The sequence below is a fragment of the Microtus pennsylvanicus genome, chromosome 4 (genome assembly GCF_037038515.1).
Source record: "Microtus pennsylvanicus isolate mMicPen1 chromosome 4, mMicPen1.hap1, whole genome shotgun sequence".
NCBI lineage: Eukaryota > Metazoa > Chordata > Mammalia > Rodentia > Cricetidae > Microtus > Microtus pennsylvanicus.
The window spans coordinates 36,075,732-36,219,910 of record NC_134582.1 but is presented as its reverse complement, the minus strand read 5'-3'; positions in this window follow the sequence as shown (position 1 = coordinate 36,219,910).

Here is a 144,179-nt window from a genome sequence, read left to right as displayed (position 1 = left end):
AGCAATCGATGCCCATCACTGCTCTTCTCTTCTGGCTTTGCTGTGTCCTTTCTGTCTCCCCATTCCTCCACACTTCTCCCTTAATCACTGCTTTGTAGGAGTTACAGACAGAGGCCAAATCTACGTCCTATGAACTGTTTATGTTTCCCCTCATTAGCAGCCAGTTGGGCTCGGTTGATTAGCAGCACCTCCAATCCAGACTGCTAGTTAAAAGTGTCAAAATAAATGGATCCATTGCTTGCACCCTGGCTCAGAGGGTTCGGTTGGTGAATAATTAACTGAGCAGCAATATGACGTGTTAGATGGAAATCTACCTCGGAAGCTTGAAGGTAAACCACAACTTGGCAGAGCTAAGATAAATAAATATTTGAATAACAAATATTTTACGGTGCAGATTAAAGAATAAAAATATAGTGTTTTTACTAAGGAAAGCACCAGTGGCATTATCCTTTGTGTTATTATTAGGGCGTGCAGAGTGCTTAAGTTGAAACCATCCTGCCTCCGGGAGCTGATTGCTTTTGTATCAAGGGTCCAGTGGTGGAGGAAGATGGTAGCAGGGCAGTGCTGAGCAGCTGCTTCCTGGTGACCCAATCATAAAAAGATAGCAGAGCTGTCTATTGCTTTTTCATTTGGGAACTGCCCTCTCTTTCTCTAGTACTGTAAGATTTAAATACATGAGTTCTCTGTTATCCACAGTTCTGCGATGGGCAAAATCATCACGGGTGGGTGTAGAAGTAGCTGGCGATGCTGAAGGGGCAGTGGAGCTCTGGTCCTCTGTGGAGCTCTGTGCCAGGGTTTAAGGATGAGCCCAGTATTGCAGCACATGGCAGGAAAAGCAAATGAGAAATGACCATAGGAAGAGAGCATTTTTAGCTAGGAGTCAGGTTACCAGATGATACAGGAGATGTAGTTAAATTTAAATTCCTTATCAACAATGAGTACTTTGAAATGTAATTATATAGTAGATATTTCACAGGCAGACATATAAAAAGTTATTCATTGCTTGTTCAAAATTCAATTTGAGATTTAATTGGGCGTCTCATCCCTCTCTCTTGCTCCCTACCTTTTCTTCTAATGTTGAGTATTAAACTGAGAAACTTGCATGGGTGTGTGGCAAATGCTTTATTATCATCAAACTATATCCTAAGCTTGGGCCTTTGCTCTTTTTTTGTTATTGCTGGTTTTTGTTTGTCTGTTTTGGGGTTTTGTTTTTTGAGACAGGGCTTCTCTGTGTAACAGCTCTGGTTGTCCCGGAACTAACTTTGTAGACCAGGCTACCCCTGAACTGAAGGAGATCTTCCTGCCTTCGCCTCCCAAGTGCTGAGATCAAAGGCATGTGCCACCATGCCTGATGCACCTTTGTGTTTGCTAGAAAATCTATCAGTTAAGCCAGGTGTATTGTCATGCACCTTTAATCCCAACACTGTGGAAAGTAAAGGCAGGCAGATCTCTGTGAGTTGCAAGGTAGCCTAGTCTATAAAGTGAGGTGCAGAACAGCCAAGGCTCTGCAGAGAAATCTTGTCTCAAACCAAAAAACAAACAGAAAAAAAAAAAAAAACAAAAAAGGACACCAAGCATAAGAATATATGCCAAATATTTCATTTGGAAATGTCATATGAATTTGGAAGTAGATTGTTCTGTTTGTTCCTTGTCTTTACTGACTTCAAAATAATAAATTATTACCAACATTTTAAAATCAAAGTGTTCATATTGAATCAATTTAGGGATTAATTTTCTAAAAATTGGGGCTCCCTGTAATGAAACAGATTGTCCCCAAACAGTGTGTCTCTGTGTCAGCACAATTGCTTTATCAGCACTTGGGATCGGGACGAGCTGGAGAGACTAATTGAAAAAGCTGGAACACATACAGGGATGGCATTCTCCACAGGCTTTTTCTCCTCTCTTCTTAGCTACTTTCAGGGACTAACACCACACTCATCATGTGACCACCTAATGTGTGGTAAGGCAGACCAGTGGGACTTCCTGTCTCCTCCTGGGCACTCCTAAAACACTTCAGGATGCTTCTCTGTCCTGGAGCCATGGGAGGGTTTGCCTGTCAGTCATCCACTGGAGAAAGCAGATGAACAGCATGGATGTTAAGATTCACTTATGTAACTTAAAAAGCCTTAAGCATAAATACATTTATTTTGTTGAAAGCTGTCATTTATGCTGACTACAGTGGGTTAAAGTGTGCCTGTATCTTAAAGGCTGTTGGGTGAAGGAGTTCCCACAACACCTCCCCCTTTTGTCTAAATAAGAGTTCTAAGCCTAATACAAAACTGTATACAACAAGACCAATTATCGAGTATTGTCCAGGGAAAAGAGGAGGCAAAAACATACATAAAAATTCGAATTACAACCAGCATCAACAACATCAAACAAGAAACATATGTTAAATGTTTCAATAGTTATTCTATCCTAAGGAGTCCAGGTCATGTATTAAAAATGGCTTGGCTAAGTCATGAGAGGAAAGTAACTATGACTATCTAGTCTTCAACCCCATCAAAGACCCGAGAAGGGAAATAATATTACCTAAGTAAACAGGAAGTGCAATCAAGCAACTTCCAAAAGGTGCAAGAAATGACAGAGACAATGGACAGGTGAGGAAGACTCTATTATGTCTTCTAGCTTCATGAATGGACATAGAAAGCAATTGCACCAAAACAGTGGCTGTTTACCTGTGAGGAACACTGTGGAGGCACTTCCTGGAGGAAAACCACTTCCTGTTCTTTTTTTTTTTCCCAGTGTAGTGGTAATATTAACTTAAAGGTGAATGCAGAGGAAGCTCCTAACATTTACTTGGGGAACATCATTCATACTTGAGGGCATTCTACCCACTTCAAAGTTCACATTTAAGAAAAGCATCTTTGAATGGACCTATAGCCATGGGTAACCTGTGCTTGCTAGTGAATGTCTATGGCACAAATGAGGGGAAGGATTACCTGAGGAATGACCCATTACCCACAAATCCTGTTGCCATTCAGGGCCTTTGGCAAACCCTGACTATTAAACAATCGGAAGAAAACCAACCTTGTAATTCTTTTGATAACATCTTGAATTATACAAAGTTAATAATTCATGGGCCAACAAGGCTAAGAAGCAGTGTGGCAGTTTGAATAAGAATGACCTCCATAGCATCATGTATTTGAATACTTAGCCCTCAATTGGTAGAACTGTTTGGGAAGGAGTAGGAGGTGTGACCTTGCTGGAGGAGGGATATAGATCCAAGGCCAAACCTGCCTGCCTACTACCATGTTCTCTGCTATAAGGTCATTGACTCACGCTCTGAAGCGTCATGATGTCTCTTCACAGCAGTGAATTTTATATAGTTCAACAAAGGTTTCTTGATATTTCTTTCTTTGTTGTTTAGATATTTTGTGAAATGTCCTTTTAGCAAATATTGTATTACTGAAAGATGCCTTTTGGGCGGGTATGATGGCGGATCCCTGTAATCCCAATACTCAGGAGTATCCGAAATCCTGATACTCCTGAGTGTATCTCAGTGCAGTGTCAGGATCATTCTCAAATACACAGCTAGGTCAAGGTCAGCCTGGGCGACATGAGATATTGTCCCCCAAAACCAAAACACATGTTTTAGTTTATTAATTATAACCTGGTATTTATAAGTGGGAGTAGAGAGGCTTAGCCCACAATCCAGATGATTTCTTCTCAGAGAATTCACAACCTAGATTCAGACATTTTGGCCTTCATTCATCTCCTCTGGGAAAAAGGGGAGTGCATAAAATTACCTATTTGATGAGCTTGGTTTTAGGGCTCGTCACCTGCAATGGTCTCTTTGGTTCCCCCAGAGGCAACCCCTATAACTCACTGCTCAGAATCTATGCAGAAAGACAGGCTCTATATTACAATTTGTTGACAGATGGGCTTTTGTTCTGAGCAATGTCTCAGAAGCTCCTTTAGCATGCAATTTTCCCTCTGCTCCCAAACCATGCTCGGCATTGCCAAATTTCAAATGCTAATCACACTCAAAGGTTGCATACCTTAGATCTTTTAGTAGGGGTTGAATACCATAGCAATACGAGCAGTTCAGATGTTGCACTTAGGGTATTTGGATAATTTGGTACTCGGAAGCATCTACGCTGGCTTTTTTGCATGTGAGGCTGTGGTCGTCTATTTGTTCCTGCAATTATTTTGCTTTAGGCTATACACTTGATGCTGGGGTGGAACTAACAATGCCGTGCCCTTGAGCTTCCTGCTTGCCAGTAAGAAGTGTGTTTCCTCAAAAGCACTTCAGAGTTTGCCTTTTTAACAGTGTAGGACAAAGGTACAGAGAAGTCATTAAGGGTATCAGCGCACGACGAAGAGTGAGCATTAGCCGCGTTTCAGAGGCCCCTGGTACCTGCTCCCAACCCCTCTTTCTCTCTGTTACCTGTTTCCTTGATCCTCCATCAGACTTGAGTCTGCACCTTCAAGTACGTGCAGTCATCTAGTGTGTGCTTTTGGTGTCTGCCTGCTAACAGTGTGCACTACTGTGGTTTCTTCATCCTGTAAATAGGGCTTGGGATGCACTCAAACAATTGTTGGGAAGGAAACGCTGCAGGCAGAAAGGGAGGAAGGAAGGGTGGGGAAGGGAACAAGGGGAAGGGTGAGTTGTAGATACTCCATGTCTCTATCTATTTACAAGGTGATATGGCCCATAAAAGTTTGGGGAGAGTAGAGACAAGCAGTCAGTGGTTATCTTGAGGACTTTAGGCAGAGGAAATAAATAAATATGAACAGGAATCTTGCTGAGCTGTCTAGCTCGAGTTGTGCGGTAGAAGCTGTTGACACGTGGTTCTTTTTCCTGTGAACCCTAAGTGGGCTCCAGGGGACTGGCTTGGCCAGACTTTACGGTCCTGCCTTGAACACCTTTGTCTTGGTGTTGTGGTTTTATATTACAGTTTTCTACCCGTGATCTGAAGCAAATCTCTGCTGGGACTGCTTTCCTCCCCGGTTTTCGATGTGGTCTTAGATAATGGACAGAAAGATAACATCTTAATTCTTTATTCCTACAAGTTCTCTTTTTAAGTTTTGAAATAAGTGAGTGCATGTTTGCCGCAGTCATATCGACATGATGGGAAGGGGCTTAGTCTCAGCACCTGCAATGCCTCTCTAGGACATTTCACCTGCTGTCATATGGACACACGGACTGCTCTCCTCCAGGGTCCAGGAATTTTCATCACCTCCACCATTTAGGAAGCAGAAAGAAGCAAGGGCACAGTTTAAAATGACAGAGAGAGGAAGATGGAGTAAGAATCTAGCTGTTGGATTCCCAGCCTAATGTTGTTCATTCTATTTCATGTACGGGTGAAGCAGAGTTATCATAGCTTACCCTTTAAGTTTTCAGATGAAGAAATTGCCATTGCGCAACTCACGACTCTTCTAGGGCCTTCTCTCGCGCGCTCTCTATCTCTCTCTTCCTTGGTCCCTTTTTATTTTTGGAGAGGGGGATAGTATCATGGAATATATTGTTTTATTTTTCACTCTTTATTAATATATTCTATATACTTTTTTTTGAGACAGGGTTTCTCTGTGTAGCCCTGGCTGTCCCAGAACTTGCTCTGTTAGACCAGACTGGCCTCAAACTCACAGAGATCCACCTGCCTCTGCTTCCCAAGTGCTGGGATGAAAGGTGTGCGCCACCACCGCCCAGCTTCTTCTGTATATTTTTAACCAGGTATCTTGAAACCTAATTAAGACTTTGAAAGTGCCACAAGAACCATATGCAGGGAGTTTTGGGTTCTTACCAGAACAGGTCCAATAGGGCAAAGTATGTGCCAATCAACACATAGGATTAGGAATGGTAAATCAATGCCTGAAAGTTAGGAACGCTGGAGAGCCAATAGCCCTGCAGGATTCAGAGTCAAGCTTGACTCTCTGACAAGGTACCAAGGCATTTCTTAGAGACTTGCAAATGCTTGGAGCATGTCACAAAAGGCAAAGTTTTTGTCAGTCAGGGTAAAGTTCTCGTGGTGGGGTCATGCCTAGAATGTTGGCAGTAAAGTGAGAGGCCAGTGAAGGACAATAAAAGGTGAGCTCAGAGAAGTACCCAGGAGTCAAATCACATAATGACTTGTTGGCCATCGTTACAGCTAACGCTTTGCCTCTGGGTGAGGTGAGGAGGCACGGCGGAACTCTAAGCAGAAGGGAGACATGACATGTCTGATACTTAGATCCGTAATTTTGGTTGCACTGCTAAAAACAGGTGACAGAGGAGGGAGGAGAGCGAAAGGGAGGCCGGTGCGGAAACAGCTTCACTATGACAAGAATGGTGGGGACTTGTGACGCTAGAGCAAACAGGCTGCAGGAAAACAGCCAGGGCCTGTGGCTGCAGACCGATGCTAACGTCCTGGTGGGAGATCCTTGAAGAATGGTATTGCCAGCGGCTGAGATGGCAAAGGCTACAGAAAGAACAGAATAAAGTTTTTCAGAGAATTCAATATTGAATATGCGAAGAGGATGACTGGTGGACTAGACAAATGGAGTAGAGGAACTGAGTCTGGGGTTTGTTTGCAGAGCATTCTGGTAGAGATCAGCTTCAAGAGTTGTTTGATACAGACGGGATTTAAGTCTAAGAGAGCAGAAACCTTACAGAAGTGGTGGTGGGAAGCGGAGAAGAGATTCAAGGATCATCTCTGGGGCACCCCAACACAAAGAAGTAAAGAAGAGGACGGGAAACCTGGCAAAGATACAGAGGGGGTGTCAGGCAGGTCGTGGGAGATGTTTGCTGAGCTCTGGAAAGAAATTGGACAGGGAGAAGAGAGTGGCAACCGCATCAAATGTTGCTAGCGGGCTGAGGGATGCGGAAACAGAATTAGAAATTCAGTACGGAGATGGCCCAAGGCAACTTTGGTTAAAATAGCTTTAGGGGCTGGAGAGATGGCTCTGTGATTAAAAGGTCCTGCTGCTTCTGCAGAGGACTCCTGCTCAAGCCCCTGCACCCATACCGGGCAGCTCACAGCAATGACACTTCAGTTCCAAGAGTTCGGATGTTCTCTAGCCTCCGTGGGCACCTGGGGACAAAAGTAAAATCAAATATTGAGGAGATTATAGGTGGGATGGTGGTAGAAAAGCTTTTCCAGATGAGGTTAAGAAAGTATATGGAAAACCCGACCATACAATGATCATTTAAAACTCAGTGTCTGTGTTTGTTTGCATGTTTGCTCTGTTTTTATCCAAAGAGGGTAATGTTACCTTTAGGAGAAGGGGCTCTTCTGTCTGCGATAGACTTGGTGAGCTAGAGGGAAGTCGCTACGTTTCATACATTGCCTTCTCCTCTCAAGCCTAGCTCATCTCACTTCCTGAAATTGACACTTGTTTTCCTTATTCAAGAGTTGTACTCTGGCTTGAGGTATAGCTCAGTGGCAAAGTACATGCTTAGCATGCATGAGGTCCTGGGTTTACTTCCCGGCACTGAAATAAAGCCAGCATATGCCTTTTACTTTTACCCCCCCATGCCTAGGCATTTGAAGCACTATATGGCAGAGATAGGTAGCCATTTGAAAAGACACGCCAATCGATTTTTCTACTGTAGATCTTAAACACAGAAAAGTTGATGCCATCTATTAAAACTATGTTATATATGACTATATATTGTCTATACTATCACTTCATGTATGTATTTTTACTACATTCAGTGGTCACAGAAGTCCTTGAGGAAGAGAAATGACTTATTTGGTTATGCAATGTCTGGCAATTTGGCACATGAATCTGATTGGCTAGGGAGCACAGGAGAACACTGTGGGAAGCAATAGGAAACAATGTAGGATACAGGAAAGCATTGTGCATCTTCCTTCTCGAAGACTTTTGCCTTCTTTCTGTTTTTCAGAGAAAGAGCTCTAAGCCCACAGGAGAGACCGTCTCTCCATCCTATCTTGTTGCAGTATAATCCTACAGATTGAGTGGAGAGGTGTGTACTGTGTCGGTTCCTAAGGAGTCAAAACCATGTATCCCAATAGACTCAGAATAAGAAAAGGAGCGCTACAGAAAAGCATTGCTCATTCCCACTCCTGTTCTAAGCAAGGCCGTCGGCATTAGTCCGTCTTAGAGGTCACCGATTTTGTTTTTCTGAATTCCTTCTTTAAGTCACCTGCAATGACTGGTCATGTCATAAACACTGGAGATCATTTCTGGGAAGGCCATAAAGCTACTAGATTTTCTCTCCTGCCGAGGACCCTGGGGCGTCTGTCATAGTTCTGTAGAGAGAGACTGATTTATAATAATATAGCTCACAGGACTATCCTCATTCTGAAATGACATAATGGATATAAAACTCATTCGGAAAGTGTAAAAACATGGGTCAAAATAATAAAAGAACAAAGAGCGTTGTGATCATGATGAGGTAAGAAGGTTCCGCCCCAGAGCATCAAAGACGTCAATGACAGAGCAGAAATTTTCTGCAAGACTCCAGGGTTTTCACCAAGAGCTCAGCAGATTCGCTTAAATCTACCTTCTTTTTTCAGTCAGGGAAATAAAAAGAAAGGTGAAAAGAGTCAGGAGTGCCCATGTGGACTGGATATTTTCTCAAATATTCTCTCTCATAGTGTTTACATACACACACACACACTCACAAACACAAGATAGACACCTAAGAAATGCATGAATGGGCTGGGCAGTGGTGATACACGCCTTTAATCCCAGAGGCCGCGGTTCTCTGTGAGTTCAAGGCCAGCCTGGTCTACAGAGCAAGTTCCAGGCCAGGCTCCAAAGCTAGGCAGAGAACACTGTCTTGGAGGGATAAAAAAGGAAATGCCTGAATGACACATGAATGTTGATAGAAGGAAGAGTATAATCAAAGCATAGCTAGAATTCTGTCACAAAGATTTGGGCTCAGAAATCCCAGCTCCTAATTTCACACGCAAAGTCTTAAGACGTCTACAAGTTTCCCAGGTTTCCGAAGGCTACACAAGTTCTTATCATTTCTGTTCTTGAGTTTCTACTTCATTTCATTTCTTTTCTGTTTTTTTTTCTAGTTTTATTTATTTTCATGTGTATGCTTGCATCAGTTTCTGTGCATCACACGTGTGCAGGAGCTCACTGAGACCAGATGACGGCACCAGACCCCCGAATCAGGAGTTCCAGATGGCTGTGGGTGCTGGGAATAGAACTCTTCTGTCTGTCAGATCAGTAAGTGCTCCTACCTGCTGAGCCTTCTCTTCAGTCCTGCATTTCTGTTTCTTACAGTCCAGAGAGCCTTGGTTTTCACTGTCTTCAAAAACATTTAGAACATGCTACACTGTTCTAAAAGATTCAAACAGGTGACAGACTCCATGTCGTAGCCACCAGGCCAGCTCTAAGCTATTATAAGGTAAGAGTCCTTGCTTAGAGCGGCTGTTGATTACTCTTACAGAGGCGACTCAGAGCTTTACTCCAAAGACATTTCTCCCCTGATTTCTGTCTGCTTTATGTACTCCACATCCCAAACTCCTGCTTGAAGTCAAGCAGATTTCTTCCGTGCCCTAAACCCCAAGTGCTGGCTGGGGGTTCCTCTATGACCAGGTGTTCTTTCAGTGAAGGAGGCTTCTCAAGTCAATCAGGAGAATGACATGACGCCGGGTGTGGCCCAGGATTTTAATCCCGGGACATGAGAGGCGGAGATAGGCACATCTCTAAGTTCGAGGTGAGCCTGATCTACAAAGTGAGTTCCAGGACATTCAGGGCTATGCAGAGAAACTCTGTCTTGAAAAAAAAAAACCAAGACACACAGACACAGAGAGAAAGAGACATGACTTCATTTTCTTTGAAATGCAATATAGATAGATAGATAGATAGATAGATAGATAGATAGATAGATAGATAGATTAGATAGATGACTTACATCTTGAAGCCCATTCCAGTTTCCACAGATAACAGACCCATACAGTGGACTTAAAAGTGCTGCTTTGTATAAGTTACTTACCTGAATCTGTAAGTTGGACCACCGTGCCTTCCCCCGCAAGTCTCAACTCTAACCAAGCTTGTCATCCTACGAGGACACCCTACGCCGCTCTACTGTTCTTCTGGAAGAATGAGGGGATTATTGCTGTCAGAAATGAAAGTGATGAGCTGTCTAAAAAGATGTCATATCACAATGGTCGTGGCGAGCCAGGAAGTCACTTAGTGTACACTCTAAAACAGATCAGAGTGTCCAGGGAAGGAAGGACACTTTCTTTCATTTCCAATCCGCGAACTCATCACTCCTTCTCCCCGTCTGCAGGCTCGACGAGCGACTTAAAAGGCATGAGTCATGTCCTGAAAGTCAAACATGCACACGCAGAGCATATAAAATGAACCACGAGGAGCAAGAATTATAGACACGATGTGGCCTTTGTAGAAGATGACAGCATCCCTGGGGACCACAGTTTCTGAGTGTTGTTGAACTAAGCAGCGTAATGACAGGGTTCGGGGTTTGCCAGAGAGTGTGTCATAACATGGAGATTTTAGGAAAAGTGGCGTGAGCCTTTAATCAGGCCTAAGGGAAGCTTGCAAACTGTGCCCTTCGTCAGTTGTTTATCTGGTGACTCGAGTGAAACCCCAACCTATTTTTTGTCATTGTTATGAAAATGTATGGTGTGCGTGTGTACGCGCATGTGTGTGTGTGTTGTTATTTTCCGAGGAAGCACTTGAGAAATGTTACTGACAAAACACGGCTTTAGCTTTCCTGGGAGATAAACTCTGAAACACGACTTTCTCTTGGAGTCCCCTCTCTCCCATGAAGCTGCCTGTCAGCCTGGGTGGATGTCTGCGCTTCATGGATCCCTGGAGACCTACCTTTGTTGACAGGGAGGTTTTATTTTCAGTTTCAGACTCTGGCTGCCAGACAACACCTTGGGAGGATCCCAACCACACACAGATGCGGGAATTACTACTTGTTGAAGCCTTTGAGCTTGCCAAAGCAGCTATTACCTTATTTCGGACGGAGTTTCATTCCATCCCCAATGGAAGGGCTGCGTCTTTGATCTCATCTTCCAAAGTTAATTGTAAGATTTTTGAATGAGTACCTGGAATGACAAAATGATACCGTCAGACAAATCTTATTGTCATGGATAATTGGCGAAGAAAGGGGGAACAGGATAGAGGGGACAATAAAGAACAAAGGTAAACACTCGTGGGAACACTTTTGTTTGGAAAAAGGCACTGTAATGCTACGGTATAATGATTTCAAACCCTGGGTCACAGTGACTTAATGAAATAAACAGCATTTGAAGTTCAAAACATATGTTTACGGAGGCACATTGGCTATCACATATTTCTGTCGCAAAGTAGTGATTTTTGTGTCCAAGATGTCATTATCTTTAAATGATAGATTGGTCCTTAGAGCTCTGCAGATGCCGACGGGTTCGCTCTCCGTGCTCCTTGTCATTAGTATTTGTTGTTTTGTCTTGGAAGGCACTTACTATTTTCTACAGACAGACAGTGAGATAGGATTTCTATTTCAGCAGACAGCAGTCCTCAAGACTGATAGCGAGGCTGGCGAAGACGGGGGAGACTTCCCATGCGGGCTGTCATAGCAATGCCTGGGTGTGTAAAGGACCTCAGGTGCAATGACAGGGAGAATTCATAAGCCACCGCTTTCAAGTCAATCGCATGTTCTGTTCTTAATTTGAACGAGTACCTTTTTTCTTCTCTCCTGCCATTTGCCAAATAACATACCCTTCCTTAGTTTGAGGGAAGTGTGTCGAAGAGACCCTGCCAAAACTGGAGTGAAATATGTATATTTGGAATCATGTCATAAAACAAAGGAAAAGGTGAAACCAAACGCTTTGACCTGAAACAGGGATGTCCAGCATGGCTCCCGCTGGTTGGACTCCCGATCGCACAGAAAAAGCAAGGCAAACACAAAACCCAGATCAAAAACATCCCTTAAACCTGGGGTGGAAGATTTCAGTTAAGACACCTAATATTCTATCCCGTGTAAGTTACTTGAAATGCACGGTCCTTTCTTGCACCAGATTAGGAAGTTCCTGCCTTGGTTGATATTGTATCAGTGACCCCCTCCTCCCATCTCTCTGCTGACTTCCAGTTTTCATGCTAGGCCCCCAGCTTGGCTTTTGTGTACCATGAGCTACTTAATGTTTAAGTTATGCTCGTGTGTTCATGCTTCCTTGAGTGTAGACCTGGGGAGTTTTACTGAAAGCAGAGTCGGAACTCTAGTTGGGCTCATCCTATCCATGGGTCTTGAGTCACCCCAACTCTAGGCTTTCACTAAGTCATTTTTTCCCGATGACAATTTTCATGTCTTTTAACTCAAACAAAAACTTTTACTTTTCAGTCAAGAAGCCATCAAAGTTTCAAGAAATTTTATTATCCCAAATGTTGCTTTTTTTTTCTTTTGAAGCTACAATTGGGCTAAATCTCTAGATGCATTGGCAGAGTGCTCACCTAATAGCATGCCCAGAACCCTGACAGTGATCCCAGCAGCAGCCCAGCTATGTGTGCTGGTGTGCATTATTATCTTGAGAGGGGAAGCCAAGAGAGGTTCAAAGTCATCCTAAGGCCAGCGTGTGCTATATGAAACCCAACTTCCCAAATTAAAGCCAAAATTAGAGGAAATGAAATATAAACCCGAATAAGAAATAAAGTGCTTCGAGTTTGAATAAGAAAAATTTGCTATTTTTTTTCTTGGCAATCAAAATTCTGGTGAATAAGTTTTTGAATAAAAGATTTTGATCACTCTATCCTAGTAATTACATTGTGCTATATTATATAACACACATATGGTAGGATATTATATAATGCACATATACTGTTATATTATAGTATATATATACACACACACCAGCAGGAGCTAATGGCAATTATTTACCCTAGACAAAGACAAAAATGTTTCTCATTTCTTAGTATTTGTGCAAAGATGCCATTCCAGATGGGCCTGTTATGTGATGTTGTATTTCAAAGGGAAATGTTTCTTAATGTTGCTGGGGGAAAAGACTATTAAGGAAGTGAGAGCTGCTGAGGAAAAGATGAGTGTTATCTATTTCTTCAATTAGTGGCAAGATCCTGGTGGTGCGCCTATAGAACCATGGGGGTTCTAATCAAAATAGTCCAATCCTGTCTTTCTCCTGTCTCCTCAGCGGTGCTGCAGAGGCGGGGAGGAGCCACAGGATTAAATTCTGGGTAGAAGCCATATCTGACTTTGTATCTATGAAAACGGGGTTGCACTATTTTTGTTTAATGCATCATTTAATAAAAGTTTTTCTCAGTAGGACAGCAAGCAATTATTTGAAGCAGCTGGATTCAAGAAGGCCGGATCACACGTTCTCACACACGGAGGAATCATAGGTTATGGAGAGCTGAACAATATAATTATGTTCACGGAGAGCCACTTACTAATCGTGAAGGTGAGAATTGTAACAATTCCATAATACCACCAAATATCAGTGTCAAAGTCTGAATATGTAAGATTCTCCAAGGTTTACAATGGGAACATGGGCTGACTCTTGCGGATGTGTATTTAGCGGGAGGGTTTCCCGGGTTCCAAGGAGAATGAAATCCTGCAAAGACTGAAGACAAAAGCCTAGGACTTACCTTAAAGTTCTCATGTCCTAAACTTTTGTCAACCACAGCGCCACTCCCTGGGTCAGCGGACTTCCACTGGGACCACTAGCTCATAGGTACTTTGAGTAATTTTACAAAAGTAAAAAGAAGATGCAAGCCAACTAACACTTTCCCTGGCTCCACGATGAGAACACTTGGAGAAATGTCACCTTTGAGAAATTCCACAACCAGTCACAAATCAGGACCAGTTTGGCTGTCCCCACACCCTTCCCCAACCTGTTTGGAGGAATTTCTCTTCATTCTATTTCCACAGTCTCTTCCAGTGTGTGGAATGCTGGGTTTGTCCAACTGGATGAGGAAGGTCACTTTGACCAGGTGGTAGTTTCAAATGTGCTTTATCAACCTTCTTTTAAGGCTAGCAATAACAGTCAAAAGAACAACAAAATGTGAGGCTCAAAATCAGAAGAGACCTAGAAATTAATCCAAACTGGCAAGCTACAAGGTCACCTAAAAAATAAGAAACCATGCAAATAATCTAGTTTTTTTTTTAGCAGTACAAGTTTTTTAATTTCTATAATCTGGCATTAAAAAAAACCAAGACTATGGAATCGTTACTCTAAGTCTGATAATGTTGTAAATTTTTCAGTTGCCACATAGTTAAAGAAATAACTATACATTTTTTATTTACACATTTATTTACTTGCCTGCCAATACAATGAGTGATGATATAAGAGATGTAAGGAAGGGGCTGGAGAAATGGCTCAGTGCTTAAGAGCACTAGCTGCTCTTGTAGAGGTCCTGAGTTCAATTCCCAGCAATCAAATGGTGGCTCACAGCCATCTATAGTGGGATCTGATGCCCTCTTTGTGATAAAGTCATACATGTAGATAGAACACTCATATACATAAGATAAATAAATCCATCTTTAAAAAAATTAAAGAAAGAGCTGGGAGTGGTACTCGTCTTTGTAATCTGGGAGTGAAAATTCCCAGTAAAAACTGCTCTAATTTCCTATTGTGTAAGATTTTCTGTATAGAAGGTATAACATAAATAACAGACACAAATATATTTATATGCTTTTCAAAATCAAATTCCACCATTACTCTGGAGCATCTACTCTCATCATACAACATGGTGAGGGGAAGCAGGGGTTGTTTCCACCCTGTTCTTACCAACCTACGGCTGGAAACATTTAATAGACAAATCATAAACAATATGATACTGTACTTGTGACCTCTGTTAAGAAGAAGAGACACATAATACAAGGCCTTAAATTAGGGGAAAGTGACTGACTTGGGGATCTCACTGAGGCAAGTTAGGATACTGAGTTCAGATTCTAAGGCAAAGTCAGAGTATGTCTAGCACCTTGAGTCACAAAAAGAGGGAATAGGCAGGAATGATCCAGAACAGCTAAGCTTTGTGCTTGGAGAACCTTGCTAAAGTCAAGATTTTGTGAAGAACGACGTGCCCACTTAAAAGATGAGGAATGCTAACATCTAGAGATGTTTGTCACAGTGGAAGACAAGCCCGGGAAGTTAGGAAGCCACGGGAGCCTTACAGACCCTCCTTGGGTACTTGAATAATAACAGAGGAAGTGTGTGTTTCTTTAAACTCAACTGGGATTGAGAACCCAGGCTGAAGAGATGCAAAGGGAAGCTGCCTGGGAGAGAAGGCAAAGATGGGGTCACAAACAAAAAAGTAGCAAAGATGGAGTTAAGTAGGAGCTGGGTGATGAGTTGGATGTGTGGTGTGAATTGAAGAGAAGAGTCTTAAAACTCAGTCTTTATAACTTCTTGTTTGGCTGCCTTTAAACTTTTTTGCTAGTTTGGACATATTTCTTATTAGCTATTTAAGATGTGTATATATTGTGGTTATTATATAAATTTTTCTGTTACATGTTCCACATTTTATGATTTTTCTTTATGGTGTTTTGTGACGATCCAGTCTGTTCCTCCCGGGGATACTTATTAATCTGTTTCTTGTTTTCTTCCAGATTTTCTTTTTGTCTCTCTTGTTCTCTGACTGGTTTTTGCAATGTAGCCCAAGTTGGCCTAAAAGTTGCTATGTAGTCTTGGTTATAGTTCTTACTCTATTGCTTTTATGCTAATCTTTAGTTGGTTTTTAAAAATTGATTTGTAATCTATTTTTAAAATTTATTGCAAGGTAAGGGCTAGCTTTCTATTTTTTTTTTTAGATTAAAAAAAAAAATCACTTTCCAGACTTGGACCGAGATCATGGTGACATGGCTAAACACACCAAGAAGGTTGGCATCTTAACTTGGAAACACTGGAAATTTTCACAGAACTGTCTTCCCGTTTGGCAAAGCCCCATGTCATCTTTTACATTTCTTCAGCAATATGATCTTATTCATGAGCTTTAAGTCAAAGGTATTTATTTGCTGCGAATTCTCTTGTAGTTTGCACCTCTTTGACTTTCATCTGGTATATATAGCAAATCCATCTTCTCTGTTGAAAATATTTTGGCTGATTTTAGAGAGGTTTGCATACATCAGATAATAGAAACAACCATCCCCCGCCCCAAAAAAAGCTCTGACAGTTTGTTCCAGGCAGGAGAATGTAGGAAAAAGAGAATTTTCTTTTTCTTGGAAATAAATGCCTTTATAAAGAATTCCAAATCAATTTCTCTCCGCAAGTGATGGCTCGTCTTATTGGGTACAAGGTTGAACACAGGAGCGGGTTATGAATCTGTGGATGTATCTCTACATCTTCAGAAACACATTCTATTATGAGTTGGATGTATTCCAGAATACTTCTGCTGCTGGTTCCAGTTCAAGGCCTGGCTTAGGAGTCACTCGTCTTTGTCCTTGTGTGTTTATCTGCCTGCTGCTCTTTCTCCTGCCCGCTATCCCGTAGTTTCATCGAAGCATACAAACTGGTCGTAAGCCCCTAAGGGCTGACCCTGGAGTTCAATCTTCTGTTCTTGAAGCACATTCTTTTCTTGCCCACTCCTGCCTAGGCAAAGAAAGATATTGTTATTAGATATCACGGTTGATAATACACACAGAATCATGCTCAAGAAAACATCAAAGACTCCAATGGTATGTATCTGCTCAATAGATCTACTGTTTTGTGTCGACACAGCTTTGTTCAAAACTGTCCTTTCAGTGGCCAAACTGAGCTTGTCTTTGGTAGTTGTGTCTTGATTTACAGAGATTTCTTCTACGTCTCTGTTCCCTGTGTCTCCTCAGCCTCTACTATTTGGCTTGAGAAGTATAACTGAGACTAAGTCCTCATTTTGTTTTTAGTCTTGCTCTGCAGTGGCGATGGCTTGTAGCTGGCTATTTCTTTGAGAATTTATATTTGTTATTACACTTATTGTCTGGCCCCCCTCCCCTGCCTGGTACTGTAATACACTGCCTTCAGTATTCTAATGGGACTGTGTGGGTCTGCCATCGCTAGTTTGATCTTTGTAACAGGAAACCAGGACAATAAGAGCCTTGAGAAATGTGTGTGGCTGTCTAGGGACGTTAGTGTAAAATGAAAACAGCACTATCTTCTATTGCTTGCTTCCACTGCTCCATTTTCACCAGTAAACAAGAAGAGCTCTTCCCTGCATCCTGGGCATGAATAACAAAATAGAGGCTTCAGCCATCAGGGGCTGTGCTTTGAGATGTACTAGAACATCATTTCTCTTAAGTAATCCTCACCTGTTTTAGTCTTTTTCCCTTCGCCTGCTTTCATCCTTCTTCCTTCCATGAAATACTCAACTCTAAGGAAACCCTTGGCTCAAAGAGTACATCTTCAATAGTGATGATGATGATGATGAAAACATTTCAAAAGGAAAGCTCAGGTAAACCTTGTGATAGGTAACTATTAGCAACTGTTTCAAAGGTTAGCTTATATATAACTAAGCAGATAGTTCAACTTGGTTTTGGGCAGATCAGTTTCAGGTAGAGCTGGCCTTGGAAGAAGGAACTTCGGACACTTTTCAGACCCATTTAATGCTGATCTAGGTAATAGTGACAAGTTAATGGGACTCTAAGCAGGATTAGTGGGCTCCTAGATCCAAGGAAAGATCCCAAGTTCGAACTGTTCTGAAGGCAGGCAGTCTGAATGGTTGGGCTTGAGCTGGAACAGAAGGTCCGTCTGCTGATCTGCAGCAATCCTCCCTGGAGCTTGCTTAAGGTGCTCCACGTGATCCTTGAGGACACTTCTTTCGCTCCTCCGGTTGTTGTTGACACTGTTTCTTGTCTTCAAATGCCTCCTCCAATCTGATCTTAATAGTTATGTCTCATATCCGTGTGCACATCTCTGCATGGTGACTTTATGTGGCCCGCATGAGTACAGGAGCCCCATGAAGACTGGAAGAGGACATTGGAGCCCCTGGAACTAGAGTTACAAGCAGTTTCGAACTGCTGTATGGGTCCCAGGAACAGAACCTGAGTCCTCTGCAAGAGCAGTAAGCTTGTTTAGCTGCTGATTCATCTTTCTGTTCCCCTCCAATCTGATCCTAAAAAGAATAGACGTTTTGTTGTTCACAGATTTCTCTTCTCTTATAATCTTCCTCCCTCTCTTGCACAGTGACCCCTGAGCCTTAGGTGCAGGAGTTGTGTTGTAGATATATCCACGGGTAGGGGACAGGAAGCTGAGAAGAAAATATTGACCTGCTTGCTTTGCCTGTTTTGTGCAAAGCACCCATTAGTGCAGGATTTAGGACTGTTATATTGGACAGGTTTATTATTAACATGTATTGCTCTGTGTGTGACTATCCCTTGCAAAAATCCTCCTGCCTAGTCATAGCCTGCCTCTCCAGAGTAAAGCCCATCTGCTAGCAAGCCTTGGCTCCATCTTTAGCAGCTCTGGCAAACCTCTTGAAACCTGGCAGGCAGAATTAATCCCTTTGTCTTTTGAGGTCCACAAGCTTTGTTGACACAATGAAAGCAATACTGTGGCGTTTAGCACAGTGTACTGTAATGAGTTGTTTATTCATCTCTGTGCCGCACTAGGCACTGGGTTCCTTAAGGAAAGTGACTAGATCTTATCCATCCATTAATCCTCTGCAGCTAAATAAATATTTGCTAACTCAAATTGAATTCTCACCTCTAATTCAATATACTGTATCAAATTCAGAATTCCTTGATTATTAAAGCTCCTGGATACAATGTACCTTTGGTTTACTATTTTTTTTGTGTGGAAGTAGATACATTTTTCTACTATCTATCTATCTATCTATCTATCTATCTATCTATCTATCTATCTATCTATCTATATGTATCATCATCATCTATCATGTGTCTATCCATATATTATCTATCTATCTATCTATCTATCTATCTATCTATCTATCTATCTATCTATCTATCATCTATCTGTGAGCATCCGCAATGAATTTAAGTGTGTATGTCACATAAAAATACACACACATAAATAGATAAATAGGTATATATCACACACAGACACACACACACACAAACACACACAAACACACACACTTACATTCACCATGAATGTTCATGGATTCTGGAGTCCAGACCCTGTTTTGAACACTGTTAAGTTCTGTTTCACTGGGCAAATGACTCTCCTTCTCAGTGCCCCAATTTACTCTTCCATAGAGTGAAGTTGATGGCTGTACCTACTTCATAGGGCTGATGTAAAGGTGAGGCAAGTAAATCTTGAGAGAATCCAGAGTACACCCTGACACACAGAAAGCACTGTTGAAATGTTAAGTTATATTTCAGTGTCAGAAATAGTAAAACACAAAGTGTCTGCCTTACAGTAATGTAGAGTTTAGCATTCTAAGTTCTAGTGGGGAGCCATTTCCACAGTATGGGATGTCTGCAGAATTGGTTGTCTTCTGTGGGTTCTCATAGAGTGACAGTCCCATCCACTTTGGTCTTGATTATGGTCTTCCGTGGGTTCTCATAGAGTGACTGTCCCATCCACTGGGGTCTTGATTATAGTCTTCTGTGGGTTCTCATATAGTGACTGTCCCATCCACTGGGGTCTTGATTATGGTTGTCTTCTGTGGGTTCTCATATAGTGACTGTCCCATCCACTGGGGTCTTGATTATGGTTGTCTTCTGTGGGTTCTCATAGAGTGACTGTCCCATCCACTGGGGTCTTGATTATGGTTGTCTTCTGTGGGTTCTCATAGAGTGACTGTCCCATCCACTGGGGTCTTGATTATAGTCTTCTGTGGGTTTTCATAGAGTGACTGTCCCATCCACTGGGGTCTTGATTATAGTTTTCTGTGGGTTCTCATAGAGTGACTGTCCCATCCACTGGGGTCTTGATTATGATCTTCTGTGGGTTCTCATAGAGTGACTGTCCCATCCACTGGGGTCTTGATTATGGTTGTCTTCTGTGGGTTCTCATAGAGTGATTGTCCCATCCACTGGGGTCTTGATTATGATCTTTTGTGGATTTTCATAGAGTGACTGTCCCATCCACTGGGGTCTTGATCGTGCCTCCTTCAGTGTCAGTGTTTGTCCTTTTCATCTGTCTTATTTTTGTCTGAAAGGTTGGCCCAGTGTCTTGCATGCTTGAACTCGTGAGGAATCTAACAGGGAGCACCTAGTAAAACATGTTGACGAACACATGAATCACCAGAGGAACCCACACACAGCACCTGGGATCGATGACTACATATTGTCTACTCAGAAACTTGGAGGTATAGTCAACAACTGAGCATATAAACCCCCTCATCCCCACTCCAGCTCTGACAGCCATGTGCTTTTTGGGGAACAGACCACCTACATGGATACCTGGTTGTCCACACATTTGAGCCTATTTCTCCTGTGTGGGCCTGTCTTGCCCAAGCTGGGATGAAAGAGTTTTTGTAGGAAGACATCACTAATGCAGGAATGCTTCTTGTTCTGTCTGCTGTTTCTCTGCCCTGAAATACATACATAACAAACATTTGGTCTTCACCAAACAACTGCCTGAACTTTTACTACTTCCATTTATACTTTGGAGATCATCTTTCCTCCAATATGTTGTCCTCTTTGTGGAGGGAGGAGTTTGCGTGTAGTATCATCATGGCAGGTCCCTCACGTGTCACACTTAGAAACTACTGAGTACACACTTCTGGGTAAAGTATTGACAATGGCTTGAGTGAGTTGTTATGTGGGAGATAAAGACAATAGATGCCATGGCCAGTACATGATTCGTTCTTTCATTTATTAAAAACGTATCAAACCAGTTTGACAGGTTTGGTGCCAGGTGCTAACTAGGAGAGCACAATTAAAATGTATCAAAATGCATTATTATTTACAGTATCATTGGCTCTGTTCTGTTACAGTATCATTTGGCTTTCTGTAACAAATACCCATAATGACCAAAGAAAGGGGTGATTTAGGATCACTGCTTCAGGGTGTTAGTACATAATGCGTTTGTCCTGAGATCCTGTTGTCTATCAGATAAAAGTATGGTCCAGAGGTGAAAGAGAGCCTGGGTCCCCACAATCTTCTTTAAAGGATGCCCTCAATGACCTGAAGACACCCCCCCATCAGGTTTTATGTATCAACGTTCTAGCCCCATCCAGTGGTGTCTTTCTTGGCAACCCAACCATGGGCCTTTGGGGGATACTTTAGATACAAAATACAGCACCCAGGATTATAGGTGTTAGTCAGAAGGTCTATTCACTGAGAAGCCAAAGTCACAGTGAGTTTTTTGAAAAAGACTGAAATTTCACTGACCTGAAGGACTGAATGATTTGAGCTAGTGACGTCAAGCTCTCCAGCAGAGGAGTACGGCAGAGAGCACCACAGGTGGGAGTGTGACCAGTTTGGCAGGAATGGAGAAGAGGAAGTTTTGAACAGTAGCCTATGCATCTGGTGTAGATGAAAACAGGTTTCTGAGAAGAGAGTGATGTCACGAACTTGGAAAGAAGGTACTCTAAGAACGGACTGGAAGTGCAACTGAAAAGTAGGGAGGAAAACCTTGGTCCTATGGGGATCTAGCTCTGAAGGACTCAAAATGGCGATGCGGAAATAGAGGGAAAACAAGGGCTTGGCATATTTAGAAGGAAAAGCAGAGCTCACAGATCATCCTTCTTTGGTTAGAGTTTTAGTATATTTTCTAACCCGTGAGAGTCTTGAAGTTGCTTTTATACCTCCTTGCAATGAACCTTGGTCAAGTCTCACTTTGGTCTTCTGTATGAGCTGTTCATACTTAGAGCCAGGCCACAGGGAGGGACCAAGTCAGACCTGGAAGACAAGGGTTTCTGCTGTTCCATCATGTGGTGATGATGTTTGTGATGGATGCTGATGAAATGACCAGCCTGTCCCTGCACATCTCGTTTCTGCCAGCTGACCTGAGACTTCAGTGAATCACCCTTGTTTGCAGATACAGTTGTGTTTAATCAATCACAGATACCTGACTCCTGAATCCTTTTTGCCATATCCCTTCCCACTTCTTTTTTAAAAAGACTTTTCTAAAATTTTGAATTAGGTGCATTCATATGTGAGTGTGTGTGTGCATGTGTGCGTGCGTGTGTGTGTGTGTCTGAGTGGGTTTGTGCATGTGATTGCAATTTCCCGAAAAGGCCAGAAGAAGTTGTAGGATCCCCTGGAGCTGGAGGTAGATTGCTGGAAGCTGCTCACATGGATGGATGTTGGTAACTGAACTTGAGTATTCAGCAAGAACAGAATGTGTTCGTAACCTCTGAGCCATCTGTCCGGCCCCTGATTCCTATATCTAATAAGAAAATATGAATTAGAACTTAATGGGTGACAAGGGCCAATGAATCCCTCCCTCTCAAATCTTGAACTTCTTTTGTACATATCTTGACTCTGCAATGTTGATCCCTCTATTCAGCTTAGTGAAGCGTCCACTGAAAGAGCTCCGCTTTCTCAGTCCTGCAGAAGAGCGTCACTGAGAGCATCACTCGAATCTCTCTCATCTCTGAAGTGAAAAGGTGCTGTCATCGAGCTCTAGCGCCCATAGGAGCGCCTGATTTTTATGATGATCAGTTTCCCTCCCCAGGTGGGCTCACGTTTCTTTAAGGGTCTGCCATGTCTCGTACTTTTCTCTATGGTTGACAAAAGGGATTGCTGAGCAATAACTGAAAGAAAAAATGAAAAAATGACTACCTGAAACAGTACCGAGAGTGAAGGGCTCATATGTAACCCCAACACTGTATTTTCCTTTTATTGAAAATAGGCTCTTACTCAATATATTCTGTTTATAATTTTTCCCTCCCTATGTTCCACCCAGGTCCTCCTCTTTTCCCCTCCCCTCTGGATCCACTCCCTTTGTGTCTCTCCTTAGAATAGAACAGGCTTCTAAGAGAAAACAACCAAACATGACAAAATAAAATATAGTAAGATAAAACAGAAAGGATCACATCAAGGCTGGACCAGGCAACCCATCAGAACATAGGAAGCCCAAAGAGCAGGCACAGGAATCAGGGACACGCTCATTCCCACACTCAGGATTCCCGTAAAAATACTAAGCTGACGGCTTTAATACATGCGCTGGGGACCTGGTGGAGATCTGTGTTGGCCCTGTGCTTGCTGCTTTAGTCCCTGTGAGCTCATATGATTGCTCGATTGATTCAGAGGGCCTTGTTCTCCTGCTGTCCTCCTGCCATCTCCTCTGGCTCTTATGCCTTTTCTGCCTCCACTTTCTCAGAGGTTCCCTGAACTCTGAGTGGAGGAATTTGACAGATATCCCATTTAAAAAAAAATTTATTTTACATACCAATCCCAGTTTTTCCTCCCTCCTGAAACATCCCCTTTAGAGATATGTATTCCAAGGGCTTTCTGTGTGGGGAATGTCTGGCTGTGGGTCTCTGCATCTGTTCCGTCTGCTGCGGAAGGAAGCTTCTCTGATGATGACTGGATAAGGCACTGGCCCATGAGTATAGCAGAGCTCCAAACACATCCAGATATACTTCTGGAATGTTTCTGAGCTAGGACACAACACAAAGCAAGGAATTTTCTACCTTGAGTGCAGAGAGTCAGAGAAAACTATCCTGAGAGAGAGAAGAGAGAAGTAACATAGAGAACAGTGGGGAAAAAGGCAGTATGTAAATCCCGAGATGGAGGGAGAAGTGTCAGACCTTGCCTTCTTTCGTTCTGGGATTTGCCTCTCTGTACTCCTCCTTTTTCTCTTCAGTTAATCTAAGTGAATTTTGTTCCTTGCAGCCAGAGCTCTTGCCAAGGATTTGGAGTCACCAAGTGTGATTTTTTTCCTCTTCATTCCCTTTACGCTCCCCTAAATCTAGGAAAATGGAGAAAAAAAATGAAATGACCAGTAACTATGTGACTGCCACCAAATATTACAGTGAAAGTCCATTTTCCTTATTCATTCACAAACCGATCTGCAAGACTGCCATTTATAATACTGTTTCTGTATCAAAACTGATTGTGAGCTGCTAACATCTAGGGTAATAATTTCCCAAACTTGTTTAAATGTAGTGTGCGTGCGTGCGCGCATTCACACGCGTGTGCTCACATGCATGCCCACGTGTACACACGCATGTGAAATACCTTTGTCTGTTTGTTGGTTAACGGGACAGGGCACAATACACAACAGGCTGCAGGCTGGTGGCTGATCTCTAGTGACTGTAAGACTGTACAAGTCTGTTCAGACTTTTTAGATGTAAGTGTCGTTATTAACCCTAAAATAAGGACAGTGGTGCTGTCACCCTTGGAGTGTTATAAGGATTAAATGACAGTCGCTACTAATCACTCCTACCTGACACACAACGGTGAATGACAAGTCTCTTATTTGGCAGTGATCGGATGAGTTCTACCCGTGAACGTTAAGTCCTTCTGCTATGTAAGGGCTATGAACACATCAACTATTTGCTTCATTTTGCTAAGCCATTACTGATAATCTTTCTCCTTCAAAGTATGCTGTCTCAATTATTCTCTGACCTTGGGAAGAGAGAAGGCCTTTTGTCCGAGAGGGGTAAATGCAAACAGCAGCTCAGAGTTGACCATTAAAAATGTGTTCATTCTCTCGAATGGACTAAATCACGTGAGAGGAAGGTCTTTATGAAAGCCGCAATGATGGCCTCCTCTTAGACCCTTTCAGTCAGCTGGAGGAGGGATCTTGATTTGATTTGGGTGTGATTTAGTTTGTAACTGAATTAGCTTCGCACTCCATTAAAAACCTATCTGCGGACTTGCCCTGCAGAAATTTTGCTTTTATGAACAGGACTTCATTTCAGAGCTCCCCCTCCCCATGCTCCTTTTTTCCCCCTCAGAAAGTTATTAAGCCTAAAGCTTTCTGGGATTCCCTTTTTCGTGTCTCTATATCTTAATTTTTATAAGAACGTGAGTACATTACGGCATTCCTGTTAGCTGTCGCTTTGTTCTACGGAGTGGAGAAAGACGGCTCCGAATTCTTTTCAGCATTTATGCTGAGAATTCTGTCGTGAGGGAGGTTGAGAATTCCTACAGAGAGTAGAAGAATGAGGAGATAGGAAAAAGGTCTAACAGCAGGTGTGAGCCGAGTGAGATGGTGCATATCTCTATTTTCAGCACCCAGGGGGCAGAGCCAGAGAAATCTCTGTGAGCTCGAGGCCAGCCTGGTCTACTTGCCAGGACAGCCAGAGGTATGCAGAGAGACACTGTCTCAAAACAAACAAACAAACAAACAACAAACAAAAAGTAAGTGTGAAATAGTTATTTGTGGAATATAGGGATGGAGACACGAGAGTCCAGGTGGTGGATTCAGCATTTAAAACCATGCTCTGTATTTTGTACGTATCATAGACCCAAACCTATGGATTGACTTAATAAACAGGCTTTATAATATTAACCGCTTTTTAATGCATAAACGATAATTTTTTCATTTAACTGTGCCAGTGCAGAGTCTGATATCAGAATCATAGCTTCAAACCCTGATATTAGCAATGGGAAGAAGCAGGGGAACAATGACTAGGACGATGGAGCCAGCGCTTACTGCTCATTGCTTCTGCATCTTCGTCTCTTTCAGTCCTCCGAGCCACCTTATGAAATAGATTTTATTGTTATCTCTCTCTTTTTCGAAACCATCATTGAAACTGCCTTATGTTGTTTGCCCGGGGATGCAGGCTGAAACAGGCTACAAGGTGATTCAAACGCAGGCAGTGCATTCTGCTGGGAGATATGTACTTGGTGCTTGCTTCTCTACAATAGTCTCGGTTTGGTAAAGTCAGCCTGGACTTATTAGTGACCTGGGAGCAGTTTGGGCCAATAGGAGCTTTAGAGCGGTTGGAAATGTCTCGGTCGGTGACAGATGTTGCTGAACATCAAAGATCTCCTAGACTGCCTGCTTCGTTGGCCAAACTCAATTTTGGAAAGGCGCTGACTCACCGACACAGATCTTTGTGTTCTGGCTGGATGTGTATTCAGCCCTCGATAGTACTTCCTTTCGGTTCAGTCTCATGGGAGATTGAGAAGTGAGATCTTATTAAAAAGCAAAAATAAATAACAAATAAATAAATATAAGTCGAAGCTGGGGGCGGGGTGCTGACACTGATCTTGTTTAAGAAGACACTGAAGTCCATCCCAGTCCCTCACTGTCCAATACCCTGCCTCCACTCCCTCCCCACCTCCCCACATATCCACCTACCCCACACCCTGCTTCACAGACAGCGACTCCGAGATGGCCAGTTGCTTTGTCTCGGCTGACACAAAACTTGGTTGTTTGTCCAACTGTTGCCAAATCACACTTGGACATTTGCATAGCCAGGAAGTACTTGAGAAGAAAGCCCCAACATTTCCCTGCATTATTTTTGTAGGAATTGTGAGTAAAGTCTATTTTTAGCTTTCTGGCAGTAATTATTTATCACAGTTCCTATTTTAAGTTCACAGCTAAAGCTCGACTTCCTGGTTGCCTGGAATGGAATTGCATTCCGTATACTAACTCCTGGAAGACGGAGCAGGTTTCCGTATGTTTTGATGAGACAAATTCCAGGATTCTTGGGTAACAATGAATTCTTCATAGAAAAACATTTCAATGGGAAAATAGTACAGGAATGATTACTTACTATTACCTAACATTGCACACAAAGCTTTTCTTTGTCTTACTTGGTTAAAATGTGCACAGATAAGGAAATATGTATGGAATCATAAAAAGTGTAAAATCTACGTTGTTCTAGCAGATTAGCAAAATAAAAACATGTGCACGTTGCCTTGAATCTAAGTCTTGCTGGGCTCCATACCAGCTCCTGTTCTGTTGCAACACGCTGTGCGCACTTCACCTTCAAGTCAAGCAAGATTTCATTAGGAAGATATTACAAAGTGCCAATGTGCCTGCGTACGACTTCGCTTGCGTCCTTAAATGTTAGGAACGTTATTTCTCTCGTGTTGTTCTCTCTCTCACGGAATCTCATTAGGGTTTGCCAGAGAAGAGAGGGCTTGGGTAAAATCAAATTGTTTGTCATGTCTGCTGTGCACCTGCATTGTGACAAGCTCTCAGAGGGAGATTCGGAAAGAAACCAGCTCGGGTCTCTTCTTCCCTCCCCACCCCCAGAACACCATATCAGAAAGTCATAAATAAAAAGCCTGTTTGGCAAAGTAGGAGAAATAAAGAAAAAGGAAAGGGCATCTTAAAATATTCATAGCCATAGTTTCTGCTTGCTCCATAGTTTTGTGCTTGAAAAGATTGACTGAAATATCAGCGGATTAACCGCTATTGACCTCTACCTTGGCACCCTCAAAATTGAATATTTCTATATTCTATTCCCTTGATAAGTCAAGAAATGCCTTTCTGACTTGGCATATGGCGTAACTTAACAATTTCTGAGGAAGCACTAATTGACCTAACCAGGAATGGTCTCTCCATGTATAGCAAATGTAAAGAAAGTCACATCCAAAGAATTTGGCAGCAGGAATTCAATGTGATTTAAGTATACCTCAGAAATGTGGGGCTCCAACTCGCGGTTCTTATTGTGGATTAAGACAAAATGAGGTTTTGGTTTTGGTTTTGTTTTTATTTTGGTTTTGATTTTTTGAGACAGGGTTTCCCTGCAGCCTTGGAGCCTGTCCTGTAACTAGCTTTTGTAGACCAGGCTGGCCTCGAACTCATAGAGATCCGCCTGCCTCTGCCTCCTGAGTGCTGGGGTTAAAAGCGTGAACCACCACTGCCCAGTTTAAGACAAGATGAGTTTAAAGCGGAAGCAGAGCAATGTCATTGATCACTTCATTTGCACTCTGCCCTTCTCATGCCTTCAAGGGAACTAGTTTGAATATTCGTTGAACAGGGAAGATCATTATTTCTTCAGCATGTGACCTCAGAGTTTCAAGCATACATAGTCTTTTCTCAAGTCTGTGGGGTTATCAAGACGTGTTCTCGTGACAGTGGTGACGGAGGCTTGCTTGCAGTGTGGGGAGTGACAGTCAAGCCTCCTTGTCTGCTTGTCGGTCCACTCATGTGGATCCTGGCATGCTGCAGTTCCAAGCTTGCTATTGGCTGGAGGCTTCGGTTTTTCTATCACATAGACTGCTTCACAGGTTGCTCACACATCACAGCAACTGCTGAGAGAGAGATAGATTGATAGAGAGAGAGAGAGAGCGAGAGCGAGAGAGAGAGAGAGAGAGAGAGAGAGAGAGAGAGAGAGAGAGAACAATGTAGCAGGAGCAGGCAGTCTTGTACAACTTACTCTGAAAAGTGGCATATATTCTCCTGTGTCATAGGCTTTTGGTGACTGAATCCAAACCTGTTACAGTGCAGCAGAAAACTCCACAGGGGTGTGACTACATCAGGAGGGACTGATGGTGCCACGCCTGGGTAACTGCCGTCAGGTGGACTTTTACTTTAGAAAATTTTCTGTAAAACTTTCCAATGTATGTTACGTTGACGAAAGTAAAAGCTGACAAAAGGAGGAGGCTCAACACTGTTCACTCTCAGTGGCTTTACTGATGGGTAGTTGAAGTCATAAATTACGTTTTATTATACTTGAAGTCTGGTGGTTTTGAAACGAGGTTTAAGTTTTACTAACTAAGAATTGACAATGTGTCCCGAGAATGTAATTAAAAACTGGTTGCTGATACGTGGGTAGTATTAATGGTTAATGGTGTGGTGTCTTTATAATGTGCACGGACATTTAAAAGTATATTCCTGCTGCCTCTGCCCACCACCAGCTGCAGCACTCGGGAGAGCAGGCCCTGCACCTTGCCTGGGCAACACGGTAATGCTGACCCTGAAGGTATAATAAGTTCGGGAGATTTGTCCTTGAGGACATGAAAGCAGGAGCATTGACCCCACCCCTTGCTCATTGCAGCAAGAGGTAATGCAGGAGAGCTTACCTGCTGGTAAGAACAAGGGAAAACTGGTGTACTGACCAACCCTGAACCAGGCCCAGAACCAGGGTTTTATGAGTTGGCCCACCCCATCTATGATCTGCGAGAGCATGTGAAGGGACCCAAAGCTGAAGGTTTTCCACAACACAAGGCAACAGCTGGGTAACCAAGAGGAGTTCCAGTGAGGCCCAGCATCACTAGTGTACCCGACATCAGAGGCCTCAAACCAGACCAATGACTGCAATGAACACTTGCAAAGACAGATCTATGGATTAAAGGATTTCTTGTGTGACTCACAATGTCACAGTACAGCTTCCATGAGACTGATTTTTTTTCCTTCTCTCTTCTTTTTTTCTTTTTCCCTTAAATTTTATTTTATTTTGGGGTGGACATTGAAAGGGCAGAGGGTGAATTTGAAGGGCTGGAGGAAGGAAGGGGATAGAAATACATTCTGTGAAAGACACAAAAAGGAGAAAAAAAGTATATCCTATGCCTCAAAACTTCTCATCAATTATAATCTTTGAAATTTAGAATTATTTAGTATTTGTATTTTCAGTTGTTTATGAGTCTTTTTTAATTGTCTCTAACCTGCTATTATTAGATTTGAATAGATTTACAAATTTCCATTTGTCCTGGAAAATGTGTTTAACTCATTTGATGACTGAAATTGCTTGGGACTCCAGCGTCCCAATTATGCTTTGAAGAACAGAAGAAAGAGTGTGTGATAATGGATCCTGACACCACATTGCATCCCATTAGCCACTTTATTAATTAACGTCCTTTGGAATATGGTTTATAGATGGGCCATGAAAGAAGCAGAGAGGTTGAGAAATGAGAAAATCAAGTTAGGACACTAAACAAAACCTTCTGGTTGCGCCAAAGACGACGTCAGAGCTTTAGGGAATCAAACAGGGAGTGTTCTCAGAAAAAGGTACATCATTTTGAGCTTAGTTTCTGTTGCTTTGTTTTCTCTATGAAGGTTCTCAGGAACTTGACTCTGGGGAGGAGCTCAGTCGGGGGATTTGAGATGAGAGGGAAAGGCCTCCTGGCTTGGTACCTCATATGTGAGATCAAGAAGTAATAGTAGTTTGTAGCAAATGCTTTTGACAGAGGATCACCGTTTCTCCAGTGGCACACTCTGCCCAGCTCTTGGAGAATGGAAGCCATCTGAGGTCACACGTTACAGTCTTTGACAGGCATCCCTCGTTCAGGGCACTCAGTCCCAGAGAGGGTTACAGATTTCAGGATTGCTGGATGGACTGGTCAGGCAGGCTTGGTCTGCAGAGGCTTCCTTGAGGCTTTAAAGCTGACGGCAGTAAAGGTTACCCTGCTCTCTCTCAGCTCTGGACTCTGAAATTCTAAAAAAGCTTGCCATGTGGACCTCCAGTCCCTGGTAGCATTAGCTGACTTCTTAGATGTCTTTACTCACTGGCAGGGTAAGAGCCAGGGTTTTTGAGCTTCTTAGGAAATAGCACACAACCCAGATATGCAATAGTTCTAAAAGTAGATATTTGTTTAGAATGTGAAAGACATGCAGATTTGTTGTCTGGTTCCACAAACAGCACAAAGCCAGAGGGAAACAAAACAGAAAGACAGACTAGCTACTGGCCCCACACATTGTTAAAGGATTTTTCTTTTTCAGTTTGCTATTCCAAACTGTGTGACTGAGCACCGTGGGACCAATTGAAGTCACAATGTTACTTTATGTCTTGCATCTCTGAGTCCCAGCCTTGTAATAAGTATACACAGAAGCCCTTGTAAGCCACACGACCATAATCACACTACACCCAAGCTAAAGGATTCCCAATGCAACCTCGCTCTCTCAGACATTCACAGCATGCACAAGTATTCTAGAACCTCCTACACAAAGGGAAATGGAAGGCAAGTCAGAGAGGAAAAGAAACAGTTTAATCTATGACAGTTAAAACACCTCCATTTTCCAAGGTCTAAAAAACAGGACAAGGTCTAAAAAACAAGAGCATAGGACCCTTCCTGGGGTCTCTGAAAAGTAAAGGACTTTGAAACTAAGTCTGATGGACTTTGCTGGAAAGCCATCTCTGATTGTTCCTTTGAAACCATTATTCGGAAATGTGTGGATTGGCACAAGCGGGATGATCACCTTTTGCCCCGCTTTTAACCTTTAACCTTTGGAGTCTGGACTAGCAGCCTTGGAACTCAGCTGACCCAGACGGGATGTACTTATCTCTGTCGAATTCAGCATTTAGGTCCTTTGTTTTAGAAAACAAGAAGAAAGAAAATGTTAGAGGCAAATTGGGCCTGCTGTACCAATCCTTACTGATTCTTCTGTAGTACATCTTGAGCCCTGAAAGGAAGGTTAGTGCAATGCTGGATTGTTATCCAGCCACACCCATCACGCTGGCTTCAAGGTATTTTTATTCTCTAAAGGTAAGACAACTGACACTCCCATCCCTGCTCCTCACTATGGACAAGGACTGAAGATAACCAAAAAAAGAAATCATTAGCTTCTTAGACTGTCACCAACACAGGCATTAACCTTCTGAGTTTTCAAACGCAGACCTGGTTCATCTCTGCTTCCATCTTCAACGCTTCTTTCCAAGTCCATGCAAACTGACCATGCACCTCGCAGGGAAATGAATATCCCCAGTTAGACTTTAGTTGAATTTGTCAAATGTGCCCATTAGCATAAAGAATTTGTGTGGCCCCCACCCTGGGGAAAGTTGCGCAAACATCAGCGCATCGTGACAGGACAAGTTCGGAGCTCTAGGGACTCTGGTTTTTCAGGCTATCACATTCCAGGCTTACTTTCCATTTTCCTAGCTTCAACTAATTATCACCCTCGGTAATCTAACACATAGCACAAAAGCTTAGCCATTCACAAGAGCTGCAGCTCGGATTCCCTCCTGACTCTTCCTGCAGCTTCCTCCTCCCCCCCTTTCATTAATCAACTCGTAGGTGAACGAAAGTCTAATCTTTGTTGTCCAATTCTGAACTTTCAGTCTATGTTGGCAAGGTTTTCTTATCTATCCTGGTGGGAGTTTCGGGCAAAAGTCGGACCTCCTGCTGTTCAGAACCCTCGACTGAACTTGGAAGGAAAAAATAGGTAATGCGACTAATTTAACCAGTGGGCTGGGGACATTTTTGGTCTCCTGTGCTGGTCTCTTCTTTCGAGCTCTCCCGTGCTATAGAACTCCAAGTAAAATCATATGCACAACGTAGGTATATGTTTAATTCAAAAGCATTCGGTGGTGAGATCAAACTGAAATTTCATTTTAAATAGACCTATTCATTCAATGCTTTGGAGGCTAGCCAAGAGTGAACTCTGAATGTGAGACTCTCTGCAACTGGAAGCCCATACTCCACGTGACCACAACCTGTATTTTCAAACAGCCAATAGAGCAGGCTTCAAATGCTCTCAAGCTGTGATCAGGCTCATATGGAGAGATAAACAGAGGCCCCAGACTGCGCACTGAATATATAAGTCATCAAAGCAATTTTAAAATCAATTCAACCTTTGACAAGCAGCCAATACATTTCCCCTGTGATTTGAGTGACATGCTCAGGCTTCTACTCTGAGTGAGATTCTGACAGCCCCGTTGTTATGCATGTTGGAACTCATGGAGGACCCCTCCTCCTCACTCTCCAACCCGAGGAAAACCATCATGGAGTCTTAACAATAGTGTCTCTGTGAGATCACTGACACATGGGCCGTGCTTGACTGTGAGGGCATTGATAAAAATGCTAGGGACTGGGCAAAAGAGCCCACGACCCAAGAGCTCATAGCACAGCCTCATCTACATTCCTATCAAGCAAAAGGAATGATCAGCTTGGAATCTAGAGATAACTGAAAACAAGCTTCTTCTAAGGATGGGTGGTTTGTTGTTTAGGGGGAAGAGGGTCAGGATGGGGGGTGGGGGAGATTGTCAGTACCAGGCACTAATATTTAAGACAGGACTCCTTAGGAAGCTTATTATTCCAAGACTAGCTTGTTATCCCATAGATAGCTTTCTTCTTTATATAAATACCAGTCCCACCACCACGCCTCTTCTGTGTTCTAAGAAGTGTTTCCAGCTCTTCAAGACACACAGAAAGCCTGATTGGGAGAACGCAATGGAACAGAAGGTTGGCTCTCAAACCTCACTTTCTAGTCTGACTTCTACCCGTGTTTTCTCCAGGATTTGTTCACTGGACCTGTAGAAGTAATTACCACTGCTTCTTCTGGTGACTCAGGAGAGACAAATGAATCCCAGCTGCGATTCTGATGCTAGCCACAATCTCACTCCAAGGGGCATAAAGCCACATTGTCCCCCCGACCTCCACTTCTGCTTCCTTTCTACCTGAATTTATCACCTGCTTGAGCTCTTTTGCCACGATGAGCTACTGACTCTGCACCAGCCTCCTTCTCCTCTTTTTCCTTTCAGAGTTCCAGTCACAATAGGCCCTGCTAGCCCTCTCCTGTTTCATCATCCCATCTCTAGTTCTCATGCTCCAAGGCAGCACGAGGATCAGAGGTACCACACACCAAGGCTCCACACACATCATAATAGAGACTTTGTTCTGTGTTTTGCTCAGCTCTCCTCGTTGGACAAAGAGTGGTATACATTCCTGCGCCTGGAGAAATAATCAATAACATTACTAAAGATGCTGGAACAAAGCCCAGGTAAATTTCTACTGAAGGAAGATCATCAGCATGGTTTGGCTGCTTTCTTCTGAAACATTCTCAGGGAAGGCAAAGCCATGGAATACTGTTCTGCTTTTCTCCACAGATTCAAGGTATAGAGATATGACAACATCTGAGGAGACGGAGACTCTATCCAAGGTCATGTCAATCTCCTGATGAACATATAAATATATGTATATAAATATTATACAATTTATATAAGTATAAACCCCTTTTTCTATGATGTTTGAGGTGAGCTGCCCATCTTTCCAATTTCATCATGGAACACTTTCTTCTATAATTTTGGTTCTATACATAAGATATTGGCAAGGACTATTCCTTCTGTCTAGCATACTCTTTTCATGCATTCTAGCCTACTAAGAGACATCTGACTTTTAGCTTAACTATTTACTCCTGGGTTCATTGTCTTTGCTGTTTCCTCTATGTTTCCATTGTGCAGTTATATCCATGTGAACTTATATTTTTATCTTGTTGCTCTGTGTTTATCATCCTCTGGTAGAACAAGTGCCGGTAAGGACAAGAAGCTATGATCTTATTCGCCATTCTGTGGCCAGCATCTAAAGCAAAGGCTGGGAATATCCAGCAAATAGCTGTAGGGTAGGAACAGGTAGGACATCAGAGATGAGCCAACCACAGTCTTCTTGCAAAGTGACCAACCTGCAGAAGTAGCCTTGGAAAACATCATGCCCTGTCTGCAATCATAATTAAAGTCTGCCTACAAAGCTGGGAGTTTTCAGAAATTGTGTAAACATTTGTTGAGACTGCGCAAGGATGAGGTATTACAGAGGATCTGAAATTGTGCCTGATTACAGATGGGATTTTGATTTTGAGGAAGGTCAGACTACCCCTTTGGAGGCAGTTATTTATACAAAATAAGAAAATGTGGCGGGAAAGCTAACTAGAGATCTGGGAACCCAGCCTATACCATTTCTCCTAACTATTCATACCCAAGTTCACCATATTCAAAGTTTCTATTTCCCATATTTTGACTAGCCCCTTTTTTTTGCACACACTAACCATATTTGAAAATCTCCACAAGTGTCCTCATAAATCTAAAGTCCCTACTCCAAGTTGACTTTCATTTCTCTCCTTCACTGTTAGTTAGACTGGAGAATGGGAAAATCTCAACAGGTCTGGTCATGACATACCATCCTCCTGAACAGACTCCAAAGGCTTGTGCTGTCCTTCTGATCAGGACCAACCTCCGAAGCACAGCCTGCGAGGCCCTGCCTGCATGGCTTGGCCAACCTCTCTGCATTCATCTCCACCACACCCCACCTTTCATGTTTCAAAGCAGCCACAAAGCTACAGATTCCTGTCTCTAAACCGCCCTGATCTCATTTGTCAAAGGGCTGCTTTCTAGCTAAACTCCCTGTGCCTGCAGCTCCTGCCCCCGTCAGAGCTCAGCGTTTCTGTCTTCATCGGAGTGTTCCTTCCATCTCTGGTCGAACACGACTGTCAGTCATTTTCTTTTCTCTCTGGGGACAAAGTTCCTGAGAAGAACAACTTCATGGAGGGATCATTTATTTTGACGGACAGTCTCAGAGCTTTTCAGTCCACGGCAGGCTGGCTCCATTGTGGTTAGCTCTGGGGCCTGGCAGAAGGGTTTGGTGGAAGATGGCTGTTTACCTGAGGGCATCCAGGAAGCAGAAAGAGACAGAGGAAGTTGGTGGGGTCCTAGCACGGACTTCAAGGATCAAGCTTCCTCTACCTCAGCTCCGCCCCTGAGTAGCCCAATCAGTGTGAATTGAACAATGGATTAACCCATGAACTATGGAACGATGTTGGCGCTCTCATTGCCCAGTCATCTCCCAGGGGCACCACCACCTGGGGACCAGCCCTACCACACAGGAGCCATTTGAGGGACACTTCCTAGGAAACACCCACCCTTCGGGGCTCAGGCTTTCACAAACACCCTACTTTAGGAGTACTGGTCACTCATTCGTCATTGCTTCTCTGTCTCCAGTCGATAGGAATCTCCTCAAGAAAAGGGGCTGTGCCCCGTTAAAAAGAGGATGGTGGCCGGGAAGGGGTAAAACAAATTATACACAAATGTTTTGATAAACAAACGTTAAGAATAGGTTTTTATACAAACCTATTTATATAAAAAAGTAGGATTTCTAAAGCTGAGATTGTTTATGACTTTATGGAAAAGGCTTTGATGTATGACTAAGCTTTACTTATTTACTACGAATACAGTGTTCTGTCTGCATATATACCTGCAATGCATGCCAGAAGATGGCACCAGAATGCATTATAGATAGTTGTGAGCCACCATGTGGTTGCTGGGAATTGAACTCTTGACCTCCGGAAAAGCAGCCAGTGCTCTTACTTAATCTGAGCCATCTCTCCAGCCCCTGGATCTCTAATTATAAGGAGTCTTTGCTTCCCTGTGCTATGATTCTTTGTGTCTATTAGCCTTGCTCCACTTAACTAATTCTCTAATCCTAGGGTTTATCAATCAGTAGATTAGAACCCCTTCTTTATGGATATGTAGATGAAAGAATAGAACACATTCTCAATCTCCATATCAAAAGTAATATATATTCTATAATACAGTTAGAATGTTTTTCTAATCAGGATGTGTTAGTGAGTACCTTTAATTCTAGCACTTAGGAGGCAGAGGCAAGTGGATCTCTGTGTTCTAGGCCAGCTTGGTCTACAGAATAAGTTTCTGGATGGTCAGGGCTACACAGAGAAACCTTATATTGAAAAACGGATAAACAAACAAATGAAATGCTTTTCTGATCATGAGAATGCCTACTCCCACTCCAGGTCTGAGACTGTGAAGCTTGGAGAAGTTACATCAATTCTCCTTACTCTCATAGCTGTTAAACACACAGAGGAAGTTCCAAGATCTGACCTCAGTCATCGCATTTAGTTACTCAGATGTACTTTTTTTTTTTTGGTACAGATTCTATTTGATAATGTCGTGGTGTATCCACTAGAGAAGACTGCTTGGACATGGATTTAAGCCAATAAAAAGTCTTAATCACCAGCTGTTGACTACACTGGGTGTCTGGGATCTCAGTATAGCCCCGAGCCTTTCTCAGAGTGAACTTTTAAGCATAAAAACCGTGTCCTGGCTTGATATAGTTAAGTTAACAAGGACAGTTATTCAAACGCAGAACTCTAGAAGCCAAAAAGAAAGGTTAGCACATTTAAAGACTTTCCCAAAACTATGGGCTTTGATAGACTAGGTCTTTGTTTTCATTTTGGCAGGTCATGCTACATAAATGGTACTTCCATCATGGAGTCACTTGTGCTAAGATCTGGGAAACCACAAGGATCTGGAAGCCTGTTACAATGTGACTATAGCCATCTTGTCCATGGTTGTCCTCCAGGAAACCGAATCTCTTTCTCCTGTGTGGTTTATCTAATGTAATATGAAAACCATTTTCATAATATCTCTACTTTACAACTAGATCCTAGAGCCAGGAATTTGTCTGACTTAGTATGAGATGAAGATTACAAGAAATGTTGGGAAGCCCCCACATTGAGTCACTTGTTGCTGGGAAAGTTGGAGTTCCCTCCTTGGGTTCCTAATCTCACTATCAAAAGAGTTTAGAAGCAGAATCAAAAGAAAGCTCTAGCACAATTTTATTGGAGATTGAAAGAAAAACAACAGGGTAGACAAGCTGCAACTCTTGGCAGTTGCTCAGAGGAGGAAGACATGAGCAGTCACAGGGTGGATGGGGTTGGCAATAGCTTCAGAGAAAGTGTGAAAAAACCCAAAACATGAGCAAGAACAAGCCTGGACTAATGGGGGGAAAAAGATTTAAAGCAAAAGAGTTTATAGCTTTCAGCAGAGAAGCAGGCAGGGTGAGCAGAGAGATGTAGCCATGGCCCTGTCAGCATCTGCGCAGGGTCAGGATTTCCGGGAAGGGTAAATCGGTTATCTCCTTAAACGGCTAATTATTCCTCTCCCTTTACTAGCATGTCTTCAGAAACTGCATTTCCAAGGAGTAGCCTTCTGGCTTGGTGATTGACAGGTCCAGCTGGGTTAACTGTTACAGGGGGAAGACAACAACATGAAATCTTTGGAGCAGATCAGATTCCATTTTTTGATCACAAGAAATAGTAATATGTAATGAGCCCTGGGACCCATGCTTAGTGGCCCGCAAGGCTCCTGGAACAAAAGCAAGTGTTTTCTGGCCCGGAGGAAGTCACTTTTGTCCTAACCCTATAAACTTCTCCTTCGGGTGAAATTGAGATTTCATTTGTGTCAAGTTGGGAACTTAGACCCCAGCCCCTTGCATCTATCCTAGCCCCCTGACCCTGAGAGTTAGCACTCTGAACTCCAAATCCCAGCAGGCCAGGTCCTGACCCCTCCCTGGGGGGTGGGGTCAGGACCACTTTTTCCTCAGAGTATTTAAATGAGCTCCCAAAAGAGGAACTAGTGGTCCCTTTTCCTTCCTCCAGGTGGTCGAGTTCGCTTGGCTTCCCGGTTCCCCCTCGGGGCCACCCAAGAGCGCAGAACTCCCTTTAAACCTGATTTCTTGATTTGGTTCGATTGGGAATTTTGCATCGGCAGGGAGCTCGCGTTAGGAAATATTCCTAACAATTTAGTCTTGCGGCCATGCAGGACTGGGCTCTGTCAGCAAGTACTGCTCTCTCCCACTCCCAAAGTGCAGTTGTATATGCACGAGTGCCTTCCTTCTTATGACATCTTGGAGTCAGTTCTGATACAGTGGAATCAGGTTCTGGACCACTCCTTTTTTTTGTACCGGCCTTCACATAGCTGGAAGATTGTCTTCATATTTCCAGTCTTTTCAGAATTTCTCTAGAAACCTCTCAGGAAACTCCCCACGAAGGTAGGTAAGTGCTTCAACGGTCATTTTGTCCAGCATATATATCAAAAATTAACTTTTGATATATATGCTTTCAAAAGTTTAGCTTTCACAAAAAGTTAAAAGACCACATTTAGTTTGACCTTGCTCTTTCTACTCTTACAGATCGTGGCTTCTATGACACAGACGTCACAGGAGGAAGTAAGTGCTCGGTAGAATCGGGTGGACAGCCCTGCTTAGCAGACAGAGGCCAGGACTTGCTCTGAGCCCACCTTACGAGTTCTATTAGAGAGAACACTGGAAATGAACGCTCTAAAAATTCCCCAACAGGGATATCCCCATGCCCTCTTCCGTACAACCTTTCATTCTCTGCCCCTTTCATTTCCTCCATGGAAGTTTGCTATTGCCCTTTGCTTTTGAGAAAAGGATCCCAGCTCGTAGGCTGGCACTCTGGTTCTCTGGTCCACAGTGGAAGCCATCCCATTCCCCATCACTTTATTTCTGTATAATTCTATTCTGCACTGCTGGGGGTTTGGGGGTGACTGGAGGTCTAGCTAGGGCTATGATGCACCAGATGATATAAAAGCATCCCTGGAAATGCTGTGAGGTGGGTACATTTCCATTGACCAGCTTGGTTAGGTTTTATTATTTTTATTTGAAAGCTGGGAATATTGTGATGCCGAACTTTACCAATCCTAAGGAGCTGCAGTTCATCCTGATGGTTCCTAAATTTCCTTTTAAACAGCGTAGATGTGGTGACTGCAGAGCTTTTTGCCTTGAAGATCTGGGAGCTCAAGTTTGAGGCCTGAGGTAAAGACAGAACAGGTTCTATAGGGAGGTGAAAAACTGCCCAACGGAGTCTGCCTTTTCCTAATTCTTGAAGCATGTAGTCCTTTGTTTTAATGGCTGTTGGTTAGATGAAACAATATCTGATTGCTCTCTGGGACTCCTCAGTATCTAAGCCTGGACTTTGTATGCTTTGATGAGGAATATTATCCTCATAGCTTCAGGTACCATCGTCCTACTTGGTTTTGTAAAGACTGCTTTTGTACATGAGAAGTTCAAAGAGATAATAGAACTGTGTGTGCAGGACACAATTTCATGCTTTTAAGAAGAAATCAAGGCAAAGACCACTCTTCAGACGATTGAGCTCTAGGATTTATTAAGTAGGCCTGTTGAATTAAAGAGGAATGCAAACACACATCTCCTCAGATGAGGCTGTAAAGCTAATCTAACAGTGGAGGTGCCAGGAAGAAAGTCAAGGAAATATTTGCTCAAACTCCAAGCCATCCACTCAGTATGAAAGAAAGTTTGAGAGAGATGTTTTCAAGACTTTGCTCTCTCTAGTCCACTTGACCCCAAGGGCCACAAATAGTTCCTAGTCTTTTCTACAGTGTAAGAGTGTGTAAGACTGTGGAGGCCCAAAAATGTGAGCCTATTTCTACCTTGTCTGAAAGTCAGAGAGTTTTAGCTTGCTCAAAATTGTTGACAACAACCAGCGCTACACATCCTGACCTAGGATGTGATTACTTGGTCCTTTTTGACATTAAGGTGGCCCAGACAGGTAGATCCTCTCCACCCCAACCAATAGTCAGGATATTCAAGCATCTGCTCCTTCTTTTGAAACAGAAGATTTGACTTTGGGAGTGGCTGCCTTCAGATACTTGGTCTAGGGTGGGTTCACTGCCTAAATAACAGAATGCTAATGACTTGATGGCTAAAAGTATTGAGACAGGCAACTGTTCTAGTTGTCCTTTGTATCATGTTAAAAGCAGTCTTTTGTCTTCTTCCCCCTGTTGTGCTGGGATATAAAAGTATATGTAAAATTAAATGCACGTGGAATTCAGTGTTTATTGGAACTCCCTCCCGCTGCTATCCTATGTTTTCTGTTTTATTATTTTCACTCCGTCTTCCGTCCTCTTTACTATTTTTATGATCTCCATGCCCCTACCCTGGTAAGTGGTATTGTTGTCGAAGGTCTCCAACATAAACATGTCATGTCTCACCAAATGGATTCTGGGTAAATAGGTATATGGGCTGAAAGGAGACTTCCTGGCCTGGGCTGGCTAAGAGGCACCTTCATGTCTTTCTTTTTTTCTTCTTCTTTTCATTCTTTCTTTCTCCCTTCCTTCCTTTCAAGATTTATTTATTTCATGTTCGTTGGTGTTTTGCCTGCACGTATGTCTGTGTGAAGGTGTCAGATCCTTTGGAACTGGAGTTACAGACAGTTGTGAGCTGCCATGTGGGTTCTGGGAATTGAACCCAAATTCTCTAGAAGAGCAACCAGTGCTCTTAACTGCTGAACCATCTCTCCAGCCCCCTTCATGGCGTTTCATATCAGTTTGAAGCCTGTCCTTTCATAAACAATAGCAACACCCTCCTGGTTGTCAGCCCAGAAACACAACATCACTTGAACGGAACAGAAGCCGTTTTCCATTTTCAGAGCCTAAAGCTACACTATGTGACACAGCCTACGTCTAGGCAGATGCGTGCTCCTCGGGCTTCTGTTCTGGCTGTCTGGGATCCACCTGGAGAACAATGAAATCCAGAACTCTGAATGTGGTCACATGCGGATGGATGAGTTTTGCCAAGTTTCAGGGAGTTACGGGACTTTCCGAAAGCATTCCAAAGACACAGCCATTCTTTTGAAACCAACCAGCACCGGCCTTGGAGTTTTATGGTGACTTCTCATCTCCCCACACTAGATTAGCTCTCTCTGGAGGTGTCCATTGTAGTAATTTCTGGGTGCAAGTCAGAAAAATGCCAAGGGAAATGCACCCCTTCCCAAAACAGAGTCAGTGATTAGCGCTCTTCTACTGAAGGTAACAGCAGCAGCTAACATAATAATATCAAACAGTTGTCTTGGCAAACACATCTGTGGGTCTTATAGCGTGCCGGGCACACTGCGCATACCAAATCATTTCCCTACATGGCAACCCTTGGATGTAGGTACTGATGATAAGGGGGAAATTGGGCCCTTTCTCGGACTTCTTTGTCTCATTAATAAAAGAATTTAAGAATGGACTTAAGTGGAAGTTTAAGGACAATTTTATTAGAGTTTTAAAGAAAACCCCCCCAGGACAGACCAGCTGTGAAGGGAGAGAGGGAAGAGCCTTGCTGTGTAAGCTGGCCTGGAGGCTAACACATGTCACAAGCAGCTACATGCAGTGCGTGCATGCGTGTGTGCGTGTATGTGTGTGTGCGTGTATGTGTGTATGTGTGTGAGAGGGGGGGATGGGGTTAGAGAAGGAGTAGGGAAGCCCAAAGCCCCAAGAAAAGCTCAGGTAGATTCCAAACAACCTGAAAGACAGAAGTAGAAAAAAGAAAATAGAAAAGTTGTACCCTCTTTGACCTAGGTCACAGAAAATATACAGACCCAGCAGAGTTTCATGGTCACTCATAGGCACTGTGTGGGGCGGAGGGCGGGGGGTGGGGGTGGGCTGGAGCAGGAATTCTGTTGTGAAAAAGTACTGAACCTCTTTAAAGGACTAATCACTCTCCCTGTCTCTTCCTGGGGTCCCCAGACCAGGTGATTGGCCTGGTCCAATTGGAGTCTGGATATCGAACCAGGCCAGAGAGTCTGTTCTCTTGACCAGAAGGACTTTTCTCTTGATGGGCCTTTACTGATGCACTAACACTGCTGTGATTGTCACTTCCTAGATATGAACTGAGGCATGCAGAAAGCCTGTCCAAGATTAGACATCTGACACATAGAAAACACTTTCAGGTACTAGATTATCTTTCATGGAATATTTGCTGGCTAACACATTTGTGAGTTTTCTCATATTAAAGTTGGGGAAATACATGGTAGACTCTAGCAGGCCAAATAATCTTATCTTAGAAACAAAAACAAAGAAGAAGAAGAGGAAGAAGAAGAGGAGAAGGGGGAGGGGGAGGAGGAGGAGAAGGAGAAGAAGAAGAAGGAGAAGAAGAAGAAGAAGAAGAAGAAGAAGAAGAAGAAGAAGAAGAAGAAGAAGAAGAAGAAGAAGAAGAAGAAGAAGAAGAAAAAGAAGAAGAAAAAGAAGAAGAAGAAGAAGAAGAGGGGGAGGGGAAGAAGAAGGAGGAGGAGGAGAAGAAGGAGAAGGAGGAGAAGAAGAAGAAGAAGAAGAAGAAGAAGAAGAAGAAGAAGAAGAAGAAGAAGAAGAAGAAGAAGAAGAAGAAGAAGAAGAAGAAGAAGAAGAAGTTTTTTGAGCAGGTATCTCTTCCCTGAACTTGGCTGCCTGACAATTCTCCTTAGATGTTTATTCCACAAAGTCCATTTGCCTGTGCTGTGGCTCTTGTGACAGCCAGTTATGCACACCACAGTTTTAGAACATGGTTCACTTGGCCCTGAGTGCATAGCTGTGGCCTCTGACAAAGGGTTTGTTTAGATGCAAATTCCAAACTTCAGATCTTGAGGAAAGGAAGGAGACTTGAAACCTACTAAATACAAAAATCCCATAATAATTCTTCCTGGAATCTAAGAACTCGAGAAGGCAAGTGGACGGAGGGAAAAAGGGGGCCAAAAAGGGAGTTGGATAATTGAGTATACAATGAAAATAAGACCTCTAACCAAGTAGCAGCAATACCTTGCTTGCAGAGGAATCAAAATTTTCTCAAGGAGATAAAAATAAATCCAGGAAACTACTTTTTGAGTGAAAAAGATTTTAAATAAAGCTGACCAAATCTAAGCAAGTCATGGAAATATTTGTGGCTTACTATTGGTGGTTTTTCAGCAATGCAAATTGAATTATTTTATTTAGATCTAGCATAAAGATTTGGTTGTCTTATGGACGTGTAACTTCAAAAAAGGAATGTCAGTGGAGCTGGGATTTAGGCAATAAGAAGGGCTGAGTGGGGTCTTGATGTCTCCCTCCGTGTCCCCAAGTCCCTAGAATTGAATGACAACTGTTCATATATGGGAAGGAAAGATTTAGGGGGCTAGGAATCATGAGAAACTTCTGAAAGCTGGAGTTAGGATGATGTCAGGTGGAAGGAGGAATCAACCCATGGCCAAAACAGAAGCAGGAGGGGCGGAGGAAACAGTTAATAAAGTTAATAAAATCCCAGGTGTAGTAATAGGAGCAGGTGGGCTGTGTCCTGCTGCCCAGCCAACTTAACCCTCGAAATAACCACATGGAAATTGTATTAATTAGATTACTGCCTGGCCCATTATATATAGCCTCTTCTTGGCTAACTCTCACATCTTGATTAACCCATTTCTATTAAATCTGTGTATCACCACACCATTGTGGTTTACTGGCGAGAGTCTAACCTATGTCTGTCTCAGGCAGGAAAAGCATGGCATTTGTCACATTGCCTTCTTCCCAGCATTCTGTTCTGTCTACTCCGCCCACCTAAGAGCTGCCCTATCAAAAGGCCAAGGCAGTTTTCTTTATTCAGCCAATAAAAGCAACACATAGAAAGAAGACCCTCCTACACTACCCAGGAGAAGCCTGAACTAAAGGTGGTGGATGGGAGTGAAAGGCAGACTTGTCCCTATTTCTTCTAGGCAACAGCTATTTGTTGTTTTGTAGTGTTCTGGCCTGGTCCACAAGGGGTGGTGTAGAGCCTGTGACCAGGACTCTAGCAGGGTCATTGGCAGCAAGCTGTAATCAGAGACAGGCTAGGAGGAAATGACTTCTCAATCAAGATTCATGGTATTTCAGAGGAGCAAGTATTGTCAAGGACACACCGCATAACTTATTAAAGAAGGAATGTGTGCAGAGACTTCATTAACTGAGTGATCAAGATGATACACTCCAGAATATGTATTGTATTAATTACTTTTCTATTGCTGTAATAAAAACAGCATGCTCAAGGCAACTTAGAGAAAGAAGGAACTATTTGGAGCTTATGGTTACAGAAAGATGAGTCCACTATCATCACAGGGGGGGAGTGTGGTAGCAAGCAGGCACGGTTCACATTCACATCCTAAGCCACCAGCGGGAAGCAGAGAGTGTGAGCTGGGAATGGCATGTGGCTTTTGAAATCTCAAAGCAAGCCGGCAGTGACAGACTTCATCTAGCAAGGTCACACCTCCAGAACTTATCCAAACAGCACTACCAGCTGGGGACCAGCTATTCAAATGCTCAATACAATGGAGAGACATGTTCCTTCAAACCATCACGTATGGAGGATTTTCACAAAGCAGTGAGGACAGCAGCCTGCTGTACTATACCAACTCACTCTGCGAGTGTGAGTGTGAAATGGGACATAATTAAAACAATAAAACATTTAGCTTCTCACTTGTAAGTCTCAGGTGACACAGCCAACAGAGAATATACTTGAGCCATAAAAGTGAACTCAGTTAGAGATCACAAAACAAAGCAGCCTTGGGCACAGCAATGCCATTTATAATTGAGAAGTAATTATTTTACATATTAAAAAATCATATGCAAAGTCCCCTAAAAAATTATCAACATTGTGAAAACCCAAGTGAAACAAAGTTGGACATAAATCAAGCACTAATTAAAGCTGCATTTCAATTGATAATATACATTTTATGTAAATTTCACATCTTTAAATATATGTGCTAAAATTTTGTACATGCCTATTAGCATAGTAGAAACAAAAGGCATAACTTCAAACCAGTTATTAAAAGAAAAGAATAGGATAAAATGTATGAAAAGGGAGCCCAGTGAGATGATGCAGCAAGTAAAGGCATTTGTGGATAAGTCTGGGGACCTGAATTTGATCCCTGAAATCCACATGGTAAAAGAAGAGAACCAACTCCTGAAAACTGTCTTCTGACCTCTATGTATGTTCAAACCAGCACACACACACACACACACACACACACACACACACACACACACACGCACACACACACACACACACAGATACACATATTAAACAAATGTAATAGAAAACACCATGTAAAAAATTATCATCAAACCAGCCTGTTTAATGGTGTACATCTTTAATCCCAGCACTTGGGAGGCAGAGGCAGGCAGAGCTCTGTGAGTTCAAGGTCAGTCTGGTCTACATAATGAGAGCCAGGACAGCCAGAGTTACATGGTGATACTGTTTAAAAACAAACAAACAAACAAACACTGTATATAATTAATTCAATAATAAAACAAGATTGATAAACCACAGTAAATATAACACATATAAAGATGATGAGCTACAAGGTAAAGAAAACAAGTGCAAGCAACTTGAATGACCCTGTTCGAAAGCATACAAAATTAGTTGCATTATTTTATTTGGAAATGTTTATTCCAGCACAGCAAGTCTGACAAAAGAAACCGTGGGTGCCATTAGTGTCAGTGTCAGCAGCTTGTCATAAAAGGGAGGCACGGAAATTTTCTATATAACGAAATAGTTCAGAATGTCAGTGGAATGGGCAGCTTCTTGTGACATCATTGCAATGGTCCTTTCAATGTATATACTTTGCAAGAATGTTACCACGTCTATAAAAGATGCAACCCTTGTCTTCTATAACTGTCTTGATGCTTCCAGACTCTTGGAGAACTTTGTCTCCAACTTCCAAACTAGCTGTTTGATTCTGCCCTTTCCTGGGAGCCTGGTTCCACAGCTACTAATGTTGCTTTTAGTGCTTTTCTTAAGCTAGCATTATACTGCTTTCAATTACAGCTTCGGCTGCAGCCGCATCAACCCACACTCTGTCAAACAGCAGAACTTCCTAAATGCTGCAGCTGGGCCTTGCTTTTCCCCTGCAACTTCAAGGAAACCTGAAGTCCAACCTCAGTTATACTTTTTTAGTGATAGAAATGTGAAAATGAAATAAAAGAAGAAATTTTATAGATAGATAAAGCAAGTACTAATAATTACAATGATGGCAGAACCTACTGTAATGTATTAACAGTGTGCAAAATTTTGGGGTAAAATTAAATTGAAAACTTTTATTTTTATGACAGAAGCTTCGATCTAAAAGGAAGCATACCTATTACATGCCTTTATAGGTACCAAAGGTTCTCTCTAATTACCTAAGGCAGAAATTACCAAAAATATAAGAAAATGAACATGAAGATTGAAATTGGCATATTAATTAACTTATTTTAACAACTAACAAGTAAAACAAACAAAAGCCAAAACAATATAAAGAATATGCAAAACAGTTATCAATGTTGGGAACATTGATATAGTTAGGGACAGTCATGATCAGGGACATGATATAAACGATCACGTTTTTTAATTTATTTTATCTCCTACATTCCCCTCTGTATTAGTTACTTTTTATTCTGCTAAAAGGCAGCTCATAGAAGGAAGAGTGTATTTGGGGCTATGGGTTCCAAGGGAAAGCCCATAATGGCAGCAGGCAGGCGGCTAGAGCAGGCTGCTGAGAGATCACATCTTCAACAGCACATAGGAGGCAGAGAATGTGAACTGAACTGGGACAAGACATAAATTCTAAAAGCCAGCCCCCAGGGACATTCCTCTTCCAGCAAGTTTCCTGTCTCAAAAGTTCCATAACCTCCCCACACAGCACCAACTGCTGGGAACCACGTGTTCAAATACCTGAGCCTTTGAGGGATGTTTATCACTCAAACCACGACACCTCTCTCATGTTCTCCTTTTTCCTAGTTTCTGTCTTTCCTCATAGGTAAGATCACTTTGGTGCCTGTTCTTCAGTCCAGCTGTCCTTCACGTAGATGCAAGTGTGATTTCCCAGTTTTTGTGTCATTCCAGATAATGTACATGAACTTAAGTTTATACCAGCTTATCTGCATCTATGCATTTATATATGTACATAATTTCTTTGCCTGTGTAATTTATAGTATATATTTATATTCTTGCTTCTTTAAATACATGCATATGGTGTATACACCTTCTGTAATTTGGGTTTTTTTGTTTGTTTTGTTTTCAAGATAGGCTTGCTTTGTGTAGCCCTGCCTGTCCTGGAACTCACTCTGGAGACTAGGCTGGCCTAAACTCACAGAAATCCACCTGCCTCTGTCTCCCGAGTGCTGGGAATAAAGGTGCATGCCACCACTGCCTAGCAATTTGGGGTACAAAAAAAACCCAAGTGTATATGAATGTTTTGTCTGCCTGAAATATGTATGTTAGCACCATGTGTGTGCCCGGTACCCATGGGGGTCAGAAGAGAATGTCAGATCCCCTAGAGACGTCTAAACTTGAGGCAGAAAGCCAAGGGAGCTAAGGGGTTCTGGTGCTTGAAGTTTAGCCTTATGTTTATTCTCTATCCCTCTAATGGAAGAAAGAGAGGCACTCTACAAGTTTTGTTTTGGAGACTGATATACTTTCATTCATTTCAAATGTTGTTCTCTCTTTTAAAAAGTTATTTGCTTTTGAGAATTTCATGTGCGAACACACTGTTTTCATATTGTTTCTTCACTTCTCCCGTTCCCCTTTCCAGTTCCTCCTATGCCCGGCCATCACCCCCTTACCACATTTATAATGTTTCCTCCTCTAGTTCTCATCGATGGACACACACGTGCAGACAAAGTCTAATTAGGAAGAGTCTAATTGCACAAAAAAAAGAAAGAAAAATTTAAAGTTTTAAAGTTAGACAAACACTATTTATTTAATAACAAAAACATCCAATTTAGTCTTGAACATGGGGTTGTGTAAGTGGTTCCAAATTAAACAACATTCCTTAATGTTGTCATCAAAGCAGGGTCTCCATTATATCAACAGCTTGAATATTCAAATTTTATATTAGCATATTTATGCCTCAGGAAAGTCTAAGTTTTTTAAAGATTATTTTTATTTTATATACATAGCTGTTGACCTGCCTGATTGTATATGTACCATGTGCGTGATGGTGCCCACAGAGGCCAGAAGGGGGCATCAGAGTCCCTGGAACTGAGGTTACTGGGAATTGTGAGCTGCCTTTTGGGGTGCTGGGAACTGAATTTGGTTCCCATGTAAAAGCAAGCCGTGTTCTTAAGCTGTTGGGCTACCTCTCAAGCACCTAGAAATTCTAATTTAAAATTGTTCTTAATTTTATTCAACATTTTAAAAATTCATGTAGTCATTGATGTGTATGCCCTTTAAAAACATGAGGGCATATTAAATGCTGTCAAAATTATCATTCTGGAGAACATATTTCTATTAATTCTAGTCTACAAGATAGTGGGTTTCATCAGAGAATGACTAGTTTGTTGGTGTAATTTCCAAGAAGCTCTATTAATGCTGTTGAAAGACAAGACCGGTAGTTTGGGACCTGTCATTCCCCTGAGACACAGAAATGAATCATGTTGAATGAGACGGCTTGAACTTTTCATGTCTGTATTAACATCTTAATACTATATTATTGTCAGCTTGTCCCTCAATTACCAAAGATGCCAAAGAAGTTCCACGATTTTCTTCAGACCTTTGTGGACAGAGACGGGACATATGATTTATTCGGGGGGTATGCTTGCCAGTTCTACATCCATTCTGATCCAAGCTGTCAATATTTTTTTTTCTTGAAAAAGCAAATGAAACCAGGCATCAGTATTGCTAATAGGAAGTCATCCCAAAGTAAAATAAAAATTGTTCCCTCTTCCCCCAGACCCCTGCACAGATCATCAGTCAATGTGACGTCAGGTAATAGTATCTGGTCAATAATGGCTGACAGAGATCCCCAGTTCTGCCTAACGGTAATTAACAGGAAATTCCTTTATCATAAATTACTGTTTTTTAAATTATGAATAGTATGGATCAATCTTTTACTACCTGTGTCTTACTTAAATTTTTATTATGATATAAATTATTCTGTTGAAAACATCTAATGCAATGTTTGCATTTTATTTTTTTACTTGTACTAATTTTTATTGCTTGATTTTGATTGCAAATTGGCCCAGGGTTCCAAAGAATCCAGTTAGAAACATCTAAAGGAAAAGGCGAATAGCCGTGTATCCTCTAGACTTGCCATTCTCTAATGTGAGACCAGAGAATATTTGCATTTTAATATTTTGATATGTATAGCACATGTCTGTTCTCATAAGAAGTTTATCATATGCTCCTGTAACATTCTTCCCTCCTTCTTAGCAGCAGTCTAACACTATTTCATTTCACTACACATAGATTTACATTGTGTAGAAAAATCAAGATGGATTTACCGATCTCCAATATACACATGCATAATTATAGTCATATAATTTTTGTCTTCTTTTTAAAAGAAAACAAAATGGCTTTGTTTGTTTCTGGTCTTTTGAGACAGGTCCTCACTGTGCAGGTTGGCCTTGAATGTAAAGCTGTCTTTTCCCCAGTCTCCTAGGTCCTAGAATCATCTGTCTGCACTACCATTCTTGGCTCACTATGTGTGCTGGTGTAGTGTACATAGGGCAGTTTAGATCTCAATTCCAGTCGGTGTTCAATGCAGTAGACCCCAGCTGCAATTTTAAATTGTGAATTCATCAAATGACAACACTTGATTTCTTTTTAGCCTAATACCACAAAGTGAAACAGTCATATGTGTGCATATTTTATGAATACAATATAATAAATTTATATACAATATATAATATTCATGGCTGTAATTACTTTTGTTTGTTTAAGACAGGGTCTCTTGTAGCCCAGGATGGTTTCAAAATTCCTGTGCTGTGGAAGATGAGCTTGAGTTTCTGATCCTCCTGCCTCTGACCTCCTTCCTGGCTTCTAGATATGTGCCAGCATACTTAGTTTATATGGTTTATATTTATACTTGGGATTATACCCAGGGCCTGGGGTATGTGAAGCAATCACACCACCAACTAAGCCAACATTCCTAGCTCCAGAGTACTGTAATGTTTACTGTCAGAGAATGTGTAATTGGATTCATATTGTTATGGCCATATCACGGAGTCCACCCAAAACTAACTAGGAGACAGAGTCCTGTATGTAAAAGCAAAGAGCCTTTATTCTTACACAACTTTGCAAACTCAGTCTCTCCATGCATCCAGCAAATTGGAGTGATCTGAGAGCCCCAAGCTCAGCTGGGTTTTTGTAGTAGCAAAGGTGGAGGTGAGGGATTTCTAAGGTTCGGGACCCCTGATTGGCTGACATTTGTCTAGGCGTGTCCTGGTGCAAAGCGATGGGTGTGTGCTGGCAGATGGTCCTATCTACAATGGTTGGAACATTAGGAATTTCCTTTGGATGGTCTGTTCCTGGGTGGTGCCTCAGTAGGCCCAGTTTAGTGTCTTTCTTGGAACCAGAGTAAACTACGGAGACTCAGGCCTCTACTGAGCTTGTCATGGCTGGGTCCTTCACATATAAGCATGGAGATGTTATTATACACAGGTTTCTTTTTTCTTATAAGAATTCAACATTCTCTCCCAGTGGTGGTAAATCATGCCTTTAATCCCAACACTTGGGAGGCAGAGGCAGGTGGATATCTGTAAATTCAAGGCCAGCCTGGTTTACAAAGCAAGTTCCAGGACAGCCAGGACTGTTGAGAAACCTTGTCTTGAAAAAAACCAAACCAAACCAAACCAAAGCAAACCAAATAAATACAGACGAAAAGGTTCTATTCCACTCAGCACTTAGCATATTGTTAGTTATGTGTTAACTGCAGTGTGTACTAAGAAAATATAATACTTGGTTTCTCCCTTTGAGGAACATATAATTCAGTTGTGAATACCAGACTTACAGTTATAACTTAGAGGCAAACAACATAACAACAACAAATTATTAAGCTTTAACCTGCATGGCACAGACTACAAATGATATGTTGTCAACAGTGTGCTTTGAGTGTCATGTGCCCTGCACAAAGGTGGGCCTTGAGGGAAACCGAGCAAGGAGAAACAAAATGTCTATAATCAAGCGGGCACCAGACAGGCAAGTCAGGAGCAGATGGGATTGGAACTGAGCAATGGGCAGAGCTGAAATCCGCTGGGGTGTGGTTCTTCCAGCAAGGGACAGCATTAAGCGAAGGAAACCTGTTCTGCAGACTGGCATTTTCTTTCAGGATGAAAAATGATCCCACGCATAAAATCACCTTGCTCTATTAGAAAATTTAATTGATGGCTGCAAGTAATTAATAAAACACCGTGTAATCACTGTGTGGCGCAGCAATCAGGAGGCAGTCTTCACTAATAAGGTAATTTAAACTCCTTCTGAAGGACTTCTTGATAGGATTCCACTTGACCTCAGACAGCACCCAGAAGGTTCTACCCCAAGGCACATGGTGCATATTTATCAGTGCCCACAGGAAGGCTTACAGAGAGCAAGCCTACACCTTTGCTGCTAGCGGGGTAAAACAAGCCAGTTGTTCTGAGACCTAAAAGGCCCCTATAGCCTAACCCTGAGTGCTTAGTTACCCAGGCCAACCCCTGAGAGAACTCTGCCAAAGGAAAAGTGCTAACCACTCTATCTAACTAGCTGGGTTTGCAATTTTTATTTTATTTCTCATGCCTAAGGGAAAACACAGCCTGCACCGTTTAGAGCCAGAGCTCTTTAGGGCCACAGGTTTAGTGCCCTGTGAAGGAGTCTCTGCACGATCCCTCTCAGCTGGCCTGGATGAGGAGGCAATCTACCTTTTAAACCGGGTTGTTGATGCAGTGGGCAGTTTTCTCAAATGCTCCTGCACACAGTTCAAAGGCATCCTCTACATAGAGTTACGTGCAAAGACATCATTTAGTACACAGCATTTTCTGCCATGCTCACCAGAGAACCAGGCGGTAGCCGGAAGAGAATTCTCATCACTTGCTTTTATTTTTGTTTTCCCAGGCTGGATTAAAGGCACCTGAAAAGACGAAGTAAACCCCTGGGGAGAAGAGGAAGTGCCTGGCAGTCACAGGACCCAGGGGCTTAATTGTCTTACAGATAACTTCTCTTTAGCTGAAAAGCTAAGCTTTATGCAAAGTCGGAACATCCACACATTTCTTCTGTGAACGGAAGGATCTTTGGGAAAACAAGGTGACTGGCTGTTAACGCTGAAAGGTAGACGTCAGTTTCTGCTACCCTGCCGAGCGTACTTTGAAATAACAGGTCCTGACCTCTTGCTCCAAGGTGAGAGTGATTGAAAATTCCAACTCTTTTGAAATTGTATAGGCTGGTGGCAAACCATCTGTGACCTTTGCTCATGTAAATATAGGCAAGTTATTTTGGACGGCTCTAAAATGGTGTGATAAAAGTGAGTTTGCAGGCTTTTGTCCTTGAGGGAGAGGTTTGCTTTCTGCTTGTGTGAGGATTGCCCTGTTCTCTGATGGTTTTTCTGCGATTAGCACTCCTTGGACACTTAAAGTATTTCTTATCGGGTAGATATAATTGGATCTCCTATGTTTTGTGTCTTCAAATGTATCCCTGAGTGGCCGCCTTGAGAAAGCATTTAGGCGAAACACTTGTTAATGGATTTCTTTCTTATCCTAGGTTTACTTCTGATGCAACAATAATCGCAGGCATTTCCAAAGTGCTTTGTTTGCTCAAATACAGCGGCATTCTGCACAATAGAACCGTAGCTCTGAAATCACTTCCCCCAACTCACTATACAGTAGACTTGGCTCCAGCAGCCGAGAGCATAGAGGGCTGCCAGGGTTGGTTCTCTCCTTCCAACTTTCCATGGCTTCTGGGGATGGAATCCAGGTCCTCACATCCTGGCCAGGCATTTCTTACTCATGAAGCCACCACAGCAGCCCACTCTGTCTTCTGGTGTGTTTGTATCTTGGACAGGATTAGGAATGGAGGGTCTTTCTAATTTACATTTCAGTAGACACTGCTAAATGCTTTACTCTTCCACCAGAAACACACCCAGACCACCATTTGGTATTAATAAATCACATTTTTTGGAGGGTAATTTTAATCATATTAGGGAAATATAGTATCTTGGTTTCATTTGTGTTTTTTCCCCAGTTGCTAATGAGTTTGCCTCTGTTTCTGTTCTGTGTGTTTGTGGTTGAAATAGATACCGAGAATTATTTGTTTTAGTTATAAATTGTTTATATATATTTTAAATGAAAATTATTTATTTCATGTTTTAATTATGAATTATCTGTCTTTTGATAAGCCAGTTTTACTACATGTGTTCCTCATTTCTGCATTTTTATTTTTATGATCCAGGAAGATATATGAAAAATTTTCTAGTTCCTACTCATCTATAACCACCACATGGTGTTTGATAAAAAGATAGCAGGGAAAACAGTGGGCAGCAGAGACTGTGTAACAGTTTTTATTCTTTCTTTTTTTTTAAATTTATGTGTATGCATTATGCTTGTCTATGTGAATATATGCCATGTGTGTGCTGGTACCCATGGAGTCCAGAAGAGTGCATTGGGTTTTCTGGATCTGAAGTTACAAGGGGTTGTGAGCCACCTGCTCAGGTTTAAACTCAGATGCTCTGCAGGAGCAGCAAGTGCCCTTAGCACTGAGCCTTCTCTCTCTTCTCTCTTGTCCCACAGCACATATTCTTAAATTACTGTTTGCCAAATCTATCCCATCCTTCGTGGTAATTGTAATGGTAAAATGCTCCAGCAGTCCCCCCCCCCGGGGGGGGACACAGCAGGCCACTGCAAGTGGTGGCTGGTGGGAGATCACAGCAGGTCACAAGAGTAACTGGTCCCACAAGGAGCCACATGGCGGGCAGGAGATAGAGATGGATAGGCAGGCCTCGCAGAGTGAGGTTGGATATTTATTTAGTGGGTTATGAAAGGGAAGGGGAAAGGGGAGAGGGAGGGAGAAGGGGGATGAGAGAGAGAGAGTGGGGAGGAAGGAGGGAGGGAGGGAGGAATGGAAGGAGGGAGGGAGGAAAGAAATGAGCCAGGGCAGCAGCTACCTCTTCAGGAGCCATATGGAAAAAAAAAGAAGCTCAGGCTGGAAGCCTAAAGAAGATGGAGGAGGCCTCAGCAGATGGGGGAGGGAATGGGTGGGGCTTGTCTCTTAAAGGGACAGGGCAGACCATTACAGTAATAGTTATTACTGAAAATTTGGGGGAGTCCCTTTGTGGGTTGCTTCATGTTTCAAGGTAAACTCGAGGTCTCCCCTGGCATTCTTAGGTTTGTTAATAAAAGAATTGAAGACTGGACTCTAATAGAAACCTAGGGATGATTTTATTAGGGAATAAAAGGAAACCCCCAGGCCAGCAAGCTGTAAATCTCTGCAACTAGGGACTGCAAAATGAAGAAATAAGGAAACACAGTTATCCCTTTGAGTTAAGCCTGCTAGACACATGGCAGTGAGGTGGGTTTACAGAAAGGGGAAGGATGCTTAAGATACGAGAGGGGGGGAGAGAGAGAGAGAGAGAGAGAGAGAGAGAGAGAGAGAGAGAGAGCGAGCCCAGAGTGTTAGTGAAAGCAGGACTGAGAGGCAGAGAAGAAACAGTTATCCTTTTCTGAGTGGTTTAGAAAAGTGAGCCCCTTTCCAATGGCTGCAGTGCTTTAAGCTACTGTGCTGGGGTGGGAAGAAGTTCATTAGGTGTTAAAGAGGAGGTTACTCCTTCATCCTCTTTAGCACTGCCTGAGAACAAGCCACCTTTCTGAGGACTGTGTCACTGCCAGGTCACCAACTGTCCTACGGGGATGTTAATGTTAGGTTTTCACCTGGGCCAGAGATTTCATAAGAGAATGAACTGAAAAGAAAATGACATGGGGGAACTCTTTTTCCCTCACGAGTCTTTATTGTTCCTGTGATAGTCATGTTTTTAATGATTTCTATATTTATGTATTTCCCTGACTTCCTTCCTGTACTCAACTCATATGCATATATAATCTCCCTTTCAACATTTCCTTTCTGACCTCCATTAGACATTCAAATCCAGCATCCTCAAAGGAAAAACCTTATCGACCCTGCCTCTCTAGAACATCACTTTCTCCATTTTCTGCATGTTGCTCAACAAAAGTCCTAGTTTCCTACTGTACCAGTTACCATTCTGTTGCCATGATAAAAATACCAAGACCGAAAGCACCTTAAAGAAGAATTGGTCTTGACTCAGAGTTGCAGAGGGTTAGCTGTCCATTATGGCAAGGAAAGAATGGGGCAGAAGGCACACAATGAAAGATCACATCTCAATCACATACAGGAAGCAGAGAGAGAGAAACAGAAGTAGGGTGATTTTGTCATCCCATGTCCAGTGACATACTTCCTCCACCAAGGCTTCCCATCCTTGAGCTTCCATAGCCTTCCTGTACAACAAGACTAACTGGGGAGCAAGTGTTCAAATACGTAAACCTAAGGGGGGGAGGGGTGAGGGAGCATGTCTCATTCAACCCCAGCTCCCACTTGCATGGCACATGAGGGGAACTGATAGTTTGCCAAGATAGTCAGTGAGGATGGAGGAGAGCTGTTTTAAGTCAGTTTGCTAAGTAAGCTACTTTGAAGATAGATTAACTTGAACACAGATTGGAATGTAGTAAAGGAAGGAACCAAGTGAAAAATGGGTTAGTTTAGACGGCAACAGACAACCTGAATTCTGGAAAACAAGGGGTTATGTTTAAACTTGAGGATTTCTAGGATAAAGACCAGTTCCTCAGTTATCCAGTTAAAGTAAGTTTTATTTAATATGGTCCAGGAAGATGGACACAGGCCAGGTCCATACTTTGTATTCCCAGAGAAATGGTCCCAAATTTTGGTCAGTTAGGTTTTCATAACGGCAAATACCCACAAGGTGATGGTACTTTCCATCTTCCTTCAATCCTGCTACATACCTCCAGCTGACATGTGATCAAACACATCCTGTGGAGTTAGGACAACCAACCTAGTTTATTGAAGCGGAAAAACTGTGACTTGTTATCTCTTAAGAATCACAGTCCCCAGCATTCCAGGAATTTATCTGTCCTCAGGCAAGTGGGGTTTACAGGTTAAGGTTAGCTCTTATGATTGGAGAGTTAAGGTGAGGAAGTGAGTGGGATAAAGCTTTTGTGATTTCTGGGTGAAGAGCAGGAAGAAGGGGAGAAGTGTGACAGCGGGGCAGGTCCTTAGGAAGGGAAGATGGCGCCCAGTCATGGATGGCAGTTATGGGCTATGAAAAGGAGGCAGGTTTTGTTTACAGTGTTTATATTATCTACTGCAGCAGAGAATTTAAAACTGTGGAAGAGGAGAGAACATGGCTGTCATGAAACTGAATAAAAAGGTATGGTGACTGAGTGTAGAGCAGCCTGAGTACCTTGTGAAACTGCTGTGTCAGATGTTGAGTGGGCCGGAGACCCCAGCCAGGGCAAATGGATCTGGCAGCCATCTAACCAAAGTTCCCATCCAGGGTTTCCTAGGATAGAACTGAGAAACTATTGAAAAAAAAAAAAGAAGGGAGTGGGCAACTGTGTTGAGTGTTCAGACAGAGACCAAAATCTGAGTGTGGTGTTTGGTAAGATGGAGACCTCAGGCCATGTTAAAAGGAGTGTTCCAGCAGGAAGTCAGAGAAGTGAGGTCATTGTTGGCAGGGGTGATGGAGTCTGTGTACATTTTCTTTTTCTTTCTTTCTTTCTTTCTTTCTTTCTTTCTTTCTTCCTTTCTTTCTTTCATTCTTTCTTTCTTTGCTAATGGGAAAACAATAGCAAAATATTTACATGTTGATAAAGACACTGAGGAGAAGATTCCAATTTCAGGGAAGGTAAGACAAAGGAATAAGATACAGATATTTAACAGAACTAAGTTTTGCTTAACTACACTAGTCACTAGCCAAAAACAAACAATAATCATGCTGTTGCTCTTTGAAATTAAGAAGAGAATATTTTCCTCATGGGTATTCCATAAATCAGGGATCCTGTGCTTCCTTAACCGCTGTATTTGTACATGTGTATAAAAATATAAAACATTTACAGTTTCCTGTCAGACATGCTCTGTGCCGGCTCTAAACAGGCACCCACACTGTCTATGGATTATTTGTGTAAAAGTCGCCCGTCAAACAATTTATTTTTAAATAACAGGAACACTGACATAGCCTATCAATCAGAAAGCATTTTTAGCGAGTGGTTCAGCCATCATCTCTCTTTTCTATTAATGCAATTATGTCACTGGCTAACTGTCTCGTCCGTTTAAACAACCCTGCACGTTTACTACAGTTCTTTCCTGATTGCTTTGGCAGAGGCGTCCCTGGTAGATATTTGTGTATTCATCGGCGTGTGCATATTCCTCTTCTTTTCCTTTGCAGTCTTTTGTTTGTTCATAGAATAGCACATGTTTCTAGGGTAATTTAAAAAATTCTTCTTGCTAGCATTCACCATCCTTTTTCTAAGCGCTGTTGACAAGGTAGGAAAGAAACAGTGTAAGCAGAGAGCTATGTCTTGCTTTATAAGTAAAGTCGGTAATGCAATTTGTATAAAGATGAAGAAGGAAAAGTATGCCATGCAAAAGGCTCCTCTCGGTAGCGAGATGGTATGTATAATTGGATATTCTTTTTTAAAGATCACACGATGAGCAGTAGCTAGCAGGCCTTACACATTTCTTCACTTAAAGTCACTTTTGGAGAAATGTTCATGTTTTCCCCAATGTCCCATTTACAGCTAATCTCATTCTCTCTAAATCATGTTGTTTTACGTGTGTGTGCGTCACAGCATAAATGTGGGCATGAGAGGGGAGCTTGCTCTCTCCTTCTACCATGTCTGTTCTGGGGATCAGACTCAGCTTCTCAAGTTAGGAGGCTTTTCCTGGCTGAGCCAGCTACCCAACCTGTCAACCTTATTCTTCACATGGTTGTAGTTATCCATGTAGTTCTAACATTTATATTATTTATATTATATTTTGCGAGGTAATTTGTATTACATAACACTTTTTGAGTTTTAAAGCCTTAGTCTCTTTTGAACTCTTTTGTGACCTATACTCCTGCTTCCTCACAAGTCATGCTAAGTTTTGGGACAGTAAGTGATCTCTCTCTCTCTTTCTCTCTCTCTCTCTCTCTCTCTCTCTCTCTCTCTCTCTCTCTCTCTCTCTCTCATAAGTTCTAAAAAGGATACCAAACTACATTTAAAAAACAAGGCTGTTTTAATTTAACCATTCAACAGACAAGAGAGCTGTTGTGTAAGAGGTGTAATCTCTGAGAAAGAGATGAAGGTGTATGTAAGTGTGTGTGTGTGAAGTGTATTTGTGCTAAATGTGCTTGTGAGCATTTTCCAGACCTGAAGGGGGAAGGACAAGAACTGTAACCTGCTCACGGCAGATAAATCTGTGAGTGACACCTGAAATGTGAAGACAGTTCTACCCGTGAGTCTCCTGGTTCTGCAGCCATGCAGTGCCAGTTCTTCCTTTCATGTGATTGGCTAGTTCTCAGGGGGTAACTCACCTCCGAGCTGTCCCCTGAGACGTATTAGAAAAGAGTGCATTTCGGAGTTTTGCTTCTCAGGAAAGCTCTCTGGTAAGTAGGTGAAAATCCTTCAGAGTCACTCTGTGCTTTCCCATGGTGTGTGGGTGACCATCCGGGAACACAGGGAGTCCATGCTTCCCATGTGGCAGAATGGGCAAGTGGGGAAGACTGTAGGCCTGTGATTTGTACTGGGCGCTTTGTAGAATCTCATTCATGTTTTTGACCCACACTGCCTTCTGAACAAGGGGCTAATTGGCCTTTAGTAATGCATTATCTAATAAATCCCTGTAAAAGGACACCATTTTATAGCAATTCAGCCCTGTTTAAGACCACTTCATAAATCATGGAGCATAACACTTGTTGCCTTTGCAGCTGGAGTGGCAGGGTGCAGGGTGCAGGGTGCAGGGTGTGTGAGTTCAGCATAGCTTTCATTTGCCAAGATCTTCCTCAGGAGAAGTTGGGCCAAAACCAAGTCTGCATTTGAAGGGCTGAATAATATTATTAAACAATGTTTGTTGTTGTTTGTTTTATCTTTGTTGTATTTCTCCGTTCAATAACAGTACACAGGGAATATGTATTTCTCCCTCTCACTCAAAGAACGTATACAAAATTTAATTATACATTTGACCTGCAAAAAGAATTAGCATCCTCCCCACCAATTAAAGCCCTTGTAGAACACGTGCTCTGATCAAAAGCCCAAAATAATTTATTTAAAACAGTAAAACAACATACTGGAAACCACTTTCAATTTGAAAAACAAAACAAACAAATGAAACCTCTTCTAAAGGCTCTTGAATGGAGAGGAAATAAGCTAGATTCGAAACGCTCTAGCAATTCATGCAAATGAGCTCTGTTCATTGAGAAATACCCAGGATGGGAACTGAGCCCAATGCAGAGCAAAAGTCACGGCTTTCAACTTTTTAATGATTTCAATGCAGACAAATAAAACAAAATTAGCCCAGGAAACTAGAGGAAGAATAGCAAATCACAAATGTAAGAATGTGATAATTTGTTAAATACATGACAAAATTATTTGAAATTTTTAAGGAACCTACCTACAAATTCGGCCAAAATGCTACCTGTAATCAAAAATATGGAAACCGCTGTTTTTCATCTTCTACAATGACACTTAATACATTTTCCAGATAAAATAACACATTCTCAAATTAAATTCAGACATCACATGAGTATTTGCTTAGCGTAAGTTCGTAGCCTACTTAGGACATGTACTAACATTATTACTACTTTTCTGAAGTTCCAGGTGCACTGTCCTTTGCTGTCATCCACTAAATCTGGCAATGGTGATAATTTTTAAAGCTTAAAAATCTGTATGATGGGCTGGCTCTATGGGTAGATGCACGTGTCTCAATGTTTGACAACCTGAGCTCAATCAATGGCACCCACAAGGTGGGAGGAGACAACCAATTCTTGAAAATTATCCTCTAATCTTCATGTGTCTGTCATGGCACATTCTTGTGCAGGTCAAGATTCTTGGTATCAAGCTTGATGACTTGAATTCAGTCCTCAGGCTGCATAGTAGAAAGCTATCCTCTGACTAGCATATAGAGTTGGTGACACATGGAAACACACAAACAGATTAAAGAAATGCATTTCAAAAAGGAGCTGGAGAGACGGCTCCATTTCCTTAGTGATATTTCAGAGGACCAAGTTTCAATTCCCATCACCCAAATGTCTTGCACAATCACCTGTAGTTTGAGAATCCAATGTTTTCTGAAAGCACAGACATATGTGTAGGCAAAACACTCAATCAATGAACATAAATAGAACAATAATTTCTTTTTAATTAAAAAAATCTAGGTGACAATATAGATTTTTAAGAAAAATTATATACATTGCTTCAAGAAACGACAAAATAAAAAACTAAGCAAAGTTTTAAGTTTAATTATGTAAAATTGTTGTTATAAAAATGGAATCAAGACCTAGGCCAGAGCAGACCTGAGACACACAGAAGCAAGATTGAGCCAGCCACCTGGGCTAGAGTGGGCCTGGGATGGCAAACTCCACAGGAACAGGACTCAGCCAGTAACCCAGGCTGGAGCAGGCCTAAGAGAGTGAACTCCTCATGAGTGGGAGCGGATCCAGACCAGGGACATTTGCGGAAGCAAGACCTGGCCAGTGACCTAGGCAGGAGTAGGCCTGAGATGGTGAGCTCCCCGGAGAGGGATTGATCTGGTTACCTAGGCTGGAGAGGGCCTGAAGTAGTGAACTCCATGTGAGTGGGAGCCGATCCAGACCAGGGACATTTGCAGAAACAGGACTGAACCAGAATCCTAGGCTGGATTAGACTTGAGATAGTGAACTCCACAGGAGCAGGTACAGGGGAGCAACTGCTGAGGGACTGGACCAGAGCCGGAGACCTCTGCTAGTCCAGAAGTGAGTATGGGACCTACAAGGATGTAGGCAGGAACCAGAAACCTCTGTGGATCTAAGTGTGAATCTGGGACCTTTGAGGGAATAGACTTGAGCCAGGACCACTGTTGGTCTGGGTGTACCCAAGCCTGGGACCTCCGAGGAAATAGATCACAGAAAGTGACTTTTGCGGAACCATCCCCAAGCCAGGGATCTCAAGAGGAGTGGACACAGAAACAGGTCTGAACTGGCAACCTAGGCCAGAGAAGGCCTGAGACAGAAAACTCCAAGAAAGCAGGGCAAAACACCATGAGCGCTAAGTAACCTCCAGGAACACGGAGTGACCAAGGGGGACTGTAACTGTGGCACTGACTGCACCATGAGGAGCAACCATCTGAGCCTGGAAGACTGATCACCAGAGTCACAGACAGCCCAGCTACACCAATTAGAGGAAAAGGTGAGTAGGCAAGGTAAGAACACACACAATACCACAAAGATCAACATGACACCAGCAAAATCTAGTGACCCTACAAGACTTAAAAAACCAAATATAGATCAAGCAGAAGAAAATGATCTGAAAAATAACTTTAGGAGAATGTTTGAGGCCCTTAAAGAGGAAATGAGAAATCCCCTCAAAGAAATGGCAGAAAAGACAAATAAAAAATTGGAAGACATCAACAAATCCCTTAAAGAAAACCAAGAAAAAGCAATCAAACATATGTAAGAAACTATTCAAGACTCGAAAACTGAAACGAGATAATAAAGAAAACACAAGCTGAGGGAATTATAGAAATAGAAATCGTAAGGAAAAAATCAGGAACCACAAATGCAAGAATAAACAGCAGACTACAAGAGATAGAAAAGAGAATCTCAAGCACTGAAGATATAATAGAGGAAATAGACTCATCTGTCAAAGAAAATATTAAATCCAACAGAAGCTTAACACAAAATATCTAGGAAATATGGGACACCATAAAAAGACCAAACCTAGGAATAATAGGTATAGAAGAAGAAGTTCAACTCAAAACACAGAAAATATATTTAACAAAATCATAGAAGAAAACTTTTCCAACCTAAAGAAGGATATCCCTATGAAGAAACAAGAAGCTTACAGAACACCAAATAGACTACATCAAAAAAGAAAAGCCCTCTTACCAAATAATAATAAAACAATAAACATATAAAAGAAAGAAAGAATATTAAGACCTGAAAAGAAAAAAAGGCCAAGTAACATATAAGGACCTAAATGCTCCTTGACTAAAGAATGGATAAGGAAAACACAGTACATTTACCCAATGGAGTATTACACAGCAGAGAAAAACAATGACATCTGAAATTTTCAGGCAAATGGATGGAGCTAGAAAACATCATATTGAGTGAGGTTACCCAGACCCAGAAAGACTCATATGGACTCACTCATAAGTGGTTATTAAACAAAGCAAAGAAAACCAGCCTACAAATCACAATCCCAGAGAACCTAGACAACAAAGAAGACCCTAAAAGAGACATACATGGATCTAATCTACTTGGGAGTAGTAAAAGACAAGGTCTCCTGAATAAATTGGGAGCATGGAGACCATGGGACAGCGTTGAAAGGGAGAGGAGTGGAAGGGAGGGGAGCAAAGAAAAATGTATAGCTCAATAAAATCAATAACAACAAGAACAATAACAAAAGGAAACAAGATTTCTGCCTCCATCTTGAAAGAGTAATAAGGACCAGACGTAACTTTCTGCAATAAAACTGGACAAATCATATGGAACAGCTATTTTTAGATTTGGACAGTGGTCTCTGCTAAAAGCATCTCTGTGCAAGTGGTTGGGAAAAGTCAGCCCTTGGATCTTCCGGGCTCATTGCTTAAGGTGCTTTTCAGACATAAGACTGTGGAAAAGAAACTCACACAAAACCTTGCTGAGGTGTGAAGTAAGCTGGAGGCAGACACAGCCAGAAGCTGCAACCCACAGCTCTAGAAATGAAGGACTCACATGGAAACCAAAGCTACAAAACCCTCCAGGGGAATCCTGCAAGGCTGAGTTGAGCATGCACATAGTAAAGTACTACAAACCTGGATTGGGAACAAGCTGGAGCTGTGAACTGAGTTAATTCCCATAGTGCCTGCAGGACTGGAGCTTAAACACAGCCAGAGCAGAGGAAATATACAGGAAAATACGAGCAGTCTTCCTCGTGATTACAGGGTCTGATGTCTTAAGTGATGCACTTAAAATTATACAAAGTCAAGTTTATCCGGAGTGAGTTAGTGCAGGGTGCATTCAGTTATTTGTATAAATGGAATGTAATCAAATGGGATTATTCAAGAAATGAAAGGGTAATATATTAGTGAGCCTCGGTTTTGCAGCTATTCTCAGTAGAAGTTCCAAGTAAATGGGAAGAGATGGGAAATTCCTAAATATGCAAAACAATATTATCAGATTTAAGCAATAACCATCACATTAGATACTAAATATGCCTATGGAGTTTAGGGAAAGTAGGTGTTGTTTTCACTTTATTTTTAAAAATTATTTCTTAATATTATTATTAATACACATGTTTTTCCATTTATACATACGTGTGTGTGTGTGTGTAGACCAGAGGAAAACTTTTAGAAGGTGGTTCTCTCCTTCTATTTTGTTGAGGTTGGGCCCCTACACTCATTAACTTCCAGAATGTTCTCTTCTTTCTGTCCCCCTTCTGCCTGTAGGAATACTGGATTAGAGATGTGAGCCCCACAGCAAGCGCTTTTGCCCCCTGAGCCATTTGCTAACTCTACTTTGTTCTGAAGTTTCTGTTTAGTGCAGAGAGAAAATAAGTCAATGGTTTCTGCACTAGAGACTATATAATCATTATTATTTGTCCTGTGCAATCAAATGTGAGAAAATTAAACAATCCTGAGTGTAATAGATTTCAAAGTCATAGCAGAGACTATAAACACATTTGGAAACAAGATAAATACATAGAATGGGTTTATTTATATCATTAGTTGGTGGACAACATTAATTTTTAAAATCTAAATCATAAATGTTTCAGGTCATATGTAATAAGACAGGTACAAGGGTCATGAGTGGTGACTTTTTGCCTAAAGAGAGGGGGCCTAAGTCAGTCCTGGGATGCTCTCATTGAAATGTGCCCCTGGAAGCTGCTTTGGTTAAGCATCTATTCGCAGGCCCACAAGGTGAGTAGAAGAGGGATAAAAGCCCCACATCTCTGCCTTCATTGTGTGTGTGTGTGTGTGTGTGTGTGTGTGTGTACTTTGACTCATGATGTTAACCTTTCTATTAGAATTAGCTTGGATTCTAGGAAACAGAAAATGTCTCAGGACACATCATACCCCATAACACCCCCTCCACCATCAGAACAATTCACCTCAGGAGAAAGGCTGTCCTTTCATGGTGGTGCACGCTGTCAATGCCAGCACTCAAGAGGAAGGGGCAGGCAGATCTCTGTGAGTTCAAGCATAGCCTGGTCTACAGAGCAAGTTTCTGGACAGTCAGGGCTACAAAGAGAAACCCTGTCTCGAAAAACAAAGCAAGACAAAAATGAGAATTTCTTGGTTCAATCCCCAGTTCAAAATGAACAATAAAAACAAGGCATTAAATACCACATTATAAGAGATGTAATACACATTTTATTAAAGAACTAAACACAAAAAGTAGAATAATAAGGACCCTAGTGCTAATACTTATTATTTTGAGGTACTTTTAAAAAGTCTAACAGAATTTAGAAGTCATAATGAAAGCCAGCATCTATTATGGTTTAAAAATTTAAAACAGTTTGGGAAAAATGATGTGAATAAATAACACTGAAGAACAAAAACATAAAATAGACAGATCAAGGAAAAACTCTGGGTAGGGATCTCTGTCTACCAACTTAACTATTCTATACCACCATTGATATGTAAAGAGTTATTACTAACCAATGAAGTAAAGCAATAATTTCACAGGAAACTGCCAAGTGCATAAATGGGAAACTTGGAGAAATAAATTCAGATGATCAAATAAAAATAAACTATGCTAATATTGTGAATATTTGAATTAAAATGAGATGTGATTGCTCAGGCTTAATATGTATTTGCAATAATTTAGTGACTAATAATACCCCAGAGTTCGTTGAGTTCTGAAGCAATAAAAATTTCTCAGCCAGATGTAGTGACACACACCTTTTTTTCCAACACTTGGGAGGCAGAGGCAGGTGGATCTCTTTGAGTTTGAGGCCAGCCTGGTCTACAGAGAGAGTTCCAGGACAGTCAGGGTCACATAGAGAGGCCCTGTTTCAAAAGACAAAACACAGCAACAAGAAAACATTTCTCTGCACTTTAATGATGACAGACCATAACATCATCTTTAGCATGATTCACTGCATTTAAAAATACTTCTGTTTGATCAACAAAACCTCCAGCTAGGACTTAGTGCACTGAACTTTTCCAGAAGGCTAGCTTTTAGCACCAAAGCACCTGATGACGTAGTTCTCCTTGGGCCGAGATCCTGTGCAAGTTTGACTGGTTTGTTCCCTTCTACTGGTCAGTTCGCTATCTTCACACCATTAGATAAGCTCAGCCCCACACTTCATGGTTCCTGGAATATTTTACACCAATAAAGTTTCTTTTCTCCTTATGATTATGGTCTCGTAGATGTAAGTCAGAAGCTATCCACTTTCTCCCTTTTGACCCCAAGGATGCTGCTCCCATGTAAAGCTAAATCCCAGGGTTGTGTCTGCATTTCCACAGTGCAGCTCAGAGGAAGTCACCGATTCACTGCTTCCAGATCCCATTATTTATTTATTTTTCACACATATTTATTTTTATGTGCATTGGTGTTTGGTTTGCATGTATGTCTGTGTGAGGGTGTCAGATCCCCTGGAACTGGAGTTACAGACAGCTGTAAGCTGCCCTGTGGGTGCTGGAAAATGGATCTGGATCCTCTGGAAGAGCAGTCCAAGGCTCTTCACTGCTGAGCCATCTCTCCAGCCCTTAGATTCTACTATTTCCATTATAATTATTTGCAGTGTCTAGGATCTAGTCCAGGGCTGCAGATATCCTCAGCTACCAATCCTACTACTGAGCTACACCCAAGCTTTCCAGTTAATGCTACTGGCCTGTACTTCATGCATTCTAAACTGTAGACTTCTTTTCTCCTTTCCTCATTGGTGGATTTGTGATGTCAATCAAAGATGTTTTGCAGTTTACTTGATGGTGACTTTTTTTCTTTCTTAGTAGGTCCTAAGATAAGGGTGTATCTCTTTACAGCCAGTGGTATTTTAGTCTTAAAAATTAGTCGTTGCATGTAGTTTAATGCAAATATCAGGCCAGTGTTATATTGTCTGTATGATGTGACATCAGCATTATCATTCAAGGTTTGCTTAACTGTGTTTGCATTTTGGTTTTTAACCTCTCTTAATGTGCTGTCATCATTTGAGAGAGACTTTTTCTTAGCTTAAAGACTGTTTACCAGAGCAGGCATTTGAGAGCTGGCAATTGACGTTAGAGCTGTGCTTCACCCTGACCGTGCCCCAAGCTCTCATTTCTGGGGACCATTTTACATAGGATCCTTTTGCTTTGCTTATAGGTTTCTTTCCTCTCTTTCCCTGGGCCCTTCAGATGCTCGCTTCTCCCTTTGGAGAGTTTATATGAACTTTTCAAAGGAAGCAGTTTTTAGGGAGGCTAAGTTGAGACCCTGCTAACTCACAGCCATATAGATGGGGGCAGGTACTTGCAGCTCCTGGCCTCGGCATTCTAATTTGTGAAAACCTTACCTCAGTGTTTTGGAGACAAGCAGCCGGGAAGCACACTCGAATGTACTTTCTAAACTCTGAAGCTTTGGCATTTCTGGGTGTTATTAATAGCTCCAGAGGGCACCTTTAGTAATAGCTAGCTTTAACTAATTTCCTGAGCAATGACGCAAAGCACCCCACATACTGAGTTCATCTAGGATGAGTTCCCCGTTCTCTACTATAGATCATTATTGTATCTGTCCAGCCCTGATAGTACCTGCTCTAGTGTTCAGATAACCCTACAAAAAATAGAATTGCATCAAGGTCACCTCGCAGGCTTATGACACAGTAAAAAGAAAATGTACCTATTTTTTAAGCCAGGTTGCTCCATCATCAGCAGATTGCTTCCCATCCACACAGCATTCATTCTGCACATAATTCTACAGTGAGCATCCTGCTTCTGTAATCTTGTAATCAATCTGCAACCATAGGATCAAGTACAAATTGCTAAGCAATGCGCAGCTCTGCGCACCATGATGTTCTGGGAACAATAGAGCTGTAATTCCAGAAAAGACTCGGAGTCAATTCCTTTGCCCTAACGGATAATCACATCCGAGGCTGCTAAGACAAATTATAATTTGGTCTATTCTTAAAGACCTCCCAAGGTGACTCGCCAACCTCTCTCAGAAGTCCTTTCCAATATTTAGCAAATGTTGCTGTCGGTAAATATGTCTGTGTGCCTCAAGGAAATTTCTTGTGGCACAGAACAACCAATTTTTGTGTTTGTTTTGCTTCCACCTCTGAGAGAAGAGGTAATACTGACAGCGCACAAGGTGTCCGAGTTCATCTCTGACTTGTTTAAAACTCTTTGTAAGGTAGCATTTCAGTTCCTTGTTGTGCCATGGAGGCCTGCCAGGCTCAGCCACTGGCTTCATTAAGAGTACTGACTCCTGACATGCCCCTGTGTGTGGCTTGTGTTAGCCCTACTAAGTGCTTTTTGAACCATAGCAACATGATACTCTTTAAAACATTTAGCTGGAGTATTTTCTCCCTTTGTCTTCTCAATTTGACAAATTTATTTCCTTTTTGTTCTTTACAAAAACATAACAAGTACATTCTTAATATTATTATTTGAGGTTGGGTCTCATGTATCTCAGGCTTGCTTTGAACTCAAAGGCTGACCTTGAATTTCTGGTTCTTTTACCTCTGTGCCCAGAGTGCTGAGATTACAGATTTAACCTCTGTCTCTGGTTGACACAGTGCTGATGTTCAAACCTTGGGCTTTGTTGTAGGAAAGCCTTCTACAAACTGAGTGCTATCCCAAGCCATCTTTTAAGTTTTTCAGACCAAGTCTTACCACTCCCTCCTGTCTCCTAAGTATTTGATGATGTTGTAGTGTCCCCGAGCTTCCAGTGCCGTCTGTGGTATTAATGTGGCTTTTTAATGGTCCTATGTCATCCCTCGCCCTCAGTTAGATGACAGGAAGTAAACTGAGACGAACTGTCACATGACACATATACACAAGAACTGACCTCTAGCAAGAGTTCAATGAGTGAATAGAAAGAGTGGCTAAGGGGTTGTCCTGACACTCTTCTGTTATTCAGAGAATCTAACGGCTTGCTATTCCCATAGATTAGGGTGAGTGTGAATATAAAACAGAAAGACCTGCCAAGAACCAACCTGCTAAGAGTCTGTAAGATATGCTGACTCAGCTTCCACCATCAGGAGTTGTTAAAGGACAAACAGAAGTGTGTGTGTGTGTGTGTGCGTGCGTGCGCGAGTGTGTGTGCATGTGCATGCATCACCCTGAAAGACATCATGGCAGGTACCCATCCCTAACACAAATAAATAAAAAAAAAATTGATCAAGCCAGAGAGTCAAGCATCACTGTTCCATTATCAGAGATTGATTTTTTTCCTCCCCCTTTGCTTTTCAGTACTGGTCAACAGGACACTGAGTGGGCATCTGGATGCTGGCAGGCAGTGCTGTGTCAGTGCATGCTGTGAGACTGCTCCAGAAGGTTCTCAGTGGTGTAAGAGATTCTGAGGGCAGGTGTTGGAAGGCTGACGATCTGCTTAGACAGAATACACTGGGGCAGAATTGTGTTTTCCAGAATCTTCAGGGCATCCCGAGGCTTGCCGGACTCTGTGACCACTCTGTGCCCGTGTGCATGCCCCACTCAGTAAAGCAAACCGGAAGCAGGAAGATACCTGTGGCCACAGTTTGAAGGGAGATCTCTCATACCTGGCACTGAGCTTTTTATTTGGCAACCTATGGCTTTTGTGTGAACACCATGCCCTCTGTAGAGTATCTCCAGTTAAATTCTTCTGTGTGAACACACACACAGCTATGAAATAGTAAGTTTTCATACGGATTTTTTTTTTTGCCATCTTTAGTGTTAGTTTTCCCTCCTTCCCAGTCCCTCCTCTGATCTACCTTCCCACTTCCCAACCCTTTCCTCTCTAACCCTTCCTCCCTTTATTCTCTCCTTTGCCCCCACAGCACATGACTTCCATTATCTCTGTTCCCTTGAGCTCTTTCTTCACTCACCTTCAGTTCCCTTCTAGTTTCCTGGAATCCACAGGTAATCCTAGTTGAACTCTAAATCAATGCGAAGATCTATATATGAGTGAGAATGTGTGATGTTTGTCTTTATGGGTTTGGATTACCTCACTCAGTATGTTTTCCACTTCTTTCCATGTGCTGTGAATTTCATTGTTCTCTACAACTAGGTCAAATTCCGTTATGTACAGGTGCCATACTTTCATTATTTATTCATCTAATGATGGACAGGTACGCTGGTTCCATGTCCTAACTACTGCAAAGAAAGGGAGGGGCTATATAAGCATCAATAAACATGATCTCTGGAGCAGGAAACAGAGTCCCTTTCTGAGCCTAATCTCAGGAGTGGTAAAGCTGGTTCATGTGGCAGGTAAATCTCTAGATTCTTTAGGATCTGAAACATGGGTTTCAATACTGACTGAACCAATTTGGGCTTCCACCAACAGTGCATGAAATTTCCCCTTTCCCCACATCTTCTCCAGCACTGCTTCTCTCTCTCCCGTTCCTCCTTTCCTCCCTCCCTCCCTCCCTCCCTCCCTCCCTGTCTTCCTCCCTCCCTCCTTCCCTCCCTCCCTCCCTCCCTCCCTCCCTCCCTCCCTCCCTCCCTCCCTCCCTCCCTCCCTCCCTCCCTGTCTTCCTCCTTCCGTTCCTTCCTTGCTTTCCTTCTATAAATTAGCCCATTCCTGGCAGTTCAGGGATGTCTCAAACAAGAACGTTTCCACTGATCTTGAAATTTCTTTAGTCTTCTGTCAGCTGACTTGATTGTGTTAGCGGACTTGGCTGTGGTTCAGGCCCCACCACTATTTTTATGCAGGAACCACAGGGTCATATACCCAGGGCCCATCTCTTCATCTCGGTCTTGCCACAAAAGAGACAAGTGTGCTTGGTGTATTGGCTGATTTTGATTTTCGCCACCGCTTTCCAGAGGGAGGCACCATAGTGTGCCCTGTATTTACCCAAGATCCCAACTTTCTTGATGCACTTAGCCATGTTGCCATGACCGAGGCCCAAGGCTGGAAAGCATCTTCTGTTTTCTTAATTTTAGCCATTCTGACTTGGGCAAAATGAAATTGCAAAGCAGTTTTAGTACCCATTGCCATGATGGCTAAGGATGGCAAATACTTTTTAAAAACTTATCATATTTAACTAATTAATTAGTGAGTATGCATGTATATTAGTATGTCTGTGCATGTGAGTGCACACACCTGTGCCAGGGCATACACAAGTGGGTTAGTCAGAGGACAATTTCTGGAAGTCAGTTCTCTTTTTCCATCATGTGAAACCCATGGATCCAATCCAGGTTGTCAGGCTAGGTGGGTGAACAGGGTCCTACTCAGAAAGTTCTTATCTGAGCCTATCACCTAAAGTATACTCGCTAGTCTATCTTATGGAAGTTTCATAGTTTCAGCTCCAACATTGAGTTCTTCTATCCATTTACATTTATTTGAATGCAATATGAGAGAGAAGGATCAAGTTTAATTCTATATATGTAGATGTGCTGTTTTTTCTTCAATGTGTATTATTGTCATTTTCCCCCAAAATTCAGGTGGTTGTGGGTACAAGAACTTATGATAGTAAGACCCTAATGCTGAAGACACCACACACCTCGGTCACAGGACGTAGAGACATGAAGCTGGTTCTGCCCAGGAAGCTAATGACCAGGACAGCAGGATTCTTTTTTGGGTGCAACAGTGGCATGAATTTTAGGGGAATAGCCATCTACTTTCTACTTGGATTTCTAGTTGGTTCACTCCACAAGGGGTAACACATGCTTAATTCTGCAAATCTGGCCAAAAACCTATGGTTGAGGAGCTCGTAGGCTCCTGATTGAACCCATTCTTACTATTTTGCTACACAGACATTGTATCAACTTGCCCTCTAAAGTCATATTCCTGTCCCCTTTGTGAAGCTCTTGGACAATAGCTGAGATGTTTCTTTGTGCAGCAGATGGAGGTTTAAACGTAGAAACTCACTAGTGGTCATAATTCAGGAAATAGGTGGGACGCCTATATCACACACTTCTTCCCCAAGTCTCAGGCTGTCCCAGAAGAATGTCAGCAAAATGTAAGAGCTCAAGGTCAGGGAGCAGTGGAGAATAACAGTATCTTCTAGACACAGCAAGGCCACTGTGTTCATGAACTCACAGCAGCTGTGGTTGTGTGCACGTGATGACACCAGTCAATATTGTAGCTTGGGGAGAAGAGGGAGGGGAAGGGCTCAAGAGCTCCTGCCCAGAGCAAAGGAGCTATTGATAGTCCATGGGGGTGGGGAAGACTCTGTTTTCTTTAGGGGTGTGGTCACCCTCACTGATGCTCCAGAGGGTGGCTCCACACCAAGGAATAGAGGGGCAGCACAAGTTGAACTCAGTGGGCTGTAACAGCGGTTCTCAATCTCGGGTAGAAACCCCTTTGGCAAACATCTTCAAAAATATTTCCACTGCAATTCATAACAATGGTAAAAGTACAGTTACAAAGTAGCAACAAAAATAACTTTATGGTCTGCTTGCCTCTGCCTCCTGAGTGCTGGGATTAAAGGCATGTGTCAATATTATATTTCTGATCTATAAAGTAGGTATACAATTGCATCTATTCCATAGCCTAGAAGTACCTGCACCATAGGGTTATTGTGAAAATTTAATAAGATAATGATACAAATAAAGGCCATTCATGTATACAGTACTTTAAAATTTGTATGCACAAACACCACACACACACACACACACACACACAGTTAGACACACATAGACACAGGGATCCATACATAAACAAAATGGCTTTTAACCCTGCAACTAGAAGGAAGGTTGATGGAAAGGTCTGGAAATTGTGCACATATCTTTTCTCCAGATGATTCTGATAAACAAACATATTTGAGAACCATTGATGTTGAGCATTTATTGTTGTTGATGTATTAAAACAGAGCTGATTTTTAACAAATAAGGATTCCCTTATAATGTGCAGAGAACCAAAAATCTCTTCCAAGGGAGTCTCATTACCCCTGCATTCCTCCTTAGGTTGTCTTTTCAAATGACCCAATGAGCCTGAAGTCTTCACTATTGCCTGCCTGGCGAAGACAAGAATGTGTGACATAGAATTTCACTGCAAATGGATATTTTATCCTTGGACCTCAGTCTTGACTGTGAATTTAATTTAACTCTGAGAAAATGCCTTATTTCGATGAAAGGAGACAGAGACAGAGGAGCACGGGACTGAAATCTCAAGGTCCAAATCAGGAGCAGAAGGAGACGGAGCACAAGCAAGGAACTCAGGACCGCGAGGGGTGCACCCACACACTGAGACAATGGGGATGTTCTATCGGGAACTCACCAAGGCCAGCTGGCCTGGGTCTGAATAAGCATGGGATAAATCCGGACTAGCTGAACATAGCGGACAATGAGGAATACTGAGAACTCAAGAACAATCGCAGTGGGTTTTTGATCCGACTGCACGTACTGGCTTTGGGGGAGCCTAGGCAGTTTGGATGCTCACCTTAGGAGACCTGGATAGAGGTGGGCGGTCCTTGGGCTTCCCACAGGTCAGGGATCCCTGATTGCTCTTTGAGCAGATGAGGGAGGGGGACTTGATCGGGGGAGGGGGAGGGAAATGGGAGGCGGTTGCGGGGAGGAGGCAGAAATCCTTAATAAATAAATAAATTAAATAAAAATAAATAAATAAATAACTGAAAATGCCTTATTTATCTTTTTTTTTCTTTTTTCTTTTCTTTCTTTTTTTTTTTTTTTTTTTTTTTTTTTTTGGTTTTTTTGAGACAGGGTTTCTCTGTGGCCCTGGAGCCTGTCCTGGAACCAGCTCTTGTAGACCAGGCTGTTCTTGAACCCACAGAGATCTGCCTGCCTCTGCCCCCCCCCCCCCCGAGCGCTGGGATCAAAGGCGCGCACCACCACCGCCCCCAAAATGCCTTATTTATGTATATTGTCTGCATCCTTGTGGAGTGAATGTAGGGACACTGCCATTGAAATTTCCAGGAAAGGAAAGCTAGCGAGGGATTCAAGTAGGAGAGCATACACCAAAAATCAATGGCGGTCTCCTCATTGTTGCTAAATTACGTGGTAGAAAATATCACCGATTCTCTGGTTTTGTGGTTGGTGTGATTGATTTGGAACACAGTAGGAAATCTCCCAGAGATTCCTTCTTCCTTTCTTTGCTTTATGTAGCTCCGTGATGCAAATCTGTACTCTTATCAGTTGGAAGTGACCATAAGCCAACTCCTGTTAGCATTCATGGATCCAGTGTGAGATTATATCTCAGTTTTTACAGTGGTTTAGAGGTGATTGTATTCACCTGTTTTCTGCCATAGCTAGATCGAGGGGTTCACAATAAATCTTTAGCACCCATTTAATTCCAGTGTACCACACAGGTTCTCTTCCCCCTTTCTTTCACAGTCTATCTTTAACTGCTCCCTCTCAGCTATGCTATTCCAGCTAAAATAGGCTTCTCTTTCCTCACAATTTAAGCAATAGTTCCAGGATGGTATCTCATTGGCGGTGATCTGGATCACGTGTCCATCCCTGACCTCATCTCATCTATCCAGCCATCTACCTACTGTTATGTAGTGATTTGCCAGGCCTGAGGTAGCATTCCAGTTCCTCAAAGAATGGGATAGACCACATCCTAAGAACACTGGGAAGTCAGAGACTTGCGATTTCTGTCTTCCACTTATTGATTTCAGAAAGACTTAAATACTGCTTTCTCCTGCTTCCTCTTTGATCAATTTATTCTTTTTGTCTTGAATAACTTGACTTTCCAGATGAGCCTGTGGACATCATGCTACAGGGGAGACGTTAGTTTTTTGAGAGGTCTGTGCCAATAGGTTCGTATATAATAGTATATAATAGTAGTCCTAAGGCCTCTTCTCCGGAGCAGGAGACGGTTCAGGCATTTGTTAAAAATATTCTTTTTGTGGAAGAGCCTTTCACTTTGACTCGTCCGCTCCCTCCAGCAATCTGAACCTCAGGAGTGAATGCTTCCTAATTCTCAGCATCCTGACTTTCTACAGCATGCCCTAAAAATTTCCAGAGTAAAGGAGGTTTGTGAAATTCGGTTAAAAAATGTTTTGCTATTGTGCTTTGAAGATATTCATATTTCCAAACTTGTGAATAACATGATTTCCAAATTTGCTTCAAACGTTGTGTTCTCAGTGACCTGTGTCTTAGGACCTTTTTCTGTGAGGCAGTAGTGAGCAGAGGGGTGACAATGGCCATGCTTTTCTGGCCATGAATGGTTCCATGGGAAAGGGAAGCATCTGCTGGTTGTCCTGTATGCAGCCCTGCGCTCAGTACCAAGACCGAGCCTACACCCAGTAGAATCCATCTCTGTGCTGTGGGTGCTGGGACTTAGGAAGGAATGCACAACGTATAGGGAAGAGCACGGTGGTTTGAATGAGAGTGGACCCTCTAGGCTCATATGTTTGAATATTGGGTTCCTGGTTGGTGGAACTGTTTAGGAAGGATTATGAGGTGTGGCCTTGTTGGAGAAGGTGTATCACTGGGGTGGGCTTTGAGGTTCCAAAAGCCTGCACTGGGCCCAGTCTTGCTCCCTCTGCTATGTGAATGAGATAAAAGCTCTAAGCTATTTCTTCAGTGCCATGCCTGTCTGCCTCTTCCCAGGCTTTCTGCCATGATGGTCATGGACTTCCCCTCTGAAACTGTAAGCCAGCCTGTTGTAATAGGAGCGACGGGGCTGCGTCCCCTGCACCCGGCAGCCCACATGGCTAGCTTATGCCCCGAAATAACAACACACAAACTGTATTTATTTAAACACTGCTTGGCCCATTTCTATCTAGCCTCTTCTAGGCTAATTCTCACATATTAATTTAGCCCATTTCTAATCATCTGTGTAGCATCGCTAGGTGCGCTTACCGGGAAGATTCTAGCCTACGTCCATCCTGGGTCAGAGCTTTATCGCGTGTGCCTCAGAGAGCAGAGCTCTCGCATCTGCCCGGGAGAGGAGAGCATGGCGTCTCTGAGCTCCCTTCCTCTTCCTCCCAGCATTCTGTTCTGTTTACTCCTCCCACCTATGTTTTAACCTATCAGGGCTAAGCAGTTTCTTTATTGCTTAACCAATGAAATCAACAGATTGATATATGACACTCCCACATCACCAGCCCCAATCAGACGCTTTCTCTTATATGTTGCCTTGGTCATGGTGTCTCTTCACGGCACTAGATCATGACTAAGGCAGAAAACAGCAGACATTTTGAATAATAAACCTACCCTGTGCTTGGAAGTGGGGCTTCGCAAAAACTCCTTCCAGGAAAATTTGTCAATAATTATCACATTTAAAATACAAAATGTATAAAGGGCCAGTGAGATGCTGTCAAGCCTAGTGACCCTGGTTTTGGTCCTGGAGACCTGTATGGTGGAAGAAGAAAAGTCACTTCCTGAAGTTGTCATCTGACCTCCACACTTGTACTGTGGCGTAGAATGCCACCATAGAAATAAATACATAAATGATGTTTTAATTTATTAGGATTTAATACAGTGCCACACAAGACCTAATATATATTAATCTGTGATTGCATAAAGAAATTTTAAGTGTGATATAAAACCTTTAATTTCAGAAACTTTCTAAACTGAATTAAAAAAATCTCTTTTTTTCTGCATGATGAGACAAATAGCAGAGGAGGAAGACAAATGGCAAATTGTAATTTATGATTCACATACAACCTCCCACAAATCAATGAGAACGAGAATAGGAAACAAATAAAGACACAGAATCTAGTCAGATCATAAAGAGTTATGAATTGATTTTAAACATATTAAATATGATGATTATCCATCAGTAGATATGCTTAGCTTAAAATACCATTTAACCCACTAAACTAATAAAGATAAGAAAATGTCCTAAACTAGTATATGTGTCTGATAGGGGACATGTTGGGAAACGGTCATTTATACATCCTGTTATGGACATAAATAGACAGAATCTCAGAGGGCAGTTTGGCTATAGCTATGTTTGAAAATTTGAAAATTTGTGTGATTGTTTTATTTCTGGATATGCATCCTCTTTTGGGCATCTGTTGGTTTGCTGAATGATGTATCCACATCACTTATGTTGTTTGATCTTGCACAAAACTCCAGTGATCCAAAAATCTGTGAAAGGGGGATCCCTGGAGTATGGTGTGAGCCTTGGCAAAGGCTGTCCAACTGTGAGAGGGAGGAACCTCCCCGTGTGCTGACATGTAGCCGTGGCCACGACAGAGGGCATGGATGAGGAAGAGGAGAGTGTGGACTGAGCATCGTGTTTCCAGGTGTGGATTAGACCAGCTGATGCCCCAGGACCCAGGCAGGAGTGGGAAGCCAATTATGTTCAAGAGGATTACCTTTTTCCTAAATACTCATGTAACTTTTATAACTGTAACTTCAGAATTTACCCGTCTTTCAGAAGGCAATGTATTTTAAATAAAATAAAAGTAACCTATGAATTAATGCAGCACTTCCATTACTCGAGATCCATCCTGTTTATAAGAGAAAAACACAATCCATTGGCAGCACAAATAATAAAAATAGAATTCCTCCTGTGGTCGTACAGAATATGAAATGTTTTCTAAGACGCTTGGCAATAAAGTAAAAAATTAGGTTGGGCATGGTGGCATGTGCCTTTAATCTCAGCACTCAGGAAACAGAGGCAGGTGGAGTTCTATGAGTTTGTGGCCAGCCTGGTCTATGAAACAAGTTCTAGGACAGCCAAGGCTATACAGAGAACCCCTGCCATAAAAAACAGAACAGAACAGAACAGAACAAAACAAAATGAAAAAAGAAAAATGGCAGTGGGCATGGTGGTGCTTGTCTTTAATTCCAACACTTAGGAGGCAGAGGCAGGTGGATTTTTGTGAGGTTGAAGCCAACTTGGGCTACAAAGACAGAGCATAAGTTTAATTAATTAAAATAAAATACAAAATACAAGCAGAAGCCAGTAAGATGGCTCAGTGAGTAACACCGCAGGTTACTCTGTTAGCCTGATCGCTTGAGTTTGATCCCAGAAGCCCCAGTGAAAGGGGAAATTCACTTTCAAAATTTGTTCTTTGATATTCACACATGTCATAGCGTGTGTGCCCATACTCACACATATTATACAGCAAAAGCACAAAAATGTTTAAAATTAAAAAATGAAAATAGAAAACAGCAGAAGCAAATTCAGGAAAAAATATGTTCTGTATAATTTGTGGCAAAAAGAAATATAAATATTAATGCAATTAACATACCATATATATACATATATATACATATATACATATATATACACACACATATATATAATACTTGTACATGCATGGAACATCCATGCATGGAGAAAGACATGAAAATTATTTGAGACAAGAAAGTCTGTAGTTAATGGATATAAAAAAACTTATTTTGTATTGTAACCCTTTATGTACCTTATTATTATGGTTTAAAGTGTAAAATGTCTCCACAAACTGATGTTATGGAATACTTGGTCCCCAGTTGGTGACATTGTCTTGGGGATTGAGGGAACCTTTGGGAGGTGGGGCTTAGTGAGAAAACTTGTGGGTGAACCTTGAGATTTGAAGCTCTGCCTGCTTCCTGTCTCCTTTCTGCTTCCTGATATTTCCAGCTGTTATAGCCTTGTATTCCTGCTTCAACAGCTGGAGCTGCTCCTGCCACCAGGGCATCCCTATCCCTTCCCTGAGGGGCCGTACCCCCAAACTGGCCCCAAATAAACCTTACCATTAAGTAGCTTCTGGTTTGGAATTTGGTCAAGGAGAGAAGTAATTAATATACTCACGCATTCTAACTTCTGGTGTCCAGATAATTCCAACAGAAGGGGAAGCGTAAAGATAGGGATGAACATGCAGCTTGGCTGGGCTGTGAGCAGCTGAGTGGACCTTCTGGATGAGGAGAACCATGCGAGTTAAAAACTGCAGTAAAAGAAGAGCCAAGCTCATGGTGTGTGGAGCTGGAGTCCCACAGACACATTTGGAGCCTCTGTAAACCCAGAATGACCCAACAGACAGAAAACGCAATTGCAGAAGACGGATGGCTTCGCATTTTGAGCAACAGTAGCCTTATTTCAAAGAAGCCGTTCCCTTTTAACATTTAGTCTTCATAGGAAATGTTGGATTTTTATAGCCTTTTCCCGGGAATTTGGCAGGCACGAAAAGGGAAATGTTGACTTTTAGGTGATGCCTGTTATGCAAAATTCTGAACTATTCAGAACATAAGGGAAGCATGCTTCGAGCAGGGTGACCTTAAAACTGTCGCAGACACATGCATCACGGTCCATTGCCCATGGCCCATGTCCTCGGTCAGCGGGCGGGTGTGCAGCTGGCCAAATGCCTTGCAGCAGCCAATCCAGAGATGCATGTTAGCTTCTGATTTAAAGAGAAGTGGGCAAGGGGGAGGGGGGCAGGCAGACACCGCTGAGCTGGTGGTGGTGACAGTGGCTATGAACTAGACATAGCTTTCCTCGTCTTAAATATGTTTGCCCTTAGTGGCTAATTAGTGCTCCTGACAACCCGATGTGAAGTTAGGAGTCTAACCCACACTAAGGGAACTAAGGCTCACAGAGGTTTGATGACTGACTTAGGGGCTGTACCTGAGTGGAGAAAGACCCATTCTGAAACTCAGGATGGTGAATTTCATGTTCTTTGCAGCATCTTTTAAATGTGTCTGGCATGATTTAGAGTACCTGGCTTCTTTCCTCTCAACTCAAGACTGGGCTGTTGGCTCAGAAGACCTACCACCTTCTCTGAAGACATGCATGGGGGATCCTTCAGACTGTATGAGAAGCCCCAAGGAACAGTAGATAAAGCTTGAATGACCTCAAGTTACTGGAAAGCAAGAGGCTCCTCTGCCCCCGAATCCTGCCAGAGCCCGACTTCCTCACAGCTACAAACAGGCCGGCCTGAGTAAGGAAGGCGCCAAGAGGCGAGGCCTATGTGTGGACATAGCGGAGGGAGACAGAGGAAAAGCATGGATAGTGACGTTTCCATTTCTGGTGGCCCCATTGCTTTGTGCCAGAAATAGGCTCAGTCCAGTGTCCTCTGCCTCCCAGTTGTCTCCCTTCCCTCTTCTCCCACTTGCCTCATGTTTGGTAACTGTGGTTTCTACTCAAGTAGGATGGACATAGCCATATGTTTGTTGATGATCAATGGAGGAGCTGTCAAGTACTGAAACATTATTGGAACCAGGAGCTAGACGCCATTAGGTCTATTACTGGAAAAATGCAATCTCCAGTTGACCTTCACTGTCTATATGCAGACCGAAGTCCTTCGACACCAACCTGATCCCAACAGTGAGGTTAGAAACGTCTAAGGGGCAATTGCAGCAGTTAACTGTTCTTTAGTGAAGACTTTCTTTTTCTCTTAAAGGATTAACTGCATTCTTTAAGAAGTTTTCAAGTTAAGATATATCGAATAAACTGTTTTTTAAAGTAAAAAAAAAAAATCAGCGTCTACTGCCTGCAAGGGAATTATCAGTAGCTCAGGCTATCCTGCCTTCTGGGGGTGGCAGGTCCTTAGGGAGTTCACGCGAGCCCCCTCCTCTGAGCCTAACCTCTCTCCCTCTCTCGCAGTGTGCTGTTTTTCCTTCCTTGGGGCCTGGCAGGTAGTTTGTCATGCTGAATTTAATCAGATCACTATGTAATTACAGAGGGACTGTCAGGATATTTTTGGTTGTCATCTTCTAACAAAATGCAGATTGCGTGGCATGTATACATAGAATTACTCTATAATTTAAAGTAAATTGACATTTAATTTCAATTTAATTACACAGGAATTACAGACATGACAGATAGAGTCTAATTAGGAAGAAAGTATGAGAATCTGTTTATGGAGTAAAAAATCCATCTCATGTACACTTTTAACAGAATCAAAATAATTCTCTGAATTTTTGTAGAGTATGTATAATAGCAACAGTAATAACGAATACCGCATTTGGGCCGTTCATTAGTTGTATATATATTAGCGCAATAAAACTAACTGTGACTCTGTGAAGTGTTGGTGATGATTCCCATGTCACAGATGGGAAAATTATCATCAGATGAGATGAAAGATTTAGACAGTGTCGTTCAAATAGAATGGGGTCAAGGTAAGGTTTAAAGTCAGCAACACTGGACCTTAAACTCATTTTCATCCATTTTCCCCTCATATGAAGCAAAGGAGCATGGGATGAAATTCCAGGCCTCTCAGCGGCCTGTGCTCTTCTGATCACTAGCTTGGAAAATTGGATTTTTTTTCCTCCATCCCTTTCTCTCTTTATCTTCTATCTTTCCTCTTTCTTTTTCTTCATCTAACAAACGTTTATGCTGATGGATCCCACTTGTTGGTATTGCTATGAATGTTGGGAGTTAAGGGATGGGGGAAGCCCTACCCCCTTCCTCATAGGATATTTGCGTGGAGGGTGAATGTGGGCACAGGCATGTGTTGGTCAGCCGACAACTTTCCGGAGCCGTCAAGGATTTCTCTTCAGCCACTTGCTCTATCACTACATGCAACTCCTTGAAGAAGGCATACTAATATTTATACATGAGCACACGGATAGCCAGAGGTGCGTTCCACACTCCTCGCTTTGACTTGTCTCGGATACATTTCTTCTAAGATCAAGGCCCACTTCTGTCTCAGGACTTATTTTTCTGAAACTCCCTTTTTTTCTTTCCTGTTTTTCATCTCAATTTTGAGAACTTATACATCTCTACAACTAACTCTTCCAGTTGATTTAATGAAAACACTTGAACACATTTATTTTACTCTCTCTGTCTTTCTGTCTCTCTCTGTCTCTCTGTCTCTGTCTCTCTCTCTCTCTCACACACACACACACATACACACACACACACACACACACACACACACACACACACACACACGGGGGCATGTGGGTGCCACCATGTGCATGTAAAGGTCAGAGGACAACTTTCTGGACTCCGTTTTCTTCTTCCACTGTGGGTTCCTGGGATCGAACTTCGGTTCTCAGGCTTGCGCAGACAGCTTCACTTTTACCCAATGAGCCATCTTGTGACCCAACATCCTTGTTTTTGAAAGTAACTTTACAGCGTCCTCTCAACTGCACACCCTGCCTGACCTTGTCGGAAGACACGGTAAAAGAAGGCTCAAACATCGCGGAACTGGACGTCCTCCTGAGATCAGAACTGACTACCGCGGCTCGCAAAAGGTTCCTATGGGGCGGCAGCTGTTTGGAAGAAGAGCGAGAAGGGCTGCTAAATGTCTGTCAACACCGAGTCAACCTGCTTCTTATTGTGATCGGCAGTGCTGAGAGGGAATTGAAAGCGAACACAATTTTCTCTGCATTCAGCGGGCTTTGATGTTGTTCATACCCTACTCACGTGAAACTGCGCCGTGGGAGACGGTGCTCTGACCCACTCAGTGTATTTCACATGAACTTGGCTTTTCTGTACCTACAAAGGATGACCACAGGTCGTACTGTGACCTCGAGGTTTCCTGACCCTGACATTCAGCACAAGGACCCTGACAGCACCACAGTCCAGAGTTGAGGACCCAGTCTTTCTGGGCCTTTCCTTAGCCAATGGCAGGCAGAGGGCCAAGGTGTTGGTGCTCACTCCTACATTCACTCTGGAAACTTCTAGAGTACTGTCCTGGATGCGACAGAAAAAAAAAAAAAAGCTTCTTACAAAAGCAAACCCAAACCCAGCTCTTCTTGGTTTAAGAAACCTAGGTGAGGCAGCTTAACCTCCTCAGACCCAGACAGCTGCTTCCCATCAGACCTAAGGATCTGATACTGTTTGCTTATGAACAAGCAAGTTCCCCATGCTAAGAAAGGGGACATTTTGAGAAGGACACCTACTGTCTCCTTGAAAACACATCTTGATGAAATGGAAATGATGATGTAAATGAAGCCAACCCAACGGATTAATCAAATCATTAACATATCAATCATTAACAAGTAGATATGATAAAAAAAAACCTGATGAAATTGCTCCTGCAGGTCGATGAGAAATTCATATATTACCCTGCCTTAAATTCTTTCTTTTTCTGGAACAAAACATTATATAAATAAACATAAACATAATAAAACAGCAACAACCCTATCTGTCACTGTAATTTCCTATTTTGAAGTAGAGGAGAGATGTACACAGGAAAAGATACTTCTGTTTGAACACCACCCGAGAGTTCTACATGGCTAATACACGGCCACAATTGCAGTTCCTGGAACCCGTACACCTTGTTCAATTGCTTTCTCAGCCTTAGGAAAACGAAATCTAGGAGGAAGCCAGCCACTTCTAAAACCACACTTAGAATTCATCTTCAGTCTGCAGCAGATAAAAATCAAAGAGCTGTCGTTTTACCTTTGCCTCCTCGTTGGTTTGTAAAGACTACACACACGGCAAATCTGAACACGCGAGAGGCGAGTTAATAAAAAGAGATCAGAAGACTAAGGGACTTTCCGCTCAGAACACGGCGGCTCAGGCGTACATAGGAGCTCTGCAAAGGGACACTTTGTCATGAGGCGGCGAGGATGGGGACAGCGGTAATTGAGAGAGCGTTTTCCCAGTGGGAAGCTATGTGGGTCACACGCCCTCTGAGTCTGGGATTAGGAGACATATTTACCATCATACCCTGCACCAGAAAGTGGGGGAAACTGGCTTCCTTTGGGCAGGGTGTGTTCTCTTTCTGGTAATTCAGAAGGCTTAGGCTCTCAAGCAAGCGGCAGCGCTGAAAACTCAGAAAGCTCACTGGGCAAGTTCGTGGAGCAAAACTGCTATGTTCGTTCACATATTTATAGCGCTGAGGATTGAGCCTAGTGCCTTGTGCATTCTGAGCATGCGCCATATTTCACCAAGCCACTCCCTCAGCCTCTCTTACTGGATAGTCCCGCACTACGCTCCTTAAGGCTCACTCAGTTGCTTGGCTACACTAAGACGATCCATTCTCCTTGGACCTGAGCCCCTTCCCTTCCCTCACCAAAAACGTACCCTTACCTGTCACAGGGCTAGGAGACCTAGGATCGGGGCACGCAGGCACACTGGGGTGGATTAGCAGGTGAACCGTGAGCGATGTAGACTGCAGCAGCGGGACTTCCGGTGGATGGGACAACAGGGTCTGGAGCCGTTCAGTTGGAGAAGCTGCTATCCATAGAGATGGCCCAATAAAACACTTCTGCGGGGAAAATTCCATGGCGGCGGGCTACTGGTTTGATCTCTTGCCAGGTCTGACAAAAAAGCTAATGAAGGCCTCGGCATTAGGGAGGTTGTTTTTGTTTTTGCTTTTGTTTTTGTTTTGTTTTAAGAATAAAAAAACCAAAAGCTAATAGAGGCCCTGGCATCAAGGAATTGGTTTTTGTTTTTGTTTTGTTTTGTTTTGAGATAAAGTTTCACAGTGTAGCTCTGGCTGACTTGGAACTTACTTTGTAGACCAAGCTGGTCTTAAACTCATATTCAAGTGCCTCTGCTTCCTGAGTGTGCCACCATGTCCCATTTAGTTTTAAAGTATAATTAATAATGTCTTTTTTATTTAACCACCTCCTTCCCATCCCATCCCACCCCCCCCCCAAAAAAAACAAAAAACATTGTACTCTGAAGGTTGTCCTAATTCCTGAGGACAGGACAATGTGTAGCACAAACGTTTAGGGCTGGAGACAGGCAGGTGAGGAAATGAGTGCCGCCAGGACATAGATAAGGCATGTCAAGCAATGCCACAGATGACACTCAGGTCATACACCCATTTCCTGCATTGTACGCTGGCTGACCCTCATGGCGCTTTGACCCACTGACCTGAGAACAGTCAGCCAAGGGCTATTCCTGGCAGGCAGTCATTGCCTCTTCTCTGGAGCTCAAGTGGGAGAGATGTAATAAAGGCAGGTGTGTGTGTGTGTGTGTGTGTGTGTGTGTGTGTGTGTGTGTGTGTAGCTGCCTGCAGAGGCCCCGGGAGGATGTAGGATCCCCTAGAGCTGGCGTTATGGGCAGTTGTGAGTCACTCAGTGTGTGTGCTGGGAACGGAGCTCTGGTCTGTTGAGCCATCCCTCCCTCCCTGGCATCTCCCTGATGTGTAGAGCAGGTGTTGTTTGAGGGCATCCAGGAAGAGGGTTAGGCACTGTAGAGCTTTTCAGAAGGTCATTTGACTGTGACCATGAAAATCGAATGTCGGCAAACCTCTTTATTACAAAGACAGCGATGTTGCCCGTGGCCACTAGATCCTTGATGGGAAGAAAGGCAGATCCAGATGGCAGGTGTGTTCAACGGGTCTGCTCCTGGAATCCATGAGCTTGGGTTCTAGGGTTATCACCTCCTGTGTTAGAGAAGGGGCTGTGTTTAAAATGAGTTAAGTTTTCTGGAAACGGATACCGTTCTTGTATGATCGAAGTCGACAGTTGTGGCAAGGGTGGAAAAGCGAGTCATTAAGCAGCTGTGTACACACTTTTAATCCCAGCACTCGGGAGGCAGAGGCGGGCCAGTGTCTGAGTTTGAGGCCAGCATAGTCTACAGAGTGAGTTCTAGGACAGCCAAGGCTACAGAGATAAACCCTGTATCAAAAAAAAAAAAAAAAAAAACCAACCAACCAACTCATCAATGAAAGAAACAATCAAACGAAGTATATCATATAGTTGTGTGCAGCTCATCAAGAGAGGCTGTGCCTGCTCCGTGCAGACTCAACGCTCACCATGAGAGGCTGTGCCTTCTCTGTGCAGATTCAACTTCACTCCTGTCATTGTTTTACTCTGCCTGTGTCCAAGCCACGGACATGGGAGAAGCTTATTTCTAGAATCCTCCTCAGTCTAGTGTGAGGAAAATGAGTTGTAAAATTATTTAGCTTAAATAGCATTTTCTTTAAAAAGCCCAAACACCAATGCTACTTGCTACAGAAGTTGATGGAAATAAAATGAAGGCTGCAAGAACATTAAATGTTTGACTGATTTTTGTTGTTGTTGTTTCCTCTTGGACTTAAAAAGCGGCTGCATTGTGTTCTATTGTCCCGTGTCTATCTGGGCATCTATGCATAAGGATCTCTTTCCATCTTCCAAGGTAATTTCAGGTTCAGCAGGAGGAAATATCACCATCTCGTTGCCACTCTGCTATCCCCGTGTTTTAATAAACAGAATTTACATTGCTAGGTTCTTTCAAAACTAGGAATGATAAACATATGCTTTGCAAGAGAAGTAGTCATTTGCCTCGCTCGCATCTAGGCTAAAATATGATGATTTCCCCAGCAAAGGGAGAGACAGAATGACTGCCCTGTGTTTAGCAGTATTTGCTGAGCCCTGCCTGGGCCAGCTGGTAGCAATGAAGGAAAAGGGGGAGACTCAAGACTGGACACTGAGGAATGGACCCCAAGGCTTTCTCACTTGTAGGGGGCAAGCACAGTACTTTTACTTTATTTATTTATTACGTTTTTTCGAGACAGTATTTCTCTGTGTAGTCCTGGCTGTCCTGCATAGCACGAATTCTAATTAGTCTTAATAATAGAACCTGGAGTCAGATATTAGGGGGTGAAAGGTGAAGGATGAGGGAAGCAGTGTGTCCAGCCACTAGACAGACCTTTAGACAGATTCAATCCTACATAGCACAGGGTGCCCTTGAACTAACAGAGATCCCTTTTCCTCTGTCTCCTGGGATTAAAGGCTTGTGCTACCACTCCCTGGCCTCTAGTGGTGATCTTTGATCTTCAGGCAAACTTTATTTGTTAAAACATAAACAAAATATCACTTCAGTCCTGGAACTCAGAGATCCATCAGCTTCGCCTCCTGAGTGCTTGGATTAAAGTCATGTGCCACCACTCCCAGCACAGGTACTTAAAAAAAATATTATTACTTTTATTTATCTCCATGTGTGGCTGACCATGCCATTGCAATGGTGTGGAAGGCAGGGGACAACTTTTGGGAGTCAGTTCTTTCCTTCTATACTGTGGGTTGCAGGAATTGAACTCAGGTCATCAGGCTTGCTGGCTAGTATCCTTACTCAGTTAACCACCTCACTGGTCCAGTTTTCATTCTTGAGTTGGTCTTTAAGACTTTTTGAGATCTTTTGAAGTAAATTAGTTTTTTTAAAAGTCAATTCCATTAAATTATATTTTAACTTTATAATTTCAATTCCAGATTTGTTCTCATCATAATTTTTTGTTTATTCAGAGAACCTTTGGTTTCAATTATCTGTGGGTCCAGCACTGATTATCCACCAGAATAAGGTGCTCAGTGAGTTAACTCTCTGGTTAAATCTTATCAATGAAGTGATGGTTTGAATATATAAAGCGACTTCCCTCAAGGCGTGATGAATCCTTTAGAATTTGTCACTTCTAAGTAGTAATTATTCCTGACTTTCATAATTACATATCTAGAGCGAAGCTAGAAACATACCAGAAAAAGTTTTCAAATGGATATGAAAGTGTTGCACAACAAATCAAAAATCTGTTTGCAGTGAGGCGTCACACCACTGTCACCACTGGAAAGGGACTACAGCCTTTGTTTTAATGCAACAAGACAGGTAAGTCCCTAAGGAGGGTCTGAAAAGAGAGGACAGAGGCAGATTCCCAGGATGCAACATTCAGATATCTGCTTTCTGAGAACCGCTCTACCCAGTCTGTGGCCCCAAGAAGTGAGAAAGTGTGTGTGTGTTTGTGTGTGTGTGTGTGTGTGTGTGTTTGCATGTATGGATCTGTGCAAGCATGCACAGATTATTGCATACTTGCATTGCTACAAACACTGTATTTTGTTTGTGTGTGTGTGTGTGTGTGTGTTTGTAGCTTGGGGCTTTGTCTGTGATTGTATGTGAGTGCAGGCACACTCAGGCCTGGGCGCTTTCCCCTATGATGGTAGAAAGTGAGACAGAAGGAAGAAGGTAGTTTTTGTTGTTGTTGTTGTTGTATGTGCTTTTCTCACTTCAGATCAACTTCTGCAGCCGCAAAGACAGTGATATCTGGTGTGGTGCTTTTAAAACTACAACAGTCCCCACACTTGCAGATTTAGAGGCAAGTCAAAGGATAAAAAAAAAAAGATTAGTAGATTTGGAAGAAGGTAGGCTGCTATTGCTACATTGTATAAAGAAGCTTTAGGCTGATTCTGAACCACTGTAACACAGTCTTCTGGACAAAGGCTTATAAAGATCCTCCCGGGGTGGAGAAAACATCAGGAACAGCTGGTGTTGATTATGAGGCCACGGCCTAGAGGGTTAGGGCTATGCACCACCTAGGAAATGTAAGTTCTTGTGCTACACAGAAGATGGCAGACAGCAGGGCAGTGTTGAGTGTCCCAAACGAGCTTCACAATGAGGGTGCCTCTTCATGCTAAAGAACCTCAGCTGTGTTCTGGCAATCTGGGATGAAATTCATGGCTCTATCACTTACTTGTGGTGTGACAAGTTCCTCAACTTCCACGGAACCCATCATTCCTGGGTGAAGATAAAACCCCCTTCTCAGAATGAGAAATGAAATGACCACACCAGGGCTCAAAAATATGTCTTCTCCATTTGCTTGTGCGTTCTGTCTTTGGTGAGTAGTTAGTTCTATTAGGAATGCCTATTAAAAAGTAGTCTTCCTTAGATAACCTAAAGGATTAGATGAACATTTAAATGTTATGGACATTTCCAGCTAATTACAACCAATAAAGACCTATTTGACTCCAAGTGCTAGCTATGCTGCTCCCAGGAACTCAAATTTGGTTCATCATGTGTGTTGGGAGTGGGGAGTTGAATAGGGGTGGCCCCATAGACTCATGCGTTTGAATGCTTGGTCCATAGGGAGAGGCACTATTAGGAAGTGTGGCCTTTTTGGAATAGGTGTGGTCTGGTTAGAAGAAGTGTGTCTCTGTGGGGGCAGACTTTGAGGTTTCATATGTTCAAGCTATGCCCAATGTGGTGCACCATCTCCTTCTGCTGCCTGTGTATCAAGCTGTAGAACTCTCAACTCCTTCTCCAGCACCATGTCTGCCTGTACTCTGCCATGGTTCCTGCCATGATAATAATGAATTAAACCTTGGAACTTGTAAGCCATCCCCAATTGAGTGTTTTCCTTTATAAGAGTTGAAATGGGGACTTGGAGAGATGGCTTAGTGGTTAAGATGGGTTGCTGTTCTTCCAGAGGTTCCAAGGACAATTCCCAGCAATGACATGTTGACTCACAACCAGTTATAATGGGATCCAATGCCCTCTTTTGGTGTATGGATTTACATGCCAACAAAGCACCCATGTACAGAAATAAGTAAATCTTAAAAAACAAAAGAACATAAGGGCTGAAATGGTCATGGTGTCTCTTCATGGCAATAGAAATCCTAAGATAGGGATGGACCATGAGTAAAGAATGCCAAGAGACATGCATGTTGTAGCTCCAGGATCAAGAGGTCCCAGTGGTCCACCACTCCTGATTGTTAACTTCTTCAGTCTCTTGTGTACAGAACAGCATCACTGACAGAAGACATGGCTTTCACTGCACAGGGGTTAGAAGTATCGATCTTCCCCTTATCCTGACTTGATTCTGAGATACCAGCTAAGCGAATTTATCAAATTGTTTAGTCTCTCTGGCTTTTAGTTTCCTTATCTGTAGAGTTGCACTCATGTTCGGAGGCTGTTGGGAGGATTAAAGAAGTTTATACATGGAAACTGGCTGGCTCGCGGCGATGAGTAAACACTGGCTTTGACTGTTAGATAATGATGAATATTGTAAATAAATAATTCCCTAAGCTGGGTTTAGAGCATGTCCTTGCTCTGCTGAGCTCATCTAAGAAGCTATGGATGTAGGAGGCCTGGAACATTTTGGGTAACGAATCCAGTTGTTCTACAGCCAAAATTGCTCACAACTCTCTAGGCCAAGAGCCTTACAAGTAATGCCTAGACAAACTGAAAGAAAAAAAAATAACAAAGAGACAAGCGAGTTCCATTTATTTATGACACTGGCAGTTTCAAATTTTGTCTTCCTAGGTATGGGGGGGGGGGGCAAAGAGGGTAATTTTCCCGACTCTCTTACTTCCAAACACTTTCCATCTCCACATTCAAACTCAGTCAACACATGGATGAAGAACCCTACTGCCAATGACGCTGAGAACATGTGTTCCTTTTACAATCAAGCTGCATTGTCCACAGTTTGGCAATAACTGTGTCTGAGCCTGATTTGAAGCCAATGGCCTGAGCTCTGAGAGGCCATTTGCTCGTCCCTCAAATGGTGTGAGGGCGGTGACTGTCTCAAAATTCGGTGGTAGAGACGATGTGATAAAATGCACAGAAAGCTTTCAGAACAGGATCTGGGATTTACTAAGCATTCAAGAGGTAGTCATTGCTACAATGTTTCAGAAACCCTTGCCAAGGAGGCTTGGGAACTGGAAGCCCACAGTGGGGAAAAAAAAAGGTGCCAGTTTGGGAAGTCTAGTACCCCCACCTACTACATGTCTACTACAAGCCCCGCTCCATGTCCTCGCCTGGGCCAGGACCTGTAAGGAAGAGTGGAGCCCAACCATCCCTGTCTTTGTTTGCGCGCTGTTGCCGCTGAAGCCAACCTTAGAAGGCCCACAAGGATCGAGGGACTGTGGAGGCGAGGAGCAAACATTAGACCAACCTCACAAAAGTAGTTATCTTGCTTCAGGTATTCTATGTGGTACCTAAGTGGTACCCTGAGCAAGACACCCATTTTATAAACCTGTCATTGAGAGCTCGTGTCCCTCACTGGGTGAAGGGGAGGGAGGCCAGGCAAACAGCTGCTCGTTTGTTTAGCTCCGTGGTTAGTTAGAAAGGAGGCCATCATTTAAGGGCCACAGTACAAGAAACAATTTACGGGCTGTGTTCAGTGACATGTGCTTTACTGCTCTATTATAATACTGGCTTATTAGAGGAATAACAAGGACATGTGAAAGACACCTTGGAAGGGTTTCACGCTGCTGCCTTGACTCCTAATAAAGCAGGCTGTCCCTACTAGTCCCTGGCACAACTTCCCTCAATATATCAGTCTAAGGAGGCAGCGGTAGGCTCCCTGCCAGGGTCTCCACACTCACTTCATCTGCTGTGGCTTAAATACCAACACCGGTTCCCCTCAGGGCCTCCAGGCCTTGCAGCAAATTCCTGGCCTCAGACCGAAGGGGAGCAAGGCCTTTGTGGGAAAACATGCTGGGAGGGGCGGGAAGGCTTCTGGGGCTGGGGAGCGGCCGAAGGAGGGGCTGGAGGCAGGAGATGCTGATGGAGTGAGATTGGGCAGTGCACGTTATTAATCAACACACAGCCAAGTCTCCTTGCCAAGAACACACACTAGTTCCTAAGCTGCCAAGAGACCCGATGGAGGAGCCGCTATCAGAACTCCAAGCAGTACTCACTCATGCAGCTAGTTAGAGCAATTAAAACCAAAGTGCAAGTTATCGTGGAGAATAATGTATCGTACGGTCCAAAGGCCTCTCAAACACCAATGATTGATGATGTATTAGTTCATTTGTGTAGGATGAGGGATGGTTTTCCAGTTCTGCAGCACACAGAGCTCCCCGCTCCATCTTATCCCAAGAGTTACAGCAATAAAGAAATATCCCCGTGCCTCCTTATGTCATCTTGACACCTGAAATGAATTGACAAGGCTGCACACAATTCATCTCTCCTCTAATCCGTGTTTGCAACATCCAGGGGATTCGACTGCGCAGCTGTGTCTGCGAAGGTCGTGCACAGATCTCGGTTTGCTGTGATATGAAATCCAGGTGTGTGTGGTTCTGGTTTTACGTGGCTTGCATTTCTTTTTTAAACAGAGTTATGTGACATCTGTGTAATGCAGAGTTGAGCTGGAAAAACTTGACTGTAAACGAGACCTGCTTTGAAGGGCAGTCAGGTCTTCCTGTGGAGAGGGCACGGGTACCCAACACAGGATTGCCACCCTGCAAACCTCCTCATTTACCATGTTCTCACTTTGTCTCTGAAGCATGTTCAAGAGCTTCCAAGAACTTTTACTCCTGGTGAGGAAAAGCAGGTGAGCGTTTCGGAGGCTTGCGTTTGCAAGCCCTGGTTGGTTAAGATTTCCAGGTCTGCCAACAATTTAAGAGAGTTTGCCCAAGGGGTTCTTGCTCTCTGCACACAGGTGTTTCTGGTGGACACAGATTCTCTAAGACTCTTAGAATGCTTCCAAGTGCAAACACTCAAGAACATAACAAATGCGGTGAACCTAGGCAAGATTAGCTTTTAAATTATTCTGTGTGTCAAGGTTGTTTGATGGATTCTCTGCTGAATGATTACTTAAAAATTTTCTTTGCATCGGTTTGAATATGCAAAACTTAAACATTATCACCTAATCTTGTGTAATGATGATGATGATATCATAATTATTAAGCATTGTGAATATTTTGTTTTTCAAGACACGGTTTCTTTGTGTTGCCCTGGCTGTTCTGTTCTGTAGACTGGGGTGCCTGGATCTCAGAGACTGCCTGCCTCTGCCTCCTGAGGGCTGAGATTAAAGGTGTGTGCCACCACCAACCAACATTTTTTTTAAACTTCATAATCTGTTACATATAAATGGTGAGAGAATATATGTTTTTTGAGAAACTTAAAAATCTTTATTTTATAAGCCAGGTGGTAGTCTAATCCCAGCACTCAGGAGTTTGAGGGCAGCCTGGTCTTCAGAGTGAGTGTCGGGACAGTCATGGCCCTGCTACACAGAGAAACCCTGTTTTGAAAAACCAAAAAGAAAAACAAAACTGTATAATATGTGTAAGGATGTGCACATGTATGTATGTCTGTGTATCAAGCACATGCCTGGTCCCATGGAGAACAGAGGGGTGTGAGCTGCCATGTGGGTACTTGGAAATGAATCTCGGTGCTCTTAACTGCTGAGGCATCTCTCCAGCACCCTAGTAAATAAGCAAGTGTTTGTTATATGAAGACAGGAATTAGGAAGCTTAGGCCATTCCTTGCTACTCTCTAGCGTGTTGGTAAAGTTGACTGAGAGTATAAAAGGGGTCAGGTGGCAGGGAAACACTAGGCCAGGCTCTGCTTGCTTCACGACCTTCAGGCCAGTTCTTCTGACCTCAGGAGCATCCTCAGGATCCTTCGGATCTGGGAGCTGACTCTTCATAGGATGATGCATACTATAATTTTACTCACACAGAAATATTTTAATGCCTTCTGGCCTTTGGTTACTTTAAACAATGTGTAAACGATTAGCCTCATGTATATGCCTTTGTGAAAATGTTGAATTATAAACTCTTAATAGAGCCAACTTCCTGTTGAGTCAATGTGTAAAATGTGTGTGCATTCCAAACTGCCAATTTTGCCTTCCAAAGAGATTGTGCCAATTTATACACCTGCCAGAATTTCACGAGATGAATATGCCAACATAGGCATATTCAACTCTTCGGCCTTTATTCATCTGTTAATCAACAATGACTTCTCAGACTAGTACTAATTTACCTTTATTTTCTTAGGAGTGGAACACACACACACACACACACACAGCAAAAACCCTACTTTATAATAAAAAAGACTATTTTGTATTTATCTGTAGCTTTGTATTCTTTGTTCTCTTTAATTTTTTTGGCCTCTCATCCTTTCTTATTGCTTTTTGTTGTTCTTTACTATTAATAAGCGTATCCATTTGCTTATCATGTATGTTGCAAATACTTTCCCCATTTCCCTTTGTCTTACCGTGTAGCCCCTTGCTCTGTTATCAGACGCTGCAAACTTTCAGGTAGGAACGTTTTGGATCATATGGGTGGCAGGTTCTCATACTGCTCGGAGGACACTGTGGCATAAAATTGGGCAGTTGCCCTCCCATGGAGTCTTGGTGTGTTTCCCTTCACTTTGAGATCTCTAGAAATAGCCTGATAGGGTCTCATGAGAACTGAGATTTCATATGCCGGCAGCCATAGTGGCCAGGTCCCGTGTGCTGGGTTCCTTAAGAAAAAGATGCTGAAGTAGCATCCTGTATGAAGGAGGCCCTTCGGGGAATGCTTCTGGGACAGGACTGGGGACAGTGAGGGAAGCAGGGGACAGGGACTGAGGTGGCCCCAGCAGCCATCCCGCAGCACCCGTAGGAAGTTCTGGGGTAGGGTAGGGTGGCTTTGAGTATGGCAGTTCCTTTCAGCTGGGATAATACTTTAGGAAGAGTCTAGGGGTTGTCAGTGGCTACCACCCACAACAGCTGACAACAAACCTTGGTCCTCCGAGCGAGCCCCAAGCCTCATCCTACTCTGCCAGCCCAGCTATTTGGCTTTCCCCCTCTCAACTTAAATCTCACCCTGATCCCTTAGGCCTCGGTGCTCTGCCAACTCATGCTCCCTGTAGCTTAAGCTCTCTGAGCATCTTTTCAGTGGCACTGAACAAGGGCCAGGAACAAGCCATTGGCTCAAGAGCCTTTTATCCTCCCTTCTCCCCACTGGCTCTTTCAGATTCCTTGACACCTTTCACGGAGAAGGGGAAAATACTGTAAAAAGCTCCCATGCTCGCAAATACAGGGAACAGGCGCCGTAAAGAGAGGGCGATGGCCGCACATTTACGTGTTTTTTGAAAGATTTCAGCTTCTGCGTTTTTTGCGGCAGCGAAGGAAAGAGACAGAGGATTGCATTTAATTAGCCCCAGTCCCAGGCGACTCTTGATTTTCCATGCCTGTTAGCCACTGCGCACCAGCATGCTGCTAGGTTGGAAGCGCCTTTCTGGATGGTTCGATAGGCATTGCGCGACTCTCAGAGGACCCCTTTCACAGCTCACAATAGCCCGCCTAGCAAAACATCGCCACATGTTCACAGCCGCACTTTCCTTTTTAAGGCTGCTGTCTTACTGGAATCAGGTTTTCCCCGGTGTTGGCTTTGGATCCCAGCCACCAGCTGCTTCTGTGCCTGGAACAGGGCAAATGATGGAGAGTGGATGGTTGCAGCAGATGCCGCTGGTACCCTGCCCACATCCCCCCAGCAGGCCCTGTTCAGTAGGCTCTCCGAGGCTTTGGTCTGTACTCAGAACCAAGGACCCAGGAGGCAGCCCTTTTCAAGTTTCCCTTTCCTGGAGCAGGGGAACGCTGAGGCTTGCCGAATGCAGTTGCCCAGAGGCCCTGGTAGGACTGGGTCCCAGAGGCTCACAGAGAAAACCTGCTTATTAAGGCACCGCGTTCTGGCTTTCGTTCCTTTTCTCATCTCGCTTTCCTACTCTCCTACCGCTGTTTCCTGGGATCGCTTTCCAACTCAACATGGCAGCCCCAAAGCCTTCTCTGCCAGAAGCAGACAAGCACCAAGGTGTTGCAATTGCCAGGCGAAGGACACCACCTGGGAAATCATGGCCCAAAGTTTACATCCTGCCGTCTCCCCCTATGCAAAGTGAAAACAAACAGCAGAAGCAAAACAAGCAAATACCAACAATAATAAAATCTAGCAACATCTGCCACGTTGTCGACAGAGGCCGGGTCCTAATTATCTGAACTGGTCTGTGCAAATGGGTTAGTTATTACATGGCTGGCTTTAGATCTGCTTCCAAGGAGGGTTTCCAGTCATCTTTCCTACTGACTCTTAACTTGAAGTTTTTATATATGCTTTCTAATTCTTGACATCATACCCGGCACATTGACTGGGAATTGTGGGAAAGAGGTTTTTGGGTGGGGAGTCCAAGCCACCCAGAGGCTAGTTTAGATGAGCTACATCTAATTTTGATTGTGCAATTATTTTCTCCATGTCCGTATCAATACTCTGAGATGATAAAGATTAAAAGGGGGAAAAAAAAACAGGGCTTGAGAATTTTACAACTCCTGCAGGAGTTGAGATGTGGTGGCTTCCTATCTGTCGCTTTGATTGGAAATTTAAATCATACCACATTGCCGGCAATTGGGAGCCTCATAGGCTACAGAACTTGACAGTTTATAGCTCAATCTGTGACTTGCTGACTTTAAAGGAAAAGTAGTAAAAATTAAAATGAAGGGAAACAGATGAACGTCAAACCCCTGGATCCTGAGACGGTGCCTTTTGCAATGATCAGACTTGCTGGGAAGAACCAGCAAACTAGCCGTGGAAGTTTGCTGGCCCCACAGGGCTGCTTGCAGTGTGGGTGAGCTAGGCAGGGCAGGATGAGCGATATAGGATTTTATATAACAATGTGACATTGCACACACGAGTCCGACAGGTCTTCCCCCCAGTGTTTCCGCTGCGGTTATTCTGCGTCTTCCAGCCACATCTGCCCCAAGGGGTTGGCTGTCTTGTCATAGATCATGAAGGACGAAGGAAACGACCGAGACAGCAGGTGAGGCTGGGGTCTGGGGGCGGGCATGGGAGCGTCTCTGGATTTCAGATTTTGATAATTCGTTTTTTGGGATGATCCTGTATGCTTGCCATGTCAGTGTTTCAAGGTTTTATGAAATTATTTAAACTTATAGAGGGAGTCAAGGAGGCAGCCTTACTGGTAGGATATTAGCCAGATTATGTAGCAGGTATGGAGCCCAGGCTTCCTGTGGGGTTTTGCTAACAAATGTTGTAAGTAGACACTATTTTATTGTTACTTTAAAACATTTTACATGTGTTTGTATGCATTTAAGTACGTGTTCAGGGTACGTGTAAGGGCTATGTGTGTGTAGCAGCAGTTCTCATCCTGTGGGTCGAGACCCCTGGGTGATTCAAATAATCCTTTCACAGAGGTCACCTATGACCTTCAGAAAACACAGATATTTACATTATGATTCATAACCGTAGGAAAATTTCAGTTATGAAGTAGCAACACAATAATTTTGTGGTCGGGGGGTCAGCACAACACGAGGAGCTGTATTCACAGGTGGCAGCATCGGGAGGCTGAGAAGCACTGGTTTACAGTCGTCCAACTCAGAGTGCACGTGGAGGTCAAAGGAGAAAAGGGAGGTCAAAGGAGCACCACCGCGGGAGTCCATTCTCCCCTTCCACTCCGTGTTTCTGGAGCTAGAGCCCAGGTTCCCAGGCTTGGCGGCAGGTGCCTCCACCTGCTGTGCTGTTCCTCTGGCCCCACATTTCCATTTTGACGGACGAGGAAGTAAAGGGTGCGAAGAATATAGAACTTACCCTCAAATGAAATGGAGGCAATTGGACTTCATCTGCCTTATTCTGATTTGAGTTCGAACCAGGTCTAGGCTTTCAAAACACTTTCCCAACCGACGTAGAGAATGGAGGGCGGAGCTTCCTTTGACCTTCCAGCCCCTGGCGATGGTTTGGCTCCCATCCTTCTTGATGGCTGCTAAGGGTTATTAGGCTTTAAATGCGTAGAGTGCTTGGCAGACTGATCTTTATCCAGGACCACATTCTATAGTCAGTGAGCTCCAAGGACCACATCAGGAGGTTGGAAGACTGGAGTCTTGTGCTGGTTTCAGTTTCTCCTTATGCCAATCCTGGATCGAGAATATATACTGGAGGGAGGGTGGGTGGGTGCGTGTATTAGTGACCGGGTGTGGTGGCATATGGCTTTTTAATTCCAGCGTTTGTGGGCCAGAGACAGAAAGATCTCTGTGAGTTTGAGACAGCCTGATCTACAGAGTGAGTGCCAGGCCAGTCAGGGAAACATAGTGGGTCTTTGAGTTAGAAGAAGAGAAAGAAAAGGAAGAGGGGTGAAGGGGACACGGGCAAAAACTGAGGAGCTAAACTTGGGAAAGGAATGCGGCCATTACAACTTGCTTTATCCAGCTACTACCTGTTGGGAGCTGTGAACCCCCAGATCCTGAATTTCTTGTAAACAATTTGTTTTCCCCTGATCTGCGTGCCTGTTCTGAGTATGAGACCCCCCCCTCCCGGAGTTCCTGATGGCAGGAGAGTGGTTTCTGGTGCATTTGGCTGAGGCGTGGCTATCAGTTAAGGATCCCTATATAAGCTGCTCCTGGACACAATAAAAGGGGGCATTTTTGGGGCATTCCTGTTTCAAGGATGACCTGTCTGTCTGTCTGAGAGTCTTTGTGTGTTTCAATCTCTAGCCCCTTGCCTTGTTCACAAACTGTATTGTGGCGCTTAGAGCACAGACAGGCGTGGTGCACCACAACTACCTCTGAGGGTGGCCCCAGCTAAATCATCATGAGGATACCTTGTGAAGATTTTTTTCTAGTGACAGAATGCATGCTTCAGGATTGCCCTGAAGGGACAAGGAAAGCCAGGCTCCCGTGGTCACAGATGGAAGATGGTGAGGGTAGAGAGATGCAGCCTTTCCTGTTCTGGCCCACCAGTCAGGCACGAGACAGGCTTCCGCATCCTGTGGTACAGAGATGTAGGTTCAGGTGCCTGGAATTCACTGGATCTTAAGGATGAAAACAGCCAAGGACTATGTGGCTGTGGACTCTATCTGAGCTGCTGTGAGCATCTCTGGAGACCTGGAAACCACCAGCCCTGAAGTTAGGTGTTCCATTGTGAATGAGCATCTATACTGGCTTCCAAAGATGCTAATGTGTTTCCCTTTGGGAGGCCCAGATCGTTAGAATAAGGAAAAGTAATACTGGGTTCCTGGCTCCCCATGGAAGTCTGTGCTTCTTCTGTGTGTGTGCTCACTAGTGCAAGCCCATGCACGCGAGTGTTGGTGAGGGTGTTGGTAGGAATAAGAAATAAATAATAAAAAAGATACCAATTTTGTGAGGCCTAAGTATTTCCTACAGTTTCTCTTTTCTTCCTAAAAAGCTTTGATTTAAAGGCCACAAGCTCCCGTTATTGCCTCTATGTCTTTGTTTAACAGAACTGAAACTGCTCCTTGCTCTGCGTGACGGTTCCCAATCCTAGGTACTCCACTTTGAATGGCAGGACTTTCTTCGAGTGACAGTACCACAGGCTCTTTGTGTTATTCTATATGACTGCTTTAAATGGCACTCCCAGCGCTGTTTGTATCCCCTCATTTCAATGGGCCCTTTGTGCGCTAAATGGGTAGAGAGCGCCCTACACACAAAGAACTCCATAGCCTCTTTAGACAATTGGAATGATTTTTTAAAAAAGAGGTAAGATAACTAGTTCGTTCTCCAAACTCTTGTTTTAAGAAAGAACAGCTACTGGGATGAATTTGAATTATTACTCCTTTCTACAAAGTCTACGAATGTGTGGGTGTGTGGTGCAGAAAGATTGTTCTAGTTGCTATCAGTTAACAACTGGTTAACTAGGTAACTGGTTGCTATCAGTTAACATCTGGGCTCTCGGGTTGATTTCTCAGTAGTAGAGCTGTCCTAGACATCATGTGGATTTGGAAGAGACAAGTCTTTCTGGGGTCCATTTGCTTCTTTTTGTGAGACTGTAGTATGCGGCTACCTGTAACCTGCCCTTCCTTGCCATTACTACCATGACCCAGGACAAATATGAGACCTAGGTCAGGCCAGTCAGATACTCCCGTTAGAACCTCACACGTTGAATTAGAAATGCAGAGACTGCTTTGGCACATATCCTCGATAGGAACTATGGGCTGGGATGATGGTGACTATACTGTAGTGAGAGTTACATCGGTCTGGTAGTGGTGACATTCAGAATTATTCGCTTTCCTTGGCCCTCTGCAGTTGTTTCTACAAGTTCATTTAAATTGCTCATTGAAAGGCTGCTCCAAGTTGTCCCCTGTCATAGATGCTGGGGACACAGAACAAGACCAAACCGACAAGTCACATGAGAAAATAAACACATATATTCCTCTCTCTGCATCTCAGGTCTTGCAGAGTAATGCTACAGGTCCTACTAGCAAGAAGTAGTAGCTGATCTTTTAGCCCTTTGACTCTGGGTTGGCTAATTGGACTGTCTATTGGAGACATGAATTGTATTTATGCACTGGACCCCCATGGACCATAATATTAAGCCTAAGCTAGCCCCTGGAGAATAAGACATCACCCAGGAAAGGAGATAGCTGCAGCAACAACAGCCAGACTATCTCCTCTTGAGCTACTTTGATAAATGCAGACACAGGAGTCAGTGAGTTCCAGTCAAGACCAACCAAGCATGCTTCAGACCAGAGGGACCACTGCTACCCTGGACACAGATGACCAAACCTGGATATTATGAGCTAACAAGTAATATTTTTAACCATGAGGTTTTAGAGTGGTTTAGTGTTCAAGAATTATCTAGTGGTGGGGAGTTTTGTACAGTAATTTTACATTTTTCTCTTATATATATGCATATATATATATATATATATGAACTTTGGGAAAAACTATGGGAATTTTTCAAAAAAGAAAAAGATTTAGTATGCCCTGGGCCTGAGTATGATTCTTAGCTCAGAAGAGAGCTTTCTGAGAAGACTCGGTGAATGAGGTATGAGGTGAGGGGTGAAAATGCCAAACCTGGGGAACACCTCTTTCAGAGAGGGGGCCCAACAAGGGCAAACACACGGAGGAGAGAGCAAGCTTCATATATGCACGGAGAAATGAGAAAGCCAGTTGTGAACTGGGAGAGAAAAGGGGTGAGAAATGAAAGCGGGGAGCCAGTAGGGAGCCAGTGCTTAGGGGAGAGATGGAACAATGGATCCACGATTTCTGAATGAAAGGATGTGCTGAGACAGGTCGGGGTGTGTGAGAACCACCTGTGCTTGCTCAGGCTGAAGAGAGGAAACAAGCCGGGAAGCTGGGTGATCAGGGCCAGCCATCTGGAGGGGTTGAGGGTGTGATGTGTGTGAAGGGCGGGGTGGGAAAATTGAGAAAAACATGCAAGAGATAATGGGGAAAAAGTTCCTTTCTTTTCCATTCATGTTTTGTTTCCATGCACAAATCATCAAGTTGGTAGATATCCTTCCAGGAATCTAAAATCCCTTACCAGCGGTTTGTTTTTGGCATGCTTCTTTCTTCTCCCTTTTCATGTCTTCTGTGCTGAGTGGTAGGTAACCCAGGCCATCGCTGTTCATGTTAGCCCAGGAATAAAATAATTAGGACCATAAGTCTGTGATGTGAGAGGACCAACCATTTCACTCATTTTAAAGTCAAGTTGAATTTTGGAAAGAATCTGAGTCATTGGATTCGTCTGTAAGGGCTGACACTCAGTTTTCTGTGTTGTTCTCAGGCTGGAAATGATAAAGAAGAGCAATGACGTAATCTACGTAACAGGGGCTCATGTGTGTGGCAGAAGCTCAGGTCTGCATGGCTAGCTTCAGTTGTCACAGAATGTTATGAGCATGAATCCAGATGCAATGTAGTCACAAGATATACTTACCAAAATTCTGATGGTCTTACTTCGACGTGTTTATCTAACTTGGCCATTTTCTGGTGCTGTGGGTCAGTCAGCTCCAAGAAGCAGATTAAGTCAAGAGAATGCACGAGGTAGATTATGGGAGCGTGTGCCAGGGGCTGGACTGGGCAATGTACTTTCTGTAACATGGACGGGCATGGCTTGTTTGTTGTTGGGGTTTTTGTCCTCCCACCAGGTACCCCACAACTGTTTAGTCCCAAAGAAAATCACACATAGGTCTCCATAAATTTTAAGCTGATTGGCCCATTAGCTCTAGCCTCTCACTGGCTAACTCTCACATCTTGATTAACCCATTTTTCTGATTTATGTTAGCCATGTGGCTCAGTACCTTTTTTTCAGTGGGGCAGATCACATCCTGCTGCTTCGGTGGTCTGGGCAGGAGTGGGAGGAATCAACTTCCTCCTTCCCAGAATTCTTCTGTTCTCATTACATCATTTCTACTTCCTGTCTTGTTTTCTTGCCTGGCCAATCAGCGTTTATTTATTATTGACAGAATACAGACAATTCTCCCACACCACTTTCAAGGGGCAAGACTCAGATTGGCTGGTTGAAGTTAAATGTAAGAGTTGAAGTAAAAACGGAAGCAGTAACCAGTGGGTTGAAGGGTAATTTGAGGGGGAAGGTGGGGCAAGGCAGTCACCAGAGCCTTTTGTAGTTTTCATTTAGTATCCAATGGATAAGATTTCTATAAGGAGCTAAAGAAGCTGAAGGGAAATACAGGTGCTTTCTCGGGAATGGAATCCTGAACAAACTTGGGTCTCTATCCATGGTTGAGGGGTTTTCAATGAAAGAGCCAGTATAGAAAGGAGGAGGGATCACCAGCCTCAGGTCTCAGTCTCCAGTGGAGAGGAGGTCTGGGAGAGTTCCTGATATGTGGGGTAGTGACCATACTGGTACTGTGCCCTACATACTGCCAGCTTGCCTTCCAGTACATGGTTTCAGTTTGCAAACGCGATGGAGACCATGTGGGGTTTCTGTGGAGTGGATGGTAGGGATTGAATCCTGAGCCTCATGCATACTAGGTAAATATTCTAACACTGACTGACATTGTTTAGAGAAAATTTTAATTTGAGACGCTGGAGAGATGAGTACTTGCGGATTAAAGAGGACCTAGGTCATGTTCCCAGCATGCACACTGGCTAGCTCACAACTGTCTGTAACTTCAGTTCCAGGCCCTCCTCTGGCCTCCATAGACAACAGTACACATGCTGAATAAACCCACATGTAGGCACATACACATACACATTAAATAAATCTTAACTTTTCAATAGTTTTAAGTCATCGACCGGTATGGCGGTGCCTGCACTTAATCCGAGCACTTGGGAGGCAGAGGCAGGCAGATCTCTGTGAGTTCGAGGCCAGCCTGGTCTACATAATGAGTTCCAGGACAGCTAGTAGTATGTAGAGAGATCCGGTCTCAAAAAAAGGCAAAACAAAGCAAAATAAAATGTTTGAATAGTTGTCCTAGTTGGAGTTTCTGTTGCTACGATGATCCAAAAGCAAGCTGGAAAGGAAAGGGCTTATTTGGCTTGCATTTTTCACATCATAGTCGGTCATAGAAGGATGTTAGGACAGGAACTCAAGAGGAGCTGAATCCTGGATGTAGGAGCTGATGCAGAGGCCACGGAAGGGCGCTGCTCACTGGCTTGCTTTCTCACAGCTTGCCCAAGCTTCTTTCTTACAGACCCAGGACCACCATCCCAGGGATGGCCCCACCCACAATGGGCTGGGCCTCCCCTCATCAATCACAACTTAAGAAATTCCCTACAGCTAGATCTTAGGGAGGCATCTTCTCCACCGAGGCTCCCCCCCCCCCGCCAGATGACTTTAGCATAGCAGTCATATGTACTCATGACCATAAACCTTACTGGCAGGAAAATCTCAAATTATTTGCATTAATAGGGACGTTATGGGAAGTCAGAGACTCCATGAAAACAAAGACTTTATCTGTTTATTCATGAGCCCTAAAACAAAGAATGGTCCAGGGTTAGTGCTCGGTAATCCTTTGTTAAATGCATTGATTACTCCAGAACGGGTGAGAAAGACAACTAATCACACTCGAAACTCTTAGGATAATGCTTGTTTTCAAAATTTTACCAAATTCTGTCCGTCTTGGTTCCCATCCTTGGGACAGGTTTTTTTGGTCCAAGATGACCTACCCCAAACTAGCTTTTCTTTGAAAGATGTCTGTTGAGGGAGATGACAATGGGTGTCCATTCTCCCTGTCTTTAAATGGTTCTCTCATCTCAGGCCTTAACAGTGTGTTTTTTACGCTGTTTATAACAAATTAAGGCCGAAAAACTAAATTATAAATGATGTCACTCCTTAGAGTACCATGGGCAAGGTTTTAAAAAAGATTTACATTTTTTTTGCCTGCATGTATGTATGCACATCATATGCACGCCATGGCTGTGGCAGTCAGAAGAGGGTATTGGCTTCCTAGGACTGGAATTACAGAGAGTTGTAAACCATCGTGTGCTGGAAACTGTACTTGGGTCCTCTTCAAGTATAGCCAGTGCTTGTGTCTGATGAGCTATGCCTCCCCCACCCTGCCAGCCCCCAAGATCCTGGTTTTTAGCATGTGAATATAGTCACAAAAATTAAATACCTATTGCATGCTGGACACAAAATCAGGCACATTGTGAGTACCAATTCTAAAAATCGCAGGAGGAAGTTTCTAACGCCACATTAGAAGCGAGGGAACTGATGTTCAAGGGATTTTCATTTTATTTGTCTTAAACCCGCCTTCCAGACATTTGGGCTGCATGTCCTGCTAGAGTTGATGCTCTCCTAGCTATACTGTCCTGTCTTAAGCACTGAAACTGCGTTTGCCAAGGGACCCAAGAGAATAAGAATATAGAAAAGCAATAAAGTTCACTGCAAATTGCTCATTTCATAAATATACAACTAAGGGGAAAATAACCCATTATTACAGCAGGCTCTGAGTTCCTTGAGCCCCAATTTCATTATGAAAATCATCAAAGCCCAGGGCTGCCCAATGGAAGAAGTTGGTATTTATACCAGATGATGGATCGCCCCACACAGGTAATAAATCTGAGAGCGTTGTGAAGAATGACGACCGAGAAGAAAGATAAAGAGTTACCATTGGGAGGGAGAGAACAGGGTGGATAATTACGATGGGAAGTTTATTTATGTTGCCACTTTGGGCTTTTATGGGAAATCCTAAAAGCTGCATCTCTGGAGTTGGAAAGTTGGCAGGAAGACAAGAGAAAATGTCCTGTTTCCCTCTAAGGGGTTTAGTAACATGGCAGTCATGGGAGTCGTTTTCTTTCAGGGAATGATTGAGCCTGGTGGGTTTTGATCACGAGAGAGGAACAAACCTCGCCTGTCTCACCTTGGTTGACCTGCAGCACCTGCTAGGAAGGGCAAAGCTGGGCTTCATTTCCACAGGGACTCAGCTAATATGCCAGTAAGCCATATAAGCCAGACCTTGAGCAGTATTATTGAGAAATGAGGACACGAAAGGAGAGGCCTTCAGGTCTCAGGCTCAATCCTTTCTTTTGAGTGGTTTAAAAAGGAAGTCCAGGAACTGGAATGATTTTCCCAAGGACTCCAATCCAGTGTGGAGAGTGCCAAGCCGGTCTTTTATGGACAATGCTACTCTGCCCTTTGCAACCGACCCGCTTGTAATCTTTGCTCCTGTTGCTTTACTCCATTATTTTGTTGTGCCTTTAATTTGCTCAGTCCTTTCCTGGAGTCACAGTTCTCCCTGGGTTCCAACCCAGGTGAAAAGCTTGTCTATTTGTCACCATTAGTGTCCTTTCCTGGTCACTTGCAACCCCGAACACCTAGCAGATCCTGGTTGCTTAGAGACTTCGATGGCGTGGGAGCCTGCAGAGAAATATTGATAGCAATTATAGGGCATGCTCTTGCCACAGAGCTCAAGAAACTAACTACTGTAGGAATTTTAGTAGAGATGGAATTGTTAGATATCGAAGCTGGGCGTGGTGACTGTTATCTTTGCTGTGACGTCTAACAGTTATTGAGTACTTACCAGGTTTAATGTTGTAACATTTTAGAATACTAAAATACATTTATAATCATTGTTGTAGTCTGAGGCTCAGGATCAACCCAAGCAGTCACAAGAGGTCACCACAAAACAAGATTTAATAGTGGGCAGCACAAAAGAAGAGGGGGATGGAGGGGTTGGCTGATCAATCAGGGCTACAGAACAGACTTGGGAACTGAACTGCCACCCCAAAGAATCCAGATGTCAGCAAGTATTTAAGCATAAAAATCATAAACATTTGTTGCCAAGTTATAACCTTTTCACCAATCAGAATTCAATGATTTGGGGTTTTCCTTAAATGTTCCCCTATTGTCAATCGACATACAAGGTAAGCTTTTTAGTCTAACCAATCAGATTCATTTGTGCCTTCCATTGTTGAGAACAGTCATGATATTTCTAAAGAACTAAAGATGCATAATGACTATTTCTATGGTGTAGGGGGGAGGTGGGCCAGCTATTGAAAGGTCACAGCTCCCCTAGGGCTTGGGAACCTGAACTTTGTTTTATCCTACAGGCAAAATGGAGTATGAAGTCAAAATGGCAGCCCTTAGGACAAGGTGCTTTTGCCCATTTCAATATTCCCTCTTAATTCTTGGGCTATACCTACAAGGTGGCTGTGGATGTTATTATTTTCTGAATAAGGAAATAGGAATGTTGAACAGAAAAAGATTAATGGTTTCACCACAGTCATACTCTGCTGGGTTCAAAGCTTTGCGTGTTCCATCACTGCATCCAGAGCCTCGTGTACCCAGCAAGCATGGGCATTCTTGCACTTGGAACTCTGTAATAATATGAGATTCGCCGTCCTTCTCCTGAGAGCTCTAGAACTCTTTTAGAGCCGTATGACAGAGTAAGGATGTTCAGAGTCCCTGGTGCTGCCTCGGTCTTCAGTAGCCCCTTTGATCCATTGTTCCTGAACCAGAGAGAGCATATTAGTGCATAGACACAGATGAAGACTGCCTTGCATGAAATATAGCCATCACCTATTGAGAACGGCTTTAGGGAACACTCCAGGGTCAACATTATCCTCCCCTCAGTCCGTAACCATGCTTCAAAATCTACCATTAGCTCCACAGCCCAGAAACTCTGCAGCTTCTCCCACTATCTTTAAAACACCAGGTTAGGCTCAATTCGAATTCAGAAGCCAGCAGGGTCTCCAAAGATTGCTTAGTGTTTGTCACTTGAAGTGCACTCTCCCACCAGAACCACGCTATAAACGTTGGTTAGATTTCTATTCTGGCCCACAAATCCTTAGCTTCTTAGCCCTAATGGACCTGTCGTTTGGTACCAGTGTTATTGTGGTGCTGTTTCAGCTCCATTGAACTCCTGACGGAAACTGTTTCAGTGGGAAAATGCAATGAGCTTTACTAGAATGCCAAGCACTTCTTAGCAGTGGACTGTGGACTAATTTCCTGTGTCCCCATAAGAGTGACAACAGCCATCTTTTGATAATGGGCCCTGAGTGCCCATGGGAAAGCTACTGCTGTGTGTGGAGCTGTGAAAATATTCAGAGAGACAATGTTTAGGGGAAGGTAAACCAAAATCTAGATGCATTGTCCAGTACTATAAGCCAGAAAACCCACACATATCTGCTTTTTAATCCAAAACTTTTTAACCCAAATGCCTATAGAAGTTTACCCTGAAAAATAAAAGAATTTGCACATACACACACATACACACCAGAGAGAGGAGAGAGAGAGAGAGAGAGAGAGAGAGAGAGAGAGAGAGAGAGAGAGAGAGAGCAAGCGAGAGAGCGAGCTCATGCCATTTTTGTTTAGTAGGAAAATATAGAAAACAACCTATATACACTAGGAAATAAATTTTGGCTTACACTTAATATAAAATAGTATGCTTTTATTAGTGATCTATCTATCTATCTATCTATCATCTATCTATCTATCTATCTATCTATCTATCTATCTATCTATCTATCTATCTATCTATCTAATTATTTTTGCCACCATGACCACAGGATAGAAGCCTGATAGATACCTGATAAAAAGCAACATTGACGAGAGAATTTATCTTGCCCCCAGTTTTAGGGGCTGCAGTCTACTGTGGCAGCTGAGATTCTTCACATTTGGGCAGACCAACCACCAGAGGCAGAGACTGAATTAGGCTGGGGTATAACTCCTTAGACTTATTTCTCAGTGATTCACCTCCTCCAGCTAGACTCCACCTCATAAGAGTGCACCTCCTCCTAAACACCATCCCTTGCTGAGGACTAATTGTTCCATGGTATGAGTCTTCAACAGACATTCCATTTCAAGTCCTCAACAATGTACCTACTTAAAATTCCACTTACAACTGTGTCCTCAGGCTTGAAATGTCTCTGAAGTAGTATTATAGGAGAACACGTGTGTTGAAGTTAGATTTTGTACAATATCTTCAGCCACAGCTAAAAGCAGATAAACAATTGACAGAAGGCTGCCCATCTCTGGGATTGTGATGTGGAATTGATATGAGTACAGAGAACCAGACAGAATGATGCAGGCCAGGGGAAAACAATGGAAGCTTCAACAAAATAAGAACAGAGCTTTAATCTGTGGGTATTACAGGTTTCATTTTCTTTGTACCTTTATTGAGTTTCTTTTACTTGCTTTCGAAGTACTTGCTGCTTGCTCTTCTAAGTCCTAAAGTTTTTCTTAAAAAGTTGAAAATAGAAAACAGGAAATAGAAAGTGGAAGCCAGACCTGAAAACACTGCAAAATAAGCCTATTTCAGTGTCTTAGGAAAAGATGTTCGCCATAGCTGTAGTTAGGAGGGTACAGGGGAGGTTCTACATCTCATGTGGGTGGTAACAGTTATCTTAGGACAGATGCCATGGAGATAATTGTAGTTCTTAGAATATTAGGGATTATAAACATATGTCTAGGAGCATTAGAAGAAGGAATGGGAGGGAAGAAAACAGAACATTCCCCAGGGTCAGTTTCTTCATGTGTGCATTCCTATGACTTAAAATGAATCGTCACCTGTGACCGTAGCTCCCAGCATCATACCTGAGTCAGTTATGGCCATGCTGATTCTGATGTGGAGATAAAAAGTAATATTTCCCTCTCACTCCACCCAACGAACACACGGAAGCACACACACACACACACACACACACACACACACAAACACACACCCCACAATGATGCGGCAGGCGGGCAGTTAAAGCTCTAGAGAATTTTACTTCTGCAGGCAAGGCGTTGCTAAAATAGAGATGCCTCCTGGAAGAAGGAGCCCACCAAGCTATTGACACTGTACACGAGGACAAGCTCATCAGCACATTCTCTTATATTCATTGTCCAAGCTTTGGCAGAACGACCCAAGAAACCTGCCAAAGAGGCACCGAAGAATAATTCTGTTAGATGATTTATGTCTTGTTGAGCAAACATTTCCCAGATCTGCCGGAGCATCAGCATCATCTGCCCCGTTCTCCGTGTTGATCACAAAAGGAGCGTCGTCAACATCGCGAGCATTAATACATCAGCAGCAGCATGAGCACTTGGGCACAGGCCGTGCTCCTGTTCCAGGCACTCAGCTAAAAGCTTTCTGGCCATTATGTCATCTCATCTGAGCAACAGCCCTATGAGGTAGGTTCTATTATTACCTTGGTATACAGACAGGGGAACGAAGCCAAGGCCCCAACACTTTGACTCGACATACTGCACATTTAATCAACTTTGGAAGATAATTATTGCCATATATACAATGGCTCAATCTTGCTATCTGAAATCTAACAGCAATACATGCAAAGCAAGACATTTGGTTTTCCCCAAATCAGTTTCAGCAGTCTATGCTGATGGATAGAAAGAGCCCATATACAAAGCCGAAGTGGGTTTTAACTGATCATGAGCTTAACCCGCGTCCATAGCGTCCGTAGCTGTGAAAGCAAGCTTCCCACTGTTTGAGCAGACGACCTGCATGATAATGCTATTAAGTGCCAGGTCTGTCATCACCTCCACCACCTCGCCCCTGTTGTTCAAAAGCATCAGGAATATTTTTGCCTCAGACACTCTGCTAAGCAATTTGCATGCATCGTTTCATTTAATCCTGACAGCAGCTCTAAGAGGGGAGTGCTCAGTCTTCCAGAGCAGAGAAAGTGAGGCTGGAGGTGCCCAGAAACTTGCTCTGCGTTGAAAAGTTGATGAAAGCAGAAGAGCGATTTCATACCAGGCTTGCCAAAACTAGAGCCCAGCATGCTGCTTCTAGCCAGGACCCATGTAACCCTGGTCTACAGGCAACTGCAAAGTAAGTTTAGTATGATTCCAAAGATAATGAGATTTCAGGAGAAAGAAATTCAGTGTAGTGTTTTCTAGTATCTGGGTAACTATCATATAGATACATCTTGCTTAATCCTTGTTTTTCCTATTTGTTTTTTTTTATTATAGGAACTTGCACAAATCTTTATTTCCTATTTTACTTAATAGACAGAAGTGTTGGTTATGGGGTACATGCCTTTAATCCCAGCATTTGGGAGGAAGAGGCAGGCAGATTTCTGAGATCTAGGGTAGCCTCCTAATCTATATAGAATTCCAGGTCAACCAAAGATACATAGTGAGGCCCTGTCTCAAAAATTCAAACAAAATTGCCAGGAATGGTGACTCACAGCTGTAATCTCAGCACTTGGGAAACAGAGGCATGTGGATCTGTCACTCTGTGAGTTCAAGGCCATCCTGGTCTTCATAGCAAGTTCAAGACCAGTCAGGGCCATGTAGTGAGACCCTGTCTCAAAGATAAAATAAAACAAAATATAAAAATAAATAAAAATAAAGCAAAGAAAAGATATGATCAGTATTAGAATTTATTTTTCACTGCTGGATGATGGTGGCACATGCCTTTAATCCCAGCGCTCGGGAGACAGAGGCAGGTGGATGAGTTTAAGGCCAGCCTAATTTACAGAGAGTTCCAGGACAGCTGGGGCTACACAGAGAAACTTTGTCTTGAAAAACAAGCAGAATTTGTTCTTAGCTTTAGGAGCTTGAGAATGTCTGTCTAATTCAAACGCCAGGGCCTCCTGGGTCATGATGGCTTTCTCATGCCTCAGCTGGCCATCCACCCACTTTCTCCACCTGTTACCTATCTGTCTGCACACACCAGCAAGTACTGTGTTCTGTCTGGGCCCAGCAAGCAGTAAGTAGTGCGTGATGAACGTTTAACCCGAGGTCCTCATAAAACACTGCGTTTCTCAGCCGTAGAGCTTAAATCTGTCAGAGAGTCCTGTAGGGATAAGTCCTGCCCCTAAGGGGGCGTGTTCGCCTCGGGCTAATGTTTGCCTATAAATTTGGCGAGCATGCTCCCAGCCGGCCCTTCTGCTTTCCTGGTCTCCGTGGGAATGGTGGTTCTGTAAGTCTATTTCGCCATTAAAGCTGTATATATATTTTTACAATCTGTCTGCATTCGTTTACGCCGATAGAGTCCTTGCCAGGTAAAGAGACTGGGATAGATAATAAACTTACCATCCTAACACTCTGCCTCTCATTTAACAGGTCCTTAATATATGCCTTTAAGGTTTCGAATCCTAGAGGGATCACTTTTTTTTTTTTTTTTTTTTTGCAGGGTATTTTCATTCGGAAAAACACTACCTACCAAGCAGGAAGCAGAATTAGTGCTGTGTTTGAGTGAGTGTTATCCCCCAACCAAACATGTCTCATTGTTTTGCTTTGTTTTTGTTTTTTTGGCTTTTGAGATAGGGTCTCTCTACACAGCCCTAAGTGTCCAGAAACTCATTATGTGGACCAGGCTGGCCTTGAACTCGCAGATTGCCACATGCCTCTACCTCCCAAAAAATGAGATTAATGGTGTGTGCCACCACATCAAGTCGCGTATCATTGTCTTTGTGGTAAAGCTTATTTGGAAAGCAGCTGAGAGTAGCCAGGTATGTTATTCAGACAACTGTTTCTTTGTCTACACGTAGTTAGATATTATTTCCTGTCAGTTAATTCTCCTGCAAGCAATTGGAATGTCGTGGACATTTACAAACAATGTTCGAATTCCTAGAGAAAGGGTTTCTTGAGCAGAGTTAATACTGGCACTTTGGAAGGTTTTGGAGACATGCTTAGGAAGTTAATATATTAAATAAGAATGAGAAATGTCAGGCCACTAAATGGATTCCTTGTTTATAAAATTTCAATGAACAAACGCTGCGGTATTGTTTCCAAAGGAAATGGCACGGAATAGTTTTCATTTATACATAAAATTTAAATTTTTGCTTACATGTAAAAGTAAATATGACAAAATGTTTATTATAAATACAATGCTTTGCATTTTTCTTCTACTTCTCTAGGCTCCAGGTCACCACTGGCTAACAATTTTACGTGATACTTATGTAGTTAGCACACATGCAACCGCAGTGTTCTGTCTTGTGCTAGACCAATTTGTACTGTTATCACCTGGCACCGAGTCGAAAGGCCCGTCTTTCACACTACCAATGGCCCTCTCATTCTCGTCCCTTCACGGGCTTTAATGGAACGTTTTGCTTGGTAAATTCTGCTCACGGAATATGTAAGGTTAGCACTCAGACTGTCATTGCCTGAAAACTCCCAAGAGTATATATATATATATATATATATATGGAGCCTTCTAACTGTGTCATGGCCCCTATGTGTTTGGAGGATTCGTAAACACCAGTGCCTGTGGGGCAAGGCAGGGGATGTAGCTGAACAAATGTGAGAAACAGCGATGTCAGCACAGCAATAAACGACAGCTCACATTTGGCTTTAGCGTTTGGGAGAGCAAGTGCTGTAGATTGACCTGCGCCTAACGGCATGCAACCCTCCACCCTGTGTGTGTGTGTGTGTGTGTGTGTGTGTGTGTGTGTGTGGACAGTAGCTTGGGTCCCAGAGGTGAAGCCGGCTCTGCCAATTAGATGTACTGGTGTGGTATTTGGAAGTTATGCCTGGGGGCTTATTTCTCTTCCTGTTTTATATGTGAAATGATATTGCAGGACATAGAAAGCTTGTGAACAGCTTTGTGAAGTATATCAAAGTGCAATGACCCTTGCTGTCTATGAAATATTGGTTTCAGGATCCTGCAAGGATACCCAAATCTGTGTCTGCCTAAGAGCCTTATACAAAATACAATAATAGGGGGCTGGAGATATGGCTCAGTGGTTAAGAGCACTGACTGCTCTTCCAGAGGACCCGGGTTCAATTCCCAGCACCCACATGGCAGCTCACAACTGTCTGAAGATCCAGTTGCAGGGGAATCTGACACATTCACACCAATACACATAAAATAAAGTTAAATAAAAAAAAAACAACAAAAAAAATACAATAATAGTCATATAAAACCTATCCAGTTTTCCTTTTCTGTATACTGAAGATCACTTCAGGATTATATAGATTATATAGTATATAAGCTATGCATCATACCTAATGCCAGGTAAATATTATATAAACAGACATTATGCTCTGCTATTAAAAGAATAATACTAAGCATGAATACGTTAAATACAGCTGTACTTTCTGAATGTTTTCAGCCTGCATTTATAAAGTCCATAATTAGAGAGGCCCGGGTGTTCACAGGGACTTGTACACAGGCCATGTGAAAACAGTACACCACTAATGATATGTGTAAGTTACATATCATTATATATAAGAGTTGAGCTTGTGGATCTGGTGTCTGTCTATTGAAGCCATTGAAGTACCCCTCTGACAACAGAGGAGACTGTATATATTTCTCAGAATACTTTTAGGGGCTGGGCACATAGCTCCACAGGTAGAGCACTTGCCTAGATTCCTGTAGATTGATAGAAAAGTCATGAAGTAGTAGTGTGGGGATTTCCCATTGCTCCCGCAGCCTCTCTTCTGAGTATCTCCCACTATTCCTTTATCCACAACACTGAGCACACATTGATTGTTCAGATTTCTTCGGCTTTTATATCAGAGCCTCTTTCTGACCCTGGGTCCCATTGAAAAGACACCATTACGTTTCTTGCTACATCTTCTTAGGCTCCTCTTGGTTATGGGGGATTTGGGGCTTTTCTTCTTTTTGGTGGCTTTGACAGCTCTACAACTGAAATTTGCCTGAGGGATTTTGCTGAAGAAAACCAGAGCGGTGGCTCTTAACCTGTGGGTCGCGACCCCACAAGGGATCACACGTAAGATATCCTGCATATCAGATATTTACATAGGAGTCATAATAGTAGCAGCATTACAGTTAGGAGGAAGCAATGATAATTTTATAGTTGGAAGGTCATCACAACACGAGGAACAGTATTGAGGGGTGTTAGCATTAGGAAGGTTCAGGACTGCTGCCACAGTTTTAGGTAAAGCGCCGAGCTTATCACCTCTGGTCGAAGCTAACATATCATCAGTGTGGACAGTGATGGTGAGCTTGCCCATTTGCGTGTGTTGTTGTTGTTCTTATATACATCTACTCCTTGTCCTTCCTGTGTCCAGTGCCTTTGGACATCATCATACAAAGTTCAGTTGTGAGTTCTCCTTAAGGATGAAGCAAATGGGCCAGGCAGTGGTGGCATGTGCCTTTAATCCCAACACTCAAGAGGCAGAGGCAGGTGGGTCTCTGAGTTCGAGGCCAGCCTGGCTTACAGAGTGAGTTCCAGGACAGCCAGGGCTGCACAGAGAAACCCTGTCTCAAAGCACCCCCGACCCTCACCATATAAAGAATGAAGCAAATAGGTAAAACATGGCTGACCGTCTTCTCTGCTTGTTACTCAGACCAGCTATTGATTTCCAGCAATATGAACTCATGGGTTTGAAAAAAATGTTTGCATTATCATTCAATGAATATTATGTATTCATTTTGTTTCTGGAACTGAGGCAGGATAATTATTGGGAAGTTATGGGGACATAGGAAGTGAAAGGACCTCCTGACCCAGAAGCCTTATTGAAGCTGTTTGCCAGCTGAGAAGCAGGAACTCCAGCACAATTAACATTTTCTATAAAGGCTATAGACAGATTTGATATTCCTTTCATATATAGATATTGTATGTTAAAGTAGCTATTAACTAGGCTTAAGTCCAGAAAGTAACCTTGAGCATGGCCTCGTTTCTTCCCCAGACAGCCACTGATGTGTGCACACACAGCCGTCAGCTTTCTTTACAGTAAGGCCATTTTCCCCTCCGGTGTCCCCCTTAGCTCAACTTTCAGCTTATCAATTGTAATCCTGTCAGAATCTCCTCAGACCACCCTGCGCTCTCACTTAGATTTCTTAGCAACCCTTTAAAGATGGTGACTTTAAACTCCACTGCGATCCTATACACAGCCACAGCTGAAAAGACACAAACGCAAACACCAAGCTTTGATTGTCTGTTGAGGAGCTCGGGTCTACACTTGGTTAGCTCATACTTTTTACGGCTTGCTTTCAGAGAAGCCCACACCATGCTTTTTGGTGTCTACCTTTATTTTCTGAGAACTTCTCTTCTCTTAACACTTTTCCTTAGGCTTCTATTAAACTGTCTTTATGGAGCTCCAACTCTCTTCATACACTGGCTACCGCCGAAGCTGTACCAAAGACGCAAATTCTACTTTGTCCTGAGTCTTGCTCCTAACAGTGTGGGTCAGTGGTTCTCAACCTTCCTAACGCTATGACCCTTTAAGACAGGTCCTCATGTTATTCCATTGCTATTTCATAACTGATTTTGTTACTGCTATGAATTATAATGTAAATATCTGATATGCAATCCCTAAAGAGGTCGAGACCCACAGGTTGAGAACTACTGGTCTAGGTGACCTGTAAGTGACAGTGGAAGCTGAGGCTCTTGCTTCAGCCCCGCAGAACACCAACAGAATCCTTAGAAGGCATGGCAGTAGTTTCAGATGAGATATATCTATCTTTCCCCATAAAAGAAAAATCTGTTTGAAAATAGAAAACAGGGATACAAGAGAACTGGTCTTGCAACAAAACCATATAATGCAGAGAGCTATAAGTTGGCAATGAATAGCAAGGAGTCAGGACACTACAAGTCCAGACCTATACCGGGAGTGTGAGAAGGTCTCCAATGTCAATGAGACTTGTATTCTGGGGTCCTCAGGCCCCTGGTGACTTCGTGTGGCTGAGTGGGAACCGAGAGTCTACTGGTGAGCTGTGGAGAAGCCAGTGCTGGGTGTCTGTGCTTCCCTCTGCCTCTCCTGTCCCAGCTCCACAGGGCTAATGAGCGACAGGCTAATGTGAGCCCTGAATGCCACCTGCCTTGTTGTCTGAGATTAATGGAATCAAGTGAAGTAACAAAAACGCCACGACAGAACCTTCTGCTTGCAATTTTCTCGGTGTCACTTAGCCAAATGAGCCCTCAAACCAAACAAACAGACGGAAACAGCTGGTTGCATGATCCCTTGCTGCTCCTGAGAATGAAAAAGAGCCAGGGGTGGGAAGGGTCCTCCTTTTCACACTGTTGGGGGTCTGCTGGTGGGAACTCTTGGAGTCACCTTCGTGTGTGTACAGTTGGAGCTCCAGCATTCTCACGAAAAGTTAGAGCTGGACTCAGCTTAAGCCCTTCTGTTGCCGAGGCAGCCCTCCGTGACCTTGAGGGCTGTACTTCAAACAACTCAATTCCAGGGATTTTATAGTGCTTTATGAAGGCGGCAGCCAGGAGCACATTCTATTTGCCCTGCTCCAAGAGAAAAGAAACCAAGGCACTGACTAAACACGCCGTCCGGTGTGGTCGAGGACTGAGCTACAGGAGCGCCTGACGTCTAAGTTTACCTCTGCTGGTCAACGGCTCTCAGTGGCTCCTGATGGGCCTCGCACCTTGCTCTTGAGGAAGGAACTGTAGTCATGTGCTCGTTCCAAAGACAAAGAACCAGGCACTTAAATGTGGCCCCGAGTCATGTGGAGTCTGAGGAGGAAGAGGACAAATGGAAGTCAAGGATACTAATGGCTTCAGCAGAAGCGTGGGTTCCAGGCTTCTCTTTTGAACTCTCTGCTTACCCTCTTCCAGGCATTATAGTCCCATCCAAGATAGCAAATGGGCCAAAGTGTGCAGCGCACACGTTGGCCTCCAAGTCTCAGCTGGAGGAGGGTGTCATGTTGTGAGAACTGTGTCCAGAGCTAAGCGGGCCTGGAGAGGTGGAGAATATGGGAAAACAAGAGACAGACTGAGTCCAGGGTAAAACATCCCCCATCAGTGATGGTCACAGTCTGAGCGTTCAGTTCTGCATTTTCAGAGCTGTGGACCCACCTTAAACACTGACTGAGCTACTATCCAAGTCTTCCCAGTAAACATGACTGGGGCCTCCTTTTTATGCAACGGACAGTGCTTCTTAAGATCTTTTAGACATCCAAATGCCAGAAACTTTAGAGACTTAACAGCAACTATGTTATTGAAGTTGGTAAAAGCTGACATTTATCCATTGTTTTCTATGTGTCCGGCCCTACACTGAGTTAGCACTTTATGTAATTTATCAAATTTCATCTTACAGCTCTATACAAAGATTACTATCCCTATTATGTGTATGAAAAAAAATGACTGGGTAGTTTTATTAAGAGAAAACTCGGTTGGGCATGGTGACATGGTGACACACGCCTTTAATTCCAGTGCTGGGGATACAGAGGCAGGTGGTTTTCTGTGAATTCGAGGCCAGCCTAGTCTACATAGTGAGTTTCAGGAGAGCCAGGGCTCTGTAGAGCAACCCTGTCTCAAAAACAAAAGCACACCCAGGAGGCAGATCTCTGTGAGTTCAAGGGCAGCCTGGTCTACAAAATGAACACACACACACACACACACACACACACACACACACACACACACACAAAACAAAAACAAAACCAAGTGGTGGGTGTGTGCCTAAGGCAGGTGCTGCGAACACCTGGTAGGGCTAGACTCTTAAATGTTCAGGCCCCATAAGATCCCCAAGTATGACCTTTCCTCTGAGGAGGGTAGCTGCCCTAGCCTCAGCCAGACCTCTCCTCCAGATACCTTAGCACTTGGCTTTGCCTAGAGGGCTTCTCTGTGCACAAGCTCCCTGGGTAAATGCACACAGCATTCTCCACGAGGGTTTTGACAAAGGAAAAAAAACAAACAAAGAAACAAAAACAAAAAAGACTTTCTTCAAACTGTTTTGTTGCTTTTGCAAAATATACCCCTGAAGTCTTATGCTTGAACTTTACATTTCTTGTGTATTAATTAGATTCTCTGGCACCATAATATGTCCCGCTTCTTAGATTAGGAAGGAAATTAAGGCACACACTTGTAAGACGAGATTTCAAGTCCATCATTAAGGAACTAGTAAACAAACGCAAGTATATTTGTATTATAAATGCACATAAAAATAATGAAGTCCAGGCTCATTATTATCCCACTGAGGGATGGCTCAGTGGTTAAGAGCACTGACTGCTCTTCCAGAGGATCAGGGTTCAATTCCCAGCACCCACATGGCAGCTCACAACTGTCCGAAGATCCAGTTGCAGGGGATCTGACACCTTCACACCAATGCACATTAAATAAACCATAAAAAAATTAAAAAAAAGAGGTCCAAAACAAGTTTTAACATAGATCAGGACAGGGCAAATGCGTGGCAGTTTTCATTTTGTTTATGTAAGGAGGTTTCCAGAGCAAAGCTGTCTTTGTGATGTCAATGTGAACCAAATGAACATAGGGGATCTGGAAGAGGCACTGAAAGCCGTACTGACACCTTCCAGAAGGTGAAAACAGACCAGGATTGAGCTAAGAGAATTTAACCTTGTCTGTACTGTCTTAACAATACAGGAATGGGACCGTACATATAACAAAGGGAAAATATACCCATGCATTTCTTACATAAGAAATAGTAAATCAGTTTTGAAAGGACAAAATAATTTCAGGTCTACAGATGTTCATAGCACTTCCCCAGAGGGAGATGTCTCCTCATGTATGAGTATACGTGATCCTGTTCTGTGAGTCATCTCCTTATGTATGGTTATATATAATCATATGATCCTGTTCTGTGATTCAGACATGCTCAGAGCCACAACTGAAAGGTCAGTTTCCCAGGACTTGTTCACGGGAAGAGTTTGCCTCCCCGCTGGTAAGAAGGGATATCCGTGTAGGGCTGCTCTGTTGAGGAGGTGCCAGGGTGCAGACTACCAGCAGAAGGAAGCCTCACTGGGAAGGGGATCCCCTAACTAGTTTTAATTTCATTCCTGGTTTGCTACAGCAAAGGGGTTAGTCTCTGAAGGAGGTCTCATCTACTTTTAAATTTTCTGAAGTCAGCATCCAGAGGCCTGTTCATTTATTCATTTGGTCAATTTTCTGACAACCCAGACAGCTCGCGCCTTCCCCAAACCTCAAGCCATGAAATAGAGCTCCTGCCCTGCTGACAGCACGTTGCCTTATTAATAACTTTAACGACTTGTGAATCCCGAGGACCGAGAACAGAAGTCATCTTAGCTGAAATACAGTGGTGGAAATCCAAACCCGCTGCTGCTTGCATGCAGCACCCAGGCTGTCAGGGGACCAGGCCTGCCTGGACTTCCCACCAAAGTGACGTGGCCATAAAACTAGTGGCCTCTGCCACTCACAGGCACCCACCTGACCTGCAGCAGCCAAGGCCGCCTCAAGAGGACTTTCTATTAAATCTCTAGGTTTGGAGAAATGGAGAAATTAGGAAACTGGTAAAACCCTTGCCTGGGTGGTCTTTAGAAAAGCTGGGGCTGGGGGCGGGGGGAGCAGTGAGAGAAACAAGCCGGCCTCCAACCTCCACAGAACCTAAATGATTCTGACTTTTCCAGGATTTTACTGTTGGGAGCTCCTCTTCCATACAAACACGTAAAGTATTTGATTTTATGATCATGCTAGTGGAAAGGCAAATGTCTAATATGATTGTTGGGCTTGGATGTGAAATGTATTCTGAAGGCTTGCTGGCTAACCTAAGGGGTCATGGGAAAGGGCATGGCTGTGAGGGTTCTGGTCTTACTGATGGAGTAATCCATTGTTGGAGTCATAATTCAATGGTGATATTGAGAGGAGGGAAAACTAGGAGGTAAGGCTTGCTTGGAGGAAGTAGGTCATTGCCTTTCAAGATTTTCTTTTCCTCTCTTCTCCCCTTCCCTCCCTCCGTCTCACTTTCCCTCCTTCCCTCCCCCTCTCTGTCTACCCCAACAGTTCAATTTGTTCATATATCCTTTCCCTTCTTTTGTTATCTCAGGTGTTTTGACACACTGATACACCTGATCTAAAGCTAACTGGCAATTATAGATTAAAATACTTTTTTTGACCTCACACATGATTTGGTTTCTTTTGATAACACTTTTGTTGACTTCCTGTCTGCCATTGTGGGGCCTGGGCATACAGTACGGCCAGCCCAGGAGTGAGCCAGCCCTGTCTTCTGGCTGGTTTTCTCCCAGAAATAAACTTATCCCTGACTTTCAAACTTCCAAGGAACTCACAATCTGGATTGTCTTTGTCCATTTTCTGGCAATGTTTTTGCAGTTCTCTAGTCATAGAAAGAAAGAAAGAGAGAGAGAGAGAGAGAGAGAGAGAGAGAGAGAGAGAGAGAGAGAGAAATCAAGGCAAAGGCAAAATTTAAAATCAGAGTCTTATCTTAAAATGTTTCTCAAGCAAAGGTTGAAAGGATCTGTGAGGGACAGTCGCTATGTGCCATCCTCAGCTAGTTGCGGTTTACGTCACACCCGGTGTTTGGATATTCCACTCCTGGTAAAGGATGGTCCCTAACAAAGGGCTGCTTGTGCTAAGTAGCATGCTGTGGCCACAGAGCCAGTCACACTGGGGCTGAGATTGTTGCTCTCCCTGCCTAGTGCCCTGTTGCTGACCTTCACAGAAACACAGGGCACAGTTCCTCAGAGGACAATCAATGACATGCTAGGACATGTCACACCGTGGTGGTACCACTGATGCTATCTGATCTTCCTTCATCCTTTTCCTGTTTTACATATATGTATGTTGCGGCAGCTCCTTCTGCTCCTTCAGCCAATAGCCACGCTCTCTTGCTTCTGGCTCTGCTTCTGGCTACTAGGCTCCTTTCCTGATCTCGGGGAGAGCTGTTGTCTGGGACGGTGATCTGTAAGTTTTTCTCCTTTAAATAAATAACCATTCTATTAATCATAATTCCAAACTGGTGTGGGATTGTTTGTGACTTATGCCTTCATATGTAATTAGACTGTGGATGTCTAAATATGTCTCTAGACGCCCCCAATCAGTATATAAGTTCTATACCATGGAGATCTCAGTCAATTTGAAGTTTAAGTAATATGAGTCAGTGAATAGGGTTTAAGTTCTTAGGATAAATTGTTCAATTCCATGGCTTGGTCCAAAACCAAACCAAACCAAACCAAACCAAATGAAACCATATACCCCACTTGAAACGTAAGAAATAATAGAAAAATAAACTACCTTCTCTGGTGGACAAATCATACGATGAATTGAGGTTGAGGCATTGCTCTAAGTGTTATCATGGAATTCGGCAGGCAGGGCACGGCTCGCCATCAGCCCATTACATAAGCAATATTACAGTAAGCGGCGGCCTCCGAGACTGTCCGTCATGAGGCACTTTCTGGAGAGAGCACCGAGAAAGCAGAAAGAAACAATGACTCAGCCATTATATCTGACTCATCTCTGATGCACAGAGCTGCAGTGTGGATTTTGGTCGCACGGGCAGGACTGACATCACTACTGTAGCCAGGGGACTCTTGTGGCCCCAGAGTGCTGCCCAGCAAGGAGATCATATTGTTCGAAGAACTGGATGACATCAAAACTTCTGGAAATTTGGAGAGCTTCATTAGATCTGCTATGTACTCCAAGTCTTATAGGAAGCTTTACTTAGCAGCTCCTTGTACATCAAAAGTATGAGATGAGAATCAGAATGGCCAGAATGTTCTGCCTGAAGTCTCTTCTGGGATGCTGGGAAGCACCCTGGAGCCCTGACACCCTGGAAGCATCTGCCAGTTCAAGACTCTGTCTGTGAGTTCGGAGTGTCTGATGATACTGAATTGCTACTCTTTCAAGTTCTAACTCATAAAATTACACAGAATTTTGGAAGAAATATGATCTATAGATTGGTATTTACTAAGATATACTTTGTGTGCTGCTATTTTGTTTGTGCTCCAACAAATAAATCAGAGGGCAGAGCTGCTAGCCACTAGTTAACCGTAGAGGCCAGGCCGTGGTGGTACACATCTTGGGAGGAGGTAACAGGAAGTGATATGGCTGGGCAGAAAGAGGAATATAAGGTGGGTGGAGACAGGAGCTCTGCCCTTTGGCTTGAGGATTTGGTAGAGGTAAGAAGTCTCTCTAGTGGCTGACTCCCTTACTTCTCTGATCTTTCAATATTTACCTGATATCTGACTCTGGTTTTTTATTTTGTGAAATTGTGCTACATCTTTGAATTATTTAATTTTTTTATGAACATTTACACATGAAACACATGTTGTATGTTCCTGTGTGGGACACAGGTTGATGTCAGATGTTTTCCTTCCTTCCTTCCTTCCTTCCTTCCTTCCTTCCTTCCTTCCTTCCTTCCTCTTCTCTCCCTTCCTTCCATTCTTTGTGTAGCCTTGGCTATCTTAGAATTAGCGTTGTAGACCAGGTTGGCCTCGAACTCACGGAGATCCATCTGCCTCTGCCTCCCAAGTGCTGGGATTAACCACTGCCTGGTTTCAAGTGTGTCTCTTAATCACTTCTCCACCTTATTTTTGAGACAGAATCTCTTACTCCAGCAGTGTGGGTTGAGACCTTTCTGGGGTGGAACCACCCTTTCACAGGGGTCGTCTAAGATCATCATAAAACACACATATTTACATTACAATTCATAGCAAGAACAAAATTACAGTTATGAAGTAGCAACAAAATAATATTACGGTTGGGGTCACCACAACGTGAATTATTAAAGGGCCACAGCATTAAGACAGCTGAGAACCACTGTCCTACTGAATCTTGAGTTCATGATTCAGCAAGACCAGTTGGTTAGTTAACGCCAGGGCTCCTCTTGCCTCTGCCTCGTCAGCACTAGGATTATAATTGCATGCTGTCATGGTCATGTTTTTATGTGGATGCAGTAATCCGAACTAAGGTCCTTATGCTGTGTGGCAAGCTCACTTTACCAACTGAGCCATCCCTATGACTCCTATACATAGAACTATTACAGATCCTATATTTCTGTGAACACCATGCATGTGTGTATAGTTGACTCTTCCCAAACAGCTTTTCATAATTGCAATCATTAAAAAAAAAAAGTGGTCCAACATTAACCAGAAGGCAATTTTGGCAAATGTCTTTTCCAGTCAACAAATCCTAACTGTGGATGGACAATGTGTGCTTCTTTACTGTCGGTAAGGACATCCCCTTCTGACCGTGGTATGGCCGTGCTCTGCTTTCTTGGCTTACAGCGCAGCCCAAACTGACTCTGTCAGCGATGACTGCTGAAACTGTCTGCATCAGCATGAATCCTGGTGCTCGTTACGGTATCTTCCTCAGCCCTCTGCTTTTTGATTCGGAGTAGTTAGGGCATTGGCACACTCGGGAATCACTGACATATATTTTGCATAAGAAGCCTCGTATTTTATTAATTAATTCATCAGAAGAAAATGTGCTTTGGTGACTGATTTTGGGGGAGGAAGTTCAATGTCTCATTAGAGATCATCACCGTGGCTTAATGCAATTATGTATGTCAAACCTAATGACATTTGACATTATGGCACACAGGGCTCTCTCTAAGTGGGATGTGACTTGGGAGGATGGCAAACCCAGGACCATCTTTGTTCTGCTTTACCTCGAAGAGAAATGCAGGTTGATTAGGAAAGGGAAAGCTAAGGCAGTCTGGAGCTTGCTGCTGTGTCCTTAGTAGCTGGGGCAAGTCCTTCTGTCACTGTTATTTTGTTGAAGATTATGACTTAGTGATTTAAAAAAAAAGGAAGAAGAAGAAAAGAAAAGAAATAGAGTTGGCTGCAAACCATGTTTCCCCCAATTTAGCTTCCCAGGGGCTCCAGGAAAACAGTCTCTGAAGCAAACTAGATGGCATATAAAGTTTGACCTAAATATCAGTCTCGTCTCAGCTGACCGGCTAAAATGAAGGAACAAGCAAACTGGCTTGTATAAACACATCAAGGAAGAGGAAGTGACCTGATTCCATCCTGATATTTCAACTTCCCACCATGTTTTGTGAGGTTTTGCTGTTTTTGTTGTTTCTGGTGTGGGCAGGGCCTCACTATGCAGCTCTTAGTGGCTGAGAACTAGCTATGTAGACCAAAAGGAGTTCTCAGACTCGCAGAGATCCATGTACCCCGGGATTAAAGGTGTGTTTACCACATGTATCTCCCCTAAGTTTAAAAAGCTTTTTTTATAGATCATTTTATGGTGTCACAGTTGTTTTCATCAACATCTAGACCTCCCCTCACCCAACATTTAGCTTCTCTTCCTTTTCTCTTTTTACATACGGGTATAGTAAGAATCTAAAGTTGGCTGTGGCAAAAGGCTAACCAGGGACCAAAGAAAGAGGGGGAGGGACAAAATTCAAGAAGTATTTGAGAGTGGCTGTGGTACTTTGATTTATCAAGTCTGTGGATGGTTGCTTCATAATTAGGAAATGAATTTAACCTCAGTTACCTTCTGCTTGTCATTCTCTTGACTTAAACGGTGAGTTCTTCTGAACTCAGGAGCTGGACAGTTGGCCCAGCGGGTCACACTTGCATCTATGAGCATGAGGACCTAAGTCTGGATCCCCAGTGCTCAGATAATAGGCGGGGTAGGGGAGTATGTGTGGCCTATAGTCCCAGAGCTGAGTGATGGAAACAAGAGGATGCTGGGAACTTGCTGGTCAGTCAGCCTAGCCAATCATTGAGTTCTGGATTCAATAAGAGGCCCCATCTCAAAGAATAAGATAAAAGTGATTGAAGAAGACACTTGACATTGACCTCTGACTTCTACAGAGCACACATGGGCACAGCCCATATGTGCACACATATACACACCCCCTCTACTCATGTGAAACTATGAATTCACTCTCTTCCTATCCTACAGAATGCCAGCATCTCATAGAGACCCAAGTGCATGCAACAGTTCTTACTGTTTCTCACGTGAGTATCACTCTGTGATTTAGGCATGTATCGCTTTATTTCATAGTACCAATAGAAATGATTATAATTTTCTGAGTGGGTACATTTAGCTTAGGATTCTAGATAGACTTGGAAACATGGCAATTTTGTTTTTTGTAATCAAAATTTATATATAATGATAATGCCTGCTTCTTCCACAGGAAGGCTGTGGAATACTAGACAAGATGCATTTGCAAGTGAATTCATACTCTTTCTATGTTCATATCTATTTTCGTTAATTGTGTTTTTTTAGATTGGTGTATACTCACTCATGGACATGGACATTAAAATTCACCTGGAAACATCTATTAAATATAAAATAAAGAAACTGTACTTGGTTTAGATGTTCACCCATCTGACATGCTAGGAAAGAAGCAATCTTACAGTCCTTCCTGATTTGCCCTGATTTGTATGTCCTCGGTTTCTTAAAGCTTTAGAAAGCACTAGATGGGTACCCACTGGCCATCCCAATGTTATCTGTAATGTGTTATAGCATCACTCAGTCTGGGTACCCACTGGCCATCCCAATGTTGTCTGTAATGTGTTATGGCATCACTCACTCTGGGTACCCATTGGCCATCACAATGTATCTGTTCATGCGCCTTAGCCTCACGGAGAATCTCAATAGTTTCGGTTAATTGGAGACATTTGCTTATCCCCAAGAAAGCCAGGAATCAGGAACTCTTACAGCGTATCTCTGTCTTTGCTTGAATTAAGATCAGAGTCCCTTTACAGCCACAGCGGGACTGTGCACAATGGTGCTGCTGTAAGCATATCGTGGACCCCTAGGTATATCTCTGCAGAGCAGGGTTCTCTAACTAAACTCTGAAACAAGAAGTAAAGCTCTTTTACTACCTGATACCCTTATTTCAACAAAGGCTGCATTAAGGTTTGCCTAGACTGACAGCCTTTGTGGAGAACTAGCTTTTAAGTAAATACCATAAAACATTCTTAATGCCACTTTAGCATGAGAGGGTCCTCTTCGATGTGTGTGGCCAAACTCGGAGTTGCTTTACCTCCTAGCTCTGGAGCCCGCATGTGGAAGTGATTGTGAGCCATGGGAGCAGCTGCAGACATGGGGCGGAGGCTCAGCATCAACACCCAAAGCTGGTTCTGGAAGCCAAGGAACAATGTCACTTCTGTTGTCCAGGAATGTATTCTCCACACAGTGGTTTCCTGAGCTGAGAGGCACAGGCAGTAAAAAAGGCTGAAGGTACAACCAACAGGGATGCCTTTGCTGTTCTATGTCAACAAGATTTATTCCTCCCTGGTGCGATTTTAAATGGATGTGCAACCTCTGTTCATAGACAGCAGCCAGTAGGTGATGCTGGCGCGAGGGGTAAATTCACGCACATACCGTCAACCCCTCATCTTAAGTAAATGATATATTGGGACTATAAAGGCAAAAGAGAAAAATAAATTGTGTGATGTGATTAAATGGTTAACGGCTGAAACCTACCAGGCAACTACAGTGCCAGGGGGGCAATTGTTTTGCCATTGGCAAAGGTCTAGATTGTGTCCTTCCTTCATCAAAATCATCCTCAAAGAAAGCAGTCTGCGTGAGTAACACTGGGGTAGAGATGACCAGCCATCTAGGATATCTGTGACAAAGCTACTGACATACTTAATATTCATTTTCACTTTGGGGCTATTCTGGGTGCTGACAGGTATTCTGAACTTAGACCATCCACTTGTCTGTACTGACAAGTTCGCTTCCTGTCTCCATGCTGTCCCTCCAAATAAGTCTGTGGGTCCGCGGCAGGGAGGGAGGCTGCTCCCAAGGCTCCTCCAGAGAGCTGCAGGCACAGGTGGGATCTCCCAGTTCGACTTTTTAAGCTTGAAAGATCATCTGCTTTACCTCTAAGGTAAAACATTCCTCTCTAATATTCTGGAGCGATTTTCTTATCTGGAATTTAGATTACCGAGGCCATCTGGGAAGCCTGTTGTTCTGTTTTGGAAATAGGTATCTAACTACATATCTGGAGACTTCTCCTTCCTCCTCTACTTTACGGGCCATATTTTCAAAGTCCAATTTAAAAACATGGAATAGGTTAACCTCTGCTTAAATCCAAGACACCCAAGCTGCTTTCGTTTAGCCCCCGATTTTAGTAGGAAACTTGAAATGGGAAGGTCTTCAGAAGTATTTTTAGGCTGAAGAATAAAAACAGACACACCAAAGGAAGATTTGCCAAGCGTATAAATACATAGGCGTTAAGCCCCCTTTTACATAAACCAAATATAAGTGGAAAGACAATGAGTAAACCGCACACATAAACAGACACAATCCCCAGTGGGTAAGTCATAAAGTTCTGACAGCGAGGACCACATGCCTTTAAAACTCTGGCTTTCTACTCAAGTAATATGTTTCTCGTCCCAGGTTTACAGTACGCCCATTTCACTCAGCATCCTCGGCTCTATATGCAGCCATTGGTTGTCTAGTCTTGTGTTGGGCTCGCTGGCGAATGCAGCTGCTCACAATGAGAACAGCTTCAGAGTGTCATTCGGACCCCTGACGGGGCTTAGGTTGTAGAAAACAAAGATTCATAGCTTTTTGGGGATATTAGATGTGTTTAATGCAAAATAGCTTCTCACTTCTTTCCAAGACTTGTAGATGGGGAGCGAATTCCAGAGCAGGGGAGGATGTAGGCCATGTCTTCCTTAGGGTACCAGCATGTTTCCCAGAGGTCTGGAGGGTAGGTGAGCAATTGGCCTTCGGTCCAAAGCCTGAGCTTTGCTTTTACAGTGTAAAAATAATGTCAAATAAACACACACACGGAATGTTACCAGCCATTTTTCCCCAGTATCAAATGCAATGACATGTGAAATTATTAATAACTACAAATCACTGCAAAATGTTATTACTGTTACGGGAAGGAAGGACTTTTCCCCGTTCTTTCACGGTGACTGCAAGTTAGGTTTCGAGAAGGTATGTTTCCACAGTACAAAACACTTCTTTTGTGCTTGCTGCACGGTCTATTGACATTAGGATTGAATGTATTCAATTTTGGTCAACATAGATTAAAACATCATTCTGCCAGGACGAATCCCTAGGAGCTGTTCTGTGGAGGATGGCAAGTTGAAAGGCAACGGCGCTTCTTAATAGCCCTCGCACCTTGAACTCTTTCCCCAGTTTCTTTGACTGCTTTGGCATGCAAGGGCCCATGCTGTGACAAGTGTGTTATTGCTTTGCAGGGAAAGGCGGGAAGCCCAGCAGGGGTCTGAGAACAAGAAAGCCAGCGAATGTGCTGGCGACTCCCATGCAGCTGGCCATCCGGTGGCCTTGCTGTGAGTGATTGCCGACAAGCCTTCTAAAGTGGTAGCTATTTCCCCGAAACAGGTGAAATACGTGGCAATTACAAGGACAGCAGCAGAACGCTTTACAAAAGGGTGGGTGGGAAGGCGAGGGCGCTTTACCTTGCTTGGAATGATTCAAGGGGCTCAATAGCTTTGCATAGCAATGGAACACTTATTGACAAGAGTTAAAGACTGCTCAGGAAGAGGGCAACTGTTCTCTGGGACAGTCACTGTGTACACAGTCATTAGCCCCCTGCAGGGAGTGTGAAATTGTCCTGTGTTGGGGGCTGGGTTAATTTGTGTGGCCCTGTTGCAGGCCCCTTAGCCAGTAAGAGAACAGATCCTTCCATGTAATCGGTGGGTTTGGGGCCCCAAATCATTAAAGCAACTGAGTTCCCAAGGCCACTTCTTTACTAGGTGACTTTATTTCTTAGGCTGTACAGTTGCATAGTCAGCTACCGAGAGTCGCAGGTATTGAGGCTGAGGAATGAGCATCCCTGCATTGCATCCTTGACCCTTTCTCCCTCTCATCCCATCTACGGGTGGAGAAGGGGAAGCCACATCTTTTACATATATGAATTCTTTTACATTATTTGTGAGTATATAATTTAATATAAAGGAATGCAGGTGATTTTCCTGAGACAACAAGTTTATGACCTTATAACAATGGGACTCTGGGCTTGGGTTCAGAGTCACTTTCCATGGTGTTAAGAGAGAGCAAAAAAACTCCTAAGGGAACCATCAGCAAGTCTGATTAGCAGACCTAGTGTCTGGGGTTGATTGGGTGAAACCCACATAAAAAAAGCAAAAAGCGGGGACTTGGAAAGGTTAAGTGAACACAAAGGTTCTTTTAATTAAGCTGCCATGGCTCCCCTTTAACGAACAATATCAAGCAGTTGATTTGATCACCCTTCTGGAGCCCTGGTTTCTCTGCCCGGAGACAGTGAACAATGCCGGCCTAAGAGGAAAACAACCTGGAAACAATCTAAGCACCATAAGTCAGGGAGGAGGTCCTGGTAGTGTGGTGTAGTGCACAAGGTTTAAAAATAGAGAGGGGCATATGTGCTGGTGTGGAAACGTCTAAAAATATTAGGCAGATAAAAGCAAGATGTTGAACAATGTGTAAATTAAAGCTCCTTTTGTGTAGGTAATAAAAGTACACAGGACTTGGGTGTGGCCATGTGCTCCCAAGAAGAGGAAGAGGACACTTAGACACACACAGTGAGCTGACACGGGATGGAAAATTCTAGGTGAGGTGGAAGTCTTTATTGTTATTGTTGTCAATTTATCGTTTCCTCTGTTCGGATTTTCTAGCCTGGACTATGTATTATGTACACGATTTGATTGCAGAGTGTTCAAATCTTCTTTTTTCTTTTTGCATTTAACTATTTAATGTGATATGTGTGAGTGTGCATATGCGCACTGCGTGCATGTGCTATGTATGTGTGTGTTATGTATGCATGTGATATGTATGTGTGAGTGTGCATATGTGCACTGCGTGCATGTGTTATGTATGTGTGTATGTTATGTATGCATGTGATATGTATGTGTGAGTGTGCATATGCGCACTGCGTGCAGGTATGGGTGATGTGTGTGTGTCCAGCCATGCAGCCCGTGGTGTGGAGGTCAGAGAGTAACTTTCAGGCATTGCCTGTTTCCTTCTGCGCTGCGAATTCCATATTGAACTCAGACTTGGCAGCAGGTGCCCGTCTTGTCAGTCTTCAAAAGTTTCCTGATCAAGAAATTAAGATCTGAGTTTGGTACAACAATAACTTAAGTGCCTGTGTGAGTACGAAATAAAATGGAAGCGAAAAAATTCTAAATTTTTTAGCTCTCTTTTTTAATGTACTATATTTTAGATTATAATAGTTACAATCTATTAGATACCGTTTATTTTATGACATTCAAATTAAGTCTCTACTGGTGCTGGTTTTTTCTTCTTTTTTTTCCTCTGGTTTCATGCTCAGGAGTGTCTTGGAGATAGATCACTAGATCAGCAACAAGCCAAGGGACAAGCCAAGGGATGGCCAGGACTGATGGCTGGCAGGCTGCTCATTTGATCTCTCAGGCCTTCTAAGTTCCTCAACTATTTACCAGGCCTCTAGATAATCAACAGAATCTCTGTAGCTCCGAATTCGCATATCCGTTTGCCTGGGAATTGGTTTTTACCTCAAAAGCAAGAGTGTGAAGTGGTGGGCCGGCCAAGATTTCAAAGACAAAAGGGAGGAAGTGCCACAAGGCTTGAGGTTAGGAAGCAATTTCCCCAAACAACCCCAAACTGCTCCAACCCACACATTCCATTTCCCAGTCAGCACTTTCCAGCTCTTTCTCACAGGGGCTCCATTGAAGCAGAACCCTACTGATGTGATGTCTTTCCCCAAACACCATGATAGTCATGGCCTACATCTCCCTCACAAACACCAGGGTAATAACAGGAAAGCAGAAGGAGCGTTGGCTTTTTTATGTAGTTTTATTACATTCACTTATTGTGCAGATGTGAGCGGAGGGGTTAGATGTCTTTCTACCACACGGGTCCTGGAGGTTGAACTCTGATTCTTAGGCTTGGCAGAGAGAGTCTACTCACTGAGCCATCTCACCAACCCTTTCATTTATTTGTTTTGGGTTATGAAACAGGGTCTCCAGTGGACCAGGCTAGGCTCAAACTGAACTTGCTATATAGCCAAGGTTGGTCTTGAACCCCTGACCTTCCTACCTCTACTTCCCAGGGACTATGATTACAGAACTGTGTCATAATACTTACCTCTTTATTTTTCAGTAGAAAAACAAAACTTTCTTGTGTTCAATGGATCAAACCCAGGGTCCCTGCATGCTAAGCGTGGGCTCTAACACTGAGCCCTGCCTCCAGCAAGCATAGTAAGTTCTTCGCTCTAAGTTTCATGAGAGGGACTGACTGGAGAGATTTACCAGTGGTTAAGTGTGAGCTGTTCTTGCAGGGAACTCAGGTTCAGTTTCCAATATTCATGTCAGGAAGTTCACAATAGCCTGGAACTTCCACTCCAGGGGATTCTACAGCTTTCCCCGGCCTCCACAGGCATTGCAAACATGAGGTACACATGCAATCAGGTTTCACGTACACATGTATACATGCACGCACACAGATAAATTTTAAAAAGTTAAAAGAAGTATTTTAAATGAACGTTTTCTGATGTGAAAATGAAGACTTTTATTTAACTAAAACTTTTGAGACAGAAAGATCTCTGAAACAAAAGGGCCTATTGAACCATTATGATGCCAGGTATAAAAAAACAAGACTTAATTTGGGGTAATATCCTAGAAATCGAAACAGACACTGGACGAGAGCTATGAACATTTTTTGTAAGCTTAGTGGGAAGGAAAGCATTATAGCCAGCATGGCCTACAATTAAGGGGGTGAAACCACACATAGTGTGTAATGTGCTGATTGGTTAGGCTTGTAAGCAGTATGCCATGGTGTCTGTGATCATGCTCCTGCAGATTGGAGTTCATGTTTCTGTTCATTCAGAAATGTGGAGCCGTCTGGGCTCTATGGTTTTGCCTGAAGAGCTTTTCTCTCCTTTCCACCCTGTCATTTCCGTCTTTCCTCTACACCCAGACCCAGAGAAAACCGTCTCTTTTCATGTGTAGCCCCTATGAAGGCTAGACAGCTGTATAGAGACGCAGTTGGACAAAAGGGCACAAGCCAGTGGTGATTGGCTCAGGAGCTCCCTGTAGTACCTAAGTTCCAGATTCTGCCTGACATCCCTTGCAGCAGGACCCCACCAGATGTTTCCAGAGCCTCCAGCCATAGCATTTACTGTGGATCCAAATGCCTAGTGCAATTAAGAGAAACATAGATTAGATATAGACATATCTAACATATAAATTAGATGCGGGTATATGGAGAGAATTTGCTTACAGTTTGGGTCAAAATTGAGAGAGAAATCCCCAAGTTTGACTGTGTTAGAGAGCTATAATCTCTGGCAAGACAAAGGAAGAGCCAGGAAGAGGCATGTGAAAATGGTCCTTCACCTGGGAGAGGAGTCTCTCCCTGAGTCTGGCCTCTTCCTGATAGCTGATTTTCATTTAGTATGTCATTTCCTGGGAAAAATTAGAATTACTAGTTCTGCAGCATGTGAGTTCAGGATTGCTAAAGGAAAGGGGGAAATTCTGACTTTCTAGGCTTTGTGGCTCGCTCTGGGGATGAGAAGCCCTGACTTCCATGACTTGCTTCCTGAGAGAGGAATTCTCATGCTCCTGACTCATTTAGGGAAGGCGGAGGGGGAAAAAGGCAGGAGACTGGAGAATGAGAGAATTTCGGAGAGACCTTACTTTGGGCTTCTTGAGCCCCCTTCAGTTCCTACTTCTCAGTTTGGGCACACCGCTATCCCTTACATTGAGATATTAGTGTGCCGAGCCCCACACCTTCATTTCTTATGCACTGGAGTTATAGAGGAGAGAAAAATACTTTTTAAAGTCCATATAACGAAAGACAGATTAACTAAAGAGCAACATAACAAATCCATTTAACACAAGTTTGATGTGCTATAAAAGGCTTCGGGAAAGGAACCCCAAGGAAACGGGGGACATTGCATGTTTCCTGCAAAGCTTCCTGATGAATGGGTGCCGGTGCCGAGGAATGGCTGGACAAAGAGGTTTATGAGTAAATCCCATCAACCAGAGGGATCTTTAGCACGACTTGTTTGTTCAGACCCTCCTTTGTGTGTCTTCTGGCACCAGAATGTTCTTTTCCTCTGGGTGTAAGGAGGGCTTAAGGTCTATGGCAAGAGGAAGCCGGAAATGTCCTTGTAGATTTTATGGTCTGCTCGAGAGGGCCAAAGGTGAGAGAAAGACAAGAGAGGCCTTTGTGTTTGTGCTGTTTGCTTTTTCTTTTCCTTTTAAACACTTAGTTGTTTTATGTACATGGGTATTCTACCTGCCTGTATGTCTCTGCACCAAATCCATGTAAAGCCCATGGAAGCTGGTAGAGGGTGTCAGATCCCTTGGATCTGGTGTTATGGATGGCTGTAAGCTACTATGTGGGTGCTGAGACTTGAGCCTGAATCTCAAGAAGAGAAGTTACTGTTCTTCACTAACCACATCTCCAGCCTCTGCTTTTGTTGTTGGGTCAAGTCACAAGGTGGCATATTTGAGACTACATGTCCAGGACAAGTCCCAGGAGAGCATATAATCCAACAGTAGCTGCCAGAAGGAAACAGGCCTGTGCATTGGGGCTTCTCTCATTGCTATGCATAGTGTATTAGTTACTTTATTGCTGTGACAAAATGTCTGGCCAAAGAAGCTTACAGAAGAAAGGGTTTATGTGGGCTTATTGTTTGAGAGTGTGGTCCATCATTGTGGGAGATGCATGGAGGCAGGAGCTTGAAGCAGCTGGACACACTGTATGTGAGGTCAGGAGTCAGCGGATGAGGGGTGCTGATGCTCAACTCACTTTCTCTTTCTGCAGAGTCTAGAGATTCATGTTTAGGGTAGATCTTCCTGCCTTAACTAATCGCATCTTCTAGATAACTTGTAAGAATCAGTTTTCTTCTTCCACTGTTGGGGTCCCAGAGATCCAACGAGGTCATCAGACTCGGTGGCAAGCATCTTTAACTACTGAGGCATGTCATCAGCGAAGCATTGATCACTGAGCGATCAAGCACCAGTCAGCCATTTGATGAGCACTGTCCAGTGGAATGACAGACTGCTTTGGGAAGCTGACTGAATTTGTGTATATGGCATCTAGAAGGAGTGTGTCTTAACTAGGGTTTGATTGCTCTCGTAAAAGCCATGACCACAAACAACTTGGGGAGGAAAGGGTTTATTTGGTTTATGCTTCCACATCCCAGTCTGTCACTGTGCAATGTCAGGGCAGAAACTGAAGTGGGACACTGGAGGTTGGAATTGAAGCAGCAGAGACCATTTGAGGAGTGTGTGGCTTGTTCCCCGTGGCTCACTTAACCTGCTTCCTCATACAACAAAGGACCACCTGTCTAGGGATAGTATGGTTCACAGTGGGCTGGGTTCTCCCATGTCGATCACTAATCAAGAAAATGTCCTTAAGATTTGCTATAGATCATCTGAAGGCATTTTCTGTATTGAGCTTCTTCTTCCTAGATAACTCTAGCTTATGTCAAAGTGACAAAAGGCCACCCAGGATAGAGGGAAAGACTCATTCTCCTCCTTGAACTTGGTTTCTTCAGGAACAACAAGTAGAGTATTCTGTTGCCATTGTTACTTCCCAGCTTATTCAAGGGTAAGCCCCCCTGCATCTGCTGTGAGACTTCATCAGAGACAGAGCAATGTGTGACCTTCAGCCTGGAACAGGCCAGCAAGCACGGGGACCTAGGATCTGGCATTCACCATTCGTGTGATTTTGCTCTCTAAGAAAAGTGGAGCTCATGTGGGGCCACCAGACTAACGTGTTCATGAGTCGAGGAAATGAACACTCAGCATTTAAAACACTGAGTGTAACAGCAACAAAAGCAAGAGCGGAGCTCCAGGAGCCTGCAACTACTGTTTTATAACCCAACAATCTGATGAGAGTCATTCCCGCCATCTCATAAACTGTAACTGCCTTTTTATTAAGAGATGGACTCAGGAGAATGAACTATGTCTTCAAATCGTCTTCATTTCTTACTGTATTTAAGAGATGGACTTTTGTCATACAGGACAAACTGTCCCTGAAAGTGTGGTACACTTCCCTTTCTCCAGTAGTTGAGATCCCAGATGCATGACCGTACCTGTCCATAATCCTTTTATGACCAGATTTTTTTTTTCATGTAACAAGACTTTGTGCAGCTGGGAGATGACTTGGTAGGCAAAGGCAGCTGACTGGTATCTCAGAACTTCTTCATTTTCCAAAGTCTTCCCCCAAAGTGATTCTAAGAAGTCCCACCTGGCCTTGGCTCTGCAGTGGGTGTTCTCCTTTCCCTTCCTCTGCCCCACAAGCGTCTATAGGCTGTGCCACCATGCCCGGTTTATGTACTAGTGGGGACCAAATTTAAGGCCCCCGTGTGTGCTTGGAAAGGCCTCTCTACCAACTGAGCTATCATCTCCCCAGTCCCAATGCAAAGATTTCTGGTTAAGTCCACAGAACTAGAAAATGCAACCAGAATTCAGGCAGATTAATAACCTGGTTCCTGGTCGGAGAGATCTCCACGGTGCGGCTCCTGAAACCATCTCCCGCGGATCAGGATGGAGAGTTGCTGCCAGCACGGCGGTGCTCGGCAGCAGACGCCTGGCTTCAGCTGTGTGAGGTCTAAAGCTCTTGGGGGAGATCTGCATATGGGTGGAAGCTGCGCTGTGAGGCAGAACTCCCACAGCGAGCTGGGCCCCCCCTTCCTCCTGGCCGGGGAATTCCCACAAGCTCCCACAGTCTCAGAGGCACCGCCTGCCAGAGGCAGGACCCTCTGCAGGGACCCGAAGTCTGTACAACACCTGTTAGCCGGGCGCAGCAGCGGTCTGTGGCTGTACGGAGCCCACCTGCAGCAGAGAGAGGGTCTGTCTGCACAGAGTAGCCTGTGTGAACCTTGGCTACTGTTGACAGCATATTTTGCTGATAGGGGTGATAGGGGGTCTCATGTGTCACAGGGCAGAGCAAATAAATAAATAAATAAATAAAAAATCAAATAAATAAATAAATAAATAAATAAATAGAAAGAACCTGTGAAACAAACCATGTCCCTCCCCAAGTGGGTGTTCCCCATGGTTGGTGACAGACTGTTCTCCCACAGTGACAGGATGCATGGTTTAGAAACATTCACCCAAATTTAAAGTTCAGTGGCCCTGGATCACTTTAGAGCTAATGTCCATGGTCACAGCTTGGTGAGAAGCGGGGAGAGGGAGTTGGGGGGTGCTCTGTGGAACTCTCCTAGGTTTGTTTTTAGCTTATAAAGCATCTTCCCTCACAATTGTACTAACTGACTCTCTCCAATTAAGAGTTTACATGTTAAATGCCTTCTAACCTGTTTTCCTCCACGGGTCCTTCAACCACCCTGGGGTGTAGAATCAGCCGCAGTAGAGCTGGGGTTTGTTTGGCTGGAAGCCAGCCCAGGACCATAGATCGACAAGTAGCTGCTTTAAAGAGGATAATCTGGCTGGATCCTGCAGGCAGCCACTTTGATCTCTTGTACTAATAATCACAATTGTCAGAAAGTGGGGGGGGGTGAAGGTGGGGTCTTCACCGGAAGTCAGGGTTTTTGCTGAAAGATGTGAGACTCTAGTCGGTTGCTAATTATCCGCCTACAATTAAGAAGTTTTGAGGCGGATGCCTCCAAACCTTCAATACAATTCAGCTGAAATGCCCCATCCTGCGACCTGTTTGTAATTGACTTCCCCCCTCTTCCTTCTTCAAAGCAGAGCCCTGCCAAAGCCACCAGCTACTGACTTTGAAGCTCTCTCGCAAATGAGAAAAAACAAAAGCCAAAAGTCAAGAGCTTTCAACCACATATGTTTTAGGCCAAATTCACAAATGCTTCCTTTTTTCCTTGTTTTCAAAAGGTTACCTTTAGTGAGCTCTTTGATCTGGAAAAACAAAAACAGAAACTAAGACACCCCATATTGATTTTTAAAGAAAAATCATATTTAACAATGGGCCTAACTGCAGAGGCCTGCTTTTTTTCCCCCCATTTTTTTCTTGATGATTGAAGTTTAACATTTTTGATAAATATAGAACAACAGGTCAGCATTTTTTTCTTTTCTCCTTGTCACATAATGGCCTCTTACATAAAGGTTCTGTGACACCTCATGGAGGAAAGTGGCCTTCACTGAGTTCTCTGAACAGCAGCTGGGGTCCAGTCTCGGGGTTCAGGTCTGTCCTCAGGCAACACGGCAGCAACGGTCTACAGTCACCCTCGATGTACTATTTATTTTTATAGTTTGGAAATAAGCCCTCATAAGTAGATAATAAATTGATTTATCAAGTTCAGACATACATGAATAATGTTGGCAAATTTGTTGAAAGAAACAAAGCACCCTACTCTATTGCACATAGAATATCTTGTTTTGAGAACACGCTCAGAAAAATGCTCAAAACTGAAAGAAAACAGAACAAAGTAGTTTTCAAAAAAGTATCAAGGGAATGTTCCGGTAGAGTGCTTACCTAGCAAACGTGAAGCCTTGAATTTGAGTTCCATAGTGTACAAACAGGTGTGGTGGTGCACACCTGTACCTCTCACGAGCGGGAGGAGGAGGCAGGACCATCAGAAGTTCAAGGCCATCCTCAGGACAAAGCTAGTTCAAGAATAATCTAGGAGCTGAAAGGCTCTGTCTTAAACAAAACAAACAAACAAAAAATCAAGAAGACGTGAAACGTGATGGTTTCTTCAGGACTAGAAGACAGAGTAGCTGATTGCCCTTAATGCCCATTAAGTCTTCCAGTCAAAGGTGACAGCTGATTCCTTGTCAGAATGGCCTTCTTATCCATAGAACAAACAAAATACTTAGATTGTAAGGGAAGAAAAAAAAGATGGCTTTCCTTTCCTCATTCTTAAAGAAGAGCAATGGACAAAAGAAGAGAAAACAAACAGTAGTGTGTGTGTGTGTGTGTGTGTGTGTGTGTGTGTGTGTGTGCGCGTGCGCGCGCGCGCGCGCGCGCACTTACATATGCATATGGGAGAATTCAGAGATGAACCAACCATTCAGAGTGCTGAGAATTTGACTGCAGCTCATTTACAAAGGAATGGGGCATTGTAGTGACACAGTGAGACAGAAGAAAAGAAAAGACTTTTGAGCTTTGGAAGGAGGGAGAGGATGAACTGTGGGAAGGCAGTCCATGGGAAGGCAACGGTAGGAGCAGTATACTCAGCAAGCTTTGCTCTGCGGGTGTCATGGGTGCTCACTTTGGGTTTAAATTTTGTCCCCCTTAGTAGAGAAGGGAGGAAATAACACATTATGAATCCCTGTCTTATTTTCAGAAGAATAGGCAGAGAACAGAGTTTTCCTTGTGTGTAGCATGTCTCAGTGACTTAGGGCTCATCCATTCCTGTGCAAAAGTGGCCTGCTCTGGAGGAACGAGAGCTGGGGCGACAGCGTTATGTTTATGTTTACAAACCTCCCACCCTCTTGCCCATTTAAAAAATAATAAGGGCTTTTTCTACTTTGTTTCCTTTTGCTATGATAAAATACTCTGGCAAAGCAATTTTCAGGAGAAAGGGTTCATTTTATATTTATTTATTTTTGATACAGGATCTTACTGTATACTCCTGGCTGGCCTAGATCTTACTAGGTAGATCATGCTGGCCTTGAACCCACAAAGATTTGTCTTTTTCTGCCTCCCAGTGCTGGCATTAAAGGCATGTGCCACCAATGTTTGTTTGTTTTTAGTTCATAGTTCATCTTGGCAGGAAACTCTTGGCAGCTGGAGCTTTTGGCTCAGAGGCATTTGGAGATCTTAGGCTTAGGTGAGTCAAGAGGAGATCTGCTGACTCACATGGCTGTAGACACTACGTGTTTATCAGTCTGTCTAAGCGTCCAGCCTGAACGTCCCTGGAATTAGGGAGGGAAGGTGTCCTGCCTCTGTTCCTATTCTAGAGTCTAGGTAAATTCCTAGATGAGATTTTTTTTCTCTCTTGCTAAGTATATAAGTCTTATTGTTAGGATTATGCTGGTCTTCCCTGTCACCTGACAAGATGAACCCTGTCCCTTTAAGAGATAAGCTCTACCCACTCCCTTCTCTCCCCAGGCAAGCTGGTCTCCCCCCCCCCCATACACACACCATTCTTCTGAAGAGGCTGCTCTCTGTCTCTCACTCTCCCCTCTTTTCCTTCTCCTCTCTCTCTCTCTCTCTCTCTCTCTCTCTCTCTCTCTCTCTCTCTCTCTCCTCCATACCCTCCCTATATGTTCTAAATAAACTCTCCATACCCAAGTTTTCTCTGAATGGAGTAGTCTCTTTTCCCGCTTGCTTTTCTCACTTGCCATGGTACCTGCTGTAGACATCTTTCACCCATAACTTTTAGAATCATTCATTCAGTATTTTTAAACACTTTGAATATGAGGCTTCCCTCTAGAGGTAGTGGATATAGTAACAAACAAAATAGGAAAGATCAGTCTCTTCTCTTGGGCGTGGAGCACAATGAATAGATGAGCCAAAGTAAAAATCCTTTCCTATCATTAAATGTACTATAGAGAAGTACAGCAAGGGAAAGCTGGAGTACAGGGACAGGCAGGGGCCTTAGTGATGCAGAGGGTCGTATCTATGGGAGACTGTATTAAAACCACTCCAATCCTGTGCTGTAGTTCCTGTGCTGGCTATCACGGACCCAACCTAAGCATTATATAAGATCTTCATTGGTGGGGGTGTTTTTAATTTCACAAAAACAGTACAACAACTAAAGGTAATGAGGAAATGAAGTTCGGTGAAAGAGTGCTCTCCTAGCGTGCTCAAGGCCCTGCGTTCAATCCCCAGCACTGCAAAACAAAAGCATAGACCTAAACAGCTATTTGCTGTGGCGTTTCTTGTAAAGAATTACAAAGGGTTTGACAGACTGATGGTTTTCAGACCACATGTGCCATGGATACTTGGCCAGGTTAGGTTAAATGAAAACCTTCCTTTGGTCTTATTCTCAACTGGTTACCTCTGTGGAATAACCCTCTTATACACTGTAAAGATTTGTAACTCAAATTGGTTTAATAAAAGCTGATTGACCAGTAACCAGGCAGGAAGTATAGGCAGAGTAACCAAACTAAGGATGATGGGAAGAAGGGTAGAATTTGGAGTCACCAACCAGATGCAGAGGGAGCAAGAGATGAACATGCCATGCTAATAAGGGTACCGCCACATGGGAGAGTATGAATAAGGAAAATGGGTTAACTTAAAATGTAAGAGCTAGTTAGTGATAAGCCTGAACTATTGGTTAAGCATACATAAATTATATTAAACCTCTATGTGGTAATTTGTGGAGTGGTTGCTAGGTGTTTGGGAACAGGCAGATGTTCTTATCACAGTTTTCCTCTGAGTCTTTATAATAGGGACTGGAAATCAGAGAACTGGCTGTGAGCAAAGCTACTCAAGACACATGCTGGAATCGGCTACTCTCACCAGCTACTCCTGCTTGTTCCATCATCATTGTCTTTCTCCTTGGAAAAGTGCTCGCATATTTGAAAAAACAATAATAGTTACATTTTATCATAGAAACAATTTGTACTAAATGTAGAAAATTTAAAAAAATATTGACTACAAAGGATTGATAAAAATGACATTTATCTACCTATTATCTATCTATCAATCATCTATCTGTCTATCGTCTACTTAGTATGTATGGGGAAAGACCAGGCTCAGGGTCAAAGACTGTTAGCTGCTGAGCCAACTTCCCAGCCCAAGAGATTAAAACCATACTGCCTGCTCCTAGGAGGATAATCATTAGTAAATGGTATACAAAAATCCTAGTAATGAAGACCTGGCTAGGCATGGTGATACATACCTTTAATACCAGAGCTCGGGTGAATCACTGTGAGTTTGAGACTAGCTTGGTGTCTACAGAGTAAGTTTTAGGACACCCTGTCTCAAAAATCAAAATCTAAATAAAAAAATAAAACTACTTTCATCTGATTTTATTTGAATTTTACTAGTGATATAATTATCATACCACTTGAAGTTCTGTTTATTTCTTACAACATCTCAGTTACAACAGTTCTGTGAAATAATTATTGCAGTTGTTACTTTGCAGTGGAAGAAATGGGAATTGTGGGGATTCTCCTTTCCATTCCCTTTCTCACCAGACTGTCTTACCTCAGACTGTGTAGTACAGTTTATTTGTAAGCTCTACATTAATAGGTTGTCAGCATTCATCTCCTCTTTTAGCTTAAACATCTATAGCCAAGCATCTACTTAATACATCACTTAGATCTCCAGGAGCCCAGTGATTTGCATCCTAGAACTTTTGTGAGTGTGCTCTGCATTGGACAGAGGAGGATTCACACCTGTACCATCATGGCTTTGGTCCAAGTTTCCTGCTTTGCTGCTCACCTTCAGTCCGCCCTTGACCTTCTTGAGTTTACTCACTATACAGCAGCCAAAGGAGCGTTTCAAAATGCAAGAAGCAAGCACTGTGATGTGGGATTTCCCTCTGTAAGCTGTGATTACCATTAATGAATAAAGAAACTGACTTAGCCTGTTGATAGGGCAGAACTTAGGTAGGTATGTGTGTGTGGAACTAAACTGAATGCTGGGAGGAAGAAGGCAGTGTCAGGGAGAAGCCATGGAGCCCCCACCGGAGACAGACATGCTGAAACTTTGCTTGTCGGCCACAACCTCATGGTGATGCACAGACTAATGGAGATGAGTTAAATTAAGATGTAAAAGTTAGCAAATAAGAAGCTAGAGCTAATGGGTCAAGCAGTGATTTAAATAATATAGTTTCTGGGTGATTATTTTAAGCTGCTTGGCGGCTGGGCTGCCAGGAAACAAGCAGATCCTTCCAACAAGGCTATTCTCCAACAATCAGTTCCTAACATTTGACTTTGCTCTGCTCTTTGAGTAAAGGCTAGAATCTTTAAGGAGTCCTGCACAGCTGGTCCTGAGGGTCTGCACCCCCCCCAACTTCAGGTCACACAGTGCTCCCCATATTCTGCACTCTATCATACATCTCTTCAGTTCACTCAGCGGAACCTCTGTAAGGCTTCTGCTTTGTGGATCTCCCTGACCACATCAGGCTCCCTATCTTAGTATCACCCTGTTGTTCTGGGCTTTTTTTTTTTTTTGGTAGCAATTCTTACAATCAATTAAAAGCTATACCTATATGAATAATTCTCAGATTCAAGATGACAATTTCATGTAGGACTATAAGCTTTATGAAACAAGAAGCATTTTGTTGCCTCTGCCATTACGTCTTTATTCCTGGAGTGTAGCATTGCACATATTTATTTATAACTATGTATTAGATAGATGACTTATGACATAGCTTGTTGATATTGGTAATAATTAGCAAAAAATGGAACCAAGAATATTTCTGCTACATAATAATTTCAGGAAGTCAGAAAGCTAAATCCATAAAGCACACCCATTCGCATGAGGTATCAGTGATTTCTCCTGACCATTTCCCTAGCAGGCAACCGCCACTGTGTTGCGTTATTTCTCTTTGCTCCGACCATGCTGTCTGTACCCACAAAGGGAAAGGCTTCGACTGCTTGCTGAGAATTTAATAGTTACACCATCGTTTTGGTTCTCGCTTCTGAAGCAAATCTATCTTTTTATTAATATCCAAGCCATGGCTTGGGTACCGTGGGGAGAGAATGAAGAAGGAAGCATGGAGGGAATGTGGAGAGGAGCAAGCAACGTGTCAGTGATAGCAAAGGCAGGTTTTGCAACGCTGGATGCGGTATGTGCAAGGAGCAGATAACAGCTAGAGATTCTGATTAAATAGTCGGAAAAAGACTTGAAAAATTCTTTAACTCAGCCTCCTCATTGTACAGATTTCCTTGAAATGGCCAAGGTCTCACCTGTGGTCTTTGAAAACTGCAGAATTGCACAGGTCCCCAGCAGAAATACTTAGGTTATTCTGTCAGCAAATACTGGTTGTCCATTCCACAGTCCCCAGTTGTTTTGTATGGGGAACATAGGGAAAGGACAGAGAATCCTGGGACTCCTCCCACCCTGCTCCATGGTATATTTCATACAATGCTTTATGGTTGCAAAACTTGTGTGTGTGTGTGTGTGTGTATCCTGCAATTCTCACAGAGCCTTTGAGGGAGATAGGGAAGGACTCTCAGTCACATGCTGGATTGGAGACACACCCAGGAAAATTTCACGGCCTGCCCAAAGCCACAAGCTTGTGAATGTCAGACCTGGCACAGAATCCTGGACTTAGAATTTGGCACGGCGTCCATGCCCTCTTGCTGTCCAAAGAGGACTGTGTTAAGTGTGAAGCCTTAGGCTGAGGTCTACGAAACCTCTGTGAAGTTTCCCACAGGGGAGGCTCCCCTCCCAAGTTTCAGAGTGAATGCAGACCCTGATGTGCAGAGACTGCTCCCTCCTTGGCTCAGCCTCTCCCTTTCTCAGCATCAGGCTAGATGCCAGATCTCATGGTGCAGTGGGTCTGTGGCAGGTTCAGCAGGGAGCATTGGATTAAGCTTCTTGTATTGACAGCAATTTTGTCTTGTGAACACACACAAAGCTGGCCTTGTGCATTCTCTCCATACCTGGGAGGATTAGACTATATTTCTATTTGCTAACTGATCTGTCTGATACACATATCATAACAACAGGACTGTGGCTCCTTTGAAATTCATGTCCTCTCACCCTTCCATTGCAATCACTTGCTGCGTTTTTTAATCTCCTTTTCTTTTCGGTGCCCATGAAAAGGTATTTGTTTCCCGCTTTTAACTAGCTGTGCCGTCCTTTTCTTTCCTTTGCTTGACATGGGTTCAATGTTTTGTTTCGGTCTGCTCTTCCAGCTGGTAACCCGCAGGTACTTGGATGGAAGAAGCCTCCTTCCACTCAGGCAACGCTCCAAGTCCCACCCCAGACACAGACGCGTTCACACATCAACACACACAAACACTGCAGAGTACAATAGTTTGACGTACAGGATGCTCCGTAGGGAGGCCAGCTCTCTTCCACCTACAGACCTCTGCGGGCCAGTTCAGGGCAGTAAAACTGGCTGTGGTCCATGCAAATCAGCATCCAGGAAAAGGAAGGTCTGGGCGAAGAGGAAGGAATATCCCATCCTGAGGAAGAAAGATTAGGTTTGTTCTGTACGACTGCCTGGGGATAACTTCCAGGTTTACAATGCGCTGCAGCTCCTAATTTAGCCTGCTATCGGTCTAAGATTACTAAACTGTATTTAGAAGAAAGACACATTCATTATTGTTATTAAGTAATCTAATTTTAGAACTATTACCAGAATAAAACTTGGGAATATAATAATATTTAACAAGAAATGTGACTAATAAAACTCCCCGAGCTTCCACATTTGCGTATGAAGGACTGTAATTAAAAGTAAATAGTGAAGCGGGGGGGGGGGGTGGGGGGGGGTGGGGGGGTGGGGGGGGTGGGGGGGGGGTGGGGGGGGTGGCGCTCCTTTTGGTTGATGCGGGGAAGAAGGAATTACTTTTACTTTCAGCAGGCATTGTTCGGATAAAGAGGCAACTCAAACGACAGATTGACTTTTTTACATATGATCACATTTCATTTAAAGACTGACAACACGGCATATTCTTTAAAGTTTGGCTAAGTGGAGACCAGGGTCCTCCGTTCCTCGCTACTGCAGAAATCCCTGGCTGCTTTTTCAGTGCGGGCCACCTGGAACAAATCATAAAGACATCGTTTTCACCTTTTCTGTTGTTAACTCAGGGCCTAACGCATAAATGTGGGGGATTGACCCCCGAACCACAAGCTTGTCTCCCACCCACCCACCTGCTTTTCTGTTGTTGATTTGAGACTTATTCTATGTCTCCTTGGCTGGCGTGGAACTTGTTATGTAGATTAGACTGTCCTCATAGACAGCTGCCTGCCTCTGCCTCCAGAGTGCTGGAATTAAGGCATGTGCCAGCACCACTGGCCAATCCTTCAAGTTTTGAGACGAAGTCTTGCTATGTAGTCACAGGTAGCCTCAGACTAACAATCTTTCTGTATGCTTCTAACACACATATCTCTTTTTCTTCCTTTGTTTTCTTGTCCAGTTATCTTGGCTATACTTCTCATAGAATGTTAACTACAGAACACGATTGTATTTGTTGTTGGTGATGGTCTTCTTAACCTCAGTAAGGAAAAGTCTGCTTTGTTTTTAAGTCATTATCTTAGTTACTATGCTATCGTTGTGGAGAGACACCTTGTACCAAGGCAGTTTATAAAGGAAAGCATTTAATGGGGACTTGGTTACAGTTTCAAAGGGTTAGTCAATGATGATCATGTCGGGGAACATGGTGGCAGGCAGGCAGGCACTAGAGCAGTAGCTGAGAGCTCATATGTGATCTGAAAGCTGCAGGGAGAAAAAGGGGGGAGGGAGGGAGATAGATAGATAGATAGATAGATAGATAGATAGATAGATAGATAGAACGACTAGGCCTGACTTGGGCTTTTGAAACCTCAAAGCCCACCCTGAGTGACATACCAGCTCCAACAAGCCACACCTCCCAATCCTTCTAAACAGACCACGATCTGGGAGTGCAACATTCAAATCTATGAGCCTGTGGGGGCCATTTCATTCAAATCACCACAGACATGATGGTAACTTAATTTTCTGAGTTTCAACTCTATTTCCATCTCTGAAGTTGCTTCACTCACTGGTAGTTGTTGAAGATACTCTCAGGTTAAGATATGTAGGGCCTGTCTGATTCTCAGGCATTACAGTTTTGCCTTCACCAATGGCTAAATCTTATCTATTTCCAAGACACAGAGACTAGACTCTTAAGTGGTGTAAGGAAAATGGTTGGAACTCTTGTCTTACATGCTAGGATAGGACATAAATATCTTTAATCCTAGTCTGTCATTAAACACGAAGTCTGATTATTGCTTGGAGATTATGGAATTAATATATGTTTACTCTGTGCCAAATCCTAGTGAGTGATCTTTGTGCTAGAAAGATCTTTGTGTTTTCTACTTTTTATATTTTATGTGATAGGTACTGGCTAGTGTAGTGGATAAGGGCCTAAGTTCCAATACCGTATGTGTGTGTGTGTGTGTGTGTGTCTGTCTGTCTGTCTGTTTTTACTGTTTGACCTTGGGCAAATTATTTATATTTGTGCTTCATCAGGTTGAAGTAATAGCAGTAATTGTCTTTCAGGGCTGCTATGAACTTCCAATCGAATCATGTGGATAGTTGGCACAAGCTAGAGTACTTACTAAAGACTAGTAACTGTTTACTCATGGAAAATAAAAAGCAATGCTTCTTTGGATTGCAACTGACTTTCTTCTGCTAGTCTTCCTCACAGGATAGATGCCTACCCAACCTACCTGTTACTCATGACTGTCTTGGGGGATCTCCTACTCGTTCTTAGGTTCATGTTATAAGGACAAACTATTAGAATATGTTTGTCTTTGGGATAATAGGTATTCTTAAGCTATGTGACTCTCTGAACTGGTGTTACAGTAGTCTATCTGCTAAT